The 123,515-nt window shown below is 42.8% G+C and overlaps 6 protein-coding genes across 10 annotated transcripts in view; 4 read left to right on the top strand and 2 right to left on the bottom strand.

The window, feature by feature from the left end:
* Positions 1-10,299: 10,299 nt before the first annotated feature.
* Positions 10,300-14,557, top strand: LOC108711711 (RING finger protein 11). Its single transcript, XM_018253693.2, has 3 exons — positions 10,300-10,778; positions 13,318-13,487; positions 14,204-14,557. Exons 1-3 carry the CDS (start codon positions 10,680-10,682, stop codon positions 14,373-14,375), a joined length of 441 nt encoding a protein of 146 aa, XP_018109182.1. The 5' UTR covers positions 10,300-10,679; the 3' UTR covers positions 14,376-14,557.
* A 3,800-nt stretch (positions 14,558-18,357) lies between these two features.
* trir.L (telomerase RNA component interacting RNase L homeolog) lies at positions 18,358-28,025 on the bottom strand. Of its 2 annotated transcripts, none has more exon segments than NM_001096067.1 (3): positions 18,358-18,946; positions 21,434-21,514; positions 27,208-27,865. In NM_001096067.1, coding segments are annotated over 3 exon segments (741 nt in total). In that variant the 5' UTR covers positions 27,760-27,865; the 3' UTR covers positions 18,358-18,838.
* A 231-nt stretch (positions 28,026-28,256) lies between these two features.
* get3.L (guided entry of tail-anchored proteins factor 3, ATPase L homeolog) lies at positions 28,257-36,330 on the top strand. Its single transcript, XM_018253692.2, has 7 exons — positions 28,257-28,653; positions 31,286-31,433; positions 32,368-32,516; positions 33,297-33,447; positions 33,801-33,908; positions 34,098-34,295; positions 35,303-36,330. The coding sequence occupies exons 1-7, from the start codon at positions 28,511-28,513 to the stop codon at positions 35,432-35,434; spliced, it is 1,029 nt and encodes a 342-aa protein (XP_018109181.1). The 5' UTR covers positions 28,257-28,510; the 3' UTR covers positions 35,435-36,330.
* A 4,904-nt stretch (positions 36,331-41,234) lies between these two features.
* best2.L (bestrophin 2 L homeolog) lies at positions 41,235-53,064 on the top strand. Of its 4 annotated transcripts, none has more exons than XM_018250701.2 (10): positions 41,235-41,343; positions 46,676-46,865; positions 47,871-47,965; positions 48,271-48,504; positions 49,933-50,087; positions 50,182-50,259; positions 51,060-51,212; positions 51,530-51,610; positions 51,717-51,871; positions 52,314-53,064. In XM_018250701.2, exons 2-10 carry the CDS (start codon positions 46,714-46,716, stop codon positions 52,747-52,749), a joined length of 1,539 nt encoding a protein of 512 aa, XP_018106190.1. In that variant the 5' UTR covers positions 41,235-41,343; positions 46,676-46,713; the 3' UTR covers positions 52,750-53,064.
* A 5,624-nt stretch (positions 53,065-58,688) lies between these two features.
* Positions 58,689-95,135, bottom strand: hook2.L (hook microtubule-tethering protein 2 L homeolog). Its single transcript, NM_001091340.1, is given in 22 exon segments — positions 58,689-62,535; positions 64,036-64,107; positions 65,930-66,034; positions 68,148-68,251; positions 68,591-68,673; positions 69,220-69,254; positions 69,340-69,427; positions 70,378-70,515; positions 73,616-73,685; positions 74,594-74,681; positions 78,395-78,505; positions 79,799-80,000; positions 81,745-81,885; positions 83,178-83,335; positions 89,029-89,109; positions 89,962-90,024; positions 90,600-90,667; positions 90,973-91,105; positions 91,350-91,400; positions 91,997-92,069; positions 92,295-92,380; positions 95,074-95,135. Coding segments are annotated over 22 exon segments (2,166 nt in total). The 5' UTR covers positions 95,122-95,135; the 3' UTR covers positions 58,689-62,367.
* A 26,806-nt stretch (positions 95,136-121,941) lies between these two features.
* junb.L (jun B proto-oncogene L homeolog) overlaps positions 121,942-123,515 on the top strand; it is a 2,634-nt gene continuing 1,060 nt past the window's right edge. The window contains 1 exon segment of the mRNA NM_001091590.1: positions 121,942-123,515. This exon segment is cut by the window's right edge and continues 1,060 nt beyond it. Within this exon segment, the coding sequence (NP_001085059.1) occupies positions 122,209-123,117 (909 nt within the window). The 5' untranslated portion in view covers positions 121,942-122,208 and the 3' untranslated portion in view covers positions 123,118-123,515.

Below are 123,515 nucleotides of genomic sequence, written 5' to 3'. Positions count from 1 at the left end.
ATGTAAACTGTATTTGGTAGCTATAAATGCAAATCACACAATATCACTTTACTCTGGGGAACTTGTGTGGACTATTAACTCCTGGCACAGTCTCTTAATGCCACAGTCCCACACCGGGTGGATAAATGCAAAATCACTCCAGTTATTTCAATGTCCCTTCCCCAAGAGCTCTTATGTGCCCGGGTAGCGCTACCTGCCCCAAGGTACCTTTCCTTTTCTGCAAAAAAATACCGTCCTTCCCATATATGTTTCTTTCTTCCCTATTAATAACATTAGGATCAACCATCATTTTTACCGGCCAGGCCGGTAAAATACCGGCCAGGTGGCAATCCTACCCTCATGGCAGGTACACGCGCAAGACCTGTCCTCACCCTGGGGAAACACACAGTGGCCAAAGTATCCACAGGCAGGAGATAGAAACGGGCTCTCCCTAAAGCTCCAATACTTTCTCCAGCAGACAAAATGCAGCCTTTTCTTCTCCCTCTTCCTGAAACTCCTTTCAAGCAGCCGTGTCACTCTCTACAGATCTGGATCTGTCTGGCTGCTGCAGCAGGGATTCCCTTTCTAAGCTCTGTGGGAGACCCTGTACATTTGGCTCCAAAGTCAGGCACTCCCCCTCGTCCAAGGATGCTCTGGGGCACCCAGCCAGTTGGATGGCTCTCCAGCCTGTAACTGGTCTGGATGATGTCACAGACAGAAAAACAGGGGAAGGATTTGTCTGATCCCCTTCGTTCTCCCCTTGGACAAACCGGCAACACCCTTGCTTGCCGTATGCCCTGGCATGTCTGGACAGCAAAACAGTCAATAATGTCTGTATCACTTCTGTTACCTGAGACCCTAACATTGGCCTTACCTGGAGACCTGCAATTACCCAGACCAAGTCCTTTAGATCTATCGGGGGTATCAGAGGTTTCAGGGGCCACCTTCATGCCAACAGGGTTCTCCACGGTAGTCTTCTCTCGACTCAAAACCCTATCCTCTTCAGGGGAGTCACTCTCACAGATTGAAGGCTCATAATAAGACTTCTATACTGTAGAACTTTTGTAAGTCTTACAACTCCGGGCCTGATGACCCACCACTTGGCTCTTGTAGCATCTCCCATAAAATCTTCTACACCTGAGGTGTACTTTACACAATGCGGATTGGGTTTCACCTTCATCAGGAACTGGACAGTTCGGCTGGATGTGGCCAAGCTTGCCGCACCGATAACCCTTAGGAACTTTCTTAGCCTCAGCTGGGGGTTTGACTCTCTCAGACAGTTGAAAAAAGACCAAAGTCCATCAAGTTTAACCCCTCCAAATGAAACCCAGCATCCATACACACACCCCTCCATACTCTCACATAAACTATATACTCATACACTAGCTATAGAGTTTAGTATCACAATAGCCTTTGATATTATGTCTGTCCAAGAAATCATCCAAGTCTCTCTTATAGTCATTAACTGAATCAGCATCACAACATCACCCGGCAGTGAATTCCACAACCTCACTGTCCTGACTGTGAAGAACCCCCTACGTTGCTTCAAATGAAAGTTCTTTTCTTCTAGTCTGAAGGGGAGGCCTCTGGTACGGTGATCCACTTTATGGGTAAAAAGGTCCCCTGCTATTTGTCTATAATGTCCTCTAATGTACTTGTAAAGTGTAATCATGTCCCCTCACAAGCGCCTTTTTTTCCAGAGAAAACAACCCCAACCTTGACAGTCTACCCTCATAATTTCAGTCTTCCCTCCCTCTAACTAGTTTAGTTGAACTTAGTCTCTGCACTCTCTCCAGCGTATTTTATCCCTCTTAAAGGGATACTGTCATGGGAAAAATGTTTTTTTTCCTCAAAACACATCAGTTAATAGTGCTGGTCCAGTAGAATTCTGCACTGAAATCCGTTTCTCAAAAGAGCAAACAGATTTTTTTATATTTAATTTTGAAATCTGACATAGGGCTAGACATATTGTCAGTTTCCCAGCTGCCCCAAGTCATGTGACTTGTGCTCTGATAAACTTCAGTCACTCTCTACTACTGTACTGCAAGTTGGAGTGATATCACCCCTCCCTTCCCCCCAGCAGCCTAACAACAGAACAAAGGGAAGGTAACAAGAGAGCAGCTCCCTAACACAAGATAACAGCTGCCTGGTAGATCTAAGAACAACACTCAATAGTAAAATCCCACTGAGACACATTCAGTTACATTGTGTAGGAGAAACAACAGCCTGCCAGAAAGCAGTTCCATCCTAAAGTGCTGGCTCTTTCTGAAATCACATGACCAGGCAAAATGACCTGAGATGGCGCCTACACACCAATATTTAAAAAAAATATACTTGCTGGTTCAGGAATTAAATTTTATATTGTAGAGTGAATTATTTGCAGTTTAAACAGTGTCATTTAGAAATAAAAACTACACCATAAAAATCATGACAGAATCCCGTTAAGGATTAGAGCCCAAAACTGCCCCCTCATACGTATGTTTTCATCCCTTGAGTTAATGATTTTTATAGAAGACAGAACTTTATTTGCTTTAGTGGCCACAGAATGACACTGCCTGGAATTAGACAATTTGTTATCTACAAAAATCCCCTAGATTATTCTCAGTTAAGGAAAGTCCCATTACACTGACATTTAGTGTATAATTTGCATTTATATTATTTCTGCCAAAGTGCATAACCTGCATTTATCAAAATAGAAGTTCATTTTCCAGTTTGCTGCCCAGTTTGACACGAGCTCCATTGATTCTTAACCCACAAAGAGTCAGAAACTCAACAAATAAATGACAGAGTTTTTATAAACTTGGGAACCTACGACATAAGAACGTTATAGTTTATATTTTGCCTTTAATAGTTATATTTTGTTCTGGGTCTATGAAAAGCTCCTTAAACCTCATACTAGTACCACCCAGCCAATCATCTTCCACTCTCTTTGCACCTCAGTATATGCACAATTAAGTTTAGGGTTGTCACCTCACTCCTTTAAAGGACAACTCAATCCAAAATCATTGTTAGAAACCTTTCCCCATGGTGAGTGAAAAGTGTTGGCCGGCGAGTGGAGTTGATGGGGGCTTGCCTCACAGGTTAGCACTCCCCAGTGATCTGGGGTTTTAGTTCTCTTTTGAAAAGGGCTGCGTGTATAAACCAATCGTTGTCATTTCATGTTGCAGACTGCATTGATTTCAGCACAGCCATGCATCAAACCGTATCGCTAAAATTTAGCAGGCAGACATTATATTTGTTCTGTTTTGTTGCACTGGGTATTTTGTGAGACAGTTCTCTTTAAGCCTTATTAGTCCATGCAGAGACAGAGTCAGTCCTTTCCAGAGGTCCATCTGTTGTGTATTTAGGGCATTAGCGTGTAACAGGAATAACGGCACAGGCTTATAGCATGACATATGGACACACTAATTGCAGGCTTGCTCTGTATAAGGCTTTAGATATGTTTTATTCCTACAACTGGGCTCAAGGTAGACAGAACCATTGTGTAAATAGAAATAATCAAGAGGCTTTGCTGGGTAATTGTGGGATTATGGACATGCTATTCGTGTCCCACTTTCTGCTGATTGCTGTTTGTAGAACAGCAGGCCAGGGAAATGGAATGCTGTATTTTCTTCGATTGTTTTATACAGAGAGTAACTATTGAAAGCAGTATCTGTCTGTCCCTGTCTATTTTGTGCACTGCTGGTTCTCACTATTGAAACAATGTGGAACAAGCAGATTAACAGATCTGTGAAGAAGTATGCAAGGCACTGTAGGAACTGGAGTCAGAGCTGACGGAGAGCTAGATTGTTTTGAGAGTCACAACCAGCAGTGTAGACAATGTAAGCAGCCACACAGATACTGCTTTTATTAGCAATTGCATTTACAGATAACTACAAAACCATTAACATTGTGTAATGACTGTATAGTGGGAAGTTGCTTAGTATTATATTTTCTTTTTGTCCCCCAAATAGGTCAATAAGCCGCCATCTCGTTCAGGGGTGTCTTAGTCAGTTTTAGTCAGCTTTCTTCTCTCTGTCTATAGGCTGTTCTGCTCCCTCTTCTGTTAGAAGATATAGTGAATAAAGTACCCCCTCTTGTAAAATATAAGGATATTATAAGTTACCGAGGAGTTTCATGACCATATAAAAGTACGAGGCCGAAGGCCGAGTGTTTTTATACAGGTCATGGAACTCCGAGGTAACTTCTAATATCCTCATATTTTGCAACTGGGGGTACTTTATTTATTATAATACACAAATTTTAATGAGTCATGTGACAGAAATTACATCAGAACTCACCGTTTATAACTGATGACATCAGAACTCACCGTTTATAAGGATATAATTTACAGGATATTCATGGCTTTTGTGTATTATATAAATATAATAGATAGATCATAGGTAGATAGATAGATAATATGTAGATATATAGATTAATAAATGATAATAATAGTAGTAATAATAATAATAGATGATAAATAAATAGATAATAGATGATGATGATAGAAAGATGATAGATAATAGATAGATAGATAGATAGATAGATAGATAGATAGATAGATGATAGATAAATAGATAGATAGATAGATAGATAATAGATAAATAAATAGATAGATAGATAAGTAGATAGATAGATAGATAGATAGATAGATAGATGATAGATAGATATGTGATGACAATAGATAGATAGACAGACAGACAGACAGACAGACAGACAGACAGACAGACAGACAGACAGATAGATAGATAGATAGATAGATAGATAGATAGATAGATAGATAGATAGATAGATAGATAGATAGATAATATGTGATGACAATAGATAGATAGATAGATGGATAATATGTGATGACAATAGATAGATAGATAGATAATATGTGATGACAATAGATAGATAGATAGATACATCCCAAACCTCAGCCAGCCAGGGGACTCTCTAGAGGTAGTAATGTGCCTGATTATCGTCTCTTTTAGGGGTTCTTCATCTTTAGATTAACTTTTATTTGATGAAGAGAGTGATATTCTGAGACAATTTGTAATTGGTTTTCATTTTTTATTACTTGTGTTTTTTTGAGTTATTTAGCTTTTTGTTCAACAGCTTTTTGGTTTGTAATTTCAGCCATTATGGTTGCTAGGGAACAAATTACCCTAGCAACCAGGCACTTATTTGAATAAGAGACTGGAATATGAATAGGAGAGGCCTGAATAGAAAGGTGGGTAATAAAAAGTAGCAATACATTTTGTAGGCTTGCAGATAATTTGTTTTTAGATGGGGTCAGTGACCTCCTATTTGAAAGCTGGAAAGAGTTAAAAGCAAAAGGCAAATAATTCAAAAATTATAAATACAATTTCTTTTTAAAAAAATGAAGGCCAATTGCAAAGTTGGATTAAATTAGCCATTCTATAACATACTGAAGTTGAAGGGGTTGTTCGCCTTTGAATTAACTTTAAGTATGATGTAGAGAGTGATATTCTGAGACAATTTGCAATTGGTTTTCATTTTTTATTATCTGTGGCTTTTGAGTTATTTAGCTTTTTATTCAGCCACTCTCCAGTTTGCAGTTTCAGTAATCTGGTTGTTAGGGTCAAAGTTACCGTAGCCAGTGTCGGACTGGGGGACCCGGGGCCCACCGGGACTGCTGTCCAGGGCCCCCCTTGCTGCGCCGCACCGTACCTTGCTGTGCGCTCCCTTCCTCGTGTGCGGTGCTGGCGCGCATGCGCAGACGGTGCGGTGCTGGCGCGCATGCGCAGACGGCGCGGCGCTCCGGCTTTTTTTTTTTTTTTTTTAAAAAAATAACACGATTGGGGTTCTGGCCCGGCGGGGGCCCATGACGGGTCGGGGCCCACCGGGTTTTTTCCCGGTTTCCCGCCGGGCCAGTCCGACCCTGACCGTAGCAACCATTAACTGATTTGAATAAGAGACTGGAATATGAATAGGAGAGGCCTGAATAGAAAAAGGAGTAATAAAAAGAAACAATAACAATAAATGTGTAGCCTTACAGAGCATTTGTTTTTTAGATGGGGGTCAGTGACCCCCATTGAAAGCTGAAAGAGTCAACAGAAGGCGGTACATAATTCAAACACTATAACAAATAAATAATGAAGACCAAATGAAAAGTTGCTTAGAATTGGCCATTCTATAACATAATAAAAGTTAACTTAAAGTTGAACCACCCTTTTAACTGTAATGTGAACCTCCCCTTTAAAGGGCAGATTCGGAGAGAATGTCTGTTTGCTCTCTTAGATACTCAAAAAGCCCTGGGGTTATCCTAGATTCTAATTGCAGTAATAGACAGCACCAATCATCGATTTGTTATCTTTAAAAAGATAACAAATCGATGATTGGTGCTGTCTATTACTGCAATTTGAATTGATGAACGGATTGAGGCTGGAAACCGTTGGACGTGCATCATACTAAAGTTGTTTGGAGGTGAGGGTGCTGACTGTGTAAATTGTGAAACTGGTTATCCTAGATTCTGCCCTGTCAATCCTCATATCCAGTCACTTATAAAATCATGTCACTTCCACCTAAGGAACATTTCCAAAATACGATCATTTATCACCCAAGACGCTGCCAAAATTCTTATTCACTCTCTTATCATATCGCGTCTAGACTTCTGTAACTTCTCTTTTAATTCACCTCTCCAGTCCATAATGAACACTGCTGCGAGGCTCTTACACCTCAGCAACCGCTCCTCCTCTGCCTCACCATTCTGTCAATCCCTGCACTGGCTTCCACTACCTTTCAGAATCAAATTCAAATTAATGACACTGACTTTCAAAACACTTCATAACTCTGCCCCACCCTACATCTCTGAACTCATCTTTATATACTCACCCAACCGCTTACTACTCTCCTCTACTGACCTGCTACTCAACTCTTCTCTCATTACCTCCTCACATGCTCGCATTCAAGACTTTGCAAGGGCTGCACCCCTCCTCTGGAACTCTCTCCCACGGTCTGTCTGACTTTCTCCCAACCTTTCTGCTTTCAAGAAATCTCTTAAAACGCATTTCTTTCGAGAAGCCTACCCTCACTCTGCTTAACTACCAAACGCAACACCACATACAGTACCACATTTCTCACCCACCTAATTCAATCTTGCCCACTCCCACACCTTGTGTATTACCCCTTCCCTTTAGAGTGTAAGCTCTTTTGCATAGGGCATTTCCTCACCTTTTGTACCAGTATTGATTGTGATGTATGTAACTCCATATGTTTTATGTATATAATTCATGTGATTTAGTTGTATAATCACATTTACTTTACAGTGCTACGCAATATGTTGGCGCTATATAAATACATGTTAATAATAATAATAATAAAAATGCCATCCCGCTGGTGATTTAGATTGTAGCCGACAGGAGGCAGTTCGGGGAGATTAGTCGCTTGAAGAAGAGACAATTTGTCGCCGGGCGACTAATCTCCATGAATCTTCTCTGCCCTAAAAGTTAACTGAAAGGTGAACCATCCCTTTAAAGAACACCTGTCATCTGAAATAGTTTCTCACACCAGGGTGTGGGCTAATAGAGGCTAATAGAGGCTGCACTCCAGTTGGGGGAATCAATAGTTTTAAACTAAAAAGCCCCCATCAGCGCTAGTCCTACATCACTGGGAGGAAGCTCCTGGTGTGGGTAGCCATGTTGGCCAAGACACATGTAAATAATGAGCAAGTGCCACAGCTCACAGGAGCTCCCTACTGGTACAGGTGGGACCTAATGCTGGCGGGTCGACCATAGAAGTTAAATCGATATTCTAAGTCAAAGGATTTACCGCAATTCGATCGAACGATTAAATCCTTAGAATAGAACGATTCGAAGGATTTTAATCCAACGATCGAACGATTTTCCTTCGATCAGAAATTGCTCGGAAAGCCTATGGGGACCTTCCCCATAGGCTAACATTGGTGCTCGGTAGGTTTTAGGTGGCGAAGTAGGGGGTCGAAGTTTTTTTTGAAGAGAGAGTACTTCGACTATCGAATGGTCGAATAGTCGAACAATTTTTTAGTTAGAATCGTTCGATTCGAAGTCGTAGTCGAAGGTAGAAGTAGCCAATTCGATGGTCGAAGTAGCCAAAAAAATACTTCGTAATTCGAAGTATTTTTTATTCTAATCCTTCACTCGAGCCTAGTAAATGTGCCCCTTAGTATGTTATAGAATGACTAATTCTAAGCAACTTTTCAAACGGTCTTCATTATTTATTTATTTTAGTTTTTTAAATATTTGCCTTCTTCTAACACATTATAGCTTTCAAACAGGGGTCACTGACCCCCATCTAAAAACAAATGCTCTGTAAGGCTACAAAGGTAAAGTCATTGCTACTTTTTAATTATTCCTCTTTCTGTTCAGGCCTCTTCTATTCATATTCCAGTCTCTTATTCATATCACTGCACAGATGCTAGGGTAATTTGAACCCTAGCAACCAGATTGCTGCAATGGCTGCTGAGTAAAAAGCTGAATAACTCAAAAAACACAAATAATAAAAAATGAAATCCAATTGCAAGTTGACTCAGAATATCCCTCTCTATATCATACTAAAAGTTAACTCAAAGGTGAACAATCCCTTTAAAGGGCATGTAAAGGCAAAAAAATAAAATCCAATTTTTACTTTCTTTAATGAAAAAGAAACCTATCTCCAATACACTTTAATTAAAAAATGAGTACCGTTTTTATAAGAAACCTGACTGTATGCAGTGAAATTCTCCCTTCATTTACTGCTGTGGATAGGAATTGTCAGACGGTCCCTAACTGCTGAGCAGGGAAACAATCACACTTATGGACAGCAGGGGGAGCCCCCGCCTTACTTCCCAGTCATGCAGAACTCAAGCAGCTTTGTTTATGACGATCCCTAAGCAGCCCAGACCACACTGAGCATGTGCACAGTCTTAGTCTTGCAAAGATATTTAACAAAGTTACAAGATGGTGACCCCCTGTAGCCAACTTTGAAAGCATAAAATATTTGTTTGATTAGGCTTGTGGTGCAGTAAGTTCATGTTTATATTTAGTATACAAAATACAGCATTTCTAGCCTTATTCTATTTTACACTTTACATGCCCTTTAAGCTTCGTTTTCTTTTCTATCTGCTATTGGTACAGTATCACGAATTAGTGGTCCAACATGTAGCATCTGCACTCTTGATTCTGACTCTGGAAACAATGTAGCCCAAGTCAGCTCTCTGCCAGCCAAAACTCCCATTGCTTTCCAAGAGCTTACAATCTAAAGGGTCACCAATCCAAGTAAGAAGAAAGGAAGTTGCACAGGGGAAGCAATAGAGCAAACAGTGTAGTGAACGCAGCACTGGGCTCTGTGTCCAACATAAATACAGACGCTCACACTTCTCCAAAGCACAGGAGACACCGGGGTTAATGGCTAAATTTAGTAGTATAAAGGGGAAGTGTCTATATTTATTTAGGGAGCTGCCTGTGGGTTTGTATATTTACATCCTCCTATACACTGAGAATATACTCGTCTTTTCTCTGTTCATTCCCTCAGTCTTTGTGGAAGTAAAAGGACTGCCTGGAATACCTCCCAACATTTGGAAAATAGAAAGAGGGACAAAAATATCTGCTGCTAAAAATTGTGGACCACACTCATTTTATGACAACACCGCCAAATTTGCTTGATAAAGGGGCTCGTCCCAAAATGTTGCACGTTCGCACAAAAATAAATAGCTAGGGGTAACCCTGGAACAACCCGGGACTGCGGGCTGAGCTGTCAAAATCGTGACTGTCCCATAAAAACAGGACAGTTGGGGGAGGTTTGCTGCCTGCCTGTATTTAGCACTGAATCCAGGATGCAAAATCCGGATGTTGCCATATATTTATTGTTCCACAGAAAAATCCAAATGCTTAAAGGAGTGGTTCACCTTGAAGTTAACTTTTAGTATGTTATAGAATGGCTCATTCTAAGCAACTTTTCAATTGACCTTTATTTTTGCCTTATTTTTCTGACTACTTTTTATTACTCCTCTTTCTATTCAGGCCTCACCTATTCATATTCCAGTCTCTTATTCAAATCAGTGCATGGTTGCTAGGGTAACGTGGACCCTAGCAACCAGACTGCTGAAATGACAAACTGGAGAGCTGCTGAATAAAAAGCTAATAAAAAGGAAACCAGTTGCAAATTGCCTCAGATTATGTCTCTGTACATTAAATAAAGGTAATTTAAAGGTGAAAACCCCCTTTGATGTCATGTGACTTTATAGTGCTGAGCGTCACTCGTTCTGGATTCCCAATATGGCAGCTTCCGGTTGTTAGTGGAATGCTGGGAGTTCTGCAGTAACAATAGGCGGGGCCACAAGAGCTGCTATGAGCTGAGGGGAGTGGAATTGCTGTAGGGCCTGGCTAATAACTAGACTGTAACCAGGGTTCTGCTACATGACATTACTGGTCCTTCCACTCCTAGGCCTGCAAACAATATCAAATGTCAGTCCGGAGATCCACACGTATATAAATATGTGCTCAATGATCTGTGAACGCATTTTCCCAGCAGGAACGTCCAACTAGGCACCACCCATCCCTGGAGGACGCTGCGCCTGCGCGCTGACTTGAGAAAGGCTTGTGTCTCTCCAGTCTGATGACGTCATTGCTTCAGCGAGGCGCGCGGCATGCTGGGGAATGTAGTTCTTGCCACTGTTATTTCCGGGATTTGCGGTGGGGAAATAGCCTGAAGCTGGTCTGGGAGTTTTGGGGCGGCCCCAGGGCCCCTGAAGCGGGGAGATGGGGAATTGCTTGTCCTCCCAGGCTGCGGATGATCTGTCTCTGCTCAACGACTCGGATGGTGCCAGTCTGCCCGGGGAGCCCCCTCCGCCTTATCAGGTGCCACTGCCAATGACATTGGGGCTGAGAGAGGCGCAAAATGAAAGTGACAGACGGGGGGAGAGAGAGACTGTGACCGACACCGGACTGAGACTGTGTGTGGCCCCATATGTCAGACTGAGAGACACAGGGAAGAGACAGACTGAGAGACACGGGGAAGAGACAGACTGAGAGACAAACAGGGAAGAGACAGACTGTGAGAGACACGGGGAAGAGACAGACTGAGAGACAAACAGGGAAGAGACAGACTGTGAGAGACACGGGGAAGAGACAGACTGAGAGAGACACGGGGAAGAGACAGACTGAGAGAGACACGGGGAAGAGACAGACTGAGAGAGACACAGGGAAGAGACAGATTGAGAGAGACACACGGGGAAGAGACAGGCTGAGAGACACACGGGGAAGAGACAGACTGAGAGAGACACAGGGAAGAGACAGACTGAGAGAGACACACAGGGAAGAGACAGACTGAGAGAGACACAGGGAAGAGACAGACAGAGAGACACAGGGAAGAGACAGACTGAGAGAGACACAGGGAAGAGACAGACTGAGAGAGACACAGGGAAGAGACAGACTGAGAGAGACACAGGGAAGAGACAGACTGAGAGAGACACAGGGAAGAGACAGACTGAGAGAGACACGGGGAAGAGACAGACTGAGAGAGACACGGGGAAGAGACAGACTGAGAGAGACACGGGGAAGAGACAGACTGAGAGAGACACAGGGAAGAGACAGACTGAGAGACACAGGGAAGAAACAGACTCAGACTGTGACTGTGTGACCCTATATATCAGGGACTGAGAGAGAGAGAGAGGGGGGGGCCCAGGGTGATAGAAACACACAGGTCAGGACTGGGATTCACAATAGTCCCTGGCATTTCAGTTACACAGAGGCCCAAACAGCCCCCACAGGCCCAAAAAATCATGACTGACTATGCACATTCCCCATAACCCACAGACTGACAGTCCGGGTCTGGTGTCACAAATTTGAGGCTGTGTGGCCCTATATGTCAGGGATGAAGTTATAGGGCCACGGGTGACTGTCTCCTGGGAGTGAGAGGCAAAGGAGAGGGAGACTTTGTGGCTAGAAGATCCAGGGGTATAAATGGCACAGGAGAGTGACTGGGGAGCAATGAATAACAGGGTCCAAGGGCATGAGAGGCACAGGAAACTTATTGTAAAGTGGTGAAATTGAAGTTCTACAGAAATTTACATTGTTGTGTTTTAAGTGGTACTAGAGCTAAAGATTAAAGTTAGGGTGGATAGAGGATGTAAGTGGAGCAGCAGATGGAGACTGGGGGTAGTCAAGGTGGATAGAGGGTTCTAGCGAGTAAGTGGAGCAGGAGATGGAGGGGTAGTCAGGGTGGATAGAGGGTTCTAGGGTGTAAGTGGAGCAGGAGATGGAGACTAGGGGGTATGCAGGGTGGATAGGGGGTTCTAGGGTGTAAGTGGAGCAGGAGATGGAGATTGAGGGGTAGTCAGGGTGGATAGGGGGTTCTAGGGTGTAAGTGGAGCAGGAGATAGAGGGATAGTCAGGGTGGATAGAGGGTTCCAGGGTGTAAGTGGAGCAGGAGATGGAGACTAGGGGGTATGCAGGGTGGATAGGGGGTTCTAGGGTGTAAGTGGAGCAGGAGATGGAGATTGAGGGGTAGTCAGGGTGGATAGGGGGTTCTAGGGTGTAAGTGGAGCAGGAGATAGAGGGATAGTCAGGGTGGATAGAGGGTTCCAGGGTGTAAGTGGAGCAGGAGATGGAGACTAGGGGGTATGCAGGGTGGATAGGGGGTTCTAGGGTGTAAGTGGAGCAGGAGATGGAGATTGAGGGGTAGTCAGGGTGGATAGGGGGTTCTAGGGTGTAAGTGGAGCAGGAGATAGAGGGATAGTCAGGGTGGATAGAGGGTTCCAGGGTGTAAGTGGAGCAGGAGATGGAGACTAGGGGGTATGCAGGGTGGATAGGGGGTTCTAGGGTGTAAGTGGAGCAGGAGATGGAGATTGAGGGGTAGTCAGGGTGGATAGGGGGTTCTAGGGTGTAAGTGGAGCAGGAGATGGAGACTAGGGGGTAGGCAGGGTGGATAGGGGGTTCTAGGGTGTAAGTGGAGCAGGAGATGGAGACTAGGGGGTAGGCAGGGTGGATAGGGGGTTCTAGGGTGTAAGTGGAGCAGGAGATTGAGGGGTAGGCCGGGTGGATAGAGAGATATGGGGCCCTGTAGATATAACAGAGCGATTATGAGAGTAGGTAGAGTAGTGCACATGGGGTCAATGCAATAGGAAATGGAGACTGGGCCCTATAGATGAGTGAGGGGTCCATAGTGTGAAAAGGAACAATTCAGTGTGACATCAGAGAGATCTTCATGATGTGAGGAGTGAGTCTGGGAGCATTTGTCCCACAATAAAAAGTGAGGATTCAGGGTTCATGGATGAGAGAGATGTTGGGGTGCAAGGTGGGCCGGCTCCTGTGTGGTGTGAGTGGTCCGTAGGAAGGCTCCTGTCTATCAGTAATGCTGTTCTGCAGGTCGGGTGACCTGTCCCCTCTCTTGTTCCAGGAGAGAGAGCCGGTCCCTGTTTATCACCCGACCCCCAGTCAGACCCGCTTGGCCACTCAGTTGACAGAGGAAGAGCAGGTGTGGATTGCGCAGAGGATTGGCCTCATCCACCATCTCCCCAAGGGCAGATACGACCCGGGCTCTGGACCCTCAGAGAAGAAGCTCAAAGAGTGAGTAACACTGCTCCGCCCCCTTCTACTGTTTGTCCCATGGCCCCTCCCACACTCACAGATAATGGCCACAATAATAGAAAGACCAGTAGAGCAGCAAGTTCACCTGTACCCCTGGGCTTTAGCCCTATTAGTAACTACTTCCAGCACTCAAGTACAGACCTATACAATCTCTGCTCATTGCACTGCTGGTTCCCCCTTCTGGTCACCATAAGCCAAGACCACTCCCTTCCCACAATTCTCTGCTTTATCTTTCCATGGCTTTCTACCTTTGACATGTTCTCACTCAGTATTTGGGGGTCCAGTTGCCCCTTCTTGCTAAATCCAGGGGGGCACTTCTGCAATGTACATTCTTTTTTTTTCTTTTTGAATTCCAAGATATTAAAGGATAAATGTACTGTTAATATAAATGAATTTTGTTACAACAGCGCCACCTGCTGGTCATTTTCCCACCTCTCTGACCAGCAAGTAGTCAAGGAAGTTGTCAGGAGAAAGAAAGAGACTGCTCTGATGTTTTTCTGGTTAGGAAAGATGTGAGAGAGGTTTCTATGTATTCATATTAACAGTACATGTATCCTTTAATATATTGGAATTAAAAAAATTTTTTTTATGAATGTACATTACAGAAGTGCTCAGAATAGCCCCCTCATCAATTTTATGTGCACTTATTTTTAAGGTTTACTTATCCTTTAATACGCTCTTTGTATCCCCTACAGGTGTGTGATCTGCATGCTGGACTTTGTCAGCGGAGATCCGGTGCGGTTCTTACCCTGCATGCATATTTACCATGTGGAATGTATAGACGACTGGCTGATGAGATCCTTTACTTGCCCATCGTGCATGGAACCAGTGGATGCGGCTTTGCTTTCTTCCTATGAGACTAACTAAGGGCTCGGGTGGAGCTGCGCGGGGTCTGACTGACTCCACAGAGACTGAGCTGATGTAACAACAAGGGGGTTATTTACTAAACTCCGAATGCCAAAAACCTGAAAAATTTGTGTTTTTTTAGTAGAAAATCCGAATTTTTCAGGATTTATTAAACCCCGAGGATGGAAAAAGTCTAAATCAAAAAATCCGGCATCTCAGACCTGCCGAGGCTGCATATAAGTCAATGGGAGAAGTCCCGAAGAATTTTTGATCTGCGTTGGGTTCCGTGCAATAATCCGAAAATTTCATGGTTTTCGGGCAAAAATCTGAAAAAGGTTAGTTTTAGGGTGGAAAATCAGAAAAAATTGTATGAATTGCTTTTTTTTTTTCACGCAAACAACATTCTTGGGAAAGTGCATTGATAAATAAGGAGAAAAAAAAACCCGCGCGGATTTGGTCGGCGTTGTTTTCTGAAAATAACGAGATAAATTCGGACTTTTGATAAATTTTTTTACTTTGATAAATTTGAAAAACTTCGGAATTCAAAAAGACTAACCGAAATTAAGTCAAAGTTTTTTTTTTTTGGCCGAATAGGTCCATTTTCGATCGATTAGGTCCGTATTCGGCCGAATTCGAATCGTACGAATTCGAAATAATAGCGCATTGGATTGAATTTGAATCAAAGCTTTTCCCCCAAAAAACTTTGATTTTTCAAAGTCCACCAATTGACTCCAAATAGGGTCTAGGAGGCCCCCCCCCCCATAGGCTAAAACAGCAATTCGGCAGGTTTTAGATGGCGGATGGTCGAAGTCGAATTTTTAAAGAGACAGTACATGATAAATTTCGATATTCAAATTTATTATTCTAATCGAATTCGAATTTTTTTGACTTTGAAAATTCACCGCGACCTTTGATAAATCTGCCCCTAGGTGTTTCCTATTGGGCGGAACTCAAGCATTTCCCTGGTTGGGGAGAGGAAAGCTGCTTTAGTGAGTCTTTGTCTGACCCAGGAACAGCCAGACTTTATTTTCTAGTTCTACTAAACCCGCTGCTCGTGCAATGAAACTGATGGACTTATATCCACCATCCCCGATGAGACGCTTCCATCTGAACTGCAGTGATGGACTCATGACGTTCCCTTGCTGATACAGGGAGTAACATGGATAGAACTGCACGCTGTCAGCGAGGAGGGGAAGCCTTTAAACCGCAGCCGGGAGTTTTCTTTAAAGTTGCCCAAAGAGCGAGTAAGAAAGCCGGCCTGTAAATGTAAGGATCTGATCTGCTTATAGTTGGGGTGAGACACTGCTGAAAATATCATATTCTAAAAATCCAGCCGATTGGGGTTTCTTTCATGTCTCGTTATTATTTCTTGCACAGCTGGTTATGACTCTTGAAATAATGTAGCAAAAGCCGGCTGACCCCAGCAGCTCTGCACATCATGGTTAATTTTTATTCTTTCTGTTTCTATTCAGTAGGGATGAACCAAATCTAGGGTTTGGTTCGTGATTTGGTCTTTTTCAGCAAGATTTGGATTGGTATTCAGCCAAATGTTTCCTGAAAGGATTCGGGGGTTCGGCCACTAAACTAGTGCTTACCTACTATTTAGGCCCTCTTCTCTACATCTTAACCAAGCTACTGCCTGGTTGCTATAGTGAATTGGACCATAGCAACCAGTAGGAATGCACTGAATCCACTATTTTGGATTCGGCCGAACCCCTGAATCCTTTGCGAAAGATTCGGCCCAATTCCAAACCAAATTAGCATATGCAAATTAGGGGTGGGGAGGAGGAAAACATTTACTTCCTTGTTTTGTGACAAAAAGTCACGCAATTCCCCTCTGCATATGCAAATTAGGATTCGGCTGAATTCAAATCCTGCTGAAAAAGGCCGAATCCCGAACTGAATCCTGGATGCGGTGCATCCCTTGCGACCAGAAGCTGCTGAAGCGAAATCCTTCAACAACGTGAACATGAAGACCAATTGCATCAGAATATCAGAGTCTATACAAATCCTAAACGTTAGCTGAAATGCTCCTTTAAAGCTGGTTTCGGACGTGTGCTTTTTGTAGTGATACATTTTTTTAAAGGGAAAGTCGGTCTAACAGTGTAGGCTGCTGATTGGACGCAATCTAAGTTGCCCTGCCAGTGAGCAACTTTTGAATCATTGTTAAGTGAATCTGCCACCTGGTTGCCAGGGGCAGGACCCCCAAGATATCAAATAATATAATGCAACTCCATACAGCCTACACTGACACTACTGAACTTCCCCTTTAAATCACTGCCGTTTTTCCCATAGTGTGTTGTGGGTTTTTTTTTCTTGAAATGGGATTAATAGGAGACGACTGGCCCAGCCTTGTTCATATGCAGCAGCCGAGCCCCTGTATATTTCACTGATGTTAGTACCAGTATATTTCAGTTATATACTCAGTATTTTCAGTCCTATTTGCCTATTTTAAATAGCCGTTCAATTTATGATCTTAATTAAAACGTACATCTTAATTTCCTTTTGTCCATAAAGAGAACCCACTTATACAGCAATGTGCTCAGTGGGGGAAAAGAGTGTAAGGCTGAAGCTGCTGATGCCCCGCCCCCAATGCTGAAGCTGCTGAAGCCCCGCCCCCAACGCCTTCCTAATCTTTTGCTGCTAATCAGTGTGACCGTTGCACACTGGCCTGGGATACATAGAGCGACTGAGCTGTGCGACTACAAAAATAAAACATGCTGTGCGTGAAACCCGGCTGCTGAGTCTTTATTTCCACATACGGAATCAGGCTGTTTGCAGACATGAAATCCCAGTTTCTTAACCTCCGACAGAACTACAACTTCCAGCATGCCATGATTCGGTATTGGAGGATGCTGGGATTTGTAGTCCTGCAACATCTGAGGGCCTGAGGTTAAAGGGGTGGTTCACCTTTAAGTTAACTTTTAGTATGTTATAGAATGGCTGATTGTTAGCAACTTTTCAATTAGTTTTCATTATTTATATGTTATAGTTTTGGAATTATTTGCCTTTTTCTGACTCTTTCCAACTTTCGAATGGGGGTCACTGACCCCCAATTTAAAAAACAAATGCTCTGTAAGGCAACATAGTTATTGTTATTGCTACTTTTTATTACTCATCCTTCTATTCAGGCCTCTTCTATTCATATTCCAGTCTCTAATTCAAATCAATGCACGGTTGCTAGGGTCATTTGAACCCTAGCAACCAGATTGCTGAAATTGCAAACTGGAGAGCTGCTGAATAAAAAGCTAAATAACAAAAAACACAAATAATAAGAAATGAAAACCAATTAAAAATTGTCTCAGAGTATCACTCTTTTCGTCAAACTAGAAGTGCATTTAGGGTAGAGGCACACAATGCTATTTGGGGGAGTCGCCTCTTCTCGCACAAGGAAACTTCGGGCGACTTCAGAAAACAAAGAGCTCCGAGTGCCATCCTGTCGGTGATTTAGATTCTAACCGGCGGGAAGGCAGTTCTGGAAGTTTAGTCGCCCAAAGAGACAGTTTGTCGCCAGGCAACCATCTCCCCGAATCTCCATGTGTCTCTGGCCTTAAAGGTGAACAATCCCTTTAAGAAAGTGATTAAAAATGCACACACTGTGTATTAGTGATGTGTGGGCCGGCCCGGGACCCGCGGGTTTGGGCCGACTCCTGCACAAAATCTTCGGGTCGCGGGTGGGTCAAATTCGAGCTTTTCTCCTGCTCTCACCTCCCGCGACCTGCTGGCTTCCGGCGCCGGAATTTATAGACGTACGCCTGCCCAGCCCCTTGTGACATCACTGCGGAGTGGGTTTATAAAAAAAAAAGAGGGCAGGAGTGGGCCCGGGCCAGGTGTGGTTCGGGAGGGGTGGGTTAGGGTGTGGGTTGAGAAATCCTCGAGCCGCACATCACTTCTGTGTATGGCCACTGGAAAAGCATCAGGTGTAAGGCCAAAGCTCAGAGCTTCTCGATGGCGGCTAATTTCAGCTGCAGTTCCATAAATGAGCAAATAACTCAGTGCTAAGTAATATTGGTTTAATAGCACATTATCCTACATGTTATCTGAACACTGCCATTTTTACAAAATAAAGGGGAAAAGACTATATGTAACCCCCCTCCCCACACACGCAAAAAAAATATAAAAATAAAATGAGGATGATATCTATGCTGCAAACTGAGGCAGCGACGATCGGGGGGCAGTGGGTTTCATTGCTGCTTAACAAACGGCAAAGGCAGAAGTAGATTCATCTTGGGAATCACAAGTACTGTGACTTTAAGGTTATTGGGGGGGGTCCTTTCTCCCTATTGGAAAAACGAAGAGTCTCTGTATCCTGAAAGCATAAAGTGGGGGAAGCAAGACGAGCTGTGGTGCTAGGGGTCTGCCGGAAACCCTTAGACCATGGGCCCACAAATGACAGTTGCAAGGGTTGGGGAAAAACGATACTGTCGTCTTAGTGGCTTCAAATCTGCCGCCCTGAAGGCTTGTGCAGTCCCTCTGATTTATTATTATTTGACAAGCGGACGTGTTTTGTCGTCGTCACTGCACTGGTGGGCTTTGTACTTCTTCACTTCCGCCATGTATTGGGCCCAGGCCCCTCCTTTGTTTGATACAACCTGAGGGAAATGAACAGAACATGATTCGCACAACCACAGCAACATCAATGAGATGACTACAGAATAGAGTAGAGTCTAGTATCCCTGGATCAGACAGTATGAATACGGTGACCCTCATCCTTCATCAGGCTCACGAGGTGCATCATTCCCAGGAGATACACAGAAAACAGACAAACAATTTCTGACTTCAGATTTATTTGCAGCACATCAGTCATTTTGCTGTTACAGGAAAAAATCCACCAAATGATAGTGAACTTTAAAGGAGAACTAAACCCTAAAAATGAATAGGGATAAAAATGGCATATTTTATATAGTGAACTTATTGCACGAGGCTAAAGTTTGAGCTTGTCAATAGCAGCAATGATCCAGGACTTCAAACTTGTCACAGGGGGTCACCATCTTGGAAAGTGTCTGTGACACTCACATGCTCAGTGGGCTCTGATTGGCTGTTGAGAAGCTAAGCTTAGGGCTTGTCACTAATTATCCAGCAGATAATGAGCTCCCCTGTAATATAAGCTGATGCTACAGGTTTGCTGATTATTAAATTCTGATGCTAATTGCACTGGTTTCTGCGCTGCCATGTAGTAATTATCTGTATTAATTACTAATCAGCCTTATATTGTGACATTTCTATTCTATGTGTACTGTATATTGTGAGTGGGTCCCTAAGCTCAGTACGTGACAGCAGCACAGAGCATGTGCAGTGAATCAGCAGAAAAGAAGATGGGGAGCTACTGGGGCATCTTTGGAGACACAGATCTTTACTGCTAAAGGGCTGTGGTTGCCTTTGACTAGTGCAGAACCCAAAAGCATGTCATGTTTAAAATAAGGATTCAGTTTGGGATTTTTCAGCAGGATCTGGCTGAAACCTTGTGCCTGGCTGAACCAAATAAGCATATGTAAATTAGGGGCGGTATGGAAATCACATGACTGTCACAGAACAATTTTTTCCACTTTCCTGCCACTAATTTTAGGATTTGGTTCAATATTTGTCTGAATCTTTCACGAAGGATACAAAAAACATTTTTAGAACAAGAGCCCTAAAAATGTACATCCATCCAAAACAAAAGTTCACATTATATAAGAAAAAGTAGACACTGGCTAACAAATCTGTAGTTTTCCTTTAGGGATGCACCAAATCCACTATTTGGGATTCAGCCGAATCCCCAAATCCTTCATGAAAGATTCAGCCAAATATTGAACTGAATCCAAATTTGCATATGCAAATTAGGGACGGTAAATATGTTCTACTTCCTTGTTTTGTGAAAAAGTTGTGATTTCCCCTTCCCGCCCCTAATTTGCATATGCAAATTAGAATTAGTTTCAGTCAGGCACAAGGATTTCAGCCGAATCAAAATCCTGCTGAAAAAGGGTGAATCCTGAATTTGGTTCATCCCTACCTTTAAGGGCACAGACACACGGTCAGATTTGGGGATATTAGTTGTCTGGCGACAAATCTTTTCTTCGGGGCAACTAATCTCTCCGAACTGCCTTCCCGCCAGCTAGAATGAAAATCTCCGGTGGGATGGCACTCAAGAGTGCTTCGTTTTCCAAAGTTGCCTCATGAGGAAACTTCGGGCGACTTCGAAAAATGAAGGGCTCCCAGTGCCATCCCGCTGGCGATTTTCCTTCTAGCTGGCGGGAAGGCAGTTCGGAGAGATAAGTCGTCCTGAAGATGAGGGGATTTGTCAATGAGCGACTAATCTCCCTGAGTCTTTGCCCTAAAGGAGACATATTATGTAAAAAACAAGAATGTGCCAGTGCAACTCTTTTAGCTATAGATGGAATGTGCTTTAAAAAGTTGTGACCTGATTACTTTATTGAAAATTTCTGCAAAAACCCTAATAGTCCCGCCCATCTGTTACACTTCCTGCTGCCTCCTTTCCCAGGCTGTACAGGGGAGCCGGCGGCTCTCAGCTCACTGCACTGTAGGACAGGAACCAATCAGCAGCTAGCAGGACCTGATAGGGAACTGAAGCATGTCTGTGCTTGTGTGCCTGCAGGGCTGTGATTGGCTGTCCCCATCCTACTGTGCTTCTGACAGGGACCATTAGGACACGCCCACCCCTCATTTGAAACACAGACAGGGACCAGAGAACATCTCTAGGGAGCTCCATGAAAGGGGCAATTTTTAAAGACGATATAAATTTACAGCCAAAAGTAAAACCAGCACCATACAGAATTATAAGATTAGTGGGGTTTCATTTATACTATATGTCTCCTTTAACACAGTGAAATGAAGTTTTGCAACATCAGGCAACATGCATTTAGCACAAGCCTTATTCGCTGAAATATTGTTTTGAGAAATATTTTAAGAACTCTTGCTCTAAATGGGGCCAAATGTTACACCGAATAGAGTTCACCAGCAAAATAAAACAAAGTTGTATAATCAGAGCTTTGAGCTAAACAGATCTCTGCAGAGTTCAGAGGTTTATTAAAGGGCAAATAATGCTATATAGTAGAAAAGAAAGAAACACATGGACTCACCTCGTCTTCTTCATTCTTTGGCTTCTTGGTTACAATTCCCGTCTTCAGGGCCAGCTTTGCCCCTCCTCTACGCTTGCCCACCTGGGGGTGGAAGGGACAGAAGACTGCAACCGTTATACGAGCCCTTGCAGCCTCTCTGTGTCCCTCTATATGACAGAATATAAGGGAGGCCTGGGTTAGACAGGCACGAGACACTCCCCTACAGCACTGCTCTAGAAACAAGACAAGGGGGTCCGGGGGTTATACTGCTTTATAAGGATCCCAGCACATTCAATGGGGAAATGTGTTGCTTCATTCAAAGGATGTTCCCTACAATAGGGCTACGGCATATGGGCCAAACAAATCACAGTAATGGGCCAATCAAATTGCAGTAACTGGCCACCTCTGCGCAATATTAATTACTAGTGGTCTTTCTTACTGCAGCGTATGTGCTATTTAGTTTTCCATTAATCAGTAGCAGCACTTAAAGGGGTGGTTCACTGCTTTTAATATGTTATAAAATTTATAATTCTAAGCAACTTTTCAATTAGCCTTTTTTTTTTTTTTTTTTTACAGTTTTTGACATTTTCCTCCTCCTGACTCTTTCTAGGTTTTATATGGGGGGGTCACTGACCCCATCTAAAAAAAAACAAATGCTCTATAAGGCTGCGAATGCATTGTTATTGCTACTTTAAATTACTCATCTTTCTATTCAGGCCTCTCCTATTCATATCCCAGTCTCTTACTCAAATCAATGCATGGTTGCTAGGGTAATTTAGACCCTAGCAACCAAATTGTTGAAACTGCAAACTGGAGAGCTGCTGAATAAATAGCAAAATAACAAAAAACTACAAATAAAAAAAGAAAACCAATTGCAAATGGTCTTAGAATATCACTCATTACATCATACTAAAAGTTAATTTAAAGGTGAACAACAACTTTAACCTGCCTAGATATCTGCAATGTGCAACACTATAGTCTGTAAAATGGGGGAAGACTTAGCACCCCACAAACAGGATCAGGCGTTATTAATATAGAATTGTAAATTCTCCAGTTTCCTATTGCTAGGCTGCCTAAACATAAATGTCACAGTTGTCCTCCTCCTGTGAATTGCAGTTTGACTGAACATAATGCTTCTGAAGGTTGCTGCCACTTAAAGGAGAATTCAACCCTTAACTAAAATAAATAAACCTACCCTCATGTAGACCCCCTCCCTCCTCCTCCCCAGCCTAGCTGCTACCCTGGGGAAATGCCCCTAACTTTTTACTTAACTCCTCGGTGCAGATTCAGGGATCGCAGTTCACGGCAGCCATCTTTCGGGACTTCGGTAATCCGAGACTGGCGAAGCGACGCATGTGCAGATGGAGCAATTTCCCGATTCGCGACAACTGCGCACGTGCCGAAATAGACGGAAATTTCCGAATCGCCTGAAGACATGAAGACCCAGAAGATGGCTGCCGTGAACTGTGGTACCTGACTCTGCACTGAAGGGTAAGTAAAAAGTTAGGGGCATTTCCCTGGGTTAGCAGCTTTGCTGGGGGGGAGGAAGGAGGGGGGTCTACGTAGTGTAGGTTTTTTTTAGTTAAGGGTTGAATTCTCCTTTTATAGTGCGCCCCCAGCTGAGGGGCCCCACATACAACTTTCCTTTTGAAGAGACTGTACAGTCAGTGCAGCATTACTGAGCTATCGGCACATTGTGAAGCATCAGCTGAAAAGCTTACAGGTAAAACCTCAGGCAGCCCTGAGCATAGTGATGTGGGGTAGACAAAAACTCAACCAGCTCCCGACCCAAACCACCTGCCTTCTCCCTTATATTTATAGACCTGCGCCACTGATGATGTCACAAAAGGGGCGGTTACCTATAAAACCAGAAGGTTGCAGTATAAGGCTGCAGGCAGGAGGGGCAATAGAGCTCAATCTGAACCTGCCTGTGAACCACAAGTGTTGTGCCGAGCTCAGCCTGCCCATCACTAATACTGACATCAAATAAGCAGCAGTGAATGTTCTGCAAGTTCTTATTCACATCTCAGCAAACTGTATCCACTAAAGTGTCACATTATTTCAGCAGAAGCTTCAGCATCTATGGAGCGTGTTCCCTGAGATTTACCAATCTCACCAGTTACAACGGATACATTAGTCGCTGGCATTGCTCTGCTACTGAGGAAAACACTCCCACTAATACAGCAAATGATTCAATCTTAGCAGTGGTGTCAGCAATTGGTTCATAAGCCAGTTATTAAAGGGGCTGTTCACCTTCCAGCACGGTTTCCGGTTCAGTTGGTTTCAGAGAGTTCACCAGAAATAAAGACTTTTTCCAATTACTTTCTATTTTATAGAGTTCTATTTTTCACCTTCTAAAGCAGCTCTGGGAAGGGGGGTCGCCGACCCTGTAAACGATTCTAAATTGATACATTTCTATATTTGTCCCTGCTGAGCAGAATCCCTGGGTTTCATTAATGGGTTGTTCACCTTCCAAACACTTTTTTCAGTTCAATTATTTTCAGATTGCTCACCATAAACAATGACTTTTTTAAATTACTTTCCATTTTTTGTGTTTTTTTTCAAAATCTCAGTTTAACATTCCTGCCTCTGGTAGTTTGGCAGCTCAGTAATTCATTCTAAACTGTTACAATTTTTGCAACATTGAGTTGATCCATTTCTCAGCAGCATCTCTGGAGTATTAGCAACTATTGTATCAAGTCTAACAGCTGTCTGTAATGAAACCCAGAGATTCTGCTCAGCAGGGACAAAGATAAGAAATGGATCAGCTAAATGTATCAATTTAGGTCAGTTTACAGGGTCGGCGACCCTTACCCCCCAGAGCTGCTTTAGAAAAATGACACTTTACACTTCAATATTATAAAAAACGGTCACGAATAAAAAGTACTGGGAAAAAGTCTTTATTTCTGGTGAACTATCTGAAAACAACTAGGTGTTTAAAGGGTTTGAAGGTGAACAAGTCCTTTAAAGACAGCTGTAAGAATTGAAACAATAGTTGCTAATACTCCTGAGATGCTGCCGAGAAATTTATCAACTAAATGTTGACAGTTTAGAGTTTGCACCTGAATTACTGAGCTGCCATATTGAAACAAAAGAAACAGGGACAACTAAAAATACTGAGAGTATTTGGCACAGTCGCATTAGGTTTACAGCAGCCATCTGAATTACATCAGAACGGAAAATATAGCGCCTGTGTCAGTGCAGAATTTGAGAAAGTAACTGCATTCAATTGTATAGCTACGTAAGAAGTTTTTGGGAAAATACAGAAAGTGATTCGGTACATCGGGGGGTGGGGTACGCCGTAAAAATTCTTAAAACTTGTTGTAAAGGGTTTCCTTGCCCTTTAAAGGACCAGTAACATCAAATTTAAAAAACAGGACAACACAGGATCCAGATTAGACATGCAGGATATACTGACGAGCAGTGAGTTTTAGTGCAATGTGTCCATTTAAAGGCGTTGTTTACCTTGGAGTTAACTTTTAGTATGATGTAGAGCAGTGATCCCCAACCAGTAGCTCGTGAGCAACATGTTACTCCCCAACCCCTTGGATGTTGCTCCCAGTGGCCTCAAAGCAGGTGCTTATTTTTGAATTCCAGGCTTGGAGGCAAGTTTTGGTTGTATAAAAACCAGATTTACTGCCAACCAGAGACTCAATGTAGGTTGACAATCCACATAGGGGCTACTAAATGGCCAATCACAGCCCTTATTTGGCACCCCAAGAACATTCCTCATGTTACTGTTGCTCCACAACTCCTTTTACTTCTGATTGTTGCTCACGGGTTCAAAAGGTTGGGGATTCCTGATGTAGAGAGTAACAATTTGCAATTGGTTTTCATTTTTTATAATTTGTGGGGTTTTTTTCCAAGTTATTCAGCTTTTTATTCAGGAGCTCTCCAGTTTGCAATTTCAGCAGTTCAGGTTGCTTGGGTCCAAATTACCCTAGTGACAATGCATTAATTTGAATAAGGGACTGGAATATAAATGAGAGGCCTGAATAGAATAGTTACCTGACCTGTCACCCAGACATAAAAAGCTGTTTAATAAAATTTCTTTTTAAGTTTAACATGAATCCAAATTCTTTTTTATTTTATTAAAGCATTCATAGCTGCTGTAAACTAAAACTCAGCTGTCAATCAAATATTGTCTGCCCCTCCTCTATGCCTTAGGCAATTACTTTCACTTTCCATTCAGCACTTCCTACATGTCACTGCTCTCCCCAGATTACCACATTTCTCTTAAAGGACCAGTAACCAACATTTTTAAAAAAAAGAATTTGTTAGTATACATTGAAAAAAAGACACCAAGCCTTTATTAAGAAATAATTTAACAAAACTCCACTTCCGCTCCTCTTCAGAAAAGGCAACGACCCATTGTGCAGCAGTTGAATTCTTCTGCCTGGCTATATCCTATAAGGAAGGCACGCATGATCGATTTCTGAAGAGGAGTGCAAGCAGAGTTTCGGCAAGTTATTTCTTAATAAAGGCTGTGCGATTTTAAAGTTTCATTTGTCTTGGTGTTCTTTTTTCAATGTATACTAACGATTTTTTTTTTTTTTTTTTTAAATTGATGTTACTGATCCTTTAACCGTTTAATTGTGTAACCAGGGCATGGGGATGGACATCAGGTCCCCCATTCTGGTTCACAAACAAGATTCTGAGATGATACAAGACTTGTCTTAATAACAGTGTCTACAAAATGGCTCCTGTCTGCTTGTTATAATTATGAATTCCCAGACTGAAGGAAACAAGATTCAAATAATTTATACAGTGTAACTGAAGTTCAGTTTCTTGCCTAACGTGATAAAATAGGATTTGGAATACATTTTATGGGCGACGAGTCCCCTTGAATTCAGGAGGAGGCAAACAATTAAAAAAAACTATTAAAGAAAAAAATGAAGGCCAATGGAAAGGTTTCTTAAAATTAGTAATTCTAAAACATACTGAAAGTTAACTTCAAAAGGGAATCCATCCCTCTATAGGAGGACACATTGCACATATGTTTGGGGTTCTTTGTCCAACCAGCGCTTCGATTTCCGACGTGGCCCAAGTTTACTCGTGAGGAAACTTTGGAAATCAAAGCGCCGCAAGTGCATTGGCGCAGGGTTTCTTAATTGAAGCAGACGGAAGACACGGGGAAGCAGTTCGGGGAGATTAGTCGCCCCAAAGAAGAGGCGATTAGTTGCCGGGCGACTAAATCTCCCCTAATCTCCAGGTGTGCCCTTACCCTATGGGTCTGGCCACATGAGCAGATTCGGGGAGATTAGTCGCCCCTGCAAGAAATCTCCTCTTCTTTGGGGTGACAATCTCCCCGCCTTCTGCCGGCTAAAATGAAAATCGCCTGGGGGAATGGACATGTGGCGTTCATTTTCTGAAGTTGCCTCAACTTCGGGTGACTTTGGAAATCGAAGCGCCAGTTGGACAAAGAAACCCTCAGGCGATTTTCTTTTTAGCCAGCGGAGGGCAGGCAGTTCGGGGAGATTGTCCCCCCAAAGAAGAGGAGATTTGTTGCTGGGGAGACCAGAAACGGAACTAGAGGGGGGGGCCCTGGCTCAGGTCGCGCAGCCGGCCCCCCTGCCCCCCTCCGTACACCAGGAACTGGCTGGGAATATGCGGCGCGTGGACTGCCGGGAGCGCTGAGGGGGTTTGAGCCCTGGCCCGCTCGCACCCCCTGCTCCCCCAGTAGTTCCGCCCCTGGGGGAGACTAATCTCCCCGAATTTTCTTGTGTGACCAGACCCTAAAAACCAACTCCTTGTAACTGAGATTTAAGGGTGAACTGAAGCCCTGGGAAGCTTACAATGCTAATGGGCCTCCTCTTCTCTGCCTCGGCGCTCTTCTCCGCGTTCTTCTGCCCCTCCCCTGCGGAACTGGCCGCACTGCTGCTGCCCTCGCCCGCCTTCGCCTCCATCTGCTTCTTAAAAAGCTCCATGAAGCTGCCATCGTTAGCGAACAGGTTGATCCCGCTGGATAGGGCCTGGGCAGGCGGTGCTGGAGGCGCTACTGGGGAACTGTACAGCGGCTCTCCTCCCCGATACATGGCTGCCGGGCTGGGCCTTGGGACAGGTGTAGGCGAGGGCCCGCAGGATGTAGCGGATACTGGAAGCGGAGAGGGTCTCTTGGAGGCCAGACTGGGAGGGGGAGGGAGAAGGCCGGTGCTCAGGGGTTTAGGAGCAGTGTCCCGAGGTGGCAATACCGAGCCCCGATCAGTGGCGCCTTTATACTTCCCGGCTACAGGAATATCCACCGGCTTTTTAGCTTCTCTCTGCTGCGCAGGGGCTTCCGCTGCCTCTTCTCCCTCCTCTTCAGCCTCACTGTCTTCCTCCGTTACCTCACACTGAGTCTCCGCCATCTTGGCAAATACAAGGGGCCGAAACGTCTGTACGAATACAGTAGCGGCCTAGCTTCCTTTCCACATGAACGCAGCCTTGGGGACGCCCTACAGACACTCGGCAAAGTAACGTCGGTGACTGTGAGAGGAATATGGCGGGAAATACGGTTTCGCTGTTTTCAAAATGGCGCCTGGTTATTCTTTGCAGGAAGAACCCAATTGAGGGCGGGTAAAGTTCGTGACTGACAGACGAAATTCGCCACTTGCTGAGCCGGGTTGGTATAACGTTGACCGATAAAAACCTATTAAGGCGGAGTCTCTAAGACCTACAGTAATCACCAATCAGAAGCAAGCAATACTACGGCGCATAAACAAGGAAAATTACGTTTATTGAAGGCGACAGGCACTCGAGGAGTATTGGACACAGGTCGACCAATTAGAGAATAGCAAAGTGATAGACAGAAACGGGGCCCAAATGGGGTACAAATACTGACGCGCGTCACTCTGATAGGCGGAGAAAGATTTGGTGGGAGTGTTGCATTGACATTGATAAGCGTACGCTTCAGCCAATAAGGAAATTGCACAGCTACATTTTCCGCAAATCAGAGTACCCATACGATAGTTTGAGGGTGGGGACTGTGATTAGGCAGCTCCTAACAACAAGGGTGTCACTGTTGCCAACCAGAGAGGCGGTGTGGTGAGCCAATGGATTGTGAGTGTGCCTGTGTGAGGGGGTGGAGCCTGTCTGGCCACGTGAGGCGTAAGGTGAAAGATGGCCGCGCCGGCAGAGGATGAGTTTGAAGATGCTCCAGACGTGGAGCCTTTAGAGCCGACTCTGAGTAATGTGATTGATCAGCGCTCCCTCAGGTGGATCTTCGTGGGAGGAAAGGGAGGCGTGGGCAAGACGACCTGTAGGTGAGATATTGGCCGGGAGCAAGTCAGCAGGGAAGAACTCATTTAGGATAAGTGAGAGGGGGATGTCAATGGGCTGAACCAAATATGTGTTCAGAACGGGGTTACTCGGTTAGACTCACAGGAGGAGGGACTGGATCATGCGAACAACAAGTCTCTGTGACTGTCACTGGCTTCTCTGTAGTCCAAGACTTTAGCTCTTCTCATTTACTGGAGATCCCACAACTTCCCACACTGTTTAGTGCTTAGTGCAAACAACTCCCTCCCCCCGGAACCAGTGGGAGAGGCCGGATGAGCCAACCCAAGTCCTGCCCCTGAGGACACTTAGGCCCTTATTTATCATGTTATGTAAAAAGTGCTACGAAGCTTTACTAGTGATCCCGCCCAGAGCAACCAATGGGCAATGACAATTCAACAGTAACGGCGGCCATACACGGGCAAACGGCCGGTTCCAGAACTCGCCCATAATATCGGTAACTTAAGGGATGGTTGATGGTGTACGGACGAACGATCAGCTCGACTTTATCGTTCGCAAAATTGATTGGATCAGTTTAAAAATGTTGGTCGTTCAGGGACAAAATCTGGCAGTGGGTGTGAATTACAGATATTTGTGCACGTCAGGATTGTAGCACAAGCCAAAGAACATATCCCCAAGTAACCGAACGTTCTTTGCTGAAAGCTTCATTTGTAACCATATGAACTATGTTAAGAAATAAATCGGTGCTGACTGCAGGGATATCACCCTATCACCTCATATGTGAAAGAAGTTTATTATGCCATAGCAAGACATAAATCCATATATCTGCAGGGAAGGAGAAACTGACTATATACTACAGACAGTGACACAATGCTGGCACCACTAGTACTGTCTGATGAGGCAAAAACACTGCTACAAGTGTGAAAATGCAGGGTATGCAGTCTGTGTGTTAAAAATGCAGCTGCAACTTTGTTATACATCTTTGCCAGACCAAGACTGTGCACATGCTCAGTGTGGTCTGGGCTGCTTAGGGATCGTCATAAATGATCAAAACAGCACAAGTCAAATAATCTGCCAGAAGCCGATACACAAGACTGATTAATAATCAGAATATACAGACTGCACTGGCTCCTGCGTTGTCATGTAATCTAATGTGGATTTTATAGTTTTTGTATTGTTTAATACAAACTTTCTCCAACTCTGCAGAACCAGTGGCTGCAGCAAAATAATCCTCCAAGTAGAATCCCAGTTTATCTGTTTAAATCTGGCTCCATGATCTTTGTCCCTGCAGCTGGAGTTGGAAACAGTAAAGGGGATGTAAAGGCAAAAATAAAATCCAATACAAATCTCTACACAGTCGCCAACTGCTCTACAGGGAAACAAACAAAGCTGCTTGAGTTCTGCATGGCTGGGAAGTAAGGCGGGGGCTCCCCCTGCTGTTCATAAGTAGGATTGTTTCCCTGAGAAACTGATTGTATACTACAGACAGTGACACAATGCTGGCACCACTCCTACTGTCTGATGAGGCGAAAACACTGCTACAAATGTAGGGTCTGCATGTTAATACTGCAGTTGCAACTTTAATCTTTGCTTTGAATCCATAAACAAAGCCATTCCACAGATCGTTTATTGAACAACGCTCGTCCATACACGAAGGAACTTTCAGCTACAAACCATCCATCGATGACTAATGTTTTACATCACTTCCTGTATGCTGTACATCCTGCTTCCACCACAAGTTTATATAGTGAATAAAGTACCTTTTCTTGTAAAATATAAGGATATTATAAGTTACCGAGGAGTTTCATGACCTTATAAAAACACGATATATATCTATATATATCCTCATATTTTACAACTGGTGGTACTTTATTTTAATACACAAATTTCAGTGAGTCATGTGACAGAAATGACATCAGAACTCGTTTATAACTGATGACATCAGAACTCACACCAAACCAGCCTATTGGGTTTATTTAATGTTTACGTGATTTTCTAGTAGACTTAAGGTATGAAGATCCAAATTAGGGAATGATCTGTTGTCCAAAAAGCCCCTGGTCCCGAGAATTCTGGATAACGGGTTCCATACTTGTGTATATAAAAGATAATCCATTAGTAGCACGGGCATTAGTTACCCTTTAGAAAAGTTATGTGCCTTTTTGAATCTCTATGGTTCATATTAAAGAGCCAATCACATCTATACTTGGATATTGGGTTGCAGAACTGAATTTACAGAATCCATATAAGCTTATAAGCTTCCACGTAACGTTTGGGATGCACCGAATCCACTATTTTGGATTTGGCCGAATCATTCGTTAAAGATTCGGCCGAATACTGAACAGAATCTGAATCCTAATTTGCAAAGGCAAATTAGGGGTGGGAAAGATGAAAACATCTTTACTTCCTTGTTTTGTTACAAAAAGTCACGTGATTTCCCTCCCTGCCCCTAATTTGCATATGCAAATTAGGTTTCGGTTCTGCCAGGCAGAAGGATTCGGCCAAATTCTGCTGAAAAAGGCAGAATCCTGGCCGAATCCCGAACCGAATCCTGGATTCGGTGCATCCCTAGTTTTTTGTGATTGTACCCTTTTACTCATCTTGCCTTACTCTCCTGTGTGTCCTACCCCATTCCCCAGCTATCATCCCTATCCATTTCAGTTGCAGCTTGGCAGTACAGCTTTCACAGGTACGGGAGAGTGTTCTCATCATCTCCACAGACCCTGCTCACAATATCTCTGATGCCTTCGACCAGAAGTTCTCTAAGGTCCCAACAAAAGTCCGTGGCTATGACAACCTTTTTGCTATGGTGAGTGATCCCAAGAGCTGACTGCGTTAAACTGTGGCAGCATGCCTATTTATCTTTATTTATTGTACATAGGGAGTAATGTATCGCCCTTATATATAACCATATAAAGGCACTAAGCTGAGTTATACAGGGAACTCTGAGTATCACTCATGTATTATAAGGCATAATGTACCCCCTACTGTAAATGATAAGGATATTGGAATTCACTGAGAGGTTCTGTGACCATATAAAGACACAAGGCTGCAGGCTGAGTTATACAGGGAACTCTGAGTATCACTCATGTATTATAAGGGATAATGTACCCCCTACTGTAAATGATAAGGATATTAGAAGTCACTGAGGGGTTGTTCTGTGACCATATAAAGGCACAAGGCTGCAGGCTGAGTTATACAGGGAACTCTGAGTATCACTCATGTATTATAAGGGATAATGTACCCCCTACTGTAAATGATAAGGATATTAGAAGTCACTGAGGGGTTGTTCTGTGACCATATAAAGGCACAAGGCTGCAGGCTGAGTTATACAGGGAACTCTGAGTATCACTCATGTATTATAAGGGTTAATGTACCCCCTACTGTAAATGATAAGGATATTAGAAGTCACTGAGGGGTTGTTCTGTGACCATATAAAGGCACAAGGCTGCAGGCTGAGTTATACAGGGAACTCTGAGTATCACTCATGTATTATAAGGGATAATGTACCCCCTACTGTAAATGATAAGGATATTAGAAGTCACTGAGGGGTTGTTCTGTGACCATATAAAGACACAAGGCTGCAGGCTGAGTTATACAGGGAACAGTACACTCACATTATCCCTTATAATGAGTCAGTGAGTTGTGTAGCACAACTGACATCAATAATCACCACATATGAGGATATATGTCACATGTTCTCTTTTATTCCAGTCACTGACCTGAGTGGGTTTGTTGTGCAGGAAATTGACCCCAGTCTGGGGGTGGCAGAGCTCCCTGATGAAATGTTCGAGGAGGACAACATGCTGAGTATGGGAAAGAAGATGATGCAGGAAGCAATGAGTGCTTTCCCAGGAATTGATGAAGCCATGAGTTATGCTGAAGTGATGAGGTGAGCACTGCAGGCTGATACAGACGGGAGGGAGCTATGGGACATGAAGTGTTGGTAGGAATAGTGTCCCCTTATATGGGAAGCAAATGAACACACAATTTTACCCATCTCAACCATAGATGTATTTTTGTTAACATGTTAAAGGGATACTGTCTTGGGAAAACATGTTTTTTTCAAAACACATCAGTTAATAGTGCTGCTCCAGTACTGAAATTAATTTCTCAAAAGAGCAAACAGATTTGTTTATATTTAATTATGAAAGATGACAAGGGCTAAACATATTGTCAGTTTCCCAGCTGCCCCCAGTCATGTGACTTGTGCTCTGATAAACTTCAGTCACTCTTTACTGCTGTACTGCAAGTTGGAGTGATATCACCCCTCCCTTCTCCCAGCAGCCTAACAACAGAACAATGGGAAGGTAACCAGATAGCAGCTCCCTAACACAAGATAACAGCTGCCTGGTAGATCTAAGAACAACACTCAATAGTAAAAATCCAGGTCCCACTGCGACTCCTTCAGTTACATTGAGTAGGAGAAATAACAGCCTGCCAGAAAGCAGTTCCATAGTGCAGCACTGGCTCTTTCTGAAAGCACATGACCAGGCAAAATGACCTGAGATGCACCTACACACCAATATTACAACTAAAAAATATAATTGTTGGTTCAGGAATTCGATTTTATATTGTAGAGTGAATTATTTGCAGTGTAAACTTTAGAAATAAAAACTACATCATAAAAATCATGACGGAATACCTTTAAGTCATGTGACTGTGCCCGCAGGCTGGTGAAAGGGATGAATTTCTCTGTGGTGGTCTTTGACACGGCTCCCACTGGACACACGCTGCGTCTGCTCAACTTCCCCACCATCGTAGAGCGAGGCCTGGGGCGGCTCATGCAGATTAAAAACCAGATCAGCCCTTTTATATCACAGGTGAGCTGCCCAAAGAGCGGGTTGTGGGCGTGTACTTGGGGGGGGGGAATCCAGATGAAGCTCATCCATTTCTCTTAGTGGAAAGATGTTTGATTGGCTACTGGATAGAACTAAGAGAGCCCTTAGATTGTAAGCTCCACTGGGGCAGGGACTGATGTGAATGATGTATAATCTCTGTGCTGTGGAACAATATAAATAAATGACACATTCCCATGTAAATTCCATACAGAGATTTTACATCCCGTGGTGCTTTAGTAAATAGGAAGAATTATTTCTTTTTTTTTAATTTCTACCTGACGAGTTCCTTGTCTTTCCTTTTCTGCCCGACCCCATTCTGTACCGCTCTCCTACAGATGTGCAACATGCTCGGACTTGGTGATATGAATGCGGATCAGTTGGCTTCCAAGTTAGAGGAGACCCTTCCGGTTATCCGGTCCGTCAGCGAGCAGTTCAAAGATCCGGTGAGCATTCAGAGCTTGTAGTTCTTCTCCATATAAATCAGAGAGAGCTTTGCCAGTGGCACATGAAGTACGTGGGTCTGAATGTTATACACTTGCTTTCATTTCTATCCTCATAACATCCACATTAACACATTGACTTTCCCTTTAAATTGTTGTCACTGTTACAATAAGTGTTTTTCTTGTGCACAGGAGCAGACCACGTTCATCTGCGTTTGTATCGCTGAGTTCCTATCGCTGTACGAGACAGAGCGTTTGATCCAGGAGTTGGCCAAATGCAGCATAGACACTCACAATATCATAGTGAATCAGCTGGTATTTCCTGAGCCAGAGAAACCGTGCAGAATGTGTGAGGCCAGACACAAGATCCAATCGAAGTACCTGGACCAGGTGGGAAACCATTCCTAAAATTACATTATGCAGTCTATGAATAAATAGTCTGTCCCCCCCACTGCAGGGTGATACAGTGACACAGACAGGAGGGAACTATGGGACATGAGTCTGTCCCTCCCACTGCAGGGTGATACAGTGACACAGACAGGAGGGAACTATGGGACATGAGTCTGTCCCTCCACTGCAGGGTGATACAGTGACACAGACAGGAGGGAACTATGGGACATGAGTCTGTCCCTCCCACTGCAGGGTGATACAGTGACACAGACAGGAGGGAACTATGGGACATGAGTCTGTCCCTCCCACTGCAGGGTGATACAGTGACACAGACAGGAGGGAACTATGGGACATGAGTCTGTCCCTCCCACTGCAGGGTGATACAGTGACACAGACAGGAGGGAACTATGGGACATGAGTCTGTCCCTCCCACTGCAGGGTGATACAGTGACACAGACAGGAGGGAACTATGGGACATGAGTCTGTCCCTCCCACTGCAGGGTGATACAGTGACACAGACAGGAGGGAACTATGGGACATGAGTCTGTCCCTCCCACTGCAGGGTGATACAGTGACACAGACAGGAGGGAACTATGGGACGTGAGTCTGTCCCTCCCACTGCAGGGTGATACAGTGACACAGACAGGAGGGAACTATGGGACATGAGTCTGCCCCTCCCACTGCAGGGTGATACAGTGACACAGACAGGAGGGAACTATGGGACATGAGTCTGTCCCTCCCACTGCAGGGTGATACAGTGACACAGACAGGAGGGAACTATGGGACATGAGTCTGTCCCTCCCACTGCAGGGTGATACAGTGACACAGACAGGAGGGAACTATGGGACACGAGTCTGTCCCTCCCACTGCAGGGTGATACAGTGACACAGACAGGAGGGAACTATGGGACATGAGTCTGCCCCTCCCACTGCAGGGTGATACAGGCATAGGGCAGTATCTATGGAACCCACATTTCACCCTCTAATGACTTATTTTGTTCCTAACAGATGGAGGATCTCTATGAAGATTTCCACATTGCAAAGCTTCCTCTTCTTCCTCATGAAGTTCGAGGGGCAGAAAACGTAAACACCTTCTCTAAGCTCCTTTTGGAACCCTACAAACCCCCCAGCGGGAAGTAAGCATGGAGAGACCTTACAGAAACCTTACAGCTGTTTGAAGAGAAGAGTCGGACTGGCTAGATTCCATTACTCACAGATGAGGGGGGCTCTCCCAACCATATAACTCCTAATAACCCCAATGCTTTGTCTATTTATTATAACTGGATTTAGGGGACCCAACAATTCAAATCCTCCTCTTTTGTTTTGTTTCTGTTGTCTCGGACAGTTTAATGTTGATTTTTTTCCTGGCAGTCTCTCTTTGTCTCTGTATGCCCAGCAGTCTCTCTTTGTCTCTGTATGCCTGGCAGTCTCTCTTTGTCTCTGTATGCCCGGCAGTCTCTCTTTGTCTCTGTATGCCCGGCAGTCTCTCTTTGTCTCTGTATGCCTGGCAGTCTCTCTTTGTCTCTGTATGCCTGGCGGTCTCTCTTTGTCTCTGTATGCCTGGCGGTCTCTCTTTGTCTCTGTATGCCTGGCGGTCTCTCTTTGTCTCTGTATGCCTGGCCGTCTCTCTTTGTCTCTGTATGCCTGGCGGTCTCTCTTTGTCTCTGTATGCCTGGCGGTCTCTTGGGCTCTCCAGCCTTAGCTAAAATAATCTTTAAACTCCCAGTATCACCAGCAGAGACTAGGAGGTATTAGTTCAGCAGTATTTGGAGTGTTAGAGACCAATTCTTTCAACCTAGACCTTCCTCTGTTTGTGGCAATCTTTGACTCTTGTGCGTCTTCTAACCCCCCCCACCACCAATTTTTGTATTGTTTAAACTCCCCTGTTAGTCGAGAGAATGCCAACGTATGTGTAAGTTCTGAGCAGGACTGCCCTGCAAACTAGGACTGAAATGTATTGTAGTTGCACATTGTCCATTCCACCTGCAGGACGCAGAGGGGAAGAGCAGTTCATAAATTAAACTGTTTCTAAAACACATGGTTTATGGGTCCAGATCATTCTGTAGCATTGCTCCTTTGTCACTTTATACACACACTCCATTAATAAGCACAGCTAACCATCCGACAAAACATTCAGGCAGTAACGGTTGAGAGTTGCCATGTTTGATGGTGTTCCTTCCAGATTTCTCATTTTACCCTGGTGATAAATTTATAAATAATTTATATGGGGCCCCAAAGCTTCTGATGGAGCCAGGCTTGTATTGTTCTCAATCAGAATCAAGTGTTGGTGCAGAATGTGCGGCACAGGACCAGATGGTCCCCTAGAGCTCAGTTATTCAGTCGCCCCAAATTGACTCAATCAGGATTCAATACAGTATAACAATGGGGCTGTGCAGTGCACCCTGGGAAATGCATCTGTCAGCTCTCTATATTTTCATCACACTAAGCTTTCTCCTGGGTAACCCACCCTTATAAGGAACCATTGGGAACATACACTCTAATAAACAGAGAGACACCGATACGGTACAGGGAATGGGAACCATTTGAAGAAGAGAATCCAGTCCTGCAGAGCTTACACTCTAATATACAGAGGGGCAAAGATATGATACAGGGATTGGGAACCATTGGGAGAAGGGAATCCTGTCCTGAAGAGCTTACACTCTAATATACAGAGGGACACATACGGAACAGGGATTGGGAACCATTGGAAGAAAGAATCCTGCCCTGCAGAGCTTACACTCTAATATACAGAGGAGCAGGGCAGCCATCAGGGGGGAGAGTTGTAGGGGCCCCTGAGGGTAAGGGGGGCCCTAGCCACGCCACACTTACTTGATTAGCCGGGCCCCCCAACTTCCAGAGAGCTGCTGACTTTAGGAAGGCATGGACGTTTAAGGGGCCCTGGCCACCAATTTTCTCATAATGTGGGGGAGGGGGCCCTGGCCACCAATTTTTTTTTCTCATGTGGGGTCCTAGCCACCAATATTTTTTAATGGGGGGGCCCTGGCCACAAATGTTTTTTATGGGGGGCCCTGACCACCAATATCTTTTTATTAACATGTGGGAACCCTAGCCACCAATATTTTTTTTGTTTTTTTACTGTGCGGTGGGGGGCGGGCCTGTAGGTGGGGCTTGCAGTAGGTGCAGCCCAGGGGGCCCAGCAAATTTTGTCGTATGGGGCCCGGCGATTTCTGATGGCGGAGAGAGACACATACGGAACAGGGAGTGGGAACCATTGGGAGAAGGGAATCCTGCTCTGCAGAGCTAACACTCTAACGTACAGAGGGACACAGATTTTACAACTGATTACGTTATGAGAAGTTTAGTCTGTTGTGCTATTCACTTTTCATTATGTGCAGTAGATGCCTGACCTCTTCTCCTTGCAGGACTTTGCAGACATTCCTCCACCCTTCGCTGTTTTGGTTTTTTACACTTAATTGCCCTTAAACAAAACGCAAGAGTATGAGGGGGGAGGGAGGAGGAAGAGGTGCACCTGACTGGGACATTAAGTTCCAGACATTGTAAAAGTGCTGTCTGGTTCCCCCTTACATAACTGCCTGTAACATTCCCACCCTGATCCATTCTGCCTGTCTGGTCTCTCTGCAGCCACAAGCTTAAAGCTTCTATAAACTGGAGAAGTCTGTGAGTCTGTCAGGAATTGTCATCAGATGCTTTGTGCCCCTGTAACCGCTTCTTCCAGTAATTAGGGTTGCCACCTGTCTTGTATTTTACCAGCCTGGCCACTAACAGTGATGGTTGACCCCAATGTTATTCATAGGGAAAAAAGATAAATATATAGGAAGGCCGGTATTTTTTTCCAGAAAAGGTTTGAACCCCATACGTCCCAATATTGTGGAAATGGAAAAGAGCCAAAAAAAAATTTGCTGAGTGGAGTGAAATTTTTTTGACCACGTCCCCATTTTTTTTATGATGACACCCCCTAATTACCATGCACATTTTACAAAATTGGCCAGGTTATGAAAGTTTGAACACATTTCCTGTAGTTTTTATGTTTTATTACAGGTTTACTAATGAAGGTAAATTGCCCTTTAAGCTGTGAGTCTAACTTCTCCCAAGGGACAAAACTGTTACAAATGTATCTTGAGTATATATTCTGGGCTCTCTGCCAATTCAGTTAGAAACATTGTATCTTTTTCGGCTGTTCAGTGGAGAGAAATCGGAACTTTCCAGTACAAAACCAGGACTGTGGGACAGTCCCTCTCAAAACAGGACAGTTGGGAGGTATGCAACCCTGCCGCTAACCCCATCCCTGAGCCCCTTATTGTCCCTGTAACTCCTTATTCCACTAACCCCTCCCCTGAGCCCCTTATTGTCCCTGTAACTCCTTATTCCACTAACCCCTCCCCTGAGCTCCTTATTGTCCCTGTAACTCCTTATTCCACTAACCCCTCCCCTGAGCCCCTTATTGTCCCTGTAACTCCTTATTCCACTAACCCTCCCCTGAGCTCCTTATTGTCCCTGTAACTCCTTATTCCACTAACCCCTCCCCTGAGCCCCTTATTGTCCCTGTAACTCCTTATTCCATTAACCCCTCCCCTGAGCCCCTTATTGTTCCTGTAACTCCTTATTCAACTAACCCCTCCCCTGAGCCCCTTATTGTCCCTGTAACTCCTTATTCCACTAACCCCTCCCCTGAGCCCCTTATTGTCCCTGTAACTTCTTATTCCACTAACCCCTCCCCTGAGCTCCTTATTGTCCCTGTAACTCCTTATTCCACTAACCCTTCCCCTGAGCTCCTTATTGTCCCTGTAAACTCCTTATTCCACTAACCCCTCCCCTGAGCTCCTTATTGTCCCTGTAACTCCTTATTCCACTAACCCCTCCCCTGAGCCCCTTATTATCCCTGTAACTCCTTATTCCACTAACCCCTCCCCTGAGCCCCTTATTGTCCCTGTAACTCCTTATTCCACTAACCCCTCCCCTGAGTCCCATATTGTCCCTGTAACTCCTTATTCCACTAACCTCACCCCTGAGCCCCTTATTGTCCCTGTAACTCCTTATTCCACTAACCCCTCCCCTGAGCCCCTTATTGTCCCTGTAACTTCTTATTCCACTAACCCCTCCCCTGAGCCCCTTATTGTCCCTGTAACTCCTTATTCTACTAACCTCACCCCTGAGCTCCTTATTGTCCCTGTAACTCCTTATTCCACTAACCCCTCCCCTGAGCCCCTTATTGTCCCTGTAACTCCTTATTTCACTAACCCCTCCCCTGAGCCCCTTATTGTCCCTGTAATTCCTTATTCCACTAACCCCTCCCCTGAGCTCCTTATTGTCCCTGTAACTCCTTATTCCACTAACCCCTCCCCTGAGCCCCTTATTGTCCCTGTAACTCCTTATTCCACTAACCCCTCCCCTGAGCCCCTTATTGTCCCTGTAACTCCTTATTCCACTAACCCCTCCCCTGAGCTCCTTATTGTCCCTGTAACTCCTTATTCCACTAACCCCTCCCCTGAGCCCCTTATTGTCCCTGTAACTCCTTATTCCATTAACCCCTCCCCTGAGCCCCTTATTGTCCCTGTAACTCCTTATTCAACTAACCCCTCCCCTGAGCCCCTTATTGTCCCTGTAACTCCTTATTCCACTAACCCCTCCCCTGAGCCCCTTATTGTCCCTGTAACTTCTTATTCCACTAACCCCTCCCCTGAGCTCCTTATTGTCCCTGTAACTCCTTATTCCACTAACCCCTCCCCTGAGCTCCTTATTGTCCCTGTAACTCCTTATTCCACTAACCCCTCCCCTGAGCTCCTTATTGTCCCTGTAACTCCTTATTCCACTAACCCCTCCCCTGAGCCCCTTATTGTCCCTGTAACTCCTTATTCCACTAACCCCTCCCCTGAGCCCCTTATTGTCCCTGTAACTCCTTATTCCACTAACCCCTCCCCTGAGCTCCTTATTGTCCCTGTAACTCCTTATTCCACTAACCCCTCCCTGAGCCCCTTATTGTCCCTGTAACTCCTTATTCCACTAACCCCTCCCCTGAGCTCCTTATTGTCCCTGTAACTCCTTATTCCACTAACCCCTCCCCTGTGCTCTTTATTGTCCCTGTAAACTCCTTATTCCACTAACCCCTTCCCCTGAGCTCTTATTGTCCCTGTAACTCCTTATTCCACTAACCCCTCCCCTGAGCCCCTTATTGTCCCTGTAACTCCTTATTCCACTAACCCCTCCCCTGAGCCCCTTATTGTCCCTGTAACTCCTTATTCCACTAACCCCTCCCCTGAGCCCCTTATTGTCCCTGTAACTCCTTATTCCACTAACCCCTCCCCTGAGCCCCTTATTGTCCCTGTAACTCCTTATTCCACTAACCCCTCCCCTGAGCCCCTTATTGTCCCTGTAACTCCTTATTCCACTAACCCCTCCCCTGAGCCCCTTATTGTCCCTGTAACTCCTTATTCCACTAACCCCTCCCCTGAGCCCCTTATTGTCCCTGTAACTCCTTATTCCACTAACACCTCCCCTGAGCTCCTTATTGTCCCTGTAACTCCTTATTCCACTAACCCCTCCCCTGAGCTCCTTATTGTCCCATATATCTAGTAAAAAAAATGTGCTGTAATTGTTTAGACAAAAACAGATTATACAGGACATTAATTAAATAGCAATAAAATCATAAATATCATGTCAATAAAATGTACGTAATGATGTTGTGCTGTGAATAGGCATTTGTAATACTGTAACCTGTAACTGATGGAAATCATTATAAAACTTAGGTGTCCAGTAAAATCTAATACAGGTTATAGTGGCTTTATCATTTACAGCAGAGCCACATTATCCTGTGTGCAATAAAGCTGCTACTGTCCTGTTTGTGTGGAGTAAGAACGTATAATTTTCAGCAGCTTCCCAATATACATTCATTCCACATTTTGCCTGGTTTTTACATTATGTGTAAATGTAATTGCTGTTGAAAACCTTGTCTGTCTTGGTCTTGTCTCTGCACTAAGGGTTATGACTCTTAAAACAATGTGGCAGGATCTAGCTGATTAAGGAGCTGGAGGAGAGCTGACTAATGCAATGTTGAGTCAGGACCAGTGAAAGTGAGTATTGAATGTTTATTTGGAAGTTGCATAGAATGACTTTCCCTTTTACTATGCAAATTCATAGGTTTTGGTGGTTTCCTTTCAATGATGGATTTAGGAACACAAGTAGATAAGACACCCAGATACATGGCCGGAGCAGAATACTCAGCTGGAAGGGTCAGATGGAGCAATAAGACCTGTTCCAGGGCAGACAGGCAGAATGACTGAGGGTTTGGATACCGGGTAGGGAGGGGATAGGCGGAGGTTTGGACGGGACAAGCGAATGCAGGTGATTCTGGTTTGAGGTTGTACAGAACCAGTCTTCTCGTCCCATGTCAAGGTTAATGATATGTGAGTAATAAATCTAAAGTATTTACCACTAAACTGTTCTTGGTCAATGGCAAGTGGGGAGATTTGGACAAGTAGCCTGGCACCAAAGCTCCAACATCTGTGTTTGGCATTTCCAGTTTAAGAGGCAGTGGCTAAAAAACAGAAGCCTGCAGAGATACCTTCATTATAGTGTGTTTGCATGGTCTGTATGCTTTCCTAATTAAAAGGGGATCTACTAAGTCTATATGAAATCCACATGGAGAGGGGCTAATTAGGAGTCAATTTAGATGCTTAGCTTCACTGAAATCCGTGTTGCCTGCAGCATGAATCTAGAGGCATGGCTTTTCAGCCTGTGTTAATGTGCCTGCTTGTAAAGGGATGAGTGGGTGCTGCTATTGAGTTACATACCTTTCTCTCTATTTATCAAAGAGTAAACATTCCCACCCTCCATACTGAATGGCTATGTAGAAATTTATTGAGCTGCACAAAAGCCACTGAGGTCTGCTCCGTGCATCTAAAGGATATTCTAAATTATATGTTTTAATTTAAATTTATACTGTTGCCACTAAGCAGCGCTGGTTTGTTGGGAAATGTCGCTCAACAATAAGTAGGTCTACTGGTTATATTGGCAGGGCATGCTGGGAGTTGTAGTTTGGGCAGCCAAGCTGAGCGTTCCTTTGAAGGGGTTCACAATGCAGGTGAAGCGATAGGAGTGGAGGGATGGACGTGAGAAGTGATACCGGTCCCATTCAATCTCATTAACAGTAGAACAATTTTAGAAACTCGCTCCACTGATAAGATTTTATCATTGTTTGCCTTTCCCAAAGTTACCCCCACCTCTTTGACGGAAGGGGCAGTTTATAGTCCCACCCCCTTCACCTGGACAATTGGATTGAGCCATGCAGGGGGTGAGAGGGGATGTGGGTGTTTTGGGGAGGGGGAAAGAGGTGTCTGGCCTGGGAGGAGAGATGGTTCTGGAAAGAGAATGAGGGGAGGTAGTTTGGACATTTTATAGGACGAAGAGGCTGAAGACTTTACAGTGAGACTGACTCTGACTCCTCAAGGTGAGTGATTGGTGCCAAGGGATGATTGGGCAGAAGTTGCCCCCAGGGAATGAGCAGTTGTCTATACACAACAGGCTGGGAGAGCGGCTCTTCTAGTTGGAAAGGTTCAATCCTACTGTATTGGGGGGGGGGGGTTATACAGTGGAGGGTTTGACAAAGTGCCCAAAGCAGTAGTTGATTGGACCCCCTGTGTGCACATTGGAGTGGAAGTGATTGGAGCTGCTGTACATTTCCAGACACAGTGTGGGTCCCAGTCCTGCAGAGATTGCAATCTAAGTGTTGATGCCTGGGGCATGTTCAGAGTAGGTCTTGCCCCCCAGTCGCAAGGACCGGACTCGGAATCGATCTTGGGTCCAGCCAGTTCTGCTACAGGAGACAGGAGTTCAGCCAGTTATACACACAGTGCTTTGGCTTTGGATGTTGCATGACTGCAGCACTCATCAGCTTGGGAATGGTGGGTAGAGCTGGAATTGGGGAAATAAATATCCAGTGTTCCCTGTACTGTGGGGTTTATAGAGCTCAATGTCCTCTTGTACTGGGGGGTTTATAGAGCTCAGTGTCCCTTGTACTGGGGGGTTTATAGAGCTCAGTGTCCCTTGTACTGGGGGGGTTATAGAGCTCAACATCCTCTTGTACTGTGGGGTTTATAGAGCTCAGTGTCCCTTGTACTGTGGGGTTTATAGAGCTCAGTGTCCCTTGTACTGTGGGGTTTGTAGAGCTCAGTGTCCCCTTGTACTGTGGGGTTTATAGAGCTCAGTGTCTCTTGTACTGTGGGGTTTATAGAGCTCAGTGTCCCTTGTACTGGGGGGTTTATAGAGCTAAACATCCTCTTGTACTGTGGGGTTTATAGAGCTCAGTGTCCCTTGTACTGTGGGGTTTATAGAGCTCAGTGTCCCTTGTACTGTGGGGTTTATAGAGCTCAGTGTCCCTTGTACTGTGGGGTTTGTAGAGCTCAGTGTCCCCTTGTACTGTGGGGTTTATAGAGCTCAGTGTCTCTTGTACTGTGGGGTTTATAGAGCTCAGTGTCTCTTGTACTGTGGGGTTTATAGAGCTCAGTGTCCCTTGGACTGTGGGGTTTATAGAGCTCAGTGTCCTCTTGTACTGTGGGGTTTATAGAGCTCAGTGTCCCCTTGTACTGTGGGGTTTATAGAGCTCAGTGTCCCCTTGTACTGTGGGGTTTATAGAGCTCAGTGTCCTCTTGTACTGTGGGGTTTATAGAGCTCAGTGTCCTCTTGTACTGTGGGGTTTATAGAGCTCAGTGTCCTCTTGTACTGTGGGGTTTATAGAGCTCAGTGTCCTCTTGTACTGTGAGGTTTATAGAGCTCAGTGTCCTCTTGTACTGTGGGGTTTATAGAGCTCAGTGTCCCCTGTACTGTGGGGATTATAGAGCTCAGTGTCCCTTGGACTGTGGGGTTTATAGAGCTCAGTGTCTCTTGTACTGTGGGGTTTATAGAGCTCAGTGTCTCTTGTACTGTGGGGGTTATAGAGCTCAGTGTCCCCTGTACTGTGGGGTTTATAGAGCTCACTGTCTCTTGTACTGTGGGGTTTATAGAGCTCAGTGTCCTCTTGTACTGTGGGGTTTATAGAGCTCAGTGTCCCTTGTACTGTGGGGTTTATAGCGCTCAGTGTCCTCTTGTACTGTGGGGTTTATAGAGCTCAGTGTCTCTTGTACTGTGGGGTTTATAGAGCTCAGTGTCCCTTGTACTGTGGGGTTTATAGAGCTCACTGTCTCTTGTACTGTGGGGTTTATAGAGCTCAGTGTCCTCTTGTACTGTGGGGTTTATAGAGCTCAGTGTCTCTTGTACTGTGGGGTTTATAGAGCTCAGTGTCTCTTGTACTGTGGGGTTTATAGTGCATATTGCATTGTTGTGATGTACAGTGGGGAGGGCTGCTCTGTGGGGTTTATAGTCTCAGTCCTGGTGTAATGGCGGGGGGGGGGTGATTACTTTGTTATACTGGCTCATGCAACTCCTTGGATGTTGCTCCCAGTGGCCTCAAAGCAGGAGCTTATTTTTGAATTTCAGGCAAGTTTTAGTTGCATAAAAACCAGATTTACTGCCAAACAGAGTGTCCTGTAGGCTGCCAGTCCACATAGGGGATACCAATAGCCAATCACAGCCCTTATTTGTCAAACTTTGGGGATCCCTGGGTTAGGGGCTTGGTATAGGGTAACGTACTGGGAGGGAGGGATGCTTGGTGGGAAGCTTGGTGGCTTTTGAATTTGTTTATCTATTATTTGTGTTTATTCATTGGAAATTGAGCACAAACATAACCTGCACCCCCTGTTACCAACACACACACCTGTGTCATTTCATTACCATTTATCGCTCTCACCATCACACCTTGATGGAGACATGAGGAAGATCCAGTATTCACCTGCCTCTCCCATTGTTCTCTGTGAAGTATTGACAATGAGTATTGAGACACGAGCAAACAGTGACAGGGTTACTTATTGTATCAGTACTTTGCAGGGTGTATTTATTAACACTGGAGATAAACATCACTGCTGATGTTGCCCATAGCAATGAATCAGAGATGAGATCTCAACAGTCACCTACAAGTTAGAACACAAAGCAAAGATCTGAAAAATAAGTGAATGTAAAATTGATGAGAGTATTTATCTTTTTAATTTCAAGATATTAAAGGATTCATGTACTGTTAATATGAATGAATTGTGTTACAACAGCACCACCTGCTGGACATTTTCCAACCAAAAAATTAGAAACCTTTCTGAAATCTTTCCTAAGCAGAAGAACATCAGAGCAGCCTCTTTCTTTCTCCTGACAACTTCCTTGACTACTTGGTGGTCAGACTGGTGGGGAAATGACCAGCAGGTGGCGCTGTTGTAACAAAATTCATTCATATTAACAGTACATGTATCCCTTAATATCTTGGAATTTAAGAAAAATAATCAATGAATGTACATTGCAAAAGTGCTTAGAATAGCCCCCTCGTCAATTTTATATTCACTTATTATTTTTTTTTTTTTTTTTTTTTAAAGAATGCTTTTTATTGATTTTTTCAACAACAAAAAAATTAGAGGATAGGAAAGAAAGAAAGAAAGAAAACAATAGACAGCGATAAGGTGGCTGGAGAAATATATTCACTTATTTTTAAGTTTTACTTATCCTTTAATAAATATGCCCCAATGTGTATATAATTGCATGATATTATCTACCATTTTCGAGTTTTAGTCCTTATTCCACTAACCCCTCCCCTGAGCCCCTTATTGTCCCTGTAACTCCTTATTCCACTAACCCCTCCCCTGAGCCCCTTATTGTCCCTGTAACTCCTTATTCCACTAACCCCTCCCCTGAGCTCCTTATTGTCCCTGTAACTCCTTATTCCACTAACCCCTCCCCTGAGCCCCTTTATTGTCCCTGTAACTCCTTATTCCACTAACCCCTCCCCTGAACTCCTTATTGTCCCTGTAACTCCTTATTCCACTAACCCCTCCCCTGAGTCCCTTATTGTCCCTGTAACTCCTTATTCCACTAACCCCTCCCCTGAGCCCCTTATTGTCCCTGTAACTCCTTATTCCACTAACCCCTCCCCTGAGCCCTTTATTGTCCCTGTAACTCCTTATTCCACTAACCCCTCCCCTGAGCCCCTTATTGTCCCTGTAACTCCTTATTCCACTAACCCCTCCCCTGAGTCCCTTATTGTCCCTGTAACTCCTTATTCCACTAACCCTCCCCTGAGCCCCTTATTGTCCCTGTAACTCCTTATTCCACTAACCCCTCCCCTGAGCCCTTTATTGTCCCTGTAACTCCTTATTCCACTAACCCCTCCCCTGAGCCCCTTATTGTCCCTGTAACTCCTTATTCCACTAACCCCTCCCCTGATTCCCTTATTGTCCCTGAAACTCCTTACTCTACTAACCCCACCCCTGAACACCCAGTTCTCTATGTATAATGATATTTCACTTACCCAGTTCCTTTTGTATCTATTTTCAGGTTGGGCCCCATAGCGCTTCAATACTCCGTGGGGAGACATGACGGTCACCTACACGGCACGAGTGGCAAATGCCCGTTTTGGGGGCTTTTATAAACTGTTGCTGCTATGGAGGGGGAGTATATACAAACTGCTGTACAAGGAATTCCTGGCTTTTTTAATCATGTACCTGGGGCTCAGCATCATATACAGGTAAAGCTTGATGTGAAAATAACTGACAGATTAATGCAATTTAACAAAAGGAAATTAAGTGACATTATAAGGAGTTTATATAATAACGTGGTCCAACGCCCAAGTGCAGTGACCCATGATAGCCAATAGTATTCAATATTCTTAGTCAATGTAAATGAAGTGCTAATAGGCTGATATAGAGCTATGGTTGCCACCTGTTTGGTTTTGACCCGAACAGTTCAGTTTTTGTTAGGCCTGTTGGGGGCTCAACTTGTTGTTCGGTTCTCAGCCTTATGAAACCCGAACAATAATCTGGTCAATACATGGAAACATTTAAATACTAAGATACTCACCTCAATGTGGCTTAGTTACTATCAAGTGCAGTTAATTTCTTATTATTACAGATCAATTAATCAGAAACAAGATTTTTATTTTCTAAATTAGCATTTCTGTATTTCAGAGCTTTCTGGATAACAGATTTCTGTATAATAGAGTTCATACCTGTAGTTAAATGTTTGGGCTTACTCATCAAGCAGAATATAGCTAGAGATAGGCTTGCCACCTGTGTGGTTTAGAACTGGGCATCAACACTTTAAAACATTGCGAAACTGGATAGAAATCCAACCAGTTGCATCTAAGTGATGTAATAGCCTTGCCATGGTGTCATAACTCCACCAACATCATTGTGCCCACCTCTGATGTCATCATGTCTGTTATTACATCACTACCCCCCCCCCCTTTGTTCTGGTTTAGCCATCAGCAACCCTATATAGAGTACTAGAGTTGCTGCAAATATCCTGTAGGTGCACATGTACTTTCAGAGCTTTGTTATTTATATAAAGAGAAATTGTGACCAATCTACAGTATAGTAGAACTGAAAATAACTGAAAAGCCCCAAACTGTAAGTTGCTCTCGTAAGAAGGTTCCATAGAGGAGTGAGATGAAAGCAGTGAGATGGGAGAGGGAGGCAGGGATGGTATGTGCCAAGTACCCTACTGTCTCACTGCTGCCCATTTGTACCCACAGGTTTTTGCTGAATGATGAACAGAGACTTTACTTTGAGAAAGTGGCCATTTACTGCAATAACTATGCAAACCTCATCCCTGTGTCCTTTGTGTTGGGTGAGTCTGTCAATTTCCCACAATTCCTCATCACCTCTCCTTCCCTCTCCCTTTTACAACCTGTGCCTCCCCCTCCCCTTACTTTCTGCCCTATTTTTAATTGTTTGGCCCACCCCTTACTCTTTATGTCCTGCCCCTTTCCTTACCCCTCCCTTTTTATTGCCTGACCATCCCATTTACGAACTTCCTATCTGCTAACCCCTCCCCTTTATCAATAGACCCTTATGTTTTTCTTTCTGCTTAACCCCTCCCCTGAGGTTCCATTTTAGGCTTTTCCTATAACGCTTGTTTTTTGTTTCTTGCAGGTTTTTATGTCACCCTGGTGGTAAATCGCTGGTGGAACCAGTACCTCTGTATGCCTTTCCCAGACCGTGTCATGTGTGCTGTCTCCGGTACTGTTCATGGGTCTGATGAAACGGGACGTCTCTACCGCCGCACACTGATACGCTACTGCAGCCTATCAGGACTATTAATCCTGCGTTCCGTTAGTACCGCTGTCTTCAAAAGATTTCCTACAATAGACCATGTTGTAGAAGCTGGTGAGTGCTCCTCCCACTGCTGGGTCACATAATCACACATGTTTCTTACCTTCTAATACAAATTATTCAGACATGAGGGAACTAAATGGGACATGAGTCTGTCCCTCCCACTGCAGGGTGATACAGTGACACAGACAGGAGGGAACTATGGGACATGAGTCTGTCCCTCCCACTGCAGGGTGATACAGTGACACAGACAGGAGGGAACTATGGGACATGAGTTTGTCCCTCCCACTGCAGGGTGATACAGTGACACAGACAGGAGGGAACTATGGGACATGAGTCTGTCCCTCCCACTGCAGGGTGATACAGTGACACAGACAGGAGGGAACTATGGGACATGAGTCTGTCCCTCCCACTGCAGGGTGATACAGTGACACAGACAGGAGGGAACTATGGGACATGAGTCTGTCCCTCCCACTGCAGGGTGATACAGTGACACAGACAGGAGGGAACTATGGGACATGAGTCTGTCCCTCCCACTGCAGGGTGATACAGTGACACAGACAGGAGGGAACTATGGGACATGAGTCTGTCCCTCCCACTGCAGGGTGATACAGTGACACAGACAGGAGGGAACTATGGGACATGAGTCTGTCCCTCCCACTGCAGGGTGATACAGTGACACAGACAGGAGGGAACTATGGGACATGAGTCTGTCCCTCCCACTGCAGGGTGATACAGTGACACAGACAGGAGGGAACTATGGGACATGAGTCTGTCCCTCCCACTGCAGGGTGATACAGTGACACAGACAGGAGGGAACTATGGGACATGAGTCTGTCCCTCCCACTGCAGGGTGATCCAGTGACACAGACAGGAGGGAACTATGGGACATGAGTCTGTCCCTCCCACTGCAGGGTGATACAGTGACACAGACAGGAGGGAACTATGGGACATGAGTCTGTCCCTCCCACTGCAGGGTGATCCAGTGACACAGACAGGAGGGAACTATGGGACATGAGTCTGTCCCTCCCACTGCAGGGTGATACAGTGACACAGACAGGAGGGAACTATGGGACATGAGTCTGTCCCTCCCACTGCAGGGTGATACAGTGACACAGACAGGAGGGAACTATGGGACATGAGTCTGTCCCTCCCACTGCGGGGTGATACAGTGACACAGACAGGAGGGAACTATGGGACATGAGTCTGTCCCTCCCACTGCAGGGTGATACAGTGACACAGACAGGAGGGAACTATGGGACATGAGTCTGTCCCTCCCACTGCAGGGTGATACAGTGACACAGACAGGAGGGAACTATGGGACATGAGTCTGTCCCTCCCACTGCAGGGTGATACAGTGACACAGACAGGAGGGAACTATGGGACATGAGTCTGTCCCTCCCACTGCAGGGTGATACAGTGACACAGACAGGAGGGAACTATGGGACATGAGTCTGATAGGGATATGTATCATTTTCTCAGGGTTCATGACTCGCCTGGAGAGGAAGAAGTTTGAGAACCTTCAGTCGTCCTATAACAAGTACTGGGTTCCGTGCGTGTGGTTCTGTAACTTGGCAGCACAGGCAAGAAGTGAGGGGAGGATCCGAGATGATCATTCCTTTAAAATGCTGATGGAGGTGAGTGTTAGTGGGAGAGTCAATAGACAAAGGTGAAGGAAACTGGGTCATGTCATGGGGCAAAGCTCTGACTTCTCTTTAAATTGGGCCCTAGGAGCTGAACACCTTCCGGGGGAACTGTGGCATGCTCTTCCACTACGACTGGATCAGTATCCCCCTGGTTTATACTCAGGTAAGAGAAAACCTCAAAAAGGGTTTATTTTGTGCACTCGGTTCTCTTATAATTTTACAAGCACCTTGGGTTGTCTGGAGAAAGGATCTTTGCAGAATTTGGATCCAATCTAAACCCAATAGGCTGGTTTTGCCTCCAATAAGAATTAATTATATCTTAATTAGGAACAGGCAGAAGCTACTGAGAAAAGGAAATCATTTTTAACAAAGTGAATTACTTGATTAAAATGGAGCCTATGGGGGATGGCCTTTCAGTAATTTGGAGCTTTCTGGATAACGGGTTTCCTGATAACGGCTCCCATTCCTGTACCTGTTGCTACTACTTGCTCGCATTACAGAAATACTGGCAATTGCACAAAAAATATAATAATAATTTTGTTTATTTTAAATACCTCCCCTGAAATAAATGAATGTAAAATTGCTCAGATTGATCTTCTGAGCACTTTTGAAATTTGCACTACTTTTATTCCTATTTGTTTTCATGATATTGACACTTTTATACTGCTAATATCTTGGATTTACAACAGAGCGCCTCCTGCTGGTCTGGCTGACTGCCAGAAGGTTATGTCACCTCTGTAAAACTGCTAATATCATGAAAATGAAAAGAAAAAAAATGTTAGCCGAGTGCTGAGACAGAAACTGATCCAATCCTTTGTCTTATGAGCCACAATGATTTTTTCTGGACTGCCTGTCTGGAATCCCTGCCATAAAGCAAGAGAAGACTGTTGTTTCTGTAAGTGTCCACTAAGACTTGGTTAGAGGTTATTCAGCAGCCTAAATCTTTTTCTTCTATGCCACCAGGTGGTGACAATCGCAGTCTACAGCTTTTTCCTGACCTGTCTGATTGGACGCCAGTTCCTGGATCCATCCCGGGGGTATCCTGGCCACGAACTGGACCTTTATATCCCGGTCTTCACCCTGCTCCAGTTCTTCTTTTATGCTGGTTGGCTGAAGGTATGAGAATGGGCAGTGCCAAGCTATGGTTACCTCTTTATGGGACATTGCCATATGGGGCCTTTTGAGCTCCTTGATCTTCTCATGGAACACATGATCTTCTCATGGAGCACATGATCTTCTCATGGAGCACATGATCTTCTCATGGAGCACCAGTTTTGGCTCATATTTCACACCAAGGCTGATACAAATTAGTGGGAGCTGCTATATTGTTTGGTTGTGGGATTCCGACTCATGAATAAATGCAAACATTCAGAGAAGGAAGGTTCTCGCATCGCTCATGCACATCTTATGGTTGGTGTTTTACTTGCTCGTAGGTGGGTGAACAGCTCATTAACCCTTTCGGAGAGGATGACGATGACTTTGAAACCAATTTTTTGATCGACAGAAATTTCCAGGTAACGTCTAGTCCCCCCCACTCCTCTTACTTTCAGCCCTGTGGAGACGCAAATATAATTTCCTTATCATTGTCCTCTCTCCCATAATACCCTGCTGTGGCCCCAGGTTTCCATGCTGGCTGTGGATGAGATGTATTCAGATGTTCCTCCCATGGAGAAGGATCGCTACTGGAATCACTCAGACCCGCGCCCCCCATACACCGCAGCCACTTTGTTCCAGAAGCATCTGCCATCTTTCCAGGGCTCCACCTTCAACATGGCGTAAGTTCCATTCTGCTTTCTCTCTCTTGCTGGGATCTAGAAACCAGTTCTTCTATGGGATGCTGCACCCTGTAGTGTGGGAATGGGAGTGCACATATTTGTAGGCTATTAACTAATGGTGGCCATACACAAAGAGATCCACTCGTTTGGCGATGTCGCAAGATGAGTGGATTTTTAGTCAAATCCGATCATTATCTGGCCGACTTTCGCCAAGATAACGATCAGGGGAAGCCCGTCGGAGGGCCACATACACGGGCCAATAAGCTGGCAGCTTTTATCGGCCAGTGTATGGCCACCTTTACACTGTAACATTTTGATACCATTAACATTTACCATTCTGCTGAATCTAGACACCATTTTTAGATGTAGCCCCCCCTCACATTTAATCAGCTTCTCTTTGCACATTTCGTATTAAGCCTTACATGCTTGCTACCCCTTCCAGGATCCCTAAGGAAGACATGCAGTTCCAGCCTCTATCTGACATAGAAGAGATGAATGAGGACACTTTAATGCACCCTCTTCCACTGCTCAGCCGCTTCCTCCCTGGAGTAGGTCCATCTCCTCTTTCCTCCTCTGCTGCTCTCGCCGCCCAGTTTGCAGCTCCTGAAAACAACTTTACCCTGCTGAGACGCTCTACCAGCGCCTTCTCCTCATCCTCGGAGTTCCAATCCCAGGAACCCATTCAGGATCCACCATACAACCTTGTTGACACTAAGACACCAGAACTGAATGTCCAGGAGTGTCAGATTGAGAAACAATTCAGTGTTGGTTCCCAGGTCTCCCTCTTTCTTCCACCTAAAACCATGGATATTGATGGGAACATCCAGTCTGTTATGCCAGAGGAAGAAGAAGACACTGCTTCCTTGGTGGCTACATAATGAGCAGATGTTTGGAGGTCTCGAAGAGAAGGACTGCATTTCTACAGTGGCTGATGGACATTTTTTAGTGAATTGATTAAGACTATGGGTTTAACATGTGGAGGTTATGAAGGTTTACCATGGCTGCTCAAAATCATATACATCTATAGAATCTACACTGGACTCACTGGCCAATTTCAATGGATTCTTCCATTCCTTTCTACGTAGATCCTCAGCATGGTCCAACACCCTAGGACTTTGAAACGCTTAATTCCTGTTTGCATTTGTTTCTTTACTTAAATTTTTTTGTATTTTCAAATAAATATCTTTTTTTAACATTTGTCTAATACAGGACCTACATTTTCAAGGGCCTATGTGAGAATGCTGCTCTTACTATCCTAATAATTCCTAATAAATCGTGCCAGATGAAATAGATTTTTATAAAGGCCAATGGTGGAAAGAAGGGCTGGTTGATCTAAATTCTCCTAGGCTGGGGCCCATTAGAGCATAGGTCCACCGTGAAAGACATACAAGTGGGAAGCATGATTCAATAGAAACAATCTACACTGGACAAGAGGCACATATAGAGGGTGTATATGGCCCCTTTATAAATACATAAGGGGACTGTGCAATAAACACTTTATTCACTAGTTGGTTGTTCCTGCAGAAACATGGGCATCCATGCAAATTAGAAGAAAGGACGTTCCATCTTAAGGTGCATATAAGATGTTACACCAGTAGCTTTTGCACATCTTCTGTTCAAGCCCTGCTTTGGTGTTCACTATATGAGCAGGGCCTCCCTTAGCTCACGACAATGTTACAGACATGTGATATCTTGCTCTATCAACCATTCAGCTATAGTACAGGTATCGGACCTCTTATTCAGAATGCTAGGGATCTGGGGTTTTCCGGATGATGGATCTTTCCGTAATTTGGATCTCCATATCTTAAGTCTAATAGAAAATCATATAAACATTAAATAAACCCAAATAGGCTGGTTTTGCTTCCAATAAGGATTAATTAAATCTTAGTTGGGTTCAAGTACAAGCTACTGTTTTATTATTACAGAGAAAAGGGAAATAGTTTTTACAAATTTGGAGTCTATGGGAGACGGCCTTTCCATAATTTGGAACTTTCTGGATAACGGGTTTCGGGAGAACGGATCCCATACCTGTAGTAGGAATATCAAGTGCAGTACGCGTTAGTGCTTAATCTCCATTTAATTGAGTATTTGTCTGGGCATCCAGAAGTAACTTGGAAAGCAAAGGGTCAAGGACAGCCCCCTGCAGTACTCCACTAACAACACTGGTCCAATTAGAAAATCTTCCATTTATCCCCAATCTTTGTAATCTATTCTTCAGCCAGTTCTCTATCCAAGTACAAAAATTGTACTATGTTCCAGATCAATATTCCTAAATTTAATCAGTAACCTTTGGTTTGGTACTGTATCACATGCTTTATCATAGTCTAAGTCAGTGATCCCCAACCAGTAGCTCGTGAGCAACATGTTGCTCTCCAACCCCTTGGATGTCCTCAAAGCAGGAGCTTATTTTTTGAATTCCAGGCTTGGAAGCAAGTTTTAATTGCATAAAAACCAAGTATAGTGCCAAGTAGAGCCTCTTGTAGGCTGTCAGTCCACACAGGGGCTACCAAATAGACAATCACAGCACTTATTTGGCAACCCAAGGGACCTTTCCATCCTTGTGTTGCTCTCCAACCCCTGGTCTAAGCAGATCACATCCACTTCCACCTCAGAGTCTAGGCTTCTGCTCACCTCCTCATAGTAGGCAATTTTTCAGATCTATTACGCGTAAAGCCATGCTGGTACAAACCCATAGCACTGCTAGCAGATAGATCAGAACTGTCCAAAAGTACATCCCAAAGACCAGGATTTATAAAGGCTTATTTATATACATAAAGGATTATCCAGTTCTCCTGTGTGCCAATCTACCAATAACCATAGATATTCTATATGAACATTTGCAGTTTGCATTTCTTATCTAATCTGGCACCTGGGTCACAAAAACTGAGAGCCGGGTGCTTATCTCACACGTGCGTTTGATTTCGGTTTGTATTGTATATTTGTAAAGATGGGCAAATAGGATATAAAGGGCAAGGAGACACCTACTTTTAGAAAACAGTAGGGGCCAGGCCCCTGTGCTACTCACTTTTGCAATAATGGCTGCCAAGGAGAGCCCATATTAATGCCATTGTGTTATACTTCAATGTAGTACAATACCAGCCCGGCCCCAGAGAAGCTTGGTGTCCATTTCATTTGGAGACAATTTTTAAATTTTCCGGAAAAGCATCACCCAAATGGTGTCCTTGAGAGAATCCAACTTAAAAACCCCAACGTCAATATGTTGGGTCAGGTACTTTTGATAGATTTCAACCATTCTGCCTAACCAACAAGGTAACCAGCACTTTTAACTGAAATTTACAACGCACGCCCCAAATTGAACTTGTGATTGGCATAACTTTAAAGGGTTGGTTCACCTTTAAGTTACCTTTTCATGTGTTATAGAATAGCCAATTGGAAGCAAATTCTCAATTGGTCCTTATTTATTTTTATAGTTTTTAAATTATTTTCCTTCATTTTCTGACACTTTCCAGCTTTCCAATAAGGATCACTGACCCCATCTAATAACCAATTTCTAAATTAGTTTTCATTATTTATATTTTTATAGTTTTTGAATTATTTTCCTTTTTCTGACACTTTCCACCTTTCCAATAAGGACCACTGACCCCATCTAATAACCAAATTCTCAATTGGTCTTCATTATTTATATTTTTATCGTTTTTGAATTATTTTCTTTTTCTGACTCTAGGGGTCACTATCTAAAACACAAATGCTCTGTAAGGCTACACATTTATTATTATTATTATTATTATTGCTACTTTTTATTACTCATCTTTCTTTTCAGGCCTCTCCTATTCATATTCCAGCCTCTTATTCATATCTATGGATGGTTGCTAGGATAATTTGGATCTTAGCAACCATATTGCTGAAATTGCAAACTGGAGAGCTGCTGAATAAAAAGCTAAATAACTCAAACAACGGTTAATAAAAAATGAAGACCAGTTGCAAATATCTCTCTACAGAATAAAAGTTAATTTAAAGGTGAACAATGGCCATGGTTGTACCTAGGGTAACTTGGCCTGGTTGAGTTATATTTTGGGTTGAAAGTCATTGTTTCCAGCAGTGTATTCTAAATTGGTTAACTTTTCCCATGGGATGGAAGCACCACTACCTTTTCAGTGTTAATATTAGGAGGCATCTCAAGTTCATCTTCCCTCCCTGGTTTCCAGGAATGCTGAGTGGAAGGTTTTGCCTTTTCAACACATAATCTCCTGGAATTTGCAGAGGATTAGCTACGATTTCTGTCCAAGGCACATCCCTGAAGCTTTTGTGCCAACATTATTCCTCCAGCACTAACAGTTCTTTGGTTGTCGGTATTATCTTATGTTGTGCATAATAAGATGGACATCATTTGCCCCATTGCACTACTCTATACCTAAAACTCTGGCTCAGGGCTGCCATCAGGTGGTGGACAGGGGGTACTGCTGTCAGGGGCCAAGAGATGGAAAGGGTTGGGCTTGGGATGATCAGTGTGGGTATAATTAGATCTTGGGGTGTGACTTTGCATTTGAAGGATATATATTTTTTCACTGTGGCCTGGGGGGTGGCTAAGCAGTAGGGGCCCCATGATTAATGGTCGAGGCCCTAACTGGGTCTCAAAGCAAAATCACTTAAAGGATGAGTAAACCTTTAAAATAAGTGAATGTAATATTGATGAGGGTTCTATTCTAAGCACTTTTGCAATGTACATTAATTATTTTTTTTAATTCCAAGATATTAAAGGATACATATACTGTTAATATGAATGAATTTTGTTTCAACAGCCCCACCTGCTGGTCATTTCCCCACCAGTCTGACCACAAAGTAGTCAAGGAAGTTGTCAGGAAAAAGAGAAAGGCTGCTCTGATGTTCTTCTGCTTAGGAAAGATTTCAGAAAGGTTTCTATTGTTTTCCTAAGCAGAAGAACATCAGAGCAGCCTCTTTCTTTCTCCTGACAACTTCCTTGACTACTTGGTGGTCAGACTGGTGGGAAAATGACCAGGTGGCGCAGTTGTAACAAAGTTCATTCATAATCACACTACGTGTATCCCTTAATATCTTGGGATACAAAAAAAATAAATAAGAAATGTAAATAACAAAAGTGCTTAGAATTCCACCCTCATTCATTTTACATTCACTCATTTTAAATGTTTAGTTATCCATTAAGGCCCCCTCCCCTAAACTTTCAGAATAAAAGAGTGCAGTAGTGGTGCCTGCTTCCTCTGTAGTTCTGCTGCTGTCCATAACAACCAATAGTAGACTGCTAAAGCTTAAAAGAAGACTGGCACCATCATGAAGGACCAACAGCTGTTGTTGCCATATACTGTGAGCAAGTAGTCCTCTCTGACCTACTTTGATCTACAGATGAGGCTCAATCTATGGGATACCCCAATACCAGTGAACAGTAGAAGTCAGCATCCCCTGATTTCCATAATGCCTTGCTTGTTTCTTAACTGGTCTGTTGATCAGGTGGCCTCTCCTACAATTTGTCCGCAGCCAACACCAGCAGCAGAGAGAATAGAAGTTACATTTTTGGTGTCACTGCTTAACTTAGTAGCCTTTTTGGCATAACAGTTGGTTTTCCTGCTGCAAACAATAGTAGCTATATATGGCTGTACCAGGTCAAGATGAATAGGTTGAGGAAACACGGGCCATGTATTTATTGTCCTGATCAGCAGAACTGAGTTGGTTGCAGCAGGAATTTTTTTTTTTTTAATTCCAATATATTTAAGAATGCATGTACTGTTAATATGAATGAATTTTGTTACAACAGCGCCACCTGCTGGTCATTTTATGTCTGAACACTAAGTAGTCAAGGAAGTTGTCAGGAGAAAGAAAGAGGCTGCTCTGATGTTCTTCAGCTTAGGAAACAAATTAGAAACCTTTATGAAATCTTTCCTAAGCAGAAGAACATCAGAGCAGCCTCTTTCTTTCTCCTGACAACTTCCTTGACTACTTGGTGGTCAGACATAAAATGACCAACAGGTGGCTAATAAGTAATGCATGTCCATTGCAATAGTTCATAGAATAGAACCCTCATCAATTTTACACTCACTTATTTTTAAGGTTTACTTATTTTTTAAAGGGATTCTGTCATGATTTTTATGATGTAGTTTTTATTCTTAAATGACACGGTTTACACTGTAAATAATTCACTCTACAATATAAAATTTCATTCCTGAACCAGCAAGTGTATTTAGTTGTAATATTGGTGTGTAGGTGCATCTCAGGTCATTTTGCCTGGTCATGTGATTTCAGAAAGAGCCAGCACTTTAGGATGGAACTGCTTTCTGGCAGGCTGTTGTTTCTCCTACTCAATGTAACTGAATGTGTCTCAGTGGGACCTGGATTTTACTACTGAGTGTTGTTCTTGGTTGGTCTACCAGGCAGCTGTTATCTTGTGTTAGGGAGCTGCTATCTGATTACCTTCCAATTGTTCTGTTGTTAGGCTGCTGGGGGGAAAGGGGGGTGATATCACTTAAATTTGCAGTACAGCAGTAAAGAGTGACTGAAGTTTATCAGAGCACAAGTCACATGACTGGGGCAGCTGGGAAACTGACAATTTGTCTAGCCCCATGTCAGATTTCAAAATTAAATATTAAAAATCAGTTTGCTCTTTTGAAAAACATATTTCAGTGCCAAATTAATTTTCCATGACAGTATCCCTTTAAGGCTCACAGCACTGGAGGCATCTTCTCTGCTGGTGGCCCCAGGATGCAAATTACTGCTCTTCAGTCACGTCTCCCACAAGCCGACACCCCATATCATCATTGCACAAATGCACCAAATTCAGACGCCACCCACTGGCAGGATGTACAAATTACAATTCAGAGATCACATGTAAAAAGAGTAATAAAACTTTATTTTTGTAGTGTATAAAACCAGACATCTGTTTTGTTAGCAACACTGAGATTGTGATGAATCTACTGCTATAAAACAAGCTCTGAAATCTCTACCATAAAGCACCGGGTCACTTCTGCAGCAAAATAAATCATTGCTCTGATCCAAGATAAATCCAGCACCGACAATGCATTTAATTTATTGGTCATCAGCCCATTGCACCACCTCAATTGCTCAGTCTCTGGCTTTGGTAAAAACGCCCGAAAATACATAAATGAACAATGATATACAGTCAATGATCTGTCCTACTGAGGCTGCTGAACTGAAACTCCCAGGAAAAGCCTTGCCGGACCTTGGCTGGGAGTTGTAGTTTTACATCAGTTGAAGGGCAATTGTTTGGATTGTACCAACTAAACTACAAATATTTGTGCAAAATGAAAATGGAAGTCCAAATAAAGAGAGGGGTATCCTGTATATGGCAGAGGAAAGAAGGCAGCACAGAATATTCCCATAGTTCATTGAGCGTAAGGATATAACTTTAAAGAGACACAGACATGAAAATAAACATCCAGTTCAGAAATACATATAACTAATGTTAAATGATAAGTAAACCTTAGAATGTAAAATTGATGAGGGGGCTATTTTAAGTATTTTTGCAATTTATATTTTTATTGTATTTCTTTAAATTCCAAGTAAAGGACACATGTACTGTTAATAAATGAATTTTGTTACAACAGCGCCACTTGCTGGTCATTTTCCCACCAGTCTGACCACCAAGTAGTCAAGGAAGTTGTCAGGAGAAAGAAAGAGGCTGCTCTGATGTTCTTCTGATTAGGAAAGATGTGAGAAAGGTTTCTAATTGTTTTCCTAAGCAGAAGAACATCAGAGCAGCCTCTTTCTTTCTCCTGACAACTTCCTTGACTACTTGGTGGTCAGACTGGTGGGAAACTGACCAGCAGGTGGCGCTATTGTAACAAATTCATTTATGTTAACAGTAAATGTATCCTTTAATATCTTGGAATTAAAAAACAAATAATGAACGTACATTGCAAAAGTGCTTAGAATAGCACCCTCACCAAATTTACATTCACTTATTTGTAAGGTTTACTTTTCCTTTAAGGATCATAATGAGACCCAGCACACTCCATTACGATTCAATTGGCAGCCCAATGGCCAAACAACCAGATCATCCTGATTTGCCCAAGCGTATTAGTGGCCAAACCCGGTAAAGATCAGGTTGCCAAAGGAGACGATCTTTAGTGTATTACTATATAATATTCCAAATAAAGGGTGGAAATCACTTATTGTGAGCGACTTACTGTAAAGGGATCTCCAGGCAGCAGCACTGCACCGGTCACTGACCTACAACTCTTAGTACAATATGCTGGGAGCTTTCTGACTAGGAAACAAAAGGCAAAGTAAACCACTCAGAAATAAAATAGCTTATAATTAAAGTTCTACTATAACTTGGGACTTGTTACTAATGCCGTGCACTTGTATATACAACGGCATAAACGTAACAATCGGAGCAGAGAAATGGGTACCAAATCCATCCCCCTAGATCTTGCACATGATCATTTAAATATATATATATATATATTATTTTATCTTGCTACATTGATGCCTTAGAAAGCATGTGACTCTCCAGGCTTTCTGATAGCAACACATTATTGTTAAGGCAGCACAGAAAATGGTATTAAAGGGAAAGTCAACCCCAAAATAAAAATGTGCCTTATAAAAGAAAACATTATTCTAAGCAACTTTGCAATATACATTCATTACACATTTTCTATGGTTTTTAAGTTATTTGTATGTGTGTTTGTCTGTCCCTTTCTATTCTCTGCCCTGATGTCTAAGACTGTTGATACAATGTAAGACAAGGCAACTGATTAGCAGACCTGTCTTTGCTGGGGAACCAAGACTTTTGCAACATTGTGTAAAAAGTAATAACTGGGAGTTAAGCAAATGCTGCTTTCAATAGCTATTGTTTTTACAAATATTATTTTTTTTTAAATGACTGAAAATTTGTAATGAATGTATACTGGAAAGTTGCTTAGAATGATGTTTTCTTTTATTAGGCACATTTTTATTTTGGGGTTGACTTGCACTTTAAAATCTACACTGAAATATATACAGAAATACTTACTAAGGTGCAACATGCTTCTGGGAACAGCAAGGGGAGAGGAGTGTGTCTTTCTAACCAATTATAATAAAGCAAAAGAAAAAAAAACCTCACTATTGACATCAAACATTTCTATGCAAAGCTTCACCCCAATCATTGGCCAAAAGGAGAAAAAAAAATAATCTGGTGTTTTATAAACCTCACTAAAGATCCCCGGCGATGTAAAAGTCCTTTTAACGCTATATTTCTGCACAATTTCTGTTACATATTTATTCTTAGTGTTAAAAACCCCCCAGTATTAAAATAGCTTGATTAAAAAAAACAAAAAAACATGGAAAAATACATAATCTGGGGATTCTGGGGGAGAGAATAAATCAATCAGAGGTGGGAAAAATATCTATGTACAATTTGTTTCTATTTGGTGAAAGCATCATGCGAAGTACTTGAATGTCAGTGGATGAAAGGAAGTGAAATAGTTAAATTTTAGGGAGGGCAGCGAGAGTAAAGGTAAAAGGTTTGTACTTCTCTACAGGCCAATTCCACAGGGGGCGTCATGTGATTTCAATAATGATTGGTTTTATGGGTTAAATGGCCAGTCCAAAATCCTCTCTTATCTTTGAGTATAAGTGGGGGATGGGGAATGAATGGTGGCATCACCGCACTGAAATAAAGCAAGGTTTTCCTGCATATTAAGACCGTGAGTGCTGGTAATTTTCTTCGTGTAGAATGAAAAAAACCTGCAATATGGGGGTACCCACTTTTTCTAGGCCCTTAAAAAGGGTTGTCCACCTTCAAATTAATTTTTAGTCTCATGTAGAGAGTCAACTTGCATGTTTTAATATTTGCAGTTTTTGAGTTATTTTTGACTTTTTATTCAGCAGCTCTCCAGTTTGCAATTTCATCCGTCTGGTTGCTAGGGTGCAAATTACCCAAGCAACCATGCATTGATGTGAAAGAGAGACTGGGATACGAATAGGAGAGACTTGCATAGAAGGACGAGTAATAAAAAATAACAATGTGTAGCTTTACAGAGCATTTGTTTTTTAGATGGGGTCAGTGACCCCCATTTGAAAGCTGGAAAGATCCAGAAGAAGGCAACAAATAATTCGAAAACTATAATTAAGAAAAAATGACGACCAATTATAAGTTGCTTAGAATTAGCCATTCTACAAAATACTAAAAAGTTAACATGAAGTAAGCTACCCCGTTAAAGGGGCCAGGACTAAGCACAGCAATGCATGTACAAGGAATTATCATCCCATAGTTGTACAACACAAGTCGCTTTAGACAAAAAGCTGCAGGTGGAGCCTCTGTGTCCTTTTTTTATGACATTGATAATTCTGCAACAGCTGCAGTGAGACACCCCATGCCAACTATTGAACCCTACCAATATAATTAGGACTGGCCCTTTAACAGATAAAACCTTTCACTATCACATGGCCTAGTGGCAGTATGTAGCTTATATGACACAAGGATTGATTCTTTGTGGTATTTGTAGATCTGTAGTGTTTATATTGTTCTCCAGTTGTGAACCAGGAGCCATTGCTGCAGTGCAGCTTCAGGAGAGGCTTTGTCTCTTGTCATTGTATCGGGGCAGCAGCGTGTGAGAGCGAGAGATTTGTCCCCGTCTGGCATTTGTAGCCAATCTCTGCTGAGCTAGGAACGACTGTGCGCCATTAGGTGGCTGGGTCTTCTCATCTGTTGACTTCTGGTGCAGAGCCATACCCTGAAAGAGAGGCAAGAGAGGTTAGGAGAACTAAACCCTAAAAATGAATATTATTAAAAACACCATATTTTATACACTGAACTTATTGCACAAGGCTAAAGTTTCAGCTTGTCAATAGCAGCAATGATCCAGGACTTCAAACTTGTCACAGGGGGTCACCATCTTGGAAAGCGTCTGTGACACTCACATGCTCAGTGGGCTCTGATTGGCTGTTGAGACGCTAAGCTTAGGGCTCGTCACTAATTATCCAGCAGAAAATGAGCTTCCCCTGTAATATAAGCTGATGCTACAGGTTTGCTGATTATTAAATTCTGATGCTAATTGCACTGGTTTCTGTGCTGCCATGTAGTAATTATGTGTATTAATTACTAATCAGCCTTATATTGTGACATTTCTATTCTATGTGTACTGTATATTGTGAGTAGGTCCCTAAGCTCAGTAAGTGACAGCAGCACAGAGCATGTGCAGTGAATCAGCAGAAAAGAAGATGGGGAGCTACTGGGGCATCTTTGGAGACACAGATCTTTACTGCTAAAGGGCTGTGGTTGCCTTGGGCTGGTTAAGAAGCACAAAACATCATGTACAACATTTCTAGCTACTTCTTTAGTTAAATGGCATGTAAATGCAAAAAATAAAATCCAATTTTTACTTTCTTTAAATGAAAAAGAAACCTATCTCCAATATAGTTTAATTTAAAAATGTGCATCGTTTTTATAAGAAACATGACTGTATGCAGTGAAATTCTCCCTTCATTTACTGCTGTGGATAGGAATTGTCAGACGGTCCCTAACTGCTCTGCAGGGAAACAATCATACTTATGAACAGCAGGGGGAGCCCCCACCTTACTTCCCAGCCATACAGAACTCAAGCAGCTTTGTTTGTTTCCCTGTAGAGCAGTCGGTGACTGTGTAGAGATTTGTATTGGATTTTATTTTTGCCTTTACATCGCCTTTACTGTTTCCAACTCCAGGTGCAGGGACAAAGATCATGGAGCCAGATTTAATCAGATAAACTGGGATTCTATTTGGAGGATTATTTTGCTGAAGCCACTGGTTCTGCAGAGTTGGAGAAAGTTTGTATTAAACAATACAAAAACTATAAAATCCACATTAGATTACATGACAACACAGGAGCCAGTGCAGTCTGAATATTCTGATTAATAAGTCTTGCTGTATCGGCTTCTGGCAGATATTATTTGACTTGTGCTGTTTTGATAATTTATTATGATCCCTAAGCAGCCCAGATCACACTGAGCATGTGCACAGTCTTAGTCTCGCAAAGATGTATAACAAAGTTAGAAGATGGTGACCCCCTGTGGCCGTCTTTGAAAGCAAACATCATTTGTTTGATTAGGCTTGTGGTGCAGTAAGTTCATGTTTATGTTTAGTATACAAAATACAGCATTTCTAGCCTTATTCTATTTTAGACTTTACTTCCCCTTTAAACAACAATGCATAGAACTGGTTACCGGCAATGCAGCTGGTCACAGCAGCCACTTACCATATTGTACCAGGCGCTAATAATAAGCTTCTCCTCTTGGTCCCGCTGAACTTTTGTCTTTTCATAGTCAGTCTTAAAGGGAAAAACAGCAAATTGGTCTTTGTCAAGTGTTAACCAGATAGGTGAGCACAAAGGAGCACAGATGAGAGTGAGAATCATGTGACCGGCAAACAGAAGAAAGGCCCCACATGTGTCAAACTCTAAAGCACAGAAACTTGCCTTGTGCCATATACATAGCACTGCCTTAAAGGAAAACTAACATCAAAAAATTAACGTGTTTTAAAGTAATAAAAATATAATGCAGGGTTTCCCTGCACTGGTAAAACTGGTGTGTTTGCTTCAGAAACACTACTATAGTTTATACAAATAAGCTGCTGTGTAGCAATGGGGGCAGCCATTCAAGCACAGGATACACAGTAGATAACAGATAAGTACTACTATAGTTTATATAAACAAGCTGCTGTGTAGCCATGGGGGCAGCCATTCAAGCACAGGATACACAGTAGATAACAGATAAGTACTACTATAGTTTATATAAATAAGCTGCTGTGTAACAATGGGGGCAGCCATTCAAAGCAGAAAAGGCTCAGGTTACACAGCAGATAAGCTCTGTAGAACATAATGGTGTTATCTGTTATCCACTATTTAACCTGTGCCATATAGCCTTTTTTTCACTTTCCACCATTGCTACACAGCAGCTTGTTTATATAAACTATAGTAGTACTTATCTGCTATCTACTGTGTATCCTGTGCTTGAATGGCTGCCCCCATGGCTACACAGCAGCTTGTTTATATAAACTATAGTAGTGTTTCTGAAGCAAACACAGCAGTTTTACCAGTGCAGGGCAACACTAAATGATATTATCATTACTTTAAAATACTTGTTTTTTGGTGTTACAGTTCCTTTAATACCAAAAATGAAAGTTTAACTCTCACATAAGGCATTATGGGTGTGAAACTATGCATCCAGAACCGCTAGTTTATAGCCCATATGCAGCCTAATAGCTCAGAGCCATACATACAAACTTGCAGACAACCTGTTTCCATCTTGTTAGATCTCATCAGTGCAAAATATTGGAATATGGCTTCTGAGTGGGTAGGACTTGTGGAGAAGCAAAGAACCTAGCCTGGTTAGGGTGAGACGGCTAAAAGGAGCCAAAAAGCCCTTCATGTGCAAGTCTGAATCTATACAGGCAGAAATGTGGCTGTAAAGTCCAGGGACATTGTGTTAAAGGAAAACTATACCCCCCCAAACAATGTAGGTCACTATAAAAAGATATTGCATAAACCAGCTCATATGTAAAACCCTGCTTCATGTAAATAAACCATTTTTATAATAATATATTTTATAGTAGTATGTGTCATCATAAATAGAAAATTGCCATTTTAAAAAATAAGGGCCGCCCCCTGGCATAATATGATTCACGGTGCACACAAACACACCAAACAAACTATACTAGTTAGGTCACATAAGCCAATTTTGCTTCCACACTTCTTCATGTTACAGTTAAGAGCTGCAGTATTTCTGGTCAGGTGATCTCTGAGGCAGCACAGAGACCATCACAAAATGGTGGTTCAAGGCAAGAGATATAAAAGGCCAATATTTACATAAATATATATTCCAGTTTGCTAAGATTTTTTAATATGTCACTTGAGATAAATGATCTGTTGCTTAAGTATTCATTTTGGGGGTATAGTTTTCCTTTAATGAACGGCAATACAGGTCTGCCCCTTATACTTTCTCATGCAGACCTCAACATGTCACCATTCTGTGTGCATCCAACAGGGCACATCTCATTCAATAAAGTACCTTCTAGAATAGGAGGTAATAAGAGACACCCACACAGAGGTAAGAAACAAAATAATGGACAGTTCCAGGCCCCCCTCCTCTCACCTCCAGGTGGCGAATGCGAGTATCTTTTTCCTGTAGCTGGTTCTTCAAGGCTTGAATCTCAGGAGGGATATAGTTCTGCTGCTTTGGATCTAGACTTTTAATTACCTGGGGAATAAGGCCCAGTACAGCCAGCATTAGAGCTTAGTTCCCAGCATATACAATACAGCAAGGCAAGTGTCATTATGCAGGAGGGCTTTCAGGATCAGCGCTAAGACCTTTAATGGATTTCATAGATTCTACAGTGGAACCTACTGCATGAATTTAAAGGGACACTTCCCCAAAAAATGAGATTCTCAGAGATTTACAATCCTTATATTTAAATTTTTATGGTTATTGAACTATATACCCTTTCTATCCGAGCGGAACCGGACTTCAAAAGGACAGCACGCAATCCCAGCACTCATGCCTCAGAGGAAGCATTGAGAACCAGTGAAACGAGTCAGGCGAAGGGGGACGGAGCACAAAGTTGCAGGAAGGACCACAAGGTGAATCTAAAACAGCCGGCAGGATCACCCTTTGGGACATTATGGCAACTCTAATTGAACGATATGTGCCCTACCCATAAGAGTGAAATGTGAGTGTAACCGTTTTTAAAAAAAATCTTTTAATAAAACTGTATTACACTATATATGGATTTTATTTCCATATTGGAGTCGGAGAAGATGTGTGTGTGTGCGGAGGGAGACCATTGTGAGGAGTCAGTATATACGACTTACCAAATCACTGGTCTGTAAGTAGGCATTTTGGCCAAACTGGTGAAGGTATTCTTGGACCAAGCATGGAAACATTTAATTGTCAGCACAAATCTGTAAACTTTGTCTTAAAGGAACAGTAACACCAAAAAATTTAAGTGTTTTAAAGTAATGAAAATATAATGTACTGTTGCCCTGCACTAGTAAAACTGATCTGTTTGCTTCAGAAACACTACTATAGTTCATATAAACAAGCTGCTGTGGAGCAATGGCGGAAATTGAAAAATGGCTATATGGCACAGGATAACTAATGGATAACAGATAACACCTTTAGACAGACTGAGCTTATTTGCTGTGTAACTTGAGCTTTTTCACCTTTGAATGGCTGCCCCCATTGCTACACAGCAGCTTGTTTATATAAACTATAGTAGTACTTATCTGTTATCTACTGTGTATCCTGTGCTTGAATGGCTGCCCCATGGCTACACAGCAGCTTGTTTATATAAACTATAGTAGTGTTTCTGAAGCAAACACATCAGTTTTACTAGTGCAGGGCAACACTGCATTATATTTTCATTACTTTAAAACACTTATTTTTTGACGTTACTGTTCCTTTAAATCCCCATTGTGACTTTTTTTAAGGGTGTAAAGCAGACACTCCTGATATAATCCTTTTAAACATTGGGTGATGCCCTAATTTCTGTTGCCATAGGCGCTGATCCTATTTTTCGCATTTGGAGGCCCTTTCTATCCTGGCAACTAGTGGTCTGCGTCACTGACCGCATTTTCAATTCCACCAATGAGGGGAGCAGCAGAAGAAAAGGGTTAAACAATTCAAAAAACACATAAAAAAAGAAAAAGAGAAATGCCTGAGTCAGAAATCTAGCCACTTTGCTATCGTCTTGGTGTCAGTTACCCAGCACAGAAAGTCGACTTTAAAGGAAAACTATACCCCCCAAACAATGTAGGTCTCTGTTAAAAGATACTGAGTAAAACAGCTCATATGTAAAATCCTGCTTCATGTAAATGAACCATTATCATAATAATATACTTTTTTAGTAGTATGTGCCATTGGATAATCATAAATAGAAAATTGCCATTTTAAAAAATAAGGGCCGCCCCCTGAGATCGTAAGATTCACTGTGCACACATATAAACCACATGTAAGGTCACATGAGCCAATTAACAGACAGAGTTCTGCCTTTTGCTTCCTCACTTCTTCCTGTTACAGTTAGTGTTGTAGTATTTCTGGTCAGGTGATCTCTGAGGCAGCACAGATAGAGTCATGAAATGGTGGTTCAAGGCAAGAGATGTAAAAGGGCAATATTTATGTAAATATATATTCCAGTTTGGTAAGATTCTTTAATATGTCATTCAATTTGATATAAACTATCTGTTGCTTAAGTATTAATTTTGGGGGTATAGTTTTCCTTTAATGGGAACTGCACCAACAGAGTATTGTTAGATAACCAGATAGACATTAACCCCAGCAGAGATACCTGGGAACAGTACTTAGAGGAGCTCACCGTTCTAGCTTTGTCCACATAACGTTTATATCTTTCCTCCATTGCCCTCATATCTTCCTCCTTCTGATGAAGGATCTGCTGTAATTCATCCACCTTACGGGACACTGGGAGAGAGAAAAAAAAGCAAATTATCACATGCTGCACCTTTCAGATTACTATGCTATGCCCAATATTACTGTAATTACACTAATGCTCAGTGCACAAATTGTGGCGTCATGTTCTATCTTAAACTGTATGCATCTCCGCAAACATTATTGTTTCATGTATTTATAATATATATATATATATATATATATATATATATATATATATATATATATATATATATATATATATATATATATATATATATATATATATACATACATACACACACACACACGCACACACGCACACACGCACGCACATTGATCAACTTAACATAAAAAATACAGATATATTACTATTAAGATCAGCTTTTGGTTCCAGTGTTTCGATATATTCTCTCTTCTTCTGGAGTTCAGAGTGAGCATCGTGTAGCATTTCCCTGTGGCGAAGTAACAAACATTTGTAAGTTTGATATATGTAATTCAATATTGTTCATTATCTTTCAGGGTTCCCACCTCTCTGTATCTATATATATGTGTGTGTGTCCCTCTGCATATTAGAGGGTAAGCTCTGCAGGGCAGGATTGCCTTCTCTCAATGGTTCCCTCTCCCTGTATTGTATCTATGTCCCTCTGTATATTAGAGTGTAAGTTCTGCAGGGCAGGATTGCCTTCTCCCAATGGTTCCCTCTACCTGTATTGCATCAGTGTCCCTCTCTATATTAGAGTGTAAGCTCTGCAAGGCAGGATTTCCTTTTCCCAATGGTTCGCTCTCCCTGCATTGTATATGTGTTCCCCTGTATACTAGAGTGTAAGCTCTGCAGGGCAGAATTCCCTTCTCCCAATGGTTCCCTCTCCCTGTATTGTATGTGTCCCTCTGTATATTAGAGTGTAAGCTCTGCATGCAGGAGTTCCTACTATATTAAAGTGTCATTTCTGCGGGACAGCATTAGCTTCCCTTGTGTATCCAAGATAAAAATATCTTACAGGTGCTCTTCCAGTTTTCTCTTCAGCTGGGAAGACTGCGGAACAAGACAAAGAGAAGAGTGTGAGATCATTGTGAGAGATTCGAGCACATACAGACCAATACAGATGGAGGCCACTTACATCCTCTGCCCGATTCCCCTGCTCCCGGAGCTGTTTTTGCAGTTCCTCCACCTGAGCTTTCAACCCTTTGATCTGCTGCTGCTGGAGCCTAGAGATAATGATATGAGCCATTCAATGAAGTAACAACCAAAAGCCACCTATACAAATTTAGCTAAAAGCACTTCTTCACCCTATTTATCCCTTGGCTAGATCAGCATTCCTGATCCACAGTTAAAAAATAAAGTTTATTCGTTAAAAAAACGTGGTGCCCTGCATGTTAGTAAGGCTTGACATGTTTGGATAATAGACCCTTAATGAATCAATGAACCTATGATTAAGGGTCTACAATGACCCAAAACATGCCCTTAATATCCAACAGGGGCATGTGATTTTAAGCATTCGATAAACTTTAGTTTTTAACTCTGTATCTAGAATGTGGTTCTTTTCCCTTTTTCCCATTTAATGTATCAGCAGTGGTGCGAAAAGTTAGATTTAATAACACCCAGGAAGTCCTAACTATTCCGCCAGGGGGAGTTTGGTAGAGATGGGAGGGTGAGTATTTTTTTTCTTGGTTTTTTTTTTTTTTTTTCTTCCTAAAAGAACTTCTACTTTCATAGCTAAATCATAGTTTTCTACAGGCAACAGTGCAATAAATTGATGGATTTTGGCAAACATTTTCTCTGCATAAATTCTCTGCCAGAAAGCAGGCAAAGCTTCTGTTTTTTATGAAGGAAGTGGAGTCAACAGCGCCAATAAATATACTTCCCTTTTCCCAGAGAAGGAAACAGTCACATAAGTACAAGGAAAGGTACTTTCCCAGACAACCATAAAAAGGGTCTATATTAAGCAAGATCAGAGCTAAACGTACAGTTCTTAGTCGGCCTAAATGTTAGTTTAGTATAAATCTATAATGAATGTGATTGTTATAAAAATAGTATTATTAATAGTCAGTTTGGATTGTCAGTCAATGGATAAGTGAAGATTTTCTCCGTCCGATCTCCATTGTTCCTCATCTGCAATATTTTACCATCATGCCTGTGCAGCGCTGATACTACTAACCTGCTTTCGCTCTCCAGTCTGTTCTTGCTTCGGTTTGATTCTTCCAGAAAATTCTGAAGGTCGCAGAGGCGCTCATGGTACGAGGCTTCCTGCGCACAAAGCATCTTATTCTCCTGCTGCAGCCGAATCACTGTCTCTCTGGTACCAGGAAAAGCAGACAAATGACACAGGTATTTTAACACAGGAAGACAAAACTGAGGCTCATGATACTGCAGGGTGATACAAGAACAGTAGCGCATAGAAGGGTGGTGGAGTCCCTCCCACTGCAGGGTGATTCGTTGACACAGACAGAAGGGAACTATATATGGAGACCGTCCCTCCCACTGCAGGGTGATACAGTGACACAGACAGAAGGGAACTATGGGACATGAGTCTGTCCCTCCCACTGCAGGGTGATACAGTGACACAGACAGGAGGGAACTATGGGACATGAGTCTGTCCCTCCCACTGCAGGGTGATACAGTGACACAGACAGGAGGGAACTATGGGACATGAGTCTGTCCCTCCCACTGCAGAGTGATACAGTGACACAGACAGGAGGGAACTATGGGACATGAGTCTGTCCCTCCCACTGCAGGGTGATACAGTGACACAGACAGGAGGGAACTATGGGACATGAGTCTGTCCGTCCGACTGCAGGGTGATACAGTGACAGACAGGAGGGAACTATGGGACATGAGTCTGTCCCTCCCACTGCAGGGTGATACAGTGACACAGACAGGAGGGAACTATGGGACATGAGTCTGTCCCTCCCACTGCAGGGTGATACAGTGACACAGACAGGAGGGAACTATGGGACATAAGTCTGTCCGTCCGACTGCAGGGTGATACAGTGACAGACAGGAGGGAACTATGGGACATGAGTCTGTCCCTCCCACTGCAGGGTGATACAGTGACACAGACAGGAGGGAACTATGGGACATGAGTCTGTCCCTCCCACTGCAGGGTGATACAGTGACACAGACAGGAGGGAACTATGGGACATGAGTCTGTCCCTCCCACTGCAGGGTGATATAGTGACAGACAGGAGGGAACTATGGGACATGAGTGTCCCTCCCACTGCAGGGTGATACAGTGACACAGACAGGAGGGAACTATGGGACATGAGTCTGTCCCTCCCACTGCAGGGTGATACAGTGACACAGACAGGAGGGAACTATGGGACATAAGTCTGTCCGTCCGACTGCAGGGTGATACAGTGACAGACAGGAGGGAACTATGGGACATGAGTCTGTCCCTCCCACTGCAGGGTGATACAGTGACACAGGACAGGAGGGAACTATGGGACATGAGTTGTCCCCTCCCACTGCACAGTGACACAGACACAGACTATGGGACATGAGTCTGTCCCTCCACTGCAGGGTGATACAGTGACACGACAGGAGGGAACTATGGGACATGAGTCTGTCCTCCCACTGCAGGGTGATACAGTGACACAGACAGGAGGGAACTATGGGACATGAGTCTGTCCCTCCCACTGCAGGGTGATACAGTGACACAGACAGGAGGGAACTATGGGACATGAGTCTGTCCCTCCCACTGCAGGGTGATACAGTGACACAGACAGGAGGGAACTATGGGACATGAGTCTGTCCCTCCCACTGCAGGGTGATAGTGACACAGACAGGAGGGAACTATGGGACAAGAGTCTGTCCCTCCCACTGCAGGGTGATACAGTGACACAGACAGGAGGGAACTATGGACATGAGTCTGTCCCTCCCACTGCAGGGTGATACAGTGACCACAGACAGGAGGGAACTATGGGACATGAGTCTGTCCCTCCCACTGCAGGGTGATACAGTGACACAGACAGGAGGGAACTATGGGACATGAGTCTGTCCCTCCCACTGCAGGGTGATACAGTGACACAGACAGGAGGGAACTATGGGACATGAGTCTGTCCCTCCCACTGCAGGGTGATACAGTGACACAGACAGGAGGGAACTATGGGACATGAGTCTGTCCCTCCCACTGCAGGGTGATACAGTGACAAAGACAGGAGGGAACTATGCGACATGAGTCTGTCCCTCCCACTGCAGGGTGATACAGTGACACAGACAGGAGGGAACTATGGGACATGAGTCTGTCCCTCCCACTGCAGGGTGATACAGTGACACAGACAGGAGGGAACTATGGGACATGAGTCTGTCCCTCCCACTGCAGGGTGATACAGTGACACAGACAGGAGGGAACTATGGGACATGAGTCTGTCCTTCCGACTGCAGGGTGATACAGTGACACAGACAGGAGGGAACTATGGGACATGAGTCTGTCCCTCCCACTGCAGGGTGATACAGTGACACAGACAGGAGGGAACTATGGGACATGAGTCTGTCCCTCCCACTGCAGGGTGATATAGTGACAGACAGGAGGGAACTATGGGACATGAGTCTGTCCCTCCCACTGCAGGGTGATACATTGACACAGACAGGAGGGAACTATGGGACATGAGTCTGTCCCTCCCACTGCAGGGTGATACAGTGACACAGACAGGAGGGAACTATGGGACATGAGTCTGTCCCTCCCACTGCAGGGTGATAGTGACACAGACAGGAGGGAACTATGGGACAAGAGTCTGTCCCTCCCACTGCAGGGTGATACAGTGACACAGACAGGAGGGAACTATGGGACATGAGTCTGTCCCTCCCACTGCAGGGTGATACAGTGACACAGACAGGAGGGAACTATGGGACATGAGTCTGTCCTCCCACTGCAGGGTGATACAGTGACACAGACAGGAGGGAACTATGGGACATGAGTCTGTCCCTCCCACTGCAGGGTGATACAGTGACACAGACAGGAGGGAACTATGGGACATGAGTCTGTCCCTCCCACTGCAGGGTGATACAGTGACACAGACAGGAGGGAACTATGGGACATGAGTCTGTCCCTCCCACTGCAGGGTGATACAGTGACAAAGACAGGAGGGAACTATGCGACATGAGTCTGTCCCTCCCACTGCAGGGTGATACAGTGACACAGACAGGAGGGAACTATGGGACATGAGTCTGTCCCTCCCACTGCAGGGTGATACAGTGACACAGACAGGAGGCAACTATGGGACATGAGTCTGTCCCTCCCACTGCAGGGTGATACAGTGACACAGACAGGAGGGAACTATGGGACATGAGTCTGTCCCTCCCACTGCAGGGTGATACAGTGACACAGACAGGAGGCAACTATGGGACATGGACCTTTCACCTCCCTCCCCAAGCACCCCAGCAGGCATGATCTTCACCTGAGCTCTGCTGGGACAATTTCTGCTGCTAAATTTTCCAAGGGAGGTGAAGATCCCGACAGCAACAAATCTGCAAGAGGAGGATAAGTTAAATAACAGCAATGGTATCACACACATTCCGGTAGATCATTCATTGGTTTTTCCCCCACAGGATCCTAATGCACTGCTATGCGCTGCGCAATATGTTGGGGCTCTAAAAATACATGTCAATAATAATAATAATAATAATAATAATAATAATAATGTTATACCTCTCACAAGCCTCATAATTGGCACAATTAAAGTATATACCCTCATTGTCCACTGGGAGGCAGTCTTAGGGTGCTGCAAATGAGACCTTACTTGTATTTTATTATTACTTCTTCTGTATATGAAAGTGTTACACAGGGGTGTCCAAAATGTAGGTACTACTAGGTAACCCTTCAGGGAACTTCCTGTTCTACAGATTTAAATAAAAAGTCTTCAGTAGTGAATGCTATTAATTAAAATATACCAATTCCATGGCAGGTAACAAGTGAGAATTGCTTTCAGCCTTACGGTTTAACCACTGGGGTCACTGAAGAAGAGACATTCTGGTGCTTATGGTACAGACATAGGGACATATTTATCAAAGAATGAAGTTAGAGATCACCACAGTCCTAGAGTGAATTTCCGCCACTCTCCATTAATTTCTATGGGATTTTTAAAAGAGTATTTATCAATGAGTGAAAGTGAAAGCCTTTGATAAATACGCCTTTGGCGGAATTTCCCTCTAGCAGACTGTGGTGATCTTGAACTTCACTCTTTGATAAATATACCCCATAGTGTTTTCAGACCATGGGTCCTGATATAAACAGGTAAATCTCATGAACTGAAAAGGAACGTCATTTCCTACATTTTGCTGGGGGCCCAGTCATTACCACTATCGTCACTGTCTGATATAACTCTATAGATTCTTGTGAAATTCCCAAGAAGTGCTGTAATGATTCAAGCTCTCACCTGCTTGTCCCAGGCATGTTTGCTGTAGGTGAGAGCAGCGCAGCTCATCATTTGTCTCCCGCAGTGAGTCACGCTCTGCTATAAGCCTCTGGGGAGACAAAAAAAAAAAAAAGCAGACATAAAACAACAGATGTTCTAATGCTTTTTGAGTGCAACCCCCCACAGTCTATGCTGGTGATGAAGCAGAAGGCAGTTCTACATAGATTTCTCAAGCCAAAACTAGTGAGATCAGCAGCTCGTCTCCATAGAACTGACCCGTCTGTGAGAGAAAGGAGGGAAGATACAGTAGTGAAGGAGGACAGGGAATACAATAGAAGGAGGGATAGAAAATACAGTAAGGGCTCTTACTCACTGGCGTTCTGACCTGCGCTCCCCTGCGTTCCGTTTTTTGGCGTTCAGCCGCAGGGGAGCGCAGGAATAGACGCATGTCATTATTTCAAATGGGGCTGTACTCACTCAGGCGCGAACGCAGGTTGAGACGCAACATGCTGCATTTTTCCTGCGTTTGGCGCCTACACGCGCCTGAGTGAGTACAGCCCCATTTGAAATAATGACATGCGTCTATTCCTGCGCTCCCCTGCGGCTGAACGCCAAAAAACGGAACGCAGGGGAGCGCAGGTCCGAACGCCAGTGAGTAAGAGCCCTAAAGCCGATGATGAGGTAGAGGAATAGAATGAGGAAAAAAGGTAGAGCACGTACAATGGAGGACTGAGATGTTGGTAACAAACAGAAGAGAGGCTCACACAGTACAAGACATCCCACTAGAAGTACAGTGAAACTTCAATTTCAAGTTCCCTGATTTTACGTTTTTTTGTTTGTGGTCCCACCAATTTATAATGTATTTCAGTGGGTGCATTTCCCTGATTTTAAATTTTACATCAAAATGTTGTCCTCTGATGTCCCCAAAATCTGCTTTTTTCCCCTCTATGAATGTTATTATTTGTGAAATAAAGAGGTTTAAATACAAAGCAGATGTATATTGTGCCAGGGTTCTGCCTGTAAATGGTCAATTGCAATGAGTCTGCCCCTTATCCAGTCCTGCACCAATCACTTATTGCTTTAGGTTGTGTATGTGACTGACAGAGAGTCTTGCACATGTCCCCATAGTGTAAAATTAACTCTGCAATGTTTAACCCTTGTTATTAACACACTAAGGGGCACATTTACTTTGCTCGAGTGAAGGAGTGGCTACTTCGACCATCGAATTGGCTACTTCGACCTTCGACTACGAATCGAACGATTCGAACTAAAAATCGTTCGAATATTCGACCATTCAATAGTCGAAGTACTGTCTCTTTAAAAAAAAAAACTTTGACCCCCTACTTCGCCACCTAAAACCTACCGAGGTGCAATGTTAGCCTATGGGGAAGGTCCCCATAGGCTTTCCTATGTTTTTTTGGTCGTAGAAAAATCGTTTGATCGATGGATTAAAATCCTTCGAATCGTTCAATTCGAAGGATTTAAGCCATTTTTCGTTCGAACAAACTAATTGCGGTAAATTCTTCAACTTCGATATTCGAAGGATTTACATTCGGCAGTGTAATATCGAGGGTTAATTAACCCTCGATATTCGACCATATGTAAATCTGCCCCTAGATATTGTATCTCAAAATAAAACAGACTGTTATTATAGTCTTCCAGTACTTGAAGAAAAAGTTACTTTAACATATTTCCCTGATTTTACATCATTTTTTCCTGGTCCCCTGAAAAAAATGAAAATGGGGGTTCTACTGTATAAAACGGAGCATTTTATTAAAAAAGTCATTGGGCCAAAGACCAAGGATTCTCCCTTGACACATGCCTTTCACATATTATGAATATGCCAGATTATAAACTCATTCTTTATGGCCCTGCGCCCAGACAGGACTTGGCAGTCAATTCAAACAACATATCACAATGATCCAAACATACTTGCTGGAAGACATGACTGCTGTTTACACTGCTATCCTACAAAGTGCATAAGTGCGGTGGACTGAAGTAGAGTGAAGAATATTTATGCTAGTTGTAATTTGCTGGATGAGAGTCGTCTTTTAACTGTTTCTATCCAACTTTGTTTGGAAACTACAAAAGTTCACTGGGATTTTAAAGTAGGGATGTTATTTTGTCACTATTTTGGATTCGGCCGAACCCTGCATCCTTCACGAAAGAACCAAATCCGTATTTGCATATGCAAATTAGGGGTGGGAAGGGGAAAAAAATGTTTACTTCCTTGTTTTGTGAGAAAGTCAAGCGATTTCCCTGCCCGTCCCTAATTTGTATATGCAAATTAGGATTCGGATTGGTTCGGCCGGGCTGAAGAATTCAGCCAAATCCGAATCCTGCTGAAAAAGGCAGAATCCTAGCGGAATCCTGAATCAAATCCTGGATTTGGTGTATCCCTATTTCAAAGGCTGCACAGCACTGTGAGCTTTACTGTAACCTTAATTTTTCTAGAGCAGGGGTCCCCAAACTTTTTTACCCATGAGCCACATTCAAGTGTAAAATAATGTTGAAGATTAACATAAGCAAGCAAAACGTAGCCAACAGGAGGCTCTGTTTGACAGTAGACATTGTTCTTAGGCAACTAAACCTTGCCTTTAACCCAAGAATTTAAAAATAAGCACCTACTTGGAGGCGACTGGGAGCAACATCCAAGGGGTTAAAGAGCAACATGTTGCTCACAAGCCACTGGTTGGGGATCACTGCTCTAGAGGGTCCTCCTTTCATGAAAACCATCTTCAACCAGGTTTACAAAGGTTATTGCAATTACCAATTACAGATTCTAGCAGAGCTTTGGATACGTTTGTATCCTAGTAATAGGTCAGTATGATCTAAACAATCACATAAGATATGTGCATCAGGGTCAACAGATTGCAAAATCTTGCCCAGGAGTAGGTAACAACAACAATAATAGATATTAAATGTAAACTCAAATTGATTGCATTATTCCCATTTCAGGTTGTTCACCTTTAAGTTAACATTTAGAATGATGCAGAGAGTGATATTCCGAGACTATGTGAAATTGGTTTTCACTTTTTATTATTTGTGGTTTTTGAGTTATTTAGTTTTTTATTCAACAGCTCTCCAGTTTGCAGTTTTAGCAATCTGGTTGCCAGGGTACAAATTACCCTAGTAACCATGCGTTGATTTGAATGAGAGACTGGAATATGAATAGGAGAGGGACTGAATAGAAAGAGGAATAGTAAAAAGTAGTAACAATAAATGTGTAGCATTACAGAGAATTTAGATGGGGTCCTAATGTCTCAATTGCACCCTAACCTTTTAGTTTGTAAACCCTATTGTACTCTGTAATCCTTGTCTGTTATCCACCATTTATTCCCTGTTTGCTATAACTGCAGTAAAGCACTGCGTATCTTGACAGCGCTATATAAATAAATGATGATGATGATGGGGTCCGTGACCACCCCCCCCCCCCCTTGAAAGCTGGAAAGAGTCAGAAGATATAATTGAAATAATTGAAAAACTATTAGAAATAAATAATGAAGGCCAATTGAAATTTTTCTTAGAATTGGTCATTCTATAATATACTAAACATTAACTTAAAGGTGAACCACCCCTTAAATATCACGGCTAAGCAACAAGTTGATGCACATGTTGATGCGGATTTCATATAGCACAACATCAGAATAAAATGTATTAAAAATCCAAGGTGCTAAAATTGTATGGGCTCAATGTACACTTCTTTGTCTGATTCTCTGTTCTTCATGTTGCATTTCTTGGTCCGTCCTGCATATCTTTGTCCGACTCCCAAGGAACGTTTATTTTGATTTTATGAATGTAATTACAAGAGGAACCGCTCACCTCTCTCTCTTTCTGCAAAGCCTCAAATTTCTCTTTAAGGGTCTGGAACTCAAACTGCCATTTCTCAGCCCGTAGAGACTCCGTTGAATGCTTCTTATGCAGCTCCTGGACCTTCAAAGTACAATATACATATATTTTACTCCTAAACTACAAGAGAACAATGCAAAACACCCTCAATTCAAGTCCTAGACACTAACCAAATATACATTGAAAGAAGAACCCTATTCATTAGACAAAAAAACCCTTCTAGGACACCTGCACTTCTTTGCCGCTGTTTAATGAGTCAACTTTTACAAGATGTTACTTCCCCTGCAGCTAGAAAACACAGGTATATCCAGAGTGAAACAGCAGAGGAAGCTCACGTATTATTCCCCATAAAAGTCCCTTAAAGAGGTTGTTCATCTTCCAACACTTTTTTTCAGTTCAGTTGGTTTCAGATAGTTCACAAAAAATAAAGACTTTTTCCAATTACTTTCTATTTTCTGTGTGACCGTTTTTCTTATATTTCTAAAGCAGCCCTGGGGGGGGGGGTCGCTGACCCTGTAAACTGTTCTAAATTGATACATTTAGTTGATACATATCTTATCTTTGTCCCTGCTGAGCGGAATCCCTGAGTTTCATTAAAGGCAGCTGTTAGAATTGATACAATAGTTGCTAATGTTCCAGAGATGCTGCTGAAACATGTATCAACTAAATGTTGCAAAATTTTAACAGTTCTGCGCCTTAATTAATGAGATGCCAGACTTAAACACAAAAGACAGGGACATTAAACTTTAGATTTTGAAAAAAACTGTAAAAAATAAAAGATGTAAAGTAACTGTCTTTATTTCTGGGGAACAATCTGAAAACAATTGAACTGAAAAAAATGTTTGGAACCCCTTTAAGCCCCTTTTGGTTTTTGAGATTTTTTTTATTCAGCAGCTCTGCAATAATTTCAGCTAATTGGGTGCTAGGATCCAAATAATCCCAGCAACCATGCATTGATTTAAATGAAAGACTGGAATATGAGTAAGAGAGGCCTGCATAGAAAGATGAGTAATAAAAAGTAGCAATAACAATACATTTGTAGCCTTACAGAGCATTTGTTTTTTAGATGGGGTCACTGACCCCCCATTTGAAAGATGGAAAGAGTCAGAAGAAGGCAATTAATTGAAAAACTATAAAAAAAATAAATAATGAAGACCAAGTTGCTTAGAATTGGGCATTTTATAACATACTAAAAGTTAACTTGAAGATGAACATCCCCTTTAAAGCTTTATTTATTTGCTGCATCTTATAGAAAATAAATCTTTCTTAAGTGGGACAATTATACCTCTACAGGTTTCTGTTAGCATTTAGGACAATTCCACCACTGTGAGGAAAACAAATTATTTTGCAAACAGTCTTTTTGTGTCTATCTCCTACCTGTCGGCTAAGGCTTTCCACCTGCCCCCGGGATGCATTGGCCTTGTGAAGATCCTCTTCTAGCTGGAAGGTGCGCTGCATGTACACGGTGTTCCTCTCCTCCAAGAGCTTCACTTGTCTCCGGAGGTCCCCCAGATCTTCCAGCTTCTTCTTATAGGAATCCACCAGGGATTCCAGCTTCCCCACTCTGTCAGAGGAGTGGCTGAAGGTAGAAACATACAAGGTAACAAAGGGTAAGCATACACCTACGTCCAACACCAGCAAATCAATCGAGTGGGAGGGATCTGTGCAGTAAATATAAGGTCACAATGGGTTCTATACACCTATTTATACTGGCCAACAAATCTAGTTTGAGAGGTCTATATGGTTTAGTTTTATTAAATGGTGTCATGCAGCACCTTTTTTTTTTTTTTAAAGGGGATGTAAAAGTAAGAAACCTGACTATATACAATAAAATTCACTCTTCAATTTACTTGCTTTGACTGCCGAGGATAGGAAACTTCAGACGGTTCCTAACTGCTCTGCAGGGAAACCATCTTACTTTCAAACAGCAGGGGGAGCCCCCCCTCACCTTCCCAGAACTGGAGCGGCTTTGTTTGTTTCCCTGTAGAGCAGCCGGCGACTGTGTAGAGATTCATATCTGCAGACCCAGTGCAGACCCAGTACAGTCTGTATATTCTGATTATTAATCAGTCTTGCTGTATCGGCTTCTATGTCAGATATTATTTGACTTGTGTGTGGGTTTTTTTTTTATGATTTATGACTGAAGCCCAGAACATGTGCACAGTCCTGGTCTTAACTATGGGGGGTTGTTTTGAAATTGGCCTCAGGTGTGCATCCACAACCCCCTTATAGTTATGTATTTGGAAGAATTGGTACTATACAGAGAGGTAATATTCCTTTTTTACTATGATTAGAGATAAATAAGTTAGGGACCACCATGTGGGGTTTTACCTTGATGTGGTATGGTGGCTTATCAATATTATGATCATAACTTTGTAACAAAAAAACCCTGTTTCAAAATTACATGCACTTGCATATTTACTTGCATTATTTAGACGACAGGGCTTTAAACTTTTTGAAATTGGCCTCAGGTGTGCATCCACAACCCCCTTATAGCACAGTCCTAGTCTTGCAAAGATATTTAACAAAGTTACAAGATGGTGACCCCCTGTGGCCAACTTTGAAAGCATAAATCATTTGTTTGATTAGGCTTGTGGTGCAGTAAGTTCATGTTTATATTTAGTATACAAAATACAGCATCTCTAGCATTATTCTATTTTAGACTTCAGCTCCACTTTAAATGAACCTCCCAGAAATGCCACATGCAAGAGCCGGGGGGGGGGGGGAAGTACGACGTTTAAGGGGCCCTTGCCACCAATTTTCTTATAATGTGTGTGGGGGGGGGGGCCTGGCCACCACCAATTTTGGCCACTATTTTTTTTTTCTCATGTGGGGTCCTAGCCACCAATATTTTTTAATGGGGGGGGGCCTGGCCACAAATGTTTTTTTTATGGAGGGCCCTGACCACCAATATCTTTTTATTTTTTTATTAACATGTGGGAACCATAGCCACCAATATTTTTTTGTTTTTTTACTGTGTGGTGGGGGGCGGACCTGTGGGGTGGGGAGGGCAGACCTGTTGGTGGGGCTTGCGGTGGGTGCAGCCCAGGAAAAGGGGGGCCCTGCGATTTCTGATGGTGGTCCTGGGCATAACTATAGAGGAAGCAGGGGGACACAGGAGGTATAGGGGCCCCACAAGGCAATAAATCATGTACAATTTCAATAAATATTGGTAAAACAGGACAACCTCTAGACATTTTGGGGGCCTGAAAAAATAACTTTCTGCGGGGCCCAGTAATACTTAGTTATGCCACTGCCCTTATTATTTGTCAGAGAACATATACCTAACTGGCAATGAGTCCCCACAACTTGCCAGCCCTTACCGAAGTACGTCCATCTCATCCCTTAGTGCTTGAGATTCATGTGCCAAGCCAGTCAGGTCCTGGTTGCGCTGCTGTAACTCTTGCACATCCCGATCTAGTTCCTGGCATCGCTGTCTGTAGTCATCTCTGGAGCTCTCCAGTCTGCAGGAAAGTCACTTCAATAAGCCCAATTCCAATCTGTAGAACCCTAAACCAGTCTCTATTGTTTCGGAAATAATCAAGTTTATCTTCAGTATCCCTCTCTCGGCATCTGTTTCTCCTCATTCTGTCTTCTTGCAGCAGCTGGATGTCAGGTGAATGATCCAATATTTCTTATAGGGGGGCTCCTTTTGCCCAGAACAGGGGTCCCCAACATTTTTTACTCATGAGCCACATTCAAATGTAAAAAGAGTTGGGGAGCAACACAAGCATGGAAAAGTCCATTTGCCAAATAAGGGCAGTGATTGGCCATTTGGTAGCCCCTATGTGGACTGGCAGCCTACAGGAGACTCCACTTGGCAGTAAACAGTAGTTTTTATGCAATTAAAACTTGCTTCCAGGCCTAGAATTAAAAAATAAGCACCTGCTTTGAGGCCACTGAGAGAAACATTCAATGGGGCTGGTGAACAACATGTTGCTCACAAATAATGGTTAGGCATCACTGGCCTAGAAATCCTTGGGCTCATTTATCACACTGGGCAAATTTGCACATGGGCACCTATAGCAACCAATCAGTGATTCGCTTTTTGTAACCAGCTGCAAGTAGAACAATTAATGCTGCAATCTGATTGGTTGCCATGGGTTACTGCCCATTGGCAAATGTGGCCAGTCTCTCTACAAGCACAATTTGTGCAAAAACAGTTATTTTGTTAGATTTTGTTTGTACTGGAATCAGAGTGAGCTCTAATACATCTGCTAGGAAAGGGAGCCCCCCTATGAGATACATTGGATCATTCAGACACCCAACTGCAGCATGAAGAGAGAATGAAGAAAAACAGATGCTGAGAAAGGAATAGTGATGAACTTGACTATTTCAGAAACAATTGCAGAATGTATAATTGATTGTATTTAGAAAGTTTTACTTCAGTATGAGGACGCTTATATTAAATTTTCATTTTCACAATAGTTCCCCTTTAAAGATAAGTTTTTTTCCATTTCTTGCATGGGTTACCCTCCAGATGCTGGCAGTCTACAACTGCCACCAACCTACTAATTTAATTGCCCATGTGGTCCTGGCTTTTAAATGTCTGCAAACTAATGATCAAAGTGTAGCCAATGTTATTTGGGCACAAAGTTTGTCTTGTGATACTATGCTTCCATTGCTAGCACTCCAGCCACAAAGCAAGACAGAATTGCTGTGTTTTGCTAAAAAGGAAGTAGAGGCAGTCAATGAGTATGAGGAAATACCTCCCTGTTCCTACTAGTTTCCCTTCTACCTCTTTGTTTCTCATTACCTGTAGTTCTCCTCCTGCAGTTGTTCAATCTGGCTCTGAAGAAGGAGCAACTTTTTGTTGAACAGTTGGGGAGTACCCATGCCAGACTGCTCCTGCTGTTCTTTTAGGGTTCGGTTCTCACCCATCATGTTCTTCTTTTCTTCCATAAGCAGAGACACCTTGAGGAAGGGGTACAACCAAACGGAAAGAAGGAGAGAGGGAAAGGAGCAAGACCCCCCACAATGTAAGAATGAGGGTAAGATAATCAATGAGTTCCTAGGTCTGGGTGAATACAGACAAAGGATAACTAATCTAGAAATAGAAGCTTTTTAGACGTGGTTAAACTACAACTCCCAGGACTACTTGACAGTCAGTAGGATAATGGGTGATGTATTTCAACAACATCTAAAGGGCAACCTCTGCTGTAAATTGTAAATATATTTTTTAATGCTATTTTATAGCTATATGTATTTTTAAATGCCAAATGAAAAAAAAAGGGGGGGGGAATAGAAGTGGCCCCACAAGAGACACAGCACCTGAATGCACTATGTGCCCCCATGGGCCTCAGAGTGTCATTTTGTTGTTTCCAACACAAGTCATTGCTTCAAAGTGAGAGCAGAGGAGAGGTTTGTGGAGGATGAAAAGGGCATATATTTATAACGTAATGTATTTCCCTGAGAGGGCAGGGTTAAGCCAGCAAGGTAGAGGTTAAACCAGCTGGTAAGGAATTCGGGTAAAGTGATGGGGTCTGCAGTCACCTACATGCAGTGCATTTTAGGAGGGGCTATCTCCCATCCCAGTGGCCTTTCCAATGTTATAGTGAATAAAGTACCTACTCTTGTTAATTGTAAGGATATTATAAGTTACCGAGGAGTTTTATTACCATATAAAAACATTTTATACAGGTCATGGAACTCCAAAGTAACTTCGAATATCCTCATATTTTGCAACAGGGGGTACGTTATTTATTATAATACACAAGTTTTACCGAGTCATGTGACAGAAATGACATCAGAACTCACCGTTTATAACTGATGACATCAGTACTGACCGTTTATAAGGATATCATTTAAAAGATAGTCATGGCTTTTTTGTATTATAATTATATAATTGTGTTTGCTGTGTATAGAGAAAAGCAATATTGTTATAACCACTGGCTACATCATGGCATTGGCTGATTATCTATTGGGCAGGTATGAAAATCCCCTTCAGGGAGGACAACATAATGCCAATGGTGCTGTCTTTTCCTGAGGGGTCGACATAAGGCCTAATAGTGATTGGATTGTTGGTCTGGGGGCAAAATGATTTTATCAGCCTAATTTCACTCACCACCTTATTGGGCACAGATTCACCTGCTTGGCATGTGCTATTGCAAAGGCTGATCTGTGGCTTTACACTTGCCTTTACCATCTTCTACATACTCATTATTTGCCCCATGTGGTCCATACCTACAACTGAGGGACATGATCAGTAAAAAGTACCGTATATACTCGAGTATAAGCCGTCCCGAGTATAAGCCGAGTTACATAATTTTACCTCCAAAAACTGGGAAAGCTTATTGACTCGAGTATAAGCCTAGGGTGAGAAATGCAGCAGCTTCTGGCAAGTTTCAATCAAAAAATTTAAGGTTTCTGCTCCCATTGGAGGTGCCGGCATCTCGTTTTTGGATGCCGGCGACCATTCTTGGACGCCGACGAATATTCTTGGAGACTATTCTTGGACGCCGGCGACTATTCTTAGGCGCCGGCGACTATTCTTAGACGCCACCGACCATTTTTGCACTTGACCCGAGTATAAGCCGAGGTAGAGTTTTTCAGCATATTTTGGGGGCTGAAAAACTCGGCTTATACTCGAGTATATACGGTACAGGCTATTTTAACCCTCTACACTTGTCAGATTGGCCACAAATCCTGTCATTTGCCCTCAGACTGAACAATCTTCTTCAAATTAACCCTTTAATCCAAACTGCCATCATTTGAGTGAGTGGAAATACCACCAGAATGGGTAGAGCTGCCCCTCACGTGCACAGCAGACCACTCCCAGGAAGAGGAAAAAGCAGGGTTAGGGCCTCAGCAATGCAACGTGGGCATGCGGCGGGTTAGTGTAGCAGGCACAGGTCTTAAACTCACCCAAAAGTCCGGAAGCCAAACCCAAATCAGCTTATAACCTTTTCAGAGGGGTGAAATCACTCATTCAGGTGGGAAATAAAATGCACCCCAACAACAAAGTCTGCAACTAAAAACCTCAATATGCAATGCTCCCAGCACTGATCCACTATTTACATTACTGGGGCTTACTGGTTCTAATCAGACACTTACACCTTTTTATTACCCCCCACCTTCCCCCAGTAGGAAATTACAGACACAGTTTTCATTGCAGACTTAATTGAATACATTTAAAGGAACAGTAACATCAAATATAAAAGTGTTTTTAAGTAATTAAAATGTAATGTACTGTTGTCCTGCACTGGTAAAGTGTTTGCTTTAGAAAGACTACTGTAGTTTAAAGAAATAGGCTGCTGTGTAGCCATGGGGGCAACTAGAAAAGAGATTACTGGCACATAGGGTTGCCACCTTTTCTGTAAAAAAAATACCGGCCTTCCTATATATTTAGCTTTTTTCCCTTCTAATAACATTTGGATCAGCTATCATTTTTACCAGCCAGGACGGTAAAATAATGGCCAGGTGGCAACCCTACTGGTACATAAGGCATGTAACTGCAGGGAAAACCCTTGCCTTTTTAATAATGTGGAAGTGCATTATCAAGCAAATACATGCCTTGTGTGCCAGTAATAGCTTTCCTAGTTGCTGTATTGGAGGTTGCCGAATCCTCTGTTACTGTGCACCAGGTTGTGAAGCTTTGAGTTTAAGGGTGAGCGCTGGCTTTAATTGTTCTACTGTGCATCCTGTGCTTGAATGGCTGCCCCCATGGCTACACAGCAGCTTGTTTATATAAACTATAGTAGTACTTATCTGTTATCTACTGTGTATCCTGTGCCTGAATGGCTGCCCCCATGGCTACACAACAGCTTGTTTATATAAACTATAGTAGTACTTATCTGTTATCTACTGTGTATCCTGTGCTTGAATGGCTGCCCCCATGGCTACACTGCAGCTTGTTTATATAAACTACAGTAGTACTTATCTGTTATCTACTGTGTATCCTGTGCTTGAATGGCTGCCCCCATGGCTACACAGCAGCTTGTTTATATCAACTATAGTAGTACTTATCTGTTATCTACTGTGTATCCTGTGCTTAAATGGCTGCCCCCATGTCTACACAGCAGCTTGTTTATATTAACTATAGTAGTACTTATCTGTTATCTACTGTGTATCCTGTGCTTGAATGGCTGCCCCCATGGCTACACTGCAGCTTGTTTATATAAACTACAGTAGTACTTATCTGTTATCTACTGTGTATCCTGTGCTTGAATGGCTGCCCCCATGGCTACACAGCAGCTTGTTTATATAAACTATAGTAGTACTTATCTGTTATCTACTGTGTATCCTGTGCTTAAATGGCTGCCCCCATGTCTACACAGCAGCTTGTTTATATTAACTATAGTAGTACTTATCTGTTATCTACTGTGTATCCTGTGCTTGAATGGCTGCCCCCATAGCTAAACAGCAGCTTGTTTATATAAAGTAAACACACCAATGCAGGGAAATCGTAAATTATATTAATTGCTTTAAAACACTTTTTTTGGTGTTACTATTCCTTTAAGGCCTATTGCTACACATAGCATTTCTCTGGCCAGTGAAGAAATCTTCTATACCACCCATGCAGCCTCTCATTCACATAAAAACAAATCTCCTGTGCCAGGCAGTTTCCATTCATATGAATGACAGGCTGCGTTGAAACGTATTGAGCATTTCTCAATCAGCTGAAAAACACCTGCAGAGAAACATTACGTGCAACATAAACATACAGATAAAGATTAAAGACCCAGCTACCAGTATGAATCACACAGCAATCATCACCACTTTAATACAAGGCAGAGCGGAAAATCCTTGGTTGTGAATGTAGGCTGTTCACTGGGATTTATAATATAAAATCCATCTATTAAACATATTATTTAAAGTAGTTAATTGTTCCAAAATCCGTTAGCTTTATTTTCCATACAAATGAACAAAGATCTATAAAAAGGAAGATGTTTTGTTAGCCCAATGAGCCGAATTAGGACGTGATCAAACATAGTCATGTGTAATCAGCCCAAAAATAAATAGCTGGCTCCCTGTGATAACAGTGTTGCTGCAGTAACTACAGTAGTACAGTACAGGTATGGGAACGGTTATCCAGAATGCTCGGGACCTGGGGTTTTCCAGATAAAGGATCTTTCTGTAATTTGGATCTTCATACCTTAAAGGAGAAATCAACCACTTTTATTAAATACCCCTACCCTAAATAGACCCCCCCTCCTAGCCTACCTGGTACAACGGGCAAATGCCCCTAATTTTTTACTTACATGCACAGTTGTTTGAAACCGGAATATTACTCCAACTGCGCATGCACCGAAACTCCGATCACTACAAGAAGAATACCGAAGCAAAGAAGATGATGCCCCTGAACTGCCGAGGTCAGAATCTGCACGGAGGGGGTAAGTAAAAAGTTAGGGGCATTTGCCCGGGTATCAGGTAGGCTGGGGGGGAGGAGGTAGGGGGGTCTCTTTAGGGTAGGGGTGTAGGCGTATTTAAGTCTACTAGAAAATCATATAAACATTAAATAAACCCAAAAGGCTGGTTTTACCTCCAATGGAAGCTAAATTATATCTTAGTTGGGATCAAGTACAAGCTACTGTTTTAGTATTACATTGAAAAAGGAAATCAATTTTAAACATTTTGATTGTAATGGAGTCTATGGGAGACAACCTTTCCAGAATTCAGAGCTTTCTGGATAATGGGTTTCCGGATAATGGATCCCATACCTGTATCTCTCGCTCTGCTCTTCCATACTCCTCTTCCTCCAGTGACCCAAGTGGCTAATCTTTTGCCCTGGGTTGCCGAGCTTGTGTATTAGAAAAACTTTGCTAGAGAGCATATCGGTGCCTTTTTACCTATGTTTCTGGGTGTACTGGCTTTGGAATGCAGAGTCCACTACGGATATGGAAACACTGTTGCTCTCTACTACAAAGCAGACCAGACCAGTTTCTTTTTTAAAAGCTGCACACTATCCTGGGGCAAGAGTTTACCAATTTTGGGATAACTGGAGGTGCCTGAATAATTGGCAAAGAGTTATATCTTTGCTTGTCCTTTAAAGCAGCGTCCTTTATAAATATAGGGTTGGTCACTTGACTCCTGCTCCCAGGGTCTCTGGCACTCAGGAGCACGAGCAGTTGAAACCACTCTGGCACTTATTTCAAATGTGCATGCCCCTGTGCGTGGTGATCGTTGGCAGATTCTGGGAGTGAAAGTCAAGCAGCCAAAGAATTCCAGCCATCAACTGTGTTCATTTTATTAAAAGATAGCACCTAATAGGGCAGTATTGTCATGGAGTATAAATGCTTTTGCGCTGGAACTGTTCTAATATTGGCCTTGAGGGGTTGTCTTATTTTTGGCTGTGTTTATACAACAGTAGCTGTGCTAATACCTTCATGTATCTTGCCTGTGCCTCCTTTGAGCATCAACATTACACTGTTTTCTTTTCTAACATGTTACCGCCTTTGTTTGAGCATCCTGCATGTCAGGAAGCCTCTCCCTATTTCTTATAAAGACTTCAGTTTCATAGATATTATTCATTTATGTCTCCCACTTTTTGGGAAGGATCCAGGAAATAAAGAAACAACCGCAAGGATTTTGCTTCTGTAGAGAGAACCACCAGCCAGGCAACACAATGGACACGCAGGCTGCAAATCTTCCTTAAAAAAAACGCTTACCTGCTGTTCAAGGTCATGGCAACGCTGGAGAATCTCATTTTTTTCATCATTGTCCTCACTTAGAAAATAATATTTGCGGGACTGAAAGAAAAGTAGGCGAAAGAGAGGCATAATCACAGGGGAAAGAGGCACTGCAGCATAAAAATGAAAAGTCTGATAATATAATAACCATACCTGAAAACATAACATTGTACAATAAAAAAAATTAATGTGTAAAGGAAACAATGGGGGTTGGAGGCAATACTACACAACTGCAAAAGTAACAGATTAAAGGAAAACTATACCCCCAAAATAAACACTTAAGCAATAGATATTTATATTGTATTAAGTGGCATATTAAAGAAGCTTGCCAAACTGGTCTATATATTTAAGTAAATATTGGAATTTTACATCTCTTGTCTTGAACCACCATTTTGTGCTGCCTCAGAGATCACCTGACCAGAAATACTGCAACTCTAACTGTAACAGGAAGAAGTATGGAAGCAAAAGGCAGAACTCTGTCTGTTAATTGGCTCACGTGACCTAACATGTATGGTTTGTGTGCACTGTGATTGGTAGGATCCAAGTGGACACCCTTATTTTTTAAAATGGCAATTTTCTATTTATGATTACCGAATGGCACATACTACTAGAAAAGTATATTATTATGAAAATGGTTTATTTACATGAAACAGGGTTTTAAATATGAGCGTTTTTATGCAATATCTTTTTATGAAGAACTACATTGTTTGAAAATAAACAGAAGGGATGGTATCCCCCCCTGCCCTGGCAGTGCCATGTCCATCCATCTGAATGAAATGTAGAATCTACATTGCAACTCCTACTTCCCTATTAGCGACTGAGTCTACATTGCTGATAGAGAAAGGGTTTAAGGGAAACACAAATTCTGAGTGACACCTGTAGAAATCCACAGCTGCTTTGGAAGTAACTCACCTGGCTATCATAGTTGATGAAACTTTCACTTGTTACTGCATCAGAGGGGGCCTTGTTGAGCAGCTGTAAAAAGATCAAAGTCAATGGTTAACTGTTAAGGGTGGTGGCAGACATGGCTACTCGGGGGGAGATTGCCCTAAATGCCTCCCCGCCGGCTAGAATGTAAATCGCCGGCGTGATGGCAGTCGGAAAACTTAGTTTTCCGAAGTCTCCTGAAGTTGCCTCACGCGGAAACTTTGGAAAGCCAAATCAATCATAGTGCCATCCTGCCGACGATTTACATTCCAGCTGGTGGGAAGGCATTTCGGGGTGATTAGTCGCCCGAAGAAGAGTCGATTTGTCACTGGGCGACTGAACTCCCCAAGTAGCAACGTGTGCCACCACCCTTAACATACAGAGTACATGGACAGTTTATGCTGGTAGCATACAGCTACTTTGGATCTCAGAGATCAATACTACAAAAGACAGTTCCTAGTGCCATTTCATTATCCCATGGACATTTAATCACTGACCCACTAAAATTGCTGAACAAAAATTCCCACCAAAACTCCCATCATGTTTTGGTCACGAGAAATTCAGGAAGTACTGTAGGGAACACGGTAACCGACAAGGATTGTTATGGCTCACAAAATCCCTACCTCCTGTATGGATTCCATCACTGCTTGCTGAACAGACTCTCCCAGTGTCATTATCTGCTGAATGTGCTCTGGGAGAAAGAAGGAGAACAAATAAAGATTCAGCAATGCATTTGTTTCTCATTCAGTTATAGTTACTCCTGTTCACGCCATCTGGTCTGCGGCAGTCTGGGTCTTTTTAAACCAACTGACTTGTGATGCCTCAGACTGAGGCTATGGAATGATCACCCAGAGAAGCCATTGTCTGACTGAATCAATCAATCAAGTCTAATAGCCCTGTATCTCAAGTTAACTAAAGTTATGACCTCAGGGGAAGAAGTAGTCTAGACTGTAGTTTTTGTGGACCCATATAGTAATATAACAAGACAGCTCTTACCTTCCTTCTTGTCACAGCTGATAGCACAACCCAGCACCAGTTGCACCATTTTCCTCAGTTCAGTATCATTAGAGAACTCCCCAATCAGTGCCACATCTGGGATGTGATCATCAGAAACAGGGTGACCCAGGACCTGCACAAAAGCAACCACAATTTCACGATGTCCTCATTTAAAAGGGTGAAACAAACTGCACTATGTCATGTGCCTCAGCAATCAAACATTTTATACTTAATATTCAAACATATATTTTACAAAAATAATTTCCAGGTCCTAGTACACAAATATGCTTTAGATTAGCTTAATGTATTATAAAATGCAAAATATAGAGCACTACGCTGTTGTATTGGTATAATGAGTGATTGGTAGAAACACTCACATCCTGGTAATATTCAAGCACGCTCTGCAGGATTCGCTTCAGATTGCTGACCTAGTGAACAATGAAAAACAAAATAGACCGTTGTAGATTAAACAATGCTTTTTGTAAGGTCTACACCATGCCCTACCTGCTGACTTATGAAACAAAAAAATAATTAGATATAGTATATTAACTAATGCTGGTCATAAGATCTACCGTATATACTCGAGTATAAGCAGAGTTTTTCAGCCCCCAAAATATGCTGAAAAACCCTAGCTCGGCTTATACTTGGGTCAAGCGCAAAAATGGTCGCCGGCGTCTAAGAATAGTCGCCAGCATCCAAGAAGAGTCTCCAAGAATATTCGCGGGCGTCCAAGAATGGTCGCCGGCATCCAAAAACAAGACGCCGGCACCTCCAATGCGAGCAGAAACCCTCAATTTTTTGATTGAAACTTACCAGAAGCTGCTGCATTTCTCACCCTAGGCTTATACTCGAGTCAATAAGCTTTCCCAGTTTTTGGAGGTAAAATTAGGTACCTCGGCTTATACTCGGGACGGCTTATACTCGAGTATATACGGTAACCCATGACTAACCTGCTTTATACACAGCATTAGTTACCGTATCTTTTAACCACTCATATAGTGACACACATAAGAGACATGAGTACCTTTAATCGCCAGTTTTCTGTGGTGTCCTTCTTTACCCTCACTAGCCAGGCCTCATTAAACCAGGATGGGTCTCTGAGAAAAGAGAAGGGTGAAAAATTGCTCAGATAAGCCAATGGCTGGAGAAAACAGAGAAAATTGGGGTTGGACCCTATAAAATAAGAGCAGTTTCCTGCTACATGTTTCTAAACTCTCTGCACCCCCCTAATAGGCATCAGCTGCTCTCTGCCACTTTCCTGTCATTTCTAGAAATCCCAGCATCAACATACAAGCGCTCTCTTCACACTGGTGGGAACTCACATGCGATTCAAGACCTGTGCAATAGCGACTCCTCCTGTGAGATCTTCATAGGAGCTGCAAGGACCAGAGACCTGAAATGTCTGCATCTGATATAGGAAAAAGAGAAAGGACAAGAATGAGGAATATCCAGTGTGAAACACAGCAAAAGATGGATGAAGGGCAGGACACTGTACAGTGCATATAAAAATATTTGCCAAAAATTTCAAATCAGTCCAAGTATGCTGCCCTTTAATTTTATAATAGCAACTACATGTTAGCAGCAGTGATGAAAGGACATTAAGACTTCAAATCCCAGAACATCCACATCATGACAGACTTTGCCCTTTATTTATCAATTATAATTATCCTTTATAGTTCTGATCTATTCAGCCGCCTCCCTACATACACTTCATGGATCAAGGAAACACACAGGCTCTAGAGCAGTTCTGGACTTCAGTTTGAGGTGCAACCTTATTACTTTGACAACAATTATGCTGTATCTGCCATTCAGACTAATAGCAGAATAGCAAATAAGTGTTTACCCCAATCTCTAAAACTTACTGACCTTCAGGCTTCTTACTAGAGGAGGAAATAGTCATTACCCTACTGTATGAAGCCTTCATGTTGAATCCACTAGAGCACCACGTTGGTTTGATCTGACTATTTGTCATACAAGTTTTATTGCTAAACTTTATTAATGTACTTCTCAATGTCTTTACTACTCTGGTTATAAATATCAGGATGTTACTCTATATCAGGGGTACCCAACTTTTTTTTTTTTTTTTTTTACCCCTGAGCAACAATCAATTGTAAAAAGAGTTGGGGAGCAACACATGCAAAAAAAGTTCCTGGGTTTACAAATAAGGGCTGTCATTGATTATTCTTTAGCCCCTATTTGGAATAGCAGTCTAAATGGGGCTCTGTTTGGCAGTACATCTGCAACCAAAACTTGCCTCCAAGCCTGGAATTGAAAAATAATCACCTGCTTTGAGGCCACTGGGAGCAACATGTTACTCATGAGCGACTGGTTGGGGATTGCTGCTCTATACATACACAGTACACAGGATAATGTAACAATGTAGGTCAGTACGATGACAGTCTAAAACCACAACAATGTATAAACAGGACACTATGAGGCAGATTTAAAAAAAAAAAAAAAAATAGGGCGGACCTCCTAGAACCTATTTGGAGTCAATCGGTGGACTTTTTTGGGGGGGGGGGGAACTTTGAATCGTACGATTCAAATGCGTGATTTCTTTGATCCGTACAATTGAAAATGGACCTATTCGATCTAAAACTGACCTATTCGGCCAAAAAAAAAAAACTTCGATTTAATTTCGGTTGGTCTTTTTGAATTTCGAAGTTTTTCAAATTCGAAATTCGACACTTGATAAATCTGCCCCTAGGTCATCCTATTGCCCGACAATAATGCTTTAAAGGAGACATGTAGGATTAATGAAAAACAACTAATTTTGTAGGCAATTATAAGCAATATATGGTGTTGCTTTTACATGGTGCTAAAAATTAAGATTATCTTTAAAATTAGCCCCTTTATTGGAGCTCCCTATAGATGTTCTCTGGTCCCTGTTTCAAATGAGGGGTGGGTGTGTCCTAACGGTCCCTGCCAGAAGCACATTAGGAGGGGGACAGCCAATCACAGCCCTGAAGTCACACAGGCTTCAGTTCCCTATCAGGTCCTGCTAGCTGCTGATTGGTTCCTGTCCTACAGTGCAGTGAGCTGAGTGCCGTCGGCTCCCCTGCACAGCCTGGGAAATCAGGGCACAGGAAGTGGAAGAGAAGGGAGGGATTATTAGGGTTTTTGCAGAAATATTCAATAAATCAGCCTGAGTACAATTCTTCTATATCTAAAGGAGTATAATGCACTGGTACATTCTTATTTTTTACACAAAATGTCTCCTTTAAAGTTCACTTACAGCAGATAGTCACCTCATAACCAGGAAATTGCCAGATGTTGGGAAGCTGAGCATGGACATGACAAGGCCTGATGCACAAAGCATAGTATCAAAAGGAATGCATTTGAACCTTGCTATATATATATATATATATATATATATATATATATATATATATATATATATATATATATATATATATATATATATCAACCAAAAAAGTCCAGACAACTTGCTTTATGATCAAGAAAAAACCTTTTATCAAGCAAGAATTAAGTACAACGTTTCAAAGCTCCCGCTTCTTGATATTGCTTGATAAAGAAGCGGGAGCTTCGAAACGTTGTACTTAATACTTGCTTGATAAAAGGTTTTTTCTTGATCATAAAGCAAGTTGTCTGGACTTTTTTGGTTGATATATAATTTGTCCTTTGGACTAGGTCACAGACCAGGGTTAATCTCCACTCCATTTTGTTGGATTATATATATATATATATATATAGGGCAATGTTAGGGGCCCCACCATGACAGGGAGTAGAAATACATCTACACAGGATATATTACCCTGTATAACATCTATAATCTACTTTATTTATATATAGAGATGCACCTGGGCAGGTGGTGGGAGCTGCAGTTGAGAGTCAGCAGGTCAGATATAACTCATTGATGCCATTAGATTAGGGCCCCACGATTACAGCAAGGGCCCCTCGTTCACTATAATGTGCACAAAGTACCAGAGAGACATGTTATTGGCAATAAGTGACCAGCGCTGCTGGAGCTTCAATAAAACTCGAGTTAAGGCTCTACAAGCTGTTGCTCTACAGCGGCTGTATCCCACACAACAGCGCCATTCTAGATCTCTGTCAGGCCAAAAGCACACGGTCGCGTACCCATGTAAGTAGGGAGTCGCACAGCTCCACTTTCCGCTTGCTGCTCATGTTCTCTCCGCTACCGGCCTCTCCCGTCACTCGGCACTGAACTTACACCTATCCAAAGTGGGCAGGGCCCAGCGCACTCTTTTTCAATTATGTCCTTCCGTGGTCAACTTATACACCACGTGACGCTCAAGCTTCACCCCTTCGCCAATCAGAAGGCGGCTTCCTCTCGTTGCCCCTGGTTACATTTCCTGTAACATTCTGCAGGACCTCGCTATAAAGGTGTCTGTAGCGGTGCCTGATTAAGAAACTCATGGTGGCGGTGTGACGTGTCTATCTCATATAATTTTTTGCCCCCAGGGCGCGACTATATTTAGACGGTGTGACGCGCTGTGCCCAGTCCTTACATCAGTGGTGGCCTGGACTGACCCTGTCAGCTGGCACTTGCTCTGAGGATATCGTATCTAAATGATGGCCTGCATGTTCCATGAAGTCTATAACCTGTTTATTAATTCTGGGAACCCATACCCCCTAACATTTTGGAAATAAAAAGAGGGACAAAAAAGTTGCAGAATTTTTGACCACGCCCATTTTTTGTGGCCACCCCCCCCAATTACCATGTTCATTTTACAAAATTTGGCAGGTTATGAAACTTTGAACATATGTCTGTGTTTTTTTCCCCCAGTAATCCAGTTATTACAGTCTGGCTGTTCATTGCAGAGAAAACAGGACTTTCCAGTACAAATGAGGGACTGCGGGTTGAGCTGTCAAAAGAGGGACTGTCCCTCTAAAAATGGGACAGTTGGGAGGTATGTGGACCAAGAAGGTTTTCCTTCAGAGCCATTCAGCTTTGTAGGCTCCTTAGGAGAAGCTTTATCAGAATAGGTGCTACCAGCCTGAAGTTTTCAGACAAAACCCTGGTTTTGACTTTTCCTGCCTAAGGCTTCTATCACTATCCCACTTTGCCATTGGAGCTCACTGTGACAGACCAAATCATATAAAATATGGAATTTCAGCAGAATTGGACTGACATAGCAAAATACCTGGTGAAATCCTGGTGGGCCCCTGGACCCGGGTTCTCTCCCAGCAAGGGGCGGTAGACAACTAGCATCAAGGAGCTGGTTGCCATTAGCAGAGCGCTGTAGGTCAGCTCCTATGGTCTGCCCTTGAGTCTAAAGTCTTAGACTGATTTTCAGGTCCCAGTTTGTGACTGAGCAGCCAACAGCTATGCCACCTGTACCACCATATTGCCAGTACCCTATTACATAGTAACATAGTAAGTAAGGTTGAAAAAAGACACATGTCCATCAAGTTCAACCTTTTAACTTTTTTTGACCTGCCTAACTGCCAGTTATCCAGAGGAAGGCAAAAACCCCCATCTGAAGCCTCTCCAATTTGCCTCAGCGGGGAAAAAAAATCCTTCCTGGCAATGGGACCAGTCCCTGGATCAACTTTTACTATGAGCTATCTCCCACAACTCTGTATTCCCTCACTTGCTGAACACCATCCAACCCCCTATCTAATGTATCAGCCTGTACCAGTGATTCAGGGAGAGAATTCCATTATTTTATCCCTTAAAGGAGAACAAAACCCCTAAAATGAATGTGGCTAGAAATGGCATATTTTATATAGTAAACTTATTGCACCAGCCTAAAGTTTCAGCTTGTCAATAGCAGCAATGATACAGGACTTCAAACTTGTCACAGGGGGTCACCATCTTGGAAAGTGTCTGTGAGACTCACATGCTCAGTGGGCTCTGAGCAGCTGTTGAGAAGCTAAGTTTAGGGGTCGTCATTAATTATCCAGCAGAAAATGAGGTTCCCCTGTAATATAAGCTAATGCTACAAGTTTGCTGAAACCACATTGGGAACTCCGAGTTCCCCTGCACTATGGCGCATGCGTTCGGGGGGGGGGATGTGCATGCGACCGGCGGGCGCTAGGATCCTGAGGCCTCGGAAATCCAGGCCTGAAAGCATGTGCAGTGAATCAGCAGAAAGGAAGATGAGGAGCTACTGGGGCATCTTCACTGGCAACGATCTTGCATGCTAAACAGCTGTGGTTGCCTTGGGCTGCTATAGAAGCCCATTCCTAGCCTACTTTTTCAATTAGGTTTTAGTTCTCTAAGCATTTTTTAAACGAAATCCCCCCGCAGAGCTATAAAGGTGGCATAAAGCTAAGGTTGCCATCTGGAGAGTATTTTACAGTCTTGGTTGATAGTAATTGTGCTTGAGGTCAATGTTATAAATACGAGAGAAATATAAAAATATACGAAGGCCAGTAGTTTTTCCATAAAAACTGACAACCATACATAGAACTCATCTGTATGCTTGTCAAGCCCCAGCATCCTATTTTACTTGAAAAATATACAGCTAACCCTCCATTGGGCTCTCCAGGGACACAGCAGAATGATCTTCCAGGTAAGGAGGATGGTGGGTATGAGTGCAATTGGGGCTATAGTTGCTGTAAGTAAACTACATTATGCCCTAATGAAGTAGAATTTTGAAATATAAGTTGAAATGACCAGTTCCCTGCCTTGGTAATTATCTGCAGATGTTGTACACTTTTGTATGGGAGATAGAGAATATGTGGCAATTAAATATGAAGCTATTAGGCAAACTATACAATAGGTGGGACCAAACTTGTGGTGCATGGAGGTTAGAGTAGGGTCTCTATTGTTTAATTTTTTTTTTTTTTTAAATAGAGGTAGGTCTCATTTACCAATGCTACAGGCACAAGTGCTGGAGAGAAAAGGGGCAAACATTTATGTGATTGAGTTCAAGCGAGGGGAGTTCCAGGGAGTGCCTATCTCCTGCTACCTCTGCACACAAAATGGTGAAAAAATATGGCTTGTGATATACAGGTATGGAACCTGATATCCATAGTGATTAGGACCTTTCCGGACAAGGGATCTTTCCTAAAAAATTTCCTAAAATCTACTTAAAAATAATTTAAATATTAAATAAACCCATAGGATTGTTTTGCCTCAAATAAGGATGACTTGTATCATAGTTGGGATCAAATACAAGGTACTCTTTTATAATTACTGAGAAAAAGGAAATAATTGATAAAAATGTGAATTATTTGATTATAATGTAGTCTATGGGAGATGGTCTTCCTATAATTTGGAGCTATCTAGATAATGGATTTCCGGATAATGGAGCACATACCTGTATTTATTTGTTAAAAATGTTTTTGCATCTGGCCCACCATGGTTAAAGGGATACTGTATTCAGTATTCAATTTTGAAATCTGACATGGAGCTAGACATATTGTCAATTTGTGCAGGCACAAGTCACATGACTGGAGGCAGCTTAGAAATTGACAAAATGTCAATAGCCCCATGTCAGATTTCAAAATTGAATATAAAAAAATCTGTTTGCTCTTTTGAGAAATGGATTTCAGTGCAGAATTCTGCTAGAGTAGCACTATTAACTGATGTGTTTTGAAAAAAACATGTTTTCTGATGACAAGATCCCTTTAATGAACCCTCTGGGGCAAATTCACTAACATTCGTAGTTTCGCCAGGCGCAACTTCGCCGCATTTCGCCAGGCGTAGTTTCGCCAGCGCTCCGCAAATTCACTAAAATCCGAAGTTGCGCTCAGGGGTAGCGTAAGGTTGCGAAGTTGCGCTAGCATTGATTCGCTATGTAAAGCGAAGTTACGCTAGCGAAGGCTAATTTGCATACGGCGCCAAATTCAAATTTCAATGGAGGAATACGTATCAGCACTACAAATGCCTAGAAAACCTTCAAATCAGCAAATAAAAATTTTATTTTGCCCTACACATGTGCCCACTGTCTAGGTAAGTTGCCATGAGTCAGGAAATGTAGGGGGGAAGGAGGGGAGCCCCAAAAAAAATTTCGATCTTTTTCAGCCTATCACCTATAATGTAGAAAACATGCCAGCGTTTTTTGGGACTTAGAAAAAAATTTGACTTTTTTTTAAACAATCCCTATATACTCTATTGCGCTTCGCCAGGTCTGAGGTGGCGAAGGAAGTCTAGCGTAAAAGGTAGCGTTCGGTACACTGCGCAAGTTAGTGAATTTGCGTAGTTACGTCGCTAGCGAAAATTCGCCAGGCGTAAGGGTGCGAAGTAACACTAGCGAAACTACGCCAGCGTTCGTGAATTTACGCAGTAACGAAAATGCCAAACGCTAGCGAATTAACGCTAGCGTTCGGCGCTTAGTGAATTTGCCCCTCTGAGTTTTAAAGCACAATGAACATGGACAATTTCTTTACCCTGATTGCCCATTAGGTGTCCCCATCCTCACTTTACTGATTATAACGATATTGGAGCTGCTTTCCCTATTCCAGTCTTTAAAAATTATTTTCTGGGACAATTTGCCACAGATCCAGTTCACCGCATGAAGTAATTGTCTGAGAAAAATGGGACCAGCCCAGTATATCTAAATACAAGGGTCTCCCATATAAAGCAGAAGGGTGAACGTCTGAACTTTTCTACAGCTATATTTAAGGAGCAAGATGACAGCATTGTGAGGGGTTATACAAATAAAGTATATTAATAATCAGTGGGAAGTTTGTTTATTAAAATTCATTTGGTTGGTTTAGAAATTATGGGGAAAAAATTCCAGGGAAAGAGTAGGATGTGGAATCTGCATACATTCCTGAATGTATCAGTATCTGTTTAAAAATCTTGAAGTCTTGTGGTTAATAATAGTTACAATAGAACCCCTATTTTCTGTTTTCCAGGGGGCCAGGAAAAGTTAGTGTAAAATTTGGGAAAATGTAAAATCAGGAAAATGTGTTAAAGCAATTTATTCTTCAAGGGCTCAAAGGATTTAAGCACAGAAGTCAGTTTTGCTTTGAAATGTAATATGTATGGGATGTGTTATCTGGAAACCCATTATCCAGAAAGCTCCAAATTAAAGGAACGCTATCTTCCATAGACTCCATTTTATCCAAATAATTAAAATTTTGAAAAATGAACCCCTTTTTCTCTGTAATAAAAAAGTAGCTTGTACTTGATCCGAACTAAATATAATTAATCCTTACTGAAGGCAAAATAATTCTGTTGGGTTTAATTAATATTTCAATTATATTTTAGTAGACTTAAGCTATGGAGATTCAAATGACGGAAAGATCCCTTATCCGGAAAACCCCAGGTCCCAAGCATTCTGGATAACAGGTCCCAAGCATTCTGGATAACAGGTCCCATACTTGTACTGTGTGCCGACTAACTGGACTTGGCTACTAACAGAACCATGGAAAAATATGCATCTGGTTAGTATATTAAACCTCTTAATTTCACTAATAATAGCATTCACAGAAGACATATATACATTTTTGGGAATATCAGGACAAAATTTGGGTGTTAAATCTGGAAAACATAATGTAACATCAGGAAAAAAGCACCCATTGAAATGCATTATAAATTGGTGAGACCACAAAAAAGCAGAGAAAAAGTGTAAGATGAAAGGAAAAGTTAAATCTGGTAAAATTGAGATTTCTCTGTATATTTACAGGTATGGGATCTGTTATCCGGAAACCCATTATTCAGAAAGCTCCGAATTGTGGATGAGCTGTCTCCCATAGACTCCATAATATCCAAATAAGCCATATATTTTAAAATGTTTCCCTTTTTCTCTGTAACAATAAAACAGTAGCTTGTACTTGATCCCAACTTAGATATAATTAATCCTTACTGGAAGAAAAAACAGCCTATTGGGTTTATATAATGTTTAGATGATTATTTAGTAGACTTAATGTATGAAGACCCAAATTACAGAAAGATCTGTTACCAGGAAAACCTCAGGTCCTAGTAAGCTGGATAACAGTTCCCCTACCTGTACTAGTATCCACGTGACTATGGCTACTTCTTCCTTTCAATAAAACAGCAGTCATCTGTTGCTTTATGGCTGAGGTCTTGGCTATTTTTATAACAAATGCGCTAAAGCACAATATTAGGAAAAGTGTCAGCTTGTGTTACAGCTTTTTTTTTTTTTTATCCTCAGGGTGGCACTATTGTATGTATAAAGCACCCACCCTATTTTCAGGGCTACTGCTCCCAATCATATTGGCAGGGGCGTAACTATAGAGGAAGCAGACCCTGCGGTTGCAGGGGGGCCCAGGAGTGTAGGGGGCCCAGTGAGACCCTAATTAATTAGCAATTTTAATATATCTTGGTAAAATAGGCCAACTTATAAATATTTTGGGGCCCTAAATTGAATTTGCTATGGGACCCATTAACAACTAGTTACGCCACTGCATATTGGCCCTAGTGGGTGTGAAAAACTGGAATTTGTGGGTGCTGATTTTTTCTCTATGAAAGTGCACTGAGGCTGACTCTCTAATGTGCTCCTCAGTGAGTCAGGCTAGGAAACTAGACTGCCATAGCCCTGAATATATAAATTTGACTCAGCAGAGAGTTTAAAATTGTGTTGGCATACCTTTAAGTAAATGTTTAGTATGTTATAGACTGGCTCATTCTAAGCAACTTTTCAACTGGTCTTCAATTTTTCTTTTTTATAGTTTTTGAATTATTTGCCATCTCTTTCTGACTCTTTCCAGCTTTAAAACAGGGGTCACTGACTCCATGAGAAAAAAACAAATGCTCTGTAAGGCTACAAATGTATTGTTTTTGCTACTTTTTACTCCTCTTTCTGTTCAGTCCCTCTCCTATGCATATTCCTGTCTCTTATTCAAATCATTGCATGGCTGCTAAGATATTGTGGGTCCTAGCAACCAGACTGCTGAAATAAAAAGCCCTAGCCCGGCCCAATGTAACTTTAAAGTACAAGTAAACCCCTTGACAAAAAGGATAATTTGAATTCTTATGTCGCATAGGGTTACTGTACTGCTACCTGTGGCCAGCAGACTGACGTCATAACGGAAAGCCCCCCAATCTGCTTAGAAATAAGGAAAAATCAGCCCTATGCCCAACTGAAAACAACATCAATGTTGCTCTAAATGTAAAAGAAAACTGCACAGCACTATTTAATCACGTATAAACATAAAATGGGAATATAAAAGGGGCAGTGATGATGATTATATGCAGAATGTAAATGTATAAGCATGGGATACTGTGATCAGAGAGTCACACTTATGTATATAATTGTGCTTATGCATTAGATATGGGGTCCAAGGTAAATTGAAATATCCTATACTCTCATTACTATAAGTCACCAACTTGTACTATAAGTCGCTACTCAGGACCTGGTGTTTTCCGGATAACGGATCTTTCTGTAATTTGGATCTTCATACCTTAAGTCTACTAGTAAATCATGTAAACATCAAATAAACCCAATCGGCTGGTTTTGCGTCCAATAAGGATTAATTATATCTTAGTTGGGATCAAGTACAAGCGACTGTTTTATTATTACACAGAAAAAGGAAATCATTTTTAAAAATTTGGATTATTTGGATAAAATGGAGTCTATAGGAGATGGCCTTTCTGTAATTCAGAGTATTCTGGATAACAGATCCCATATCTGTAAAAAGCTTGCTTGGCTTTATAAAATAATAACAAGTGAATTTATACCACCTCTCATATCTCAGACAGCTTTTAAATATGTTGTTACAAAAAACAAAAACTATTTTTTCACAATTACCCATGTGCCAACTTGCTTTTGGTAGTATGAGCTGGCAGAGAGCTGCAACTGGCGTTGCTATTATACCATTTATTCACCATTCACATATGTTGCGCTTGTGAACAACAGGTTTCCCCATAATGTTAGATTTTACACCTGTTTCCCAATGATCTTGTATACAAAGCCCCAGTTAAGAACAATCTAAGGGTTTGCACAATGCAGCCCCTGTTACAGTTCAGCAGCTGCTGTTAGAAAGAGTGACTAGCAGCTGTGTGTGTGTGACTCCCAGCTAGTGGCATTATGAACAAGCTTAGAAAAAGAAACTCAGTAAAATGCCAATTACCTTCACATGGCTTTTGTTTTATATAAGCTTTGGAGAGCTATGGGGCACAAATGGGAGAGTTATAAGGAAGGTTTTTGTCCCCTTTAAAAATGGAGCTAAGGGGGCCCAGCCTGAAGGCCAGTTAGGGTGAGATTTGGGGTGAGTGCTTATTTGTACCCTGGGTACTCTGGAACTATAGCAGGGTGACTGTTACCCCAATGTTTCTATATATATCTGTAACCTTGTTATGAGCTAAGGGGGCCCAGTCTGAAGGCCAGTTAGGGGGATATTTGGGGTGAGTGCTTATTTTTACCCTGGGTACCCCTGGAACTATAGCAGGGTGACTGTTACCCCAATGTTTCTCTATATCTGTAACCTTGTTATGAGCTAAGGGAGCCCAGCCTGAAGGCCAGTTAGGGGGAGATTTGGGGTGAGTGCTTATTTTTACCCTGGGTACCCCTGGAACTATACCAGGGTGACTGTTACCCCAATGTTTCTATATATCTGTAACCTTGTTATGAGCTAAGGGGGCCCAGTCTGAAGGCCAGTTAGGGGGAGATTTGGGGTGAGTGCTGATTTGTGCCCTGGGTACCCCTGGAACTATACCAGGGTGACTGTTACCCCAATGTTTCTATATATCTGTAACCTTGTTATGAGCTAAGGGGGCCCAGCCTGAAGGTCAGTTAGGGAGAGATTTGGGGTGAGTGCTGATTTGTGCCCTGGGTACCCCTGGAACTATAGCAGGGTGACTGTTACCCCAATGTTTCTATATATCTGTAACCTTGTTATGAGCTAAGGGGCCCAGCCTGAAGGTCAGTTAGGGGGAGATTTGGGGCGAGTGTTTATTTGTACTCTGGGTACCCCTGGAACTATAGCAGGGTGACTGTTACCCCAATGTTTCTATATATTTGTAACCTTGTTATGAGCTAAGGGGGCCCAGCCTGAAGGCCAGTTAGGGGGAGATTTGGGGTGAGTGCTTATTTGTGTCCTGGGTACCCCTGGAACTATAGCAGGGTGACTGTTACCCCAATGTTTCTATATATCTGTAACCTTGTTATGAGCTAAGGGGGCCCAGCCTGAAGGTCAGTTAGGGGGAGATTTGGGGTAAGTGCTGATTTGTGCCCTGGGTACTCTGGAACTATAGCAGGGTGACTGTTACCCCAATGTTTCTATATTTCTGTAACCTTGTTATGATTTATGAGCTGGGGTCCAGCCTGAAGGCCAGTTAGGGGGAGATTTGGGGTGAGTGTTTATTTGTGCCCTGGGTACCCCTAGGACCATAGCAGGGTGACCTTTACAGTGTTTATATATGTCTATAACTATGCAAAATCATGTGTAAGGAGAAATAAACTGCATTATAAATGCACCATTTACATTACATTGTTAGAATAATCTTACACAGCCCCTTAAAACTAGGATCTCCTTCAGTCTCACTGTGGTTTTGCACCTCAGTTTCCGGCTCAGTTCCTCCTGACAGGACACAGATAAAAATCAGAGGACTTCTTAGTAAAAATGCGAGTTTCTCTGAAAGGAAACTTAAACACAAAGCGATGCGTAAAGCCAGTGTAACGGTTTTGCGGGAAACTACCAAGGCCTGGAGTTAAAATCCTTATTCAAGTAATTTGACCCCTGAGAACCTTATCATTACCCCATAAGTGCATTATCACCCCTTTCAAATGTTATTATAATAACCCAGCCCAGGTTGTTCAATGTCATTTAACTTGGGACCTTAAGAAAAAATAGTCCCTGTAGTGTCCCGTGTCCCTTATACATCTCATTACAATAGCCTAATTCCTAGATGCCTCTGTGTATACGTATGTCAGCCTTTACCCAACAGGATATATATTTAATCAGATAACTCCTGAGGACACCTAATTACATGTAATTATATATTTTGAACACACCTATAATTACAGTGACGTGTGACATTGTTCATCTTTAGGTTTTGCTTAGAGGGTAAAGAAATAAAAGCTGGAGCGAAAATAACCAAGTTAATAGGGACATGTATAGAGGTATTTCTCCTTGTCCTCCTGTAATAGTACAAGTATACGATCTGTTATCCCGTTATCCAGAAAGATCCTAATGACAGAATGGCCATCTCCCATAGGCTCCATTATAATCAAATATTTCAAATTTTTAAAAATAATTTATTTATTTTTCTCTGTAATAACAAAACAGTAGCTTGTACTTGATCCCAATTAAGATATAATTAATCCTTATTGGAAGCAAAATTAGTTTATTGGGTTTATTTAATATTTACATGATTTTCTAGTAGACGTATGGTATTAAAATCCGAATTACAGAAAGATCCTGTATCCGGAAAACCCCCCTGAGCATTCTGGACAACAGGTTCCATACCTGTAATTATTGCTGTCCCCATTTCTGATACACCATCTCTCTCTGTTATGTACTATGTTTGCTGCGTAGAGGGAGGGGTAACTGGTAGGCTAAGATATGGAGTCAGTAAAGCCATGGTTAAACTCCATTGTCAGCCCTATTGGCTTAACTCTACTGGAAACGGGTCATATTAAATTGTAAGCTCTTCAGAACAGAGACCCTCTACGCTGCTATATTACAGGGCAGACAGTGTAAGAAATTCACAAATCAGACCAGCGGAGCCCAGTTGATGCCCAGTTGGCAGCTTTTTGGGTGGTATATGGGGCCTTGCCAAGGGCCTGATATCTATCAGGCAGGTTTGAAAATTGCACTGGGCAAGGGCTACTGCATTTATGTATGATTTGGACCTCTTGTGATGGGTCTGCCGTCATTGACCCAGGGACCATCATCATCAGTTTGGCCCAGAGTGTCAATGACCAGCTCAGGCCAATTGAGTGGGTCTCACAGTTTATGCCCAGTTTAAAAGGGGTGGGTGACCTTTAAGTTAACTCTTAGTATGTTATAAAATGGACAATTATAAGCAACTGTTCAATTGGTTTTCATTATTTAATTCTTATAGTTTAATTATTTGCCCTTTTCCAGCCGTCTCTGACCCCATCTAAAAAGCAAATGCTCTACAAATCTATTGTTATTGTTACTTTCTATTCAGGCCTCTCCTATTCATATTCCAGTCTCTTGTTCAAATCAATGAATGGTTGCTAGGGTAATTTGGGATCGCTTAAATTGCAAATTGAAGAGCTGCTAAATAAAAAGCTAAATAATTCAAAAACCTTAAATACTAATAAAATGACAACCAATTGCAAATTGTTTCAGAATATAAGTCTCTACATCATACTAATAGTCAACTCAAAGGTGAACAACCTCTTTAGGGCAGAGACACACGTGGAGATTCGTGATATTAGTCGCCCAGCGACCTCTTCTTCAGGCTTCTAATCTCCCCACAATGCCTTCCCTCCGGCTAGAATCTAAATTGATGGCAGGGTGGCACTTGGATCGCTTCGTTTTCTGAAGTCGCCCGAAGTTTCCTTGTGAGGCAACTTTGGGCGTCTTCGGAAAACAAAGCACTCCGAGTGCCATCCCACTGGTGATTTTGTTTCTAGCCAGCGGAAAGGCAGTTCAGGGAGACTGGTTGCCCGTAGAAGAGCCGATTTGTCGCCGGGCGACTATATATCCCCAAATCTCAACGTGTGTCTCTGCCCTTAACATGCCAGCTCAGAGGATCAACAGCCTGTATCTTTTTTACTGAAGCCCCAACACAACCCTGCTCCTCTGATGATATCTGCTTACTCAGTAAGGGATCCCAGCATTCCCTCTGATGACCTACTCTAGGGGCAGTTTCTAACCTGTAGTAGGTGACTGGGAAACAGGCCTCGGAAATGGCAAGATATAGCCAATAATAAAGTGGAAATTGTGCCCTGGGTTATTTGAGGCAATGGCTGCCGTCACTGTCTCCAGTTCCTCCTTTTCCTCTATTTTTATCTCCTTCCTTTGCTCTTTACCTCCTTTTTTTGTTCTTCTCTTTCTTTCACTTCCTCATCTCCAGTGACTCTCCCCCCCTCTTCTACAGGCTTCATCCTTCCTTCCCTACAGCTCTGGGACTCTCTCCAGCTCTGTCCATCTGGATTCTGGGAATTTACAGCCACCCAGTCCCTTGGAGTCCAATTCACACTGACCAAGCTCAGACCCACAGAGTTTCCGCCCAGTGATCTCTACCCCTCCCGGAAACCCCCTTAGAAAGTGACTGCATGTGCATTTATACATTTTTTATCACATGATTAACCCTTTCAAGTAGCGTTTGAAAGCTTCTTCTGGTCCTCTTGCCATTTTTTTTAAAGGGGGAGTAAAGCCAAAAATAAAATATTGCCTAATGGAAGAAAATATTGTTCAAAGCAACTTTCCAGTTTAAAAGAATGAAGCACTTTGGATGGTTTAGAAGTTATTTGGAAATGCAATTGCTATACACAGCAGTGTTTGTTTGTCCTTCAGGTCAGCACTGCTAGTTCTGACTCTTGAAACAATGTAGCAGAGGCCAGCTCTCCACTAGTAAAGACTCATTTTACACGATGCTCTGCAGGCTTCTTCACAGGTCTGTAAATAAGCTGGCTGCTGCTTCATTGTTTCAGTAGTCAAAACCAGCAGTGTAGAGAATAGATAATAGGTACTGCTTTCAGTAGCAACATTTGTAATGAATGCATATGGTGAAGTTGCTTAGAACAAAATCATTATTATTATTATTATTATTATTATTAACAAGTATTTATAAAAGTCCACCATATTCCACAGCACTGTACAATGGATGGGTGTAATTTAAAATGCTCATGTAGGCATTTTCAAGCTTGGGCAGCATCAGGCAGGCTCACTGTTTACGCCACCAATGTTTTTCTGCCTTAGCTACAGCTATCAGCATTCTTTAACCCTTATTCATGTGTTGGAGGTGAGGAGGCTGGGACATGTAGTCCCAACATCATCTAGTTACCCAAGATACAATAGGGCTTATTAACCACCACAGCTGCAGTTGTGGTCTCACAATAATGAACAGTATTCCAAGTATACTTGCGTCCAAAGTATAGTTGGCTATAGTTGCGCTCGGTGCTGGTTTGTCCATCCCAGTGTGCCTATTAACACAAGGGAACCCTACAGCTACTGCCAGCTTGAAGGTGGCAGTAATTCCAGGGAGCCTACTAAGAAATCATATGCAGGTGAATTGCACCTGAAATTACACCCAGCACCTGCTTTTGTAAATGACCACTATTAGCTGCCGCATCACCTCATTAAAACTGTTAGAATCTTAAATGGGTGGTTCACCTTTGAATAAATGTTTAGTATTTTTTAGAATTGTTTATCCTAGGCAACATTTCAATTGGTTTTTGAATTATTTTCCTTCTTCTTGTGACTCCTTCCAGCTTTTAAATGTCACTGACCCCATCTAAAAAACGAATGCTCCGTAAAGCTACACGTTTATTGTTTAGCGCTACTTTTTTTATTATTCATCTTTCTATTCCTCTTTCTTTTTATTATTCATCCTTCTATCCTATTTATATTCCAGTCTCTTATTCAAATCCATGCATGGTTGCTAGGGTGTTTTGAACCCTAGCAACCACATTGCTGAAATTGCAGACTGAAGAGCTGTTGAATAAAAACTGAAAAACCATAAACATAAAAAATGAAAACCAATTGCAAATTCTCTTAAAGGAGAAACAAACCAGGGGAGCAGCTAAGCTGGGGGTCTATATGGTGTAGGGTTTTTTTTAATAAGGGGTTTGTTTCACCTTTAAAATATCATTCTCTACATTATACTAAAAGTTAATTTAAAGGTGAAAAAACCCTTTAAATCAACATAATGAATGGATGTTCGCTCTTCCCTGCTGCAGACTGCACTGCTTTATGTAGAACCAGGCGGTATCCTAAGGCTAAATGAATGTTCTGAATTCATATTCTGTACTGGCCTCCCTCTATACAGATGCTGCCACCTTCCTCTTACTGGGCATATATTTGCCCCCTGCATATATAGTACATATATTATATTTATCCCAGCTGTGTCTTCCAGACAAAGCATTTCCTTTCCAGGAAGAAAACTTGTTTTTTATGCGTGTGTGTCTGGAATCACAACTCCCTCCATTCCCAGGACACACAGACAGACAGACATATCCTCAAATATATACACACACACCCTGCCTTGTCTGGGACATGTGACTCACCTCTCAGGGACTGACCCCCCATACACACACAGGTCACCCCCCGAGGTGAGTGAGTCACAGTCACAGAAATACATGATTCCCAAGTTCGGAATAACAAACTCAATATGAGTTAATATTCAGATAATAAGATATACACAAGATTTCAATTGTATTTAGAATATCTCTACATATGTCTTCCCAGCCGTGCTTCTTGGAGCAAAAAAAAGGGATTTTTTTCTTTAACTTACAGAAAATATGTGTTGGGTTTCTGCGATCTCCCTAGTGAATTATAAAATGCATGTTAACGAACCAGAGTGGCTAGCAGAGAATTCCCCATATGAGCGTGCACGTACACTACTCAACCATGAATAATCCTACTGAAGGAGAATTTGCAGAGATGCCGACTAACCTCCCTGTCATAATGTCTAAATAAAGCCTAATTTCTCAAAGATAACAGAAATAAGGGGATGGGGCGATATAATGTGACTGTAGAGATGTTTAACCCAGAGGCTGCTAGGAAGCTCAGTATTAAAGAGGACCATAACTGATGGGGAATTTCAATACATTTGTGCAATATATCATCATTATATAGATTCGGGGTGCTGGTTTTAGGGTGAAGAAGCGAGGGCATTTTTCTTGGGCCCTGAAAGAAGGGGATGTAATAATGACACTTTATTTGTTAAAAATTCAGTCGCAGAACTACTCTGGGGGTAAGATCACACCCAGGCCCTCACCCTCATGGGGCCCACAGGAGATGGGACAATGCAAAATAATAGAAGGACCTTAATTTTGGGGTTGTTCACCTTTGAGTTAACTGTCAGTTTGTTGCAGAGAGTGATATTCTGAGACAATTTGCAATTAGTTTTCATTTTTTATTATTTGTGGTTGTTGAGTTATTTAGATTTTTATTCAGCAGCTCTTCAGTTTGCAATTTCAGCCATCTGGTTGCTAGGGTCCAAATTCCCCTAGCAACCATGCATTGATTTGAATAAGAGACTGGAATATGAATAAGAGAGGCCTGAATAGTAAGATGAGCAATACAAAGTAACAATAACAAAACATTTGTAGCCTAGTCCCCAAACTGCCTTCCTGCCCGGCTACAATCTAAATCGCCGGAGGGATGGCACTCAGAGCGATTCTTTTTCCGAAATCGACCGAAGTTTCCTCGAGAGGCAGTTAAGGGAGATTAGTCGCCCGAAGAAGAGGCGATTTGACGCCGGGTGACTAAATCTCTGCGAATCTACACGTGTGACTCTGCCCTTAAAGGTGATTACTCATGCTGGGGGAGGGGTTGAAATCCTGCATTAGGGCCTGTGTGACCCAAGTTACAAAACAAATCTTTTTAATATATACCTAAAATGGTGCTTGGTAATTGCAGGTAATGGAAAGCTTGAACACATTTCTGGGGGATTCGGGTCAGGTTTTATGTTATTACAGTTTTGCTAATGAAGGTGAATTGCCCTTTAAGATGCAAGTCACACCGGCTTATCTTAAATTGTTACAATTGTTTCTTTGCTTATCTTAAATTGTTACTAATATATCTAAGTGCAGCTGCCACGTATTCTGGACTCTCTGCCAAAAGGCAATTAAGTTTTTAGAAACATTGTATCTTCTTCTGGCTGTTCAGTGCAAGAGATCAAAGAGAAAGTCTGGACATTTCAGCAACAATCCGAGATTGCAGGTTGAGCTGTCAAAATCGGGACAGTTGGGAGGTATTTTTTCCAGAAAAAGTGGCAACCTGTAGGTACCCCTCATTTACACAAAGTTTGTCAGCTCAGGAACCCTCTGCCCTTCTACCTTGGTGCACCGTCTTTTGTAGCTCTGGCTAGGCCTTGGCACAAAGCCAGTATAAAGTGTTGGTCTACAACAATGTACAGCAGCCCCTCTGGTATTTACCAGTTTCCAAATTGCCAATATGGGTCTGCCCAGGCCCGGACTGGCAATCTGTGGGTTGTAGTAAATGCCAGAGGGGCCATAGACAGTCACTATATAGTGGGCTGGTGGGAGGCTTTTGGGGCCTCTGTGTACTTGGAATGCCAGGGCCTATTTTGACTCCCAGTCCGGACCTGGGTCTGCCACTGTTTCACTGGAAACTCCATATTTCCATATTTAGAAAGAAATTAGTTGTTCGTTTAACCTGCTGTACTAATGGTAGGTGTGCCCCTGAACACAAGGAAATGTTTTTTTTCCACATGTAGTCAGCCCTAGCAACCAGACAGCAGCGACTGTTTACTAGGCTACCGATGGAATAGGAAAATCTCATTGAATGTTACAGGTTACTAGATTAGGTGCAAACGTTGTACCTTCCTCCATTAAAATGTTCCACACAGTTACAAACAGGGTCGTCATCAGCGGGGTACAGGGGGTATTTCAGTCAGGGGACCTGTGGCTCCATTATTTTAGTATAATGGAGCATGTTCAGGGCACAGTCAAGTACACACACAGATTGCAGGTCTATGCGGCATCTGATATTTAAATTGTTTTGCTCAGTCAGAAATCAAACAAAACTATCTGACTGAAAAAACAATATGGCTGCCACACCTCATAGACCAGTGATGCCCCACCTGGTGTCCCTACATTTTGTCAGTCTACAATTCCCGGCTCTCTGTCTTTTATACATCCAGGAGCTGTATACCAGAACCATTGTGATAGTATTATTGGCACGCAATACCTTGCCCCAATTCCTGCCCTAGGAGTAACAACGTGACATGACTGTGGGCACACTAACACATACAAAATGGCAGACCCCATAGCCGTTCCCCTGAACAGTGCCTGCAGGCTGTCTGTGGTACAGATCTCAGTGCGGTGGGGGAGGCCATCTGCAGACTGGGAATTTTGATGATGAATCAGACTATCCTCACCCTGCCGGTTACCACAGGATTAACCCTTTCCTTCTATGTGTGCATCCCAGCCTATCTATTATGTTTGAATAACATATTTGTTATATGTTGTGTTGGTTGAGCAGACATATTTTCCTTGCCTTTTATACAATTTCTCCTATAGTGTTACATATCCGTGCCACAAATGTCTTTCCATATGTACTCTCACTTACTATCCCCTTTTCTTCTGTTGAGTTCTGCTCGTCCATCTCCCATTTCATGGTACATCATCCTGAAATTTCTTTGTAACTATTCAATAGTATTTTAAAACATATTGGTAAGGGGTGGTTCTATATTTGTATATGTATATTAGGGATGCACCGAATCTAGTATTCAACCAGGATTTGACCTTTTTTAGCAGGATTTGGCTGAATTGGAATCCTTAAAATCATGTGAATTTTCATCGAACACACTAGGAAGTAAAGGAAATTTTAAACACATGCTGCAAATACGGTTCTCTTTCACCCTGCTTATCCCTAATTTGCATATGCAAATTAGGGATCGGTATTCGGTGCATCCATATATAATAATAATAATGATATGGATGGTACCCGCACTCCGTCACCTGTACTTATATTCTATTTACTGTATGTGTGTGTGTGTATATATATATATATATATATATATATATATATATATATATATATATATATATATATATATATATATATATATATATGATAGATATATATATATATATATAGATATATATATATAGAGATATATATATAGATATAGAGATATATATATAGATATAGAGATATATATATAGATATAGATATATATATATAGATATATAGATAGATACACATACAGTATATAGAATATAAGTACAGCAAACACTCACAGGACTTTAAAATATGGTGAACAGACATAAAGTTTATTTTACTCTTCCAACTTTTCTGTCTTCCCTGGGACCTTTGTCAAGTTAACAACAGCGTGAAAATTTCAAACCTTATAACCTTTTCACTCTGTTGATACCTTGACAAAGGTCTCAAGGAAGACCAAAACATTGGAAGAATAAATAAACTTTATCTTTTTTTTTCAAGCTATTTTTCATATATATATATATATATATATATATATATATATATATATATATATATATCTTTTTTTTTCAAGCTATTTTTCATATATATATGTATATGATATAGTATTGTTTCCCTTGCCTCTCTAAACTTTCTTCTCTCAATTCAATTAATCCTACAAATCCACAGTGTTAAAATAATGGGTTTCAGATAGGATCTCAGACAACTGCTGTCTGAATGCTCTAATAAAAATAGCTAGAGACTTGGCCACAAAGCAAGACAGACCTGCTGCTTTGTGAGACAATGGGTTGTTATTATTATTGTCTATTATTTCTATAGCGCCAACACATTTACACAGTGATTAGACATCATCGGTACAACAGAAAGGGGTCCATAGTATACATTGCCCCATCTGTTCTTAAATAAATATTTTCCCCCATAAGTAAACAATTTTTTTAATGACAGCAACCATTATTTCCAGAAAAGCCAATTTCCTTTGTATTGTTCAGTACAGAAACTGCTTATCATTGCCCTCTATGTACAGTATATTCTGATTTAATGCTACTTGTATATACAGTGCTGGGTAAGCCACTTCTCTAGGCATAGCAACAGTACTAAGTTACTTCAATCTGGAAGGAGTGTTTTATTGGGGAATGTTCTATTTGGGAGGTAACATCCTTCGGCATTAAAGTTAAACTACCATGATCATCATTTATTGCTGTGCTTCATCACCAACACATGGTTACCTGGCTTATATAATGTAAACTTGCTAAACCAGTGTTTTGTTCATTTGGAATGTAGTATAAGTCTGCCGGAGTAAGGCAGTAACATTTTGCACGGGTCTTGTAACCCACAGCAACCAATCAGATTTTTAGTGGTCATTAAGTCACATTCAGTGCTGGAGCCTAAAGTGTATTGTTTTTATGGTGTCAAGTAAATAGACAGATATCTAAAAGCATTTCTCTTAGCTGCCTGTCCCTAGTCATTTCCCACACCAAGAAAAATGGAGACTGTCAAAATTTGTTAGGTAGGCTTTACTAACTGCTGTTATTGTATATTTTTGGTAGTAAAGAATCTATACGAGGCATGTCCAACCTGTGGTGCTACAACTGTTTCGATTAGAGTGCCTTTATAGTTAAAAATCTGGTGTCAGTCCTACTAGCTGGGCACATATTAAATATGATTTCTGAAGGGTGAAAGGACGATTAGGCCCTTCAACCACATGGGAAGGGGGTTGTTATTGGGGTATTTTAGTGTTTCTGGGTTTAAACATAGTGGTATGATCCGAAGGGCTTTGATTGGTCCAAAGGGAGTGTGGTGAGAGTGGCGGGAAAATAAGGTATAAATAGAGGTGCATGAGGGGATTATAACCTGTTGTTACCTCAGCGCTGTCTGGAGAGAGGTTCCCCCACCCACCCATATTAATTGATGTTTTGTGAAATAAGAAGAGAGAGAGTATAAAAAATAAATAAATAAATTATTATCGCAGCTGGAGGAAAGTGAAGAGAACATTTAGTCAGTTATCCCATGGCTAGGGAATTAAAGGCTGGGATACTTATTCAACTATATAGTCAGCCTGCTGGGTTTAGGTTAAGAGCAGGGGTTGGCTAAGGGGTTAAAATATATGATATTATTACATGGTTATGTGTTAATTCAGTTATTGAATTTAATAAAGCTGCGACCCGTCTCCATCCTAATTACTTGTATGTTGTGTTTATTTAAATGTTACAACCTCCCTTTACCATGAAATACACATGCACTGACTGACCCAGCAGCATGGCATAAGGAAGAGGGCATTTATTGCATGTATAGGGCTACAGACCCCATAAATATACTACTGGATACCTACTGTATGCATTAGCAGTGCATTTGCTAAAGATGTCAGTAAGGAAATCTCTAACAATTCTTCTGGACAAGAAAGAGTTAACGGATCGATCTACCACTCATTTCCCCCCCTTACCCTCCCCATCACTTCCCGCTTGTGTCATGCGATATAAATAGGATTGGAGAAGCACTGGGAGCATAAAAGACCTGAGATATACTGGTGAGAGGTTACGGCAACTGACTTTTATTTGGGGATACCAGTCTGGCTAGTAAAGATTTTACTTGATGTTAATGTTACTATTAAGGAAGATAGATAAATATATAAGAAAGCCAGTATTATTTTTCCAGAAAAGGTGCTAACCCTATATGAGGCACTATGTAGCCATCTGATATACCTTGCTTGTACTATGCAAAAGGAAAATTCCACTCTTCAAATCTCTCTCCTCGCTGCATCTCTGGGACACCCTATAGTGGGAGGGACAGACTCATGTCCCATAGTTCCCTCCTGTCTGTGTCACTGTATCACCCTATAGTGGGAGGGACAGACTCATGTCCCATAGTTCCCTCCTGTCTGTGTCACTGTATCACCCTGCAGTGGGAGGGACAGACTCATGTCCCATAGTTCCCTCCTGTCTGTGTCACTGTATCACCCTATAGTGGGAGGGACAGACTCATGTCCCATAGTTCCCTCCTGTCTGTGTCACTGTATCACCCTATAGTGGGAGGGACAGACTCATGTCCCATAGTTCCCTCCTGTCTGTGTCACTGTATCACCCTGCAGTGGGAGGGACAAACTCATGTCCCATAGTTCCCTCCCGTCTGTGTCACTGTATCACCCTGCAGTGGGAGGGACAGACTCATGTCCCATAGTTCCCTCCTGTCTGTGTCACTGTATCACCCTGCAGTGGGAGGGACAGACTCATGTCCCATAGTTCCCTCCTGTCTGTGTCACTGTATCACCCTGCAGTGGGAGGGACAAACTCATGTCCCATAGTTCCCTCCCGTCTGTGTCACTGTATCACCCTGCAGTGGGAGGGACAGACTCATGTCCCATAGTTCCCTCCTGTCTGTGTCACTGTATCACCCTGCAGTGGGAGGGACAGACTCATGTCCCATAGTTCCCTCCTGTCTGTGTCACTGTATCACCCTGCAGTGGAAGGGACAGGCTCATGTCCCATAGTTCCCTCCTGTCTGTGTCACTGTATCACCCTGCAGTGGGAGGGACAGACTCATGTCCCATAGTTCCCTCCTGTCTGTGTCACTGTATCACCCTGCAGTGGGAGGAACAGACTCATGTCCCATAGTTCCCCCCTGTCTGTGTCACTGTATCACCCTGCAGTGGGAGGGACAGTCTCCATATTATTTTTGTACAGCATTCCTCCCAACGTTTTGGAAATAAAAAGAGGAACAAACGCCCATTTTTGTGGCCACACCCCTTAATTACCATGTTCATTTTACAAAATTTGGCAGGTTATGAAAATTTGAACATATTTCTGTGTATTCAGTTATTACAGTTTTGTTAATGAAGGTGAATTGCCCTTTAAGCTGTGAGTCTATAGGTAGAACTACACAGCCGTTTTGAATGCGATACCTATGTTCCGATGCGAGGAAGCGCTGGCGTCACGTTGAATGAGCCGAATCTAAGGTAAGTGATAGGAATGTCGGACGTTGTCGCAGCGTGCATCCAACATGACTGTCGGATGAAGACGCAACATGCAGCATTCGCATCTGACAGTCGGGTCGGATGCATGCTGCGACACCGTCCAACATTACTTACCTTAGATTCGGCGCATCCGACGCTCCCTCGCGTCGGAACAAAAGGTATCGGATTCCAAACGCCCGTTTAGTTCTACCCTAACTTTTACCAAGGGACCTCCTTATCTAAATTGTTACAATTACTTGTTTGCTTATTAAGTTAGAAGCTTTGTATACTTTTCTGGCTGTTCAGTGCAGAGAAAGTTGGGACTTTTCAGTACAAACTTGTTGAGCTGTCAAAAGCAGGACTGTCCCGCTGAAAACGGGACAGTTGAGAGGTATGGTACAGCATTACTAGGGCCGAAGTTAATCTGCCCCGTGGAGAAGTACACACAGACTTACTCACGTTTTATTTAATGTTATTTAATGACAGGTCTGCTTTCTGTTGTGTGACTTTCTGCTTTGCAGGGATACTGATAATAATTATTCTATAAAATCCCTGAGTGGCCTGGATTGCCCCAAAATGCATTTAAATTGTATCCACTAATGCACCATATCAGCCAATGTTCATTGTATAGGATCCGGGCCAATTGCATATGCTCAAACACAATTGGAAGTATAGAGATAGAGTCAAAGCAAGATTGAAGTGACTTGCCCAAGGCCACAATTCCTTAGCCTCCGCCTGTCTGTGACCCTACATTACCCTTGGAAAATACTGGCAGGATCTTGTTGCAGTAATGGTTGCTCCAAGCTTCCCTATCAGCGCACGTCCCTGACAAGGTGAGACTGTCGTGTCAGTACAGGGTGTGTTCCTAACTCAGCACATAAACAGGGAGGTGGGTGCAACCTGTGCAGGTATCGGCTTGTTCCAATGACCTCTCCCAATTTGCACTACAGAAACTCTCTTCCCTGACCTTCTTGTACTCCATGTTACCTTTATAGAGTCACACAGGAAATCCATTCACTTGTGCCCAATAGTCTCAAATAGGAAACATTCTTACATTTGTCTAATGCGAATCTATGGGGGTTATTTATCAAGGTCCGAATTTATCTCAGTATTTCTAATATCCAACTCCGAGCAACTCCGAATTCCCGAACGGACCTTATCTATGAAGAAAAAAGCCAGAAAAAATAGGGTCGGGCAAAACTCTGAAAACTTCTTAGCTTTCCCTGAAAACTCCGAATCGTTCGAAGTTTTTCGCAAAAACTAAAAAATGTTCAGAGTTGTGGAGCTTTTTGCTATGAAGCCCCGAAATCATTGCATATCGGTACAGACATCAGCATAGACACTGGGACCTTCCGCATTGACTTGATAGCTTTGAGATGCTGGGGTTTCGGATTCTGATTTTTTAGACCATTTGACTTTAATAAATCTCGAATAATTCGTAGGGTTTTTTTGCTACGAAAACTACGAATTATTCGAGGTTCGGATATTCGGAGCTTGATAAATAACCTATATGTTCTCTAAATCCCATGGGTACAAAATGTATGTTATAGTTTCCAATACCAGTTTGGAGTGAAACACAACATCTCCCCATAGGATAGATATAACATACAAACTAACATACAGGTGCACATACAGGGGTTTGGGCCCACCGGGGCTGCCACATTAAGGGCCCAACCCCCCCCCCAGTGTGTACCTTCTTATGGCGGCATGCAATCTCAGGTGCCCGTAGGGAGCTGGTCTGGGCCAACAGAGCCCACTGGGTTTTTGCCGGCGCAGTCCAGAGCAGTATATTTGTACATATCAGGAAACAAAAAAAGTGTGTATATTAATAAATAATTCTAAAGGGGAAAAAAGCATGTGAAATTCAATAATGTGGGTGTGGGGCTGAAAATCTGACATCACAGCTGTTTTATAAGGGAAAAAACACCTTTTGGGTAAAAAAAACACTTTCGCTTTCTGATTTTGATGGTGTCAGGGGAAAGCGCTGTAAGTGTGGGAGCAAGTGTGTGGTAGTAAGGATGAGAAAGAGCTGAACAGTATGCATAGTAAGTTTATAGCAAGGAAGAATGGTGTTAAGTGCAGGGGCTAGCGTGTATAGTAAGGCAAAGTAGTATTGGTTGTTAGGAATGCTGAAAGTTATAGTTCAACAACAGATTAGAGCTGAAAACATCTCGTTCCAGCTTAGTTCTGATGAACGCATGTAATGACAATGTGGGAGGAAGAATCCTCTCTCACAGGCTCATAAATAAAATGATCCTCACAACAATGTAGATAAGCAGCAGACCAATAAGGCAATGCTGAGAGTGACAGGGGAGTGGAGTTTAATGTAGTGGGGTTGTGACAGGTGGTGACAGGAGGCAAAGGCCGGTCCTACAGGATGCCAGCGTTGGAATGCCAAGTATGAAAAAGCCTGGCACATAATTAAGCCTCCAAATAGGGCGCGGCGCATCCGGATTCCAAGCAGAGTCACATGCCCGAGGGAAAGGAGCAGCCAGGATAGGTAATATCTTCAAACAGGACTGGTGGAGCTCACCCTTGCATATTACTGAGCGGCAAATAGGGGGACATAACCAGTTTACAACAATACAGGGTCCACTGCGCTGTCTGACAGAAAGATGTTGGGCAGTGCCATAACTAGAAATTACTGAGCCCCTATGACAAAATAATTTTAGGGCCCCCTAAACTTAGGAACTTTTACTTAAGCATAGACTGAAACTGCATTTAGGGCAGTGCCCCACTGTTTCTCTAAATCTGCTAAACCTCCCAGCAGTCACAGGGTATACTACCTCAATAGTCAAGTCCATGATGCTGGGAGTTGCAGTCCCGCTAGAGTTCAGATGTCAGTATGCAGGTGTTTGGTTGAAAGGGGTTCAACCACTGACTAACATTTGACTTCTCTAAAACAGTAAAATGTTATAGTCACACAATTGCTGGAATACAAATATAGAATATAGCGTGGTTAATCCTGAAAGCCTCTTTCATCTGGGGAAAGGATTATATGAAGGAACCAGAAAAATGTTTTGAGATGTTTTATGTTTACGTTTCTGGGAGTGATAATCCCAGCCTTCACCATCCTCTGAACTACAGGAATCCCTAATAACCAAAGATGAGGGGAGGATCTGCCTAAACAAGTAATGATTTACACACACACACACATATATATATTAAGTGATGGCCAAATTTCTCCCATTTCCGAAACTCGAATTTTGACCCTGCATCAATTTTGACGCCAGAGTTAAAGTCAATGGGCATCTGAATAATGTTGACGTGCGACGGTTACGATGCGAGCAACTTTTCCGTTGCATGTCCAAATTTTTTTTACACCAGTTTCGCAAATTTATTCACTGGCATGAAACATGGAAATTTGCTGCAACTTCGAGATTTTACATAGAGCTATAGGTTATCTTTTGTTATGGGAATGGATTCATCCTGCCAAGGTTTGGTTTAAAACTGAGATGGGTTAAACATGGCTGCCAAAATGGTGGATCTGAGCCAGAGGTGGGCCAGGCAACCCGGGCGCCCAAGGCAACCCAGCTGCTAGCTCGCCGCCCTCCCTTCCCCCATCACACGCGAATGCTCAGTAACAACGCTGGCGCGCATGCGCAATAATGACGCAGGATTGATCTATAACGACGCTCACACATGCGCAGTAATGCTGCTCGCGTGCAGGCACAATATCCTTCAGGGGGACATTGCCTACGCTAAATTCCAGATGAGTCCGGTCTAGGGGTAGGCAGAAGCGATAGCTGCCCTCTAATCATTGCGCCCTAGGCAGCTGCCTCTTCTGCCTACCCCTAGTTCCGGCCCTGATCTGAGCAGCGCATGGAGCTCTGGAACACTGGTTTCTCATAACTGATTTAGAATGACATATCTCATTTTATCTCATATCTCATTTTAATTAGAATTTTAAGCTGGCCATACATGTTCAGCTTTTATTCGTCATATGGCAAACGTTCGGATATCGATTGTACATTTTAATGCCACAATGTAAAACTAACATTCAGATTAAAACTGTAGAATTAAGGTAGGAAAAATCACAAATGAGACGATGTTCTGACCATACAACTGTACAAAAGTTATGTCCCATTGGCAGTCATCCATGAATATTGTTAGATAGGCAATAGATATCCAGCGGCGTAACTACAGATGAAGCAGCTTCCTCTAGGGATTGGGTGGCGGTAGGTACGCCCTGATATTATCGTAATCCGACAGCAGGGTCGGACTGGGCATGCTGCCTCAAATGGCCCCCCACAAAGTTAATGAGTGGTACACAACACAGCACACACACGGCAGTTATGTGCTTGGTGGGTGTCGGCAGGAGGGCCCTAGAGGTTCCAAGGGAGGGCCCTTGGTATTGCAGCCCTAGTGGGCCCTTGGGTTGCCACCTGGCCGGTATTTTAGAAGATGTCGCCTGTGAACTCCGATGTCCTAACTCTTTACTTACCCTTCGGTGCAGATTCAGGGCATTGGAGTTCACAGGCGACATCTTGTTTTCGGTAATCTTTGGGTCTTCTTCCAGCGCTTCATCGATTTCCGTCAATTTCGGCACATGCGCAGTTGTCAAAAACCCGAAGACTGCTCCAACTGTGCATGCGCCAATACAGCACTTTCCTCCTGAAGAAGACATAGAAAGAATATGGCGGGCGTGAACTCTGATGCCCTGAATCTGCACCGACAGAGGTAACAGCTAAGCTGGGGGGAGCAGGGAGGGGGGTCTGTATAGGGTAGGGTTTTTTAATTAAGGGTTTAGTCCTTTAGACAAAAAATCGGGCAGATATCGATCAGGAGGTTTGATTTTTTTCGGCGATTGAGGACCGCATTGGCTTGTTGATACGATCCTCATCCAGTTGGAGCCCATTTCCTTCATTGTAATCTAATCGTTTGGCCCTAGAGCTGAATGATCGGCTTAGTCTGATATCGCCCCACCTTCAGTGGGCATACCGGGTTAAGATCCGCTCGTTTAACAACCTTGACAAACTTGATATGGCCACCGTTAGGAGCCCAAAGATTTTCTCTTTCACACCCAGTTGATTTTTTAGCAGAGACCAGGCGTTTGCTGTTGCTCCGAGTTCTCCCGTTTGACGTGTCTATGAATATAAATATACAGAGTCCAGACAGGTGCACAGCTGCTAAAAGTCGTGTGCCAGGACAAAAAGATGTATAAATAAGGTACATTGGCAGTTTTAAAATGGAAAATCAGCTGATGGAATATTTCCAATATGAAAATCCTGTCAGATCAGCTCGTTGTGTATATAACATATAATATAGAGCCGAGTTCCTGTATGAAGGTGAATAAGTGCACAGAAACAATAGCTCAGACACCCTGGTCTCCCTCACAGGTTCCCCTCCCCTCCCCCATCCATTTCTCCTGTTTACAAGCAGCACGAGCTTCCTGGCACTGACGTCACGCCCCTGACCCCCCTTCCCGCTCTCTTCCACGTCGCGACTGACGTTTACAGACAGCCGGCCAATCAGCCGCAGATTCGATTCTTCCGGGGGGCGGGACCGGCGTATAAAGGCTTGTGGCGCCTGTAGAGAGTTGTCAGAAAGACAACGATCCGCGGGTGGAGGCAGTCGGATACGGAGCTGATCCAGGCAAGAGCGTCTGTATGAACACCAGACTGCCTGCATTTTGTCCTGTCACCGGCTCCCACACTGTTGCAGAGACTTTGTCCTTTGCTTAGGGAAGACTGTGGTGATTCCAGCACTGCCCTTTTTTGTCAGGGACTCTACAGGACTGACTGACTCTGAACTGCCCTCAGGCTTGGATAGCAACACTTCCAACACTTTGCCTGTGTGAACCAGTTCTATAAACCTCTTCCATGTGCTCCAAGATGGAGCAGCCTTTCTACCATGATGACTCCTTGTTGTCAGCCTACTCTCGGCCAGACGCCGGCCTCATGAAACCCACCCTGGGGCACCTGACTGAATCCTACCGGATTGCAAAGCACGACTTGCCCTTCTATACACATCAAGACTCCTCATCGCTTGCCTCCCACCACACTCCACCATCCAGCCTGAAAATGGCTGCCCCAGAGCTTGAAAGAATGATCATCCACAGTGGCCCTGGGGTCATAAGTGGTCCTAACGGAGGGCAACTCTACTACTCCCGAGGCAGTGGCATAACAGAGGAGCAAGAAGGCTTTGTGGATGGGTTCGTTAAGGCCCTCGATGACCTGCACAAGATGAACCGTGATTGCCCTCCCAACGTGTCATTAGGTGGGGGCTCTATTCCTCTGGGTGGGAGCGCTGCCTCCCCTGCTGGTAGCAACATCTATGGGGACACTGCTGTTTACGCCAACCTGGCTAATTATCACCCAAGCTGCTACCGTCAACCCTCGGCAACAATTAACTATTTACCACAGACTCATGGTGTCTATGGGGCTTCACCCTTTAAAGAAGAGCCACAGACTGTGCCTGATACAAACGGAGGAAGGGTAGACAGCAGGGAAGGGTCTCCCACACCACTGTCCCCCATCAACATGGAGGAGCAGGAGAGAATCAAGGTGGACAGAAAGAGGCTAAGGAACCGCCTGGCCGCCACCAAGTGCCGCAAACGAAAGCTGGAGAGAATCGCCCGGCTGGAAGAAAAGGTGAGGGAGCTAAAAAATGAGAACAGTGGCCTAAGTGGCACAGCCGGGGCCCTCAGAGAGCAAGTAGAGCAGCTGAAGGTGAGGGTGAGAGAACATGCCCGCCATGGTTGCCAGCTTCTGCTAACTGGGAAGGGACATCAGGTTTTCTGAGAACACTGGTGGACTGAGGAAGGGAGGCAAAGAATAAAGATGAACTCTGAGCTCCCTAGCAGGTGCTTATCTCCTTCCGTTCATTCATCTACTCCAGTAACCAAGGCATTTGTAAGCACAGGAGACCTAAACAGAGACATCTGATATGAGACAGCAGTAGCCTGAAACATTCTGCTGTTACATTCTGGAGGAGTATCGGAGCCCTTCTACAGACACTCCACGCTTCCTATCCTATTGTCGCTGCTCCGGCTAAAGACTTTAGTTGGACATAGGAGAAGAACTTGCACTTAATGTCTGAAAACGAAGTTACTTTAGTATAAACTGTGACACGGGCTCAGGTAGTAACACAGACACACATTTTCTCCAGGGCTGTAACCAAAAGCAACCAATCGGCAACC

Source organism: Xenopus laevis, chromosome 3L, assembly GCF_017654675.1.
Source record: "Xenopus laevis strain J_2021 chromosome 3L, Xenopus_laevis_v10.1, whole genome shotgun sequence".
Lineage (NCBI taxonomy): Eukaryota > Metazoa > Chordata > Amphibia > Anura > Pipidae > Xenopus > Xenopus laevis.
The sequence above is the reverse complement of the archived record's forward strand: the minus strand, read 5'-3'. Positions and strand labels throughout refer to the sequence as shown.

What these genes read in the sequence shown, in the direction of transcription:
- get3.L (XM_018253692.2), top strand. Translation starts at nt 28,511, where the DNA reads ATGGCCGCGCCGGCAGAGGATGAGTTTGAAGATGCTCCAGACGTGGAG. An exon ending in TCAGCCCTTTTATATCACAG is followed by an intron (nt 33,448 to 33,800) that starts GTGAGCTGCCCA and finishes GCTCTCCTACAG; the next exon opens with ATGTGCAACATGCTCGGACT. An exon ending in AATCGAAGTACCTGGACCAG is followed by an intron (nt 34,296 to 35,302) that starts GTGGGAAACCAT and finishes TGTTCCTAACAG; the next exon opens with ATGGAGGATCTCTATGAAGA.
- trir.L (XM_018251221.2), bottom strand. Translation starts at nt 27,759, where the DNA reads ATGGCGGAGACTCAGTGTGAGGTAACGGAGGAAGACAGTGAGGCTGAA. An exon ending in AGAGGAGGCCCATTAGCATT is followed by an intron (nt 21,538 to 27,207) that starts GTAAGCTTCCCA and finishes TAACGGTTGCAG; the next exon opens with TCTTCTGTCCCTTCCACCCC.
- LOC108711711 (XM_018253693.2), top strand. Translation starts at nt 10,680, where the DNA reads ATGGGGAATTGCTTGTCCTCCCAGGCTGCGGATGATCTGTCTCTGCTC. An exon ending in AGCCCCCTCCGCCTTATCAG is followed by an intron (nt 10,779 to 13,317) that starts GTGCCACTGCCA and finishes CTCTTGTTCCAG; the next exon opens with GAGAGAGAGCCGGTCCCTGT. An exon ending in TCAGAGAAGAAGCTCAAAGA is followed by an intron (nt 13,488 to 14,203) that starts GTGAGTAACACT and finishes TATCCCCTACAG; the next exon opens with GTGTGTGATCTGCATGCTGG.
- best2.L (XM_018250701.2), top strand. Translation starts at nt 46,714, where the DNA reads ATGACGGTCACCTACACGGCACGAGTGGCAAATGCCCGTTTTGGGGGC. An exon ending in GGGCTCAGCATCATATACAG is followed by an intron (nt 46,866 to 47,870) that starts GTAAAGCTTGAT and finishes TTGTACCCACAG; the next exon opens with GTTTTTGCTGAATGATGAAC. An exon ending in AGACCATGTTGTAGAAGCTG is followed by an intron (nt 48,505 to 49,932) that starts GTGAGTGCTCCT and finishes TCATTTTCTCAG; the next exon opens with GGTTCATGACTCGCCTGGAG.